Genomic DNA, 144179 nt, shown 5'->3' with positions numbered 1-144179 from the left:
AAAAAATGTGCGTTAATTGCTTTAGAACAAATCACAAAACAAACGCATGCCCAGGTCGAAACTGCTTCAATTGTGACAACAAGCACAACACGATGCTACATTTGGAAACAGCATCGGGTGCAGCTACAGAATCAAGAGGCCCGACGGTTGGTGCAGCAAGTAACAACAGTTACAATCTACTGGCCACAGCAAAGGTGGCAGCAGAAGCCAACAACGGGCAGGCTGCTAACTTCAGAGCACTGCTAGATTCAGGATCACAGATAAACTTGATCTCTGAACGAATGGCATCAATTTTGTCATTCAAACTAAAAGACACAACATTACGGATCGAAGGAATTGGAGGTCAATCAAAGACCAGCAGAGCACGAGTAAATGTGCTCATGAAATCCCTTCACAATGGTTTTACGCAAAGAATTTAAGCTTTCGCATTACCACAGATAATAGCTGATCAGCCAGCTCAGGCACTCGATACAGAGAGCTTAAACGTACCAAGTGTTCAGGCCAGCAGTAGACAGTTTCCGCGCACTGTGCCGGCTCCGCGCGCCTCGGTCCCGGCTCGCTCTCGCGCGCTCGGAGGGGCGCTCGGATCCACAATCCACGATCCACACGGCGCTCACGGCAGAAAAATCACCATAAGGCATAGAGTTAAGTAGTGACGTTTCAACCCCCGTTTCAAACGCAGGACCGCGCGACCCCCCGAAATAAATAATACCCATTTACCACAAATCACCACGGCATTTTCTTTCCTTGCGACGGCTACAGGAGGTTTCACTTCATCATCCATATCGTCGTTGGAGACTTGAGCTTCACGTCCGCCCCCTACAAACATTGGTCCTTCGAGCCGGATCTTCGCCTTCCCCATAAGGAGAAGCTTACCCCAGCCAGCATCGGCGGATCGCTCCAAGTTCAAGATAAGTAAGCCAAACACTTGTGCAGTGATTTTGTGCGAGTATTCCATCCCGGTCCGAGTTCCCGTGGCATATGTACATACATATGTATTCATTTCTCGCTCTAGTTCCAAATTAAACCATACTTCGTTCTGCCAACGGTTGTGGCCACCTACTTCTCCAAAGGTTTAATTTGATCCGAGCAAGCTCCTGCGGTCAACCTCCGATCCAGTATATATATTCCTACCTCTCCCAGCTACCCGCTGAGCTTTGGTTGCTGACATATGCACATGCATACAAGCACATGTACACATCGCAACGCAATCCAAGCGGCTGACAACAATCATAAATTCATATTCTTGCAATTACTTTGTTGTTTTTCTTTCCATGCACAACGTTCCATAGTGTTTCGGTTTTATGAATAAATAAAATAAATCACTGCGTCTCCGTATTTAACTAATGATATTGCCAGCAAAAATAAGACACGATCCATACATACGGCACAACATATGTATTTATCTTACATATAAATACATACGTACGCATTTTAAATTATACATATTGTATATAAAACGGTTATCCACCGTTTTAACCGTTGTTTTACATCTCGTCAAAAGGTTGGTTCGTCAACCCAAGCCACGGTACATAGCACTTACATCCATACGCACACACATACAAGCAGCAGCAGCGGTGCATTCGTTTTGTTTTCCATTTCGCTTTCGCTTTCACCGTTTGCTTGCGTTGTTGTTGGTGGGAGAATATTTTTCGGTACTGCGCTTGACCGTAACGGAACGCCAAGTGACGCGCTACCCTGCACTTCGAGGGTATATTGTCTTCAACATTCGTTTTGCAACCGACTCTATATAGGGGTACCTTGTCCATCAATATAAGTGCTCATTAGTCGCTCTTGGTTGGACATTTTTTTATTTGATCGTAGTATTTTATACTTATATATTCCGGCAACGGTGCCCGACTTCTACTATATAAATACTCGCGATAAATTCCGCCAAGACCACATATCCACGGTTCGTCGTTCAAAACTTCCACTTCTCCATTTCCGCTCACCTGCTTTGCGACTCTGATACGCGTTATCGCAAATCCATCAGCCAACCATGCCCACTGGTGAGAAGAAATCTCGCAAGAAGTTTAAGCAGGTGAGTTCGCTGAGTTTGACCCATCCACCCAGCTCCAACGGCTCAATCACTACGCCCACACCTTCCCGTTTGGCCCCAGCTGAGCAAGGTCCGACCACATCCAGGGCTCACACACCACATGCCTTTGAGGCCTTGTTGCTCCCCTCGGGAGTCCCTCGCACGGTTCTGAGCACTATGGCCCAATCGGCCGCCAATTCCGCTCTAAGTTTGCCTTGGCTGCAAGCAGACTGACACGCTTCGACCAGAAACTCAGCGCTCCTGATGCTAGCACACCAACCCGCTCACTCTCGCAAGTCCATCGAGATCAACTCCGAAGCCTGTGGGCGAAGGTGGACGCGGAGTTCGAGACCTGTGTGGAGGCGATAACGGAAGTAGATCCACAGGGGGTAGCTGAAGTCCTGGGGATGTACGATGACTGCTACGTGGTCTACGCGCAATGCCTTGCCGAACTGAACGATCAGCTCGCACCCCCGACTGTCCCTCACACCCCTCAACTGGCCATTCAAGTGCCGACTTCCGGCGGTTGCCGTCTTCCTCCATGTGACACTGAAGTTTTCAGTGGGGACTACCAGCAGTGGCCCACGTTCCGAGACCTGTTCACCGCCATATATATAGAGAACCCGAGGTTGGCTCCAGTAGAAAAACTGTTCCACCTCAACAAAAAAACAAGCGGTGAAGCCCACGACATAGTGGCACAGGCTCTACTCACGAACGAAGGGTTCGCATCCGCATGGAGCGCCCTCCGTGAGCGTTTCCAGAACAAGAGGCTGATACTCAAAGCCCAGCTGAAGATCCTTTTCAGTCTGCCCCAAATCCGCACCGAGTTAGCTGCAGCGCTAAAAGAGCTTCAGAGGGCCGTACACAAGTGCCTTACGACACTCAACCACTCCGAGGTCTCCACAGACAGCATTTTCGCTGACGGAGTGTTAGTGTACCTCATATCCGCGAAGTTGCCGAAAGCGACTTTGGAGCTTTGGGAGCAGTCCATGACACACAAGTTCGAAATTCCCAGCTAGCACGCTATGGACCAGTTCCTGGCGGAGCGGTACCTGTCTCTCGAGGTGACCGAGGACGGCCATCCAGGCATGGAGACTCAGGCCCACTCCAGGGCGAGTCTACCCATGTCAGAGAGTTCAAAGGGCAAGGCGGGTTCACTCGTTCGGAACAACTGTGGATCCGAAGCGGAGAACGTGTGATCTTTGCTTCAAAGATAACCATCCGATCCGGGTATGCCCTCAATTCCTTCAGATGAGACCTGATGCTCGCTCCAGCTATATTAAGCAAAAAATGCTTTGCTTAAACTGTTTCGCAAGAGGTCACCAGATTCGTGAATGCCAAAGCGCCCACAACTGCAACACGTGTGGAGACCGGCATCATACGCTGCTGCACCGTGGCACTCCAGTTTCCGGCCAATCCGTGCCCAATTCCGTACCACTTCCGACTCCTGCCGAAGCTCAGCCTAACGTTCAGAACTATATCGCCTCCGGCACAAGGGCGGTACTCCTGGGCACGGCTATTATTAATATTTGCCACTTGGGGACACATTTTCGCGCCCGCGCTCTAATCGACCCGGGTTCCGAGGCGACGTGCGTTACGGAACGTCTCTTCCAGATCATTAAGTTGCCATTCCGACTCGCCCAGGCACAAGTCTCGGGCCTCAATCAGACAATATCCGCTCAGTCCAAGAAGCTCTGCCATTTTTCCATCCGCTCCCCGACTAAGCCGGGCTTACACTTGGACGCCACAGCCTATGTCCTGCCGGAACTATTAGGCAGCCTTCCCTCCCATCCGATCCCGCAACACTCGTTACGAGACTTGCCGAACCTGCCATGGGCAGACCCGACATTTTACGAAAGCTCACAAATAGATGTCCTGATTGGTGCCGACATCCTTCCATCCATCCTCTTGAGCGGCTCACAGACGAACATCTGTGGATCTCTCCTCGGACAGGAAACCATTTTCGGATGGGTTCTTACAGGCCCAGTGCCAAACACGGTACAAGGCAGGGTCGCATCCTTCTCCACGCAAATTTCCACCGAGCTAGAGACTCCGTTAGACAAACTCCTCACAAAGTGTTGGGAGGTGGAGGACATTCCTACTAAAATAGAAAGCGAGTCGGATTCGTACTGCGAAAGAAATTTCCTCCGAACTACGTCAAGAACGCCAAGCGGGAAATACGTCGTCACGTTACCGTTTCGCGACCCAGATCATCTCGGATCAGATCTGGGGTATTCAAGGGCAACCGCGCTGGCCCAGTTCCTAAGAAACGAAAATCGCTTGAAAAGAAACAGTCCCCTACAGGAGCAGTACGACACCTTGATCCAAGAATACCTAGAGCTTGAACACATGACAGAAGTTCCTCCGACTCATGGGTCCTCAACCTACTACCTTCCGCACCACGCTGTCTTCAAGCCTGAGAGCACTACCACGAAGGTCCGCGTGGTATTTAACGCATCCAGCCCGTCGACCAACGATGTGATCTTCTGCACGCCGGCCCGGTCCTCCAATCGGACTTGACCCTCCAGATCCTAAAGTGGCGTTATTTCCGGTACGTTTTCCACGCGGACATCACCAAAATGTATCGCCAAATTTGGGTTTACCCGAAACACACCCCTTTCCAGCGAATATTATTTCGAAACAAGGAGGGACATATCCGCGACTATGAACATAAGACCGTAACCTTCGGAGTCAATTGCGCTCCTTTTTTTGCCATCCGAGTGTTGCAACAGCTAGCAAGCGACGTCCAGTCCAGATTTCCGAAAGCGAGTCGCATTATCCGGTCATTCATGTATGTCGACGATGTCCTAGCCGGAACAGATTCTACCGATGGGGCTCGACTAACGATCCGCGAGTTGCAGGCCGCACTTAGCTCTGCAGGGTTTCCGCTGCGGAAGTGGACTTCAAACAACAAAGCTATCCTGGCAGGAATTCCGAATGCTCATCTTCTCCACACCGATTTTCTGGAGATGGAGGAAGTGAGCACGGCTAAGACTCTCGGGATTCGCTGGAAAGCGACTTCAGACGAGTTTTTTTTATCCCTCCCGAGTTAGCGCCTGAGTCGTCATACACCAAGCGAGCAGTTCTGTCCCAGATCGCAAGGCTGTTCGACCCCGCTGGGTGGTTGGCCCCATTCATTGTCCGGTCCAAGATCTTCATGCAAGAAATCTGGTTGCAGGACCTGGGATGGGACGATGAGCTTCCAAGCGAGATGCGCCAGCGCTGGCAAAGTTTCCTGCGGAGCTACTCCGATCTCGACCAAATCCATATTCCAAGATGGGTTGGCTCCCGGCCAGCGGTAAAAGTCGAACATCATGGGTTCTGCGATGCATCCGAGAAGGCTTACGGTGCCGCCATCTACGTGCGCATTGAGGTTGACCGTTTGGTAGAGGTGCAGCTTCTCACAGCGAAAACGCGAGTCGCACCCGTGAAAACCGTGTCGCTCCCCCGGTTAGAGCTTTGCGGGGCAGTGCTTTTGTCCGAAATGGCGGCGGCTATCCTGCCGAATATTTCAACAGCAAGTACGAGCTGCTATTGCTGGACCGATTCCACCATAGTCCTCTCCTGGCTGGCAAAGCCCGCGTGTCACTGGACCACGTTCGTGGCCAACCGAGTGACTAGGATATCTCAAGCGACCGATATTGAGAAGTGGTGCCACGTTCCATCCGAACAGAACCCCGCGGATTTAGCCAGCAGAGGCGTGCCGTTACAGGAGTTGGTAGATAACCAACTCTGGTGGCACGGACCAACTTGGCTGCAGAGCGGCCGAGATCAATGGCCGGCACCAGTTAGTAACTCCCCCGTTATGACCTTAGAGCAGCGAACTGTAAAGGCCCATTTCGCACTCGACCCAGCCCAACCTTCCTCGAACGATTCTCCAATCTGGAGAGAGCTCTACGAGTCCGAACATATATCCTGCGCTTTACCAAGCGCTGCCGGAAGTTAGCCACCGCGCAAAAGGGCCATCTTACGAGCGGCGAAATTACCGAAGCTGAAAAAACTCTTATCCTAGAGACGCAGCGTAGAGAATACCCCGAGGAGTATCGCTACCTAAGCGGTAAGCGGCCAACGCCACGGTCAAGTTCTATCCTGAACATGAACCCTTTCCTAGACCGCCATGGGTTGATCAGAGCATGCGGCCGTATCGCAGGCTCTGAAGTGCTAAGATACGACGAACGACATCCAATCATTCTCCCATACAATTGTCGATTGTCTCGCCTTCTCGCGCAATTCACACACCGGATAACTGTTCATGGCGGCAACCAATTGATGGTGCGCCTCATTCGATCAAAGTATTGGATTCCAAAGGTTCAAAGGCTTATGAAGGGGGTTGTGAATTCCTGCAAGGTCTGCGTGATTCACAAAAGGAGGTTGCAAACCCAAATGATGGGAGATCTTCTAACCGAGCGGTCGTCCTTTTCCAGACCGTTTACGCATACAGGGTTTGATTACGCGGGTCCTTTCGAAATACGGAACTATACAGGGAGAGCATGTCTGATCACGAAGGGGTATGTGTGCGTATTCGTGTGCTTTTCCACAAAGGCGATACATTTAGAATCCACGTCCGACCTCACCACAGAAAAATTTCTCGCCGCTTTCGCTCGGTACGTCGCAAGGCGGATGTCCACAGCGTATCCATTCAGATAATGGAAAAACTTTCGTTGGTGCAGCAACCCTGCTTTCCAGTAACTTCCTTGACGCGTTTAAGGACTCGGTGACTGATGCGCCATCAGCGGGTTTCGTGGCGCTTCATCCCACCAGGAGCTCCACATATGGGAGGTCTATGGGAAGCCGGAGTGAAGAGTTTCAAAACTCTCTTCTACAAGGAGGAGCTTTGAGGAGCTTACTACGCTGCTCGCGAAGATTGAAGCGTGCCTCAATTCCAGGCCGCTCTCACCGATGTCCGATGATCCGACGGAGCTGCTAGCCCTCACTCCCGGGCACTTCCTTATTGGGGGACCCTTAATGAGTACGGCTGAGCCCGAAATAAAGGGGAACCTTAATTCGATCCTCAATCGGTGGCAGCATTTGAAGGCCCTCAACCAACAGTTCTGTCAAAGGTGGAAGGAGGAATACCTCAAGGAGCTCCACAAGCGGACTAAGTGGCAGACGCCGACGCCAAATCTGCAGATTGGCGATATGGTGGTCATCAAAAAGGATAACCTGCCGTCCAACGAATGGCGGCTCGGAAGGATAACTTCCGTGTATACCGGTGCCGACGACAGGGTCCGTGTGGTGGATATCCTTACTGCCCGCGGTACCCTAAAGAGACCGGCTGTAAAGGTCGTTCTCCTGCCAGTAGAAGCCCGTAGTTCCATCCAACAATAACGTGAATGTGCACTTGTCCCATTCACAGCTCCGCACTAATACTTCTTCGACTTCTCTATTCCATCCTAGTTCCATTCTCATCCAGACATGGATGGACATGGGGCCAGACAGGCCCCACGGATCTGCGCCAGCCGCACCACGGAGAGCCGTCGTGATCGAGGGATCAACTCGTACCGTTGCCGGGTCTGCCGAGGAGTTCATCCGCTGCGGACCTGTCACCATTTCCTTCGCCTGAGCCCTGAGAAGAGACTCCGAGCTGTCCTCGTTAACAAATATTGCGGGAACTGCCTGGCCCACCAACACTCCGGCCAGGATTGTCGCAGTGGCGGCTGTGCCGGATGTGTGGCAAAAACCACCACACTCTACTCCACATACCCTCGTCTCGTCGTCCAGTCCGCTCGGCCTCAGGAGCATCGTCGACACCTACAGCGCCCCACGTCAGACGCCGTCCTCGGCGTGTAGCCCGCTCGGCCTCAGGAACATCGTCGCCATCTACAGCGCCCCACGTCAAACGCCGACCTCGGCGTCCAGCCCGCTCAGCCCCGGCTGCATCGTCGCCATCCACGTCGGCCCACGCCGACCGCCGCCATCGTCTCCCCGTGAGCCGCCCCGTGGCAGGGACCCCGGCACCATCCGTCGACTCACTTCTACAACATCGAAGCCTCATCATCCTCCCGACGGCGCTGGTGGTCTTGGATACGGGTTCCAAAAACTTCGAGTCGGCGGCGCTCATCGACCCATGCACGCCGGTGAGCTGTATTGACGACTCCTTGGCCAGCGCCTTCAAGTTGCCCACCACTTGTGTGTGGGACGAGAAAGTGTGTACTGCGGTGATCCGCGCCAAAATGGGCGACTTCCAGTTGGAGACGATGCTCAAGCTCGACCTTGAGCCCCCCCGTTTGCGCATCCGCACGCCTACCCGACAGCTGAGCGATTCCGTCCGGGCGCGTTTCGGTGACCTTAGGCTTGCCGATGAACAGTTCCATCGACCGGCTACAATCTCGCTCATCTTGGGAGCAGATGTCTACCCGAAGGTGATCCAGCCCGGGTTCCTTGCGCGTGAGGACGGCCTGCCGGTGGCCCAGAGCACCGTTTTTGGATGCATCGTGTCGGGGGCGTGCACCCAGCCATAGGCCACCCCATTATACTTTGCAATCCTGCAAGGGTGGGGGGGGGAGGATGTTCAGGCCAGCATTATACAGTTTCCGCGCACTGTGCCGGCTCCGCGCGCCTAGGGCCCGGCTCGCTCTCGCGCGCTCGGAGTGGCGCTCGGATCCACAATCCACGATCCACACGGCGCTCACGGCAGAAAAAGCACCATAAGTAGTAGTTACGTTTTCACCCCCGCTGCAACCGGTACATACCGCGCGAATACCCAGAGAATAAACTGGAACCTACACCTCGCCGTTGGAAATTGAACCTCGATCCGCCACCCTCCAAACAACTCCGATAAATAAATAAATAAATACCGATATAAATATTGCGCCAACTAGCGCCGTTAACGAGATATATGCAATTAAATATTGGAATAAATAAATAATAACATAAGACACTCAAACTTCAAGCACATTCAACACAACACAAAACCTAACAACAACGAGGGGGAACGTTGTGAGTTGCTGCGGACACCGCAACTCTACGGTTATACCCGATACTAAGTCAGTATGGCTCTCCTCCGGCAGACGCCGCTAATATTTAACGACACGACAAAGAGTGCGTGCGAGAGAGACAGAAAATCAGTCTGAGCGTGACGTCGGGCGCTGCGTAGCCAGTGCAAATTGATTTGCTCCTTTTGGCTATGAAAATGATCTGATCTGATCCAGATTCAGCAACCTGATAGATATGGTTATTATCTATGATTCTGCGTTTTTAGTTTTCTCAAATCTGCAATATTGTGGATGCAACAGATTTTCGTCCTTTGTGGGGGCGGATGGGGGTGGGGCGAAATTCTGAGATATACGTTTTATAGTGACATCTTAAAGGAGTGTGTGTACCAAATTTGGTTACTCTAGCCTTAATAGTCTCTGAGATTTGTGGTTGCCTCAGATTTTCGTCCTTTGCGGGGGCGGAAGGGGGTGTGGCGAAATTTGGACAGGAAACGGTCAAGGTCCGATATCACAGGAGTGTGGATACCAAATTTGGTTGCTCTGGCTTTTATAGGTTCTGAGATCCTTGAACTCATATTTTGCAATTGGCAAAACCGACCATGAAACCTGTGTGTTAGAGTGAGACAGAGCGAGAAAGAGTGAAATTGTTTTCGTGATTCTGGCTGTAATAATTATACGATCTGGTTCAGATGTTGCACTCTAGAAGATAAAGTCATCTTCTACGATTCTGCGTTTTTAGTTTTCTCGTATCGTCGAAATTGTGGATGCCACAGATTTTCGCCCTTTGTGGGGGCGGAAGTGGGCGGGGCAAAGTTTTGAAATATTTTTGGAGCAGTGACATATCACAGAAGTCTGGATCCAAAACATCGTTGCTCTAGCTCTTATAGTCTTTGAGCATTAGGCGCTGAAGGGGACGGACAGACGGACAGACGGACGGACGGACAGACGGACAGACGGACAGACAGACATGGCTCAATTGACTCGGCTATTGATGATGATCAAGAATATATATACTTTATGGGGTCGGAAACGATTCCTTCTGGACGTTACACACATCCACTTTTACCACAAATCTAATATACCCCAATACTCATTTTGAGTATCGGGTATAAAAATTCCTAACAGTTCTTCTTCTTCTTACAAGACTCATTAAGAGGGGGACACGTAACTAGCCGGGACCAGTAACTGCTACAGTTTCTGCGCTCCACTTGACAATCGCCCTACGGATATCCTACAATTACGAACACCACCTTTGTGTGGCCTGTCATCTACTCTAGTCATCGCTCTAAGCGATGGCCGATAAACGAGAAGCCTCACGGTGCATGAGCTCACTTTGCTTGTGATTTGTTCCTGTCATCCATAATACCGATCTGCCATGACAACAGATGTATCGCGGGTTGTCTTTACGACTCCCGGGCCACCTACTCCTCACCACATCTCGGCAGACAGACAACAGGTTCAAAACACGAAAGCGGCTTTGTTTTAAACAAACAGGTGCGAAACTAAAATGAACATTTACCTACATGACTTACTCTAACTTATTCCAATATCACATTCCATCACAGATTTATTCGATATCACAGTCCACCAGGCAATGTGTCCGTCGCAAACTCCCTGTCCATTTTTTTGTTGAACGGCAGTGACTTACGTTCACTTGCGACATCGAATAGCGACAAAATGTTCAACTGTAATTTGTAAGTCCCTATCACATATTTTATATTTCCATTAACTGCCTCCGTCTATCCATCCCTAGCATCAATCACCCCGCGCCATTAAGGACCAGCTTTACGCTCACCTTAAGCCTGCAGCAGCGACTTCTGCCGGGACAGCTAAACTGCACTTCCACAAAATTTTTTTTTTTTTTCATTCCCCGCATCTGCCTTTACCAGCCCGAGTGACTTTTGTTGTAATGTATTTAGGATTCTATTATTCTATTCTAGCCCTTTGTTGGCTCCCTATACATTATTTCGTGGTTCTCTTGAGAGAATCACCCTGGTGGATGATCTGGGTGTTATGTTAGACCCCAAGTTAAAGTTTTCCGAACACATTTCTACCATGGTAAATAAGGCCATGGGCCTGCTTGGGTTTTTAAAGAGGTGGTCAAAGGAATTTGACGACCCCTATATAACAAAGACTCTCCTTTGTATGGTGCCCTCAGTACAAAGTACACCAGGGCCGTATAGAATTAGTACAGAAAAACTTTTTACTCTTTGCTCTGCGGGGCCTAAACTGGGATGAAGGTGTGAGACTCCCATCTTACTCTAGTAGACTGCTATTAGTAAACCTCCCATCCTTAGTTAACCGTAGAAAAATGCTTGGTGTGATTTTGATGCACAACTTGATCAGTGGTGACATAGACAGCCCTGATCTGTTGAGCCGCATAAACTTCCCGATTGCTATTAGACCTACTAGATAATTTACACCGTTGTTCATTCCACTTTGTAGATTGAATTATTTCTCGCATGAACCGTTTAGGGTCTTATGCTCGGAGTATTATACCCTTTACCATATTATATCCACCACTTCTTCTTTTCCTCTTATTAAATTACTAATCTTTACACACTTTTCTAGTAAATAGTAATTGTAGTGGTATTTCTAAGTGTATTTTGAAAGCATGCTGTTCAGTTGCAGAAATATGCTTAATTAATAGTTTATAATACCCGTCAGCATAACACAGTGACACCGTGACACAGTGTTTTATTTAACATGTAACCTTACGACAACATACTAGCCACTGCAGTGAGTTCTGCTGACAATGCACTCTCTCCGCAGAGGGCGAAGAGAACGGTGCAATTGCTGACCATCACCATGTCGCAATTGCCCACCAGACATTGAAATTAACCATAATACATAAACATATATTTTTACAGACTCATCCCTTTTGTACCTTTTGTTACCTATAAATAAGAATCAATTTCATTAATAAAGTCAGTATCAGAAACAGTACCATAGCTGCCTGTCACTCATCTTCCATCGCAATCATCAAAGGCTGTCGCCGTGTCTTCAGACCCACCCAGAGTAGGATACCCACTCCGTAGTCCAACTGGTTCAAGTTCTAGTTGCGACGACCAAACTGTAGACGGTTTATGTTCCGTATGCAACCCAGCTTCTTACACACACACATTAACATTTGCTGACCCCGACATTGGTCATCCTTTCAAACTGTCAGACAAGCTACAGTGAAAGGATTCGATTTGGACATCAGATTGAAGCAGTCAACAAGACATATTCAATAAAAATTTGGCATCCGGCCATACACTTACGGTAACATCTCCTACCAATGAGTATCACTTTGGCAAATCTGACATATTCAGGTTATCAGCCAACAGAAAGACAGCTATAGAATTCGATTACCACCGAGGCAATCAATTTTTGTTGTTTCGTGCGTTCCATAGATTGGAAACAGCACAAATCCCTCCATCCAACAAATCACCTGTACTATCACTTTTCTGACCGACAACGGTTTCGATTCGGAGCGTATCTAGCTGCAAAGCAAATAAAACACTCCCAACGGGTCAAAAGTAATAAGTACAAACAGATAGAATGGATACACAAACTCCAAGCTTCGCGATACAGACAAAACGGATGAATACGTAAAATTCTGTGAAGACTTACGTACAACATGTAAACAATACATTACGAATTTTACCGAATGCATTGATAAGATATCGCAAACGTCTAGTGCTCGTAGGGAACGTCGAATCGTCCCTAAAGAAAAGCATGAGAAACCTCCAGTAGGTCCCAAAGAAAGCGATCTGATCCAGAAGTCCTCGAAGGATTACAGCAAATTGCTTTCACTATGTCGCCGATAAAAGGCCATAGTAGAGTCCGTTAAACGCAATCTGAAACAACTTTCGGAAGTGAAAGGACGCACATCAAGTGATTTGATAAAATCACTATGGACTCAAGCACAGGAAGTCCACTTCACAATTCATGAGGAATACGAGGACGCAGTGGAAGGAGGACATGGCATCCTACCTAACACTGGAAAGTAAGGTCCAAAAAGCATGGGCAAAATCAGCCACACCAAACACGGATAACGTGCAGCTTCCACGCAGCAGCATCTCAAAGTTTGATGGGGATTTATTCAAATCGACCCAGTTCTTCGATCTGTTCTCATGCATGAAACCAACATGCCTACGGTGAACAAGATGTGGTATCTTAAAACCACCGTTACCGGCGAGGCAGAAAGATTGATTCGACATATCGATCTAAAGAAAGAAAATCATGAAGGCGCTTGGGAAATACTAGTTAACGCATACAACAATCCCAGAGATGTTTCGAATACAGTACTGAACCGCTTCCTCAATCATCAAACAATTAATGACGATCCCAAGTCATTAAAAGAGTTGTACATAACAACCATAGAGTCCCTTGCATCACTCAAGGGATTAGGCATCAATATATCTACATGGGATCCAATATTGATTGCCATTATCAGAAACAAACTGGATGTTACAAATAAGGCCTTGTATGAGCAATCATTGAGAAGCTCAACGGACATTCGAAGAATTTCGTCCAAATCTCCTTCAGAACGACTGAATTGGGTACAAAAACAAAAAATGTGCGTTAATTGCTTTAGAACAAATCACAAAACAAACGCATGCCCAGGTCGAAACTGCTTCAATTGTGACAACAAGCACAACACGATGCTACATTTGGAAACAGCATCGGGTGCAGCTACAGAATCAAGAGGCCCGACGGTTGGTGCAGCAAGTAACAACAGTTACAATCTACTGGCCACAGCAAAGGTGGCAGCAGAAGCCAACAACGGGCAGGCTGCTAACTTCAGAGCACTGCTAGATTCAGGATCACAGATAAACTTGATCTCTGAACGAATGGCATCAATTTTGTCATTCAAACTAAAAGACACAACATTACGGATCGAAGGAATTGGAGGTCAATCAAAGACCAGCAGAGCACGAGTAAATGTGCTCATGAAATCCCTTCACAATGGTTTTACGCAAAGAATTTAAGCTTTCGCATTACCACAGATAATAGCTGATCAGCCAGCTCAGGCACTCGATACAGAGAGCTTAAACGTACCAAGTGTTCAGGCCAGCAGTAGACAGTTTCCGCGCACTGTGCCGGCTCCGCGCGCCTCGGTCCCGGCTCGCTCTCGCGCGCTCGGAGGGGCGCTCGGATCCACAATCCACGATCCACACGGCGCTCACGGCAGAAAAATCACCATAAGGCATAGAGTTAAGTAGTGACGTTTCAACCCCCGTTTCAAACGCAGGACCGCGCGACCCCCCGAAATAAATAATACCCATTTACCACAAAGCACCACGGCATTTTCTTTTCTTGCTACGGCTATAGGAGGTTTCACTTCATCATCCATATCGTCGTTGGAGACTTGAGCTTCACGTCCGCCCCCTACAAACACCAAGCAAGATTTCACTGGCAGATCCAAACTTCCATCAGCCAGGCAAAATCAAATGCTAATCGGAGCCGAGCACTACTCGTTGCTGCTACCAGATCAAAAGCAGCTAAGGACAGCAGGCCCGTCGCTACAAAACACGAAACTTGGATGGATTGTGGCAGGAAAAGTCAAATCTGCCCACAGTTCCTCACCCATTTGTGCAAAGGGAGTAAACGAGCTCATGGAAAGATTCTGGACTCTGGACAATCTAGAGACGGAAGACAAACCACGCACTGGAAACACGGTGCGAAGCTCATTTTATAGAAAATCTTCAGACAGCTTCAGACGGTCGGTTTATTGTAAAGCTCCCATTTTCCGAACACCCTTCAGCCCTGGGGGAGTCTTTGGAAACCGCAACAAAAAGATTCCTAGCGTTGGAGCGGCGAAGCTCAACAGAAACTTGGAAGAGTTATGTGGATTTCATGGAAGAATATGAAGGACGAGGACAAATGAAGATGGTGCCAGCATCACAGGTTCCTAAAAAACACTACTTCATACCACACTGTGTACTTAGACCTCAGAGCACCACCACAAAGCTTCGGGTAGTATTCGATGCCTCATGCAAATCAGCAAGCGGGAAATCTTTGAACGACATTCTGCATGCTGGACCCACAGTTCAGAGCGGACTTATGTTTTGCTACGATTTCGACTCTTAAGTACGTATTCACAGCGGACATAGAAAAGATGTACTGACAATTGTGGATGAGTCCGGAGGATCAATTCCATCAGATGATAGTCTGGAGAAACAACCCTTCCGAAGATCTCAGGTACTATCGCCTGAAAACAGTCACATATGGGACAACAGCTGCTACGTTTCTAGCAACGTCATCATCCAGTAGGATCATCAACACTAAAAAACGATTTGTACGCTGACGACTGTTTAACTGCAGCAAACACTATTCCACAACAGTCTTGTCTTTGCAACAGTGCAGTCTTTGGTTCCGAACTCACAAACCGAGTCCGACAGGATCTGCACATGGACATTAACACGGTTCCAGGATGCTTTTGGAGTGATTCCACCATTGTGCTATCCTGGATAAACACATCATTATGAACATACCATACTCGCATAGGCAAAATCCAGGCGTTCACAAGCCAGTTACAATGGCGTCACGTGCTATCGGCCAGCAAAGAGCAGCAAGAGTCAAACAAGCGGGCCCATTTCTTATTGCAGGCGTCGATTACTGTTGACCAATTTCGATCCACCATAAGATAAGACCAGATGAAGCATATATCGCCGTGTTCTGCTGGTTTTCCACAAAGGCAGTGCACCTGGAGCTGGTAAGCGACCTGACCACAGATGCATTCTTGGCAGCCCTGCGTCGATTCTTAAGCATTACAGTCACATTCTTCAATGCGACAATGCAATGGGTGGAAATAACCAGCTCAAAGAATTAGTAGAAGCTATATCAAGCTCAAAGGCAATTGCTCTGATCACGAATCATTGCCACACAAAACAAGTAGAATTCAAATTCATTCCCCCAGAGCTCCGTCGTTTGGCAACCTCTGGGAAGCGGCGGTAAAATCAGCAAAAAAGATTCTGATAACATTCATTAACACAACCTTCTTGCCATTTGAAGAACTAAGCACAGTGATGATCGAAATTGCAGCGATTCTCAATTCTCGACTAATTACTACAATGCCAAATGATCGAACTGATCCAACAGCGCTCACTCCAGGATACATTTTGACCCGATGTGAACACTGATTATCATGGAAAAACATTGTTAAAGCGCTGTGAATTGGTATCGCGCTGAAAAAATTCATTCTGGAAACAATGGTCTACGGAATAACTCCAAAAATTGCAAGCTCGGCATAAGTGGAAGACCGCTTTACCAAACGTACCTGAAGGATTATTAGCTTTGGTGAAGATAGAAAACCTTCCAGTATTGAAGTGGCCAATGGGTCGCATCATTAAGACATATCCTGGACAGGACAACCAAGTAAGAGTGGTTGATGTTAAGACAGCATTTGGCGTAAACAAGCGCCCGATGACTTGTCTAGCTCCGCTATGTCCAGAAGATGTGGCAATCAAACTTTCCAACAACGTGATCAATGACATCACGGAAAATGATGAGCCACTTAAACAGCGAACAAGAATATTTTTACCTACAACAACATTATTAGTGATGTTGCTCATACTTCCATTAGCATTGTCACAGTCAATAAACTCGCAATAAAGCCTGTAATATTCTATGGGGAGCTTGGAACATCAAGAATATCAACTTCTGGTTGGACCATGATCTTATACTATGACTTGGACCCATATTGGAGGGTATGCAACTAATGTCTGCTGGAATGTCAGAATTACGACACATGTGCCCTGAACTAAAAAATATTCCGGCATGCAACTCCATAGTTCAACACTTTCAACATGTGTATAACGAGCTAAAAACAGGAAACGTTTTAGTGAAAAATTGTCGAAAGCGCAGATCACCGCTGGATATCATAGGAAATGTAGTAACCCGTTTTTTTGTGTTCTCGACTCAAAATACGCTGAGGAGATGACTCAATTAATTGAAAAAGCTAAAATCAATGAAGACTTCCTACTACATCTGCTTCAAAATCAAACAGCAATTGTCCACGCTACAATAAACGTACTCAAAAAAGACAAAGTATCCACGGATAATCGCGTAAAAGTTTTGGAACAGCAATGGACTACTATCAACCGAGAAAGAGGGTCATATCACAACGACAATCTGACTCAAGCGTATTTAGGATTCTATTATTCTATTCTAGCCCTTTGTTGGCTCCCTATACCCTATTTGGTGGTTCTCTTGAGAGAATTACCCTGGTGGATGATCTGGGTGTTATTTTAGACCCCAAGTTAAAGTTTTCCGGTCACATTTCTACCATGGTAAATAAGTCCATGGGCGTGCTTGGTTTTATAAAGAGGTGGTCAAAGGAATTTGACGACCCCTATATAACAAAGACTCTCTATACCTCGCTTGTTCGTCCGATCTTAGAATACGGCTCCTGTGTATGGTGCCCTCAGTACAAAGTACACCAGGACCGTATAGAATCAGTACAGAACCACTTTTTACTCTTTGCTCTGCGGGGCCTTAACTGGGATGCGGGTGTAAGACTCCCATCTTATTCTAGTAGACTACTATTAGTAAACCTCCCATCCTTAGTTAACCGTAGAAAAATGCTTGGTGTGATATTTATGCACAACTTGATCAGGGGTGACATAGACAGCCCTGATCTGTTGAGCCGCATAAACTTCACGATTCCTATTAGACTGACTAGAAATTTTATACCGTTGTTCCTTCCACTTTGTAGATCGAATTATTCCTTGCATGAACCGTTTAGGGTCTTATGCTCGGATTATAATTCCCTCTACCATATTATATCCACCACTAATTCTCTTCCTCTTATTAAATTTCTAATCCTTACACACCTTTCTAGTAATTAGTAATTGTAGTGGTATTTGTATTTTGATTGCATGCTTAGTTTCTTAGTAAGTTTAGTGCTAATTTTCCTCGAATATTAGTCTAATTGCTATCTTTCTTGCATGTTCGCGTTCGGTTCGGCTACGCACCGTGCGTCATGCGGCAGCGCCCCTCGGTCGGTTGGGCGGGGGGAGGGCTGCGTTTTGCCTGGGATCCGCGCGTAACAGCCTTCTGCTGGTTTCACACGGGCCACTTGACGGTGCAGTAACTGCATCGCCTCTTGAAAGATGCAGTCATAGCATGTCAACGTCCAAGAAAAAAAAAAAAAGTTAGCACAATTAGCCCTGCTCACAACAACTCTCCAACGAACGCAATCCGAAATATCTGATGTCCTAATTGGGATTCATCATCGGAGAATAAGCCCCTCGCTGATGTCTCCCGAGCAATTAAGAGACCAACCAGACCAGGTACGGGATCATTTGCCACAAGATCAAATGCTGCCGGTCACAACGAAAGAAGTGATTAAACTATACAGAATCATGCGAGCCGAAGGAACCCCGACTGCATCGAAGTCTTTAGCATCATCCCAATTCCGTTTTGGGATCCTACAAGCTGGTGTCTATTTGACCTCAAAACCACCATAGTAACTGTGAACATCCACCGAGACCAGTTCATGGGCACTACCCAAGATGAGTTATCCTAAAGTACACAACGAGGAGTTCATCTGCTTTGACCATCAGACGATCTTCAATGTGGACAATCGCTATGAGTTTCAGCTGTTTAACAATAAAACAGAAACAGAAAACAGATCCAGCCGTGTCATCACCCCCTATCCCCCTTGCACACTGATTTGCCGTCGACTTGAGCGATGGTTGAACACGGTTTCAACGGCCTGGAGAATGTTCCGTTGCAGAAATATGCTTAATTAATAGTTATTAATACCCGTCGGCATAACACAGTGACACCGTCACACAGTGCTCTATTTAACATGTAATTTAATACCTCACGACAACACACTAACCACTGCAGTGAGTTCTGCTGACAATGCACTCTCTCCGTAGAGGGCGAAGACAGCGGTTCAATTGCTGACCATCACAATGTCGAAATTGCCCACCAGACACTAAAATTATCCATAATACACAAACATATATTTTTACAGACTCGGCACTTTTGTACCTTTTGTTACCTATAAATAAGAATCAATTTCATCAATAAAGTCAGTATCAGAAACAGTACCATAGCTGCCTGTCACTCATCTTCCATCGCCATCATCAGAGGCTGTCGCCGTGTCTTCAGACCCACCCAGAGTAGGATACCCACTCCGTAGTCCAACTGGTTCAAGTTCTAGTTCCGACGACCAAACTGTAGACGGTTTATGTAACGTATGCAACAGAGTTTTCTACATACACACATATTAGCACATGCTTAGTTTCTTAGTAAGTGTAGTGCTAACTTCCTCGAATATTAGTCTAACAACCATCTTTCCTGCATGTTCGCATTTGGTTCGGCTACGCGCCGTGCGTCATACGGCAGCGCCCCTAGGTCGGTTGGGCGGGAGGAGGGCTGCGTTTTGCCTGGAATCCGCGCGTAACAGCCTTCTGCTGGTGTCACACGGGACACTTGACGGTGCAGTAATTGCATCGCCTCTTGTAAGATGCAGTCATTGCATGTCAACCCTTCAATACTATATACATATTAGAGTGTCCCTTGTATGGGGGAACATTTTTTTCCGAATTCAATCACACATACCCACTTATTTTTTTCTTTTTGCCTTAAAGTATATGTGTTTAAAATATTATTTGAAAATGTTGTCCTTAACCCATGCCGAATCACACTCAAAGTTTTACATATGTGAAAGGCTTTTGAGAAATTTTACTTAGTCCCCGATTTTTACAATAATACAATTTTAATCAATGTACGCAGTTCTAACATTTTATTGAGAATATTTTCTTTTTAAAGTCTCCTTTTTACAATACGGGTACACTTTTCTATATTCTATGTTCCACATCCACTGTTCGACGGCCGTGAATGTCTTGCATCAATTTCACAGCTCTTTCTGCTGTATCATTTACTGCCTTAAGTAATGAAAGACTCTTCTTGCTTTTTAAGTAAGATGGCTTACTGTTCCATGATAAAGGTCACAGGCTCAGACAACTGTCATCAATTTTAAGGCGATCAAATGATGTCCTGCTTTTTATACCCGATACTCAAAATGAGTATTGGGGTATATTAGATTTGTGGTGAAAATGGATGTGTGTAACGTCCAGAAGGAATCGTTTCCGACCCCATAAAGTACATATATTCTTGATCATCATCAATAGCCGAGTCAATTGAGCCATGTCTGTCTGTCCGTCCGTCCGTCTGTCCGTCTGTCCGTCCCCTTCAGCGCCTAATACTCAAAGACTATGAGAGCTAGAGCAACGATGTTTTGGATCCAGACTTCTGTGATATGTCACTGCTACAAAAATATTTCAAAACTTTTCCCCGCTCACTTCCGCCCCCACAAAGGGCGAAAATCTGTGGCATCCACAATTTTAAAGATACGATAAAACCAAAAACGCAGAATCGTAGAAAATGATCTATATCTTCTAGAATGCAAAATCTGAACCAGATTGTATAATTATTGTAGCCAGAATCACGAAAACAATTTCACTCTTTCTCTCTCTGTCTCACTCTAACACACAGGTTTCATGGTCGGTTTTGCCAATTGCAAAATATGAGTTCAAGGATCTCAGAGCCTACAAGAGCCAGAGCAACCAAATTCGGTATCCACACTCCTGTGACATCGGACCTTGACCGTTTCGTGTAGAAATTTCGCCACACCCCCTACCGCCCCCGCAAAGGACGAAAATCTGGGGCAACCACAAATCTCAGAGACTATTAAGGCTAGAGTAACCAAATTTGGTATGCGCACTTCTGTTAGATCTCACTATAAAACGTATATCTCAGAATTTCGCCCCACCCCCTTCCGCCCCCACAAAGGACGAGAATCTGTTGCATCCACAATATTGCAGATTCGAGAAAACTAAAAACGCAGAATCAACCTCACATCTAATGATGTAATTGCTTTTATTCAAAGCAAAATAAAAGCCTTGGTTTTAAAGGTGGAGAAATTTAACTTCTCTTATGCCAGGGAGATAGCCTCGTTTAAGATAAGCATCTCCCCAACTCAATTTGACACCATTTGCTCCGCCAAATTTTGGCCAGAGCATTTGGTGGTGAAGGAGTTTAAGGCTAAGAAGAATAGAATAGGCCCCCCATATCCCTTTCAAATCTTTCCAGTGTGCCACCCTCAACCTCAACTTCCTCTTCCTCAACTTCCCGTCTTACTTCCACCTTTCCAAAAAACTAACTTCTCTTTTAGTAACCTATCAGAATGTAAGAGGCTTGCGTAGTAAGCTCAGCATTCTTTTCCAGGATAGTGTTGCATTTGCTTCCCACATTATTGTGTTTACTGAAACCTGGCTAAAGCCGGAAATTCTTAGTTCCGAGGTTTTGGCAGGTCGGTACACAACTTTTAGAAAGGACCGTTCGTCTCGACGTGCAGGGGGGTTCTAATTGCAGTGGACTCTTACTTCACGTCGGAACACTTCACAGTCCAAGTTCAACAGGAACTGGAATTCCTGTGTGTAAAACTGATTCTTCCCGCTTTCGCTATATTCATTACTTGCTAGTATATCCCACCTTCTTCGGATGTTTCAATTTATGAGCAGCACTTGTCCACTTTAACCGCTGTTTCTTCCTCGCTATCTGATAAAGATCGTATGATAGTTCTTGGTGAGTTCAACTTGCCAGGAACTGTTTGGTCTTCGGTAAACGAGTCTAATATCCTAGTGCTCATGTCACGATATGACTTTGTTGACGGCTTGCTTAGCCTGTCCCTGTCTCAAGTCAATCATGTGAAAAATTCCTTGGGTCGATTGCTTGATCTGTGCTTTGTATCGGATCCGACCATAGTGTTGTTAACCCGAGACCTTCCGCTCACTATACCTGAAGACGCCTACCACCATACTTTCGAGGTGTCGCTAGATATAGGACCAACTTTATTGGATCGGTCGAGTAGACTACCTCAACGTGTCCGCTGCTTTCGTAAAGCCGAGTTTGCGAAGCTTAATAACCTCATTAGGGATTTTGATTGGTCCGCTTTGTACTTGTGCACTGATGTCATAAAAGGCACAAACATTTTTTAGAATGCTCTTGACACATTTTTTGATTCTTGTGTCCCGCTTTCTTGTCCGGTTAGATCCGGAAAACCCCTTTGGTTTACCAAAGAGTTATACAGTCTTAAAAACTTAAAATCAAGTCTTTATTAAAAATTTCAAAAAGTGGGTTCTCCTACTTCTCACTCTCGCTATGTAATAGCTCGGTCAAACTTTTCAGTTCTTAATGCTCAATGCTATAAGAACTACCTATCTCGATGCAGGATACGTTTTCCTCAGGACCCTAAACAGTTTTACTGCTTCGTAAACAGTAAGCGAAGAACGTCCGCACACCCATCCTCGCTATCATTTTGTAATACGTCGGCAAATAATGATCAGGCAATTGCCGATCTTTTTGCCGAATTTTTCGAAACCACCTATTCTGAGGAAAGCTACTCTGGTTATGTGTACCCATACGGTTTACCGAGGTCGAACGGCATTTTAAGTCCCTTGTTAAATGAATGTTCTTTACTTCACGATCTTCGACTAGTTAAGCCGGTGTTTTCACCGCCGAGGCTTTGTGTGGACCCTTGCTAAAACTATTCACCCTGTCCATCGATTCTTCTTGCTTCCCCCTATCTGGAAAGAATCGTTTATAATTCCTCTCCATAAAAAAGGTAGCAAGTCTGATGCAAAAAATTATAGAGGTATAGCAAAGTTATCCGCTATTCCTAAAATGTTTGAGAAGGTTTTCACTCCGCACTTGCAACATCTCTGCAAGTCACTTATATCTCCAACTCAGCATGGATTTACAAGGCGCCACTCAACCACCACGAACTTGTTAGAGCTTACCTCTTTTATTATTGAAGGCTTTCAAGGTAACTTACAGACGGATGTTATTTACACCGACTTTAATAAAGCATTCGACTCTGTAAACCATTCCCTTTTAGCGCATAAACTTGACCTTTTAGGATTTCCGCCCAACCTCCTGAGATGGATTTCTAGCTATCTTTGTTTCAGGTCTCAAAGAGTCCTCTTCAAAAACTCCTTCCCTTCACCAGTAAAGGTGTCTTCGGAAGTACCACAGGGCAGCCATCTAGGCCTCTTACTCTTTAAACTCTTTATTAATGACTTGCCTTCGGTATTAACATATTCTCGAGTACTTATGTATGCGGATGATGTTAAACTCTGTGTCCAGTATAAGGGCATTTAATTTCATTCTCGCTTGCAATCCGATCTCAATAACTTTCAGTCATGGTGTTGTGCAAACTTGTTACACCTTAATGCCTCGAAATGCAATGTTATGACATTTCATCGTTCTAGCCCTTTGTTGGTTCCCTATACCCTATTTGGTGGTTCTCTTAAGAGAATTACCCTGGTGGATGATCTGGGTGTTATGTTAGACCCCAAGTTAAAGTTTTCCGAACACATTTCTACCATGGTAAATAAGGCCATGGGCGTGCTACTATTAGTAAACCTCGCATCCTTAGTTAACCGTAGAAAAATGCTTGTTGTGATTTTTGTGCACAACTGGATCAGGGGTGACATAGACAGCCCTGATCTGTTGAGCCGCATAAACTTCACGATTGCTATTAGACCTACTAGAAAATTTACACCGTTGTTCCTTCCACTTTGTAGATTGAATTATTCCTCGCATGAATAATAATCCGAGCACAAGACCCTAAATTATGCTCTTTTCCAGTAAATAGTAATTGTAGTGGTATTTGTAAGTGTATTTTGAATGCATGCTGTTCAGATGCAGAAATATGCTTAATTAATAGTTTATAATAGCCGTCGGCATAACACAGTGACACCGTGACACAGTCTTCTATTTAACATGTAACTTAATACCTCACGACATCATACTAGCCATTGCAGTGAGCTCTGCTGACAATGCACTCTCTCCGTAGAGGGCGAAGACAGCGGTGCAATTGCTGATCATCACAATGTCGCAATTGCCCACCAGACACTGAAATTAACCATAATACACAAGCATATATTTTTACAGACTCATCCCTTTTGTACCTTTTGTTACCTATAAATAAGAATCAATTTCATCAATAAAGTCAGTATCAGAAACAGTACCATAGCTGCCGGTCACTCATCTTCCATCGCAATCATCAAAGGCTGTCGCCGTGTCTTCAGACCCACCCAGAGTAGGATACCCACTCCGTAGTCCAACTGGTTCAAGTTCTAGTTGCGACGACCAAACTGTAGACGGTTTATGTACCGTATGCAACCCAGCTTCTTACACACACACATTAACATTTGGTGACCCCGACATTGGTCATCCTTTCAACCTGTCAGACAAGCTACAGTGAAAGGATTCGATCTGGACATCAGATTGAAGCAGTCAACCAGATATCTTCAATAAAAATTTGGCATCCGGCCATACACTTACGGTAGCATCTCCTACCAATGAGTATCACTTTGGCAAATCTGACATATTCAGGTTATCAGCCAACAGAATGACAGCTATAGAATTCGATTACCACCGAGGCAATCAATTTTTGTTGTTTCGTGCGTTCCATAGATTGGAAACAGCACAAATCCCTCTATCCAACACATCACCTGTACTATCACTTTTCTGACCGACAATGGTTTCGATTCGGAGCGTATCTAGCTGCAAAGCAAATAAAACACTCAACGGGTCAAAAGTAATAAGTACAAACAGATAGAATGGATACACAAATGGAGGCAGAAGCTGCCGCTACAATGACAATGGATGTGCAGCAAGAGATTGGTGAGGAAATATAGAGGTGCATTCGGAACTTTAGAAAAGATTCCCAAGAACGAAAGCAAACGGCCTCTTATTGTCAAGCCAAAATATCAGCACTCGAAAATGCGTGGAATCGCTTCAACAAAAACGACTCCAAACTTCGCGATACAGACAAAACGGATGAATACGTAAAATTTCGTGAAGACTTACGTACAACATGTAAGCAATACATTACGCTTTTTACCGAATGCATGGATAATCTATCACAGACGTCTAGTGCTCGTGGGTAACGTCAAATCGTCCCTAAAGAAAAGCATGAGAAACCTCCAATAGGTCCCAAAGAAAGCGATCTGATCCAAAAGTCCTCGAAGGATTACAGCAAATTGCTGTCGCCGATAAAAGGCCATACTTAGTACAGTCCGTTAAACGCAATCTGAAACAACTTTCAGAAGCGAAAGGACGCACATCAAGTGATTTGATAAAATCACTATGGACTCAAGCACAGGAAGTCCACTTCACAATTCATGAGGAATACGAGGACCCAGTGGAAGGAGGACATGGTATCCTACTTAACACTGGAAAGTAAGGTCCAAAGAGCATGGGCAAAATAAGCCACACCAAACACGGATAACGTGCAGCTTCCACGCAGCAGCATCTCAAAGTTTGATGGGGATCTATTCAAATGGACCCAGTTCTTCGATCTGTTCTCATGCATGGTTCATGAAACCAACATGCCTACAGTGAACAAGATGTGGTATCTTGTTCTTGTTCAAAAAACTCCGTTCTCTTTCGTAGTGATCAGACGTGTTTTTGTTTTGCGCTCCGCATTTTTTCCTTTTGTTTTGAATAAACAGCCGGTGTTTTCCTAACTAAATTCTAATTATACTTCCTAACCAGACAACAATCTGGAAACCAATTCTATTACGCGCATGCCTTTTGATTTGTGTTAAAATATTATTTAACTTTTTATTTTTCGGCATCGGCTTGTGTTTGTGTTGTTGCAGTGAGTGAGTATTGCATTGCAGTCCGCTCTCGTCTGGTAGCTTTTGTTGTTTTATCACTCTCTCGCTATCACCTCAACTTCAATAACTGTTTTTTCTCTCTCGCTCTTTAAACTTTCTGAGCAATAGTGCTCTCTGTTTAGTAGCTCTCGCTATAACCGCTCTCCTCTCTGCACATTGTCTGTCTGTCTGGCACATTGGTCTGATACCAATTTGTTTTGGAAATTTTAATTTTTTTTTTTTGTAAATTTTTTTTTTTTTTTTTTTTTTTTTTTTTTTTTTTTTATTGGACGTTGACATGCAATGACTGCATCTAACAAGAGGCGATGCAATTACTGCACCGTCAAGTGGCCCGTGTGACACCAGCAGAAGGCTGTTACGCGCGGATCCCAGGCAAAACGCAGCCCTCCTCCCGCCCAACCGACCGAGGGGCGCTGCCGCATGACGCGCGGTGCGTAGCCGAACCAAACGCGAGCATGCAAGAAAGATAGATATTAGACTAACCTTCGAGGAAAATTAGCACTAAACTTATTAAGAAATTAAGCATGCAATAAAATACAAAATACAAATACCACTACAATTACTAATTACTAGAGAGGTGTGTAAGGATTAGTAATTTAATAAGAGGAAGAGAATTAGTGGAGGATATAATATGGTAGAGGGAATTATAGTCCGAGCATAAGACCCTAAACGGTTCATGCAAGGAATAATTCGATCTACAAAGTGGAAGGAACAACGGTATAAAGTTTCTAGTCAGTCTAATAGGAATCGTGAAGTTTATGCGGCTCAACAGATCAGGGCTGTCTATGTCACCCCTGATCAAGTTGTGCATAAATATCACACCAAGCATTTTTCTACGGTTAACTAAGGATGGGAGGTTTACTAATAATAGTCTACTAGAGTAAGATGGGAGTCTTACACCCGCATCCCAGTTAAGGCCCCGCAGAGCAAAGAGTAAAAAGTTTTTCTGTACTGATTCTATACGGTCCTGGTGTACTTTGTACTGAGGGCACCATACACAGGAGCCGTATTCTAAGATCGGACGAACAAGCGAGGTATAGAGAGTCTTTGTTATATAGGGGTCGTCAAATTCCTTTGACCACCTCTTTATAAACCCAAGCACGCCCATGGCCTTATTTACCATGGTAGAAATGTGTTCGGAAAACTTTAACTTGGGATCTAACATAACACCCAGATCATCCACCAGGGTAATTCTCTCAAGAGAACCCCCAAATAGGGTGTAGGGAGCCAACAAAGGGTTAGAACGATAAAATGTCATAACTTTGCATTTCGAGGCATTAAGGTGTAACAAGTTTGCACAACACCATGACTGAAAGCTATTGAGATCGGATTGCAAGCGAGAATGAAATGAAATGTCCTTGTACTGGACACAGAGTTTAACATCATCCGCATACATAAGTACTCGAGAGTATGTTATTACTGAAGGCAAGTCATTAATAAAGAGTGTGAAGAGTAAGGGGCCTAGATGGCTGCCCTGTGGTACTCCCGAAGAAACCTTTACTGGTAAAGAGAGGGAGTTTTTGAAGAGGACTCTTTGAGACCTAGAACAAAGATAGCTAGAAATCCATCTCAGGAGGTTGGGCGGAAACCCTAAAAGGTCAAGTTTATGTGCTAAAAGGGAATGGTTTACAGAGTCGAATGCTTTACTAAAGTCGGTGTAAATAACATCCGTCTGTAAGTTACCTTGAAAGCCTTTAATAATGAAAGAGGTAAACTCTAACAAGTTCGTGGTGGTTGATCGCCGCCTTATAAATCCATGCTGAGTTGGAGATATAAGTGACTTGCAGAGATGTTGCAAGTGCGGAGTTAAAACCTTCTCAAACAATTTGGGAATAGCGGATAACTTTGCTATACCTCTATAATTTTTTACATCAGACTTACTACCTTTTTTATGGAGAGGAATTATAAACGATTCCTTCCAGATTGGGGGGAAGCAAGATGAATCAATGGACATGGTGAATAGTTTAAGCAATGGTCCACACAGAGCCTCGGCGCAGTACCTGAGTACACAACCTGGAACCCCGTCTGGACCCGGTGAAAACACCGGCTTAACTAGTCGAAGATCTTGAAGTAGGGAATACTCATTTAACAAGGGACTGAAAATGCCGTTCGACCTCGGTAATCCGTATGGGTACGGTTGACCAGAGTAGCGTTCCTCAGAATAGGTAGTTTGGAAAAACTGGGCAAAAAGATCGGCAATTGCCTGATCATTATTTGCCGACGTATTACAAAATGATAGCGAGGATGGGTGTGCGGACGTTCTACGCTTACTGTTTACGAAGCAGTAAAACTGTTTAGGGTCCTGAGAAAAACGTATCCTGCAACGAGATAGGTAGTTCTTATAGCATTGAGCATTAAGAACTGAAAAGTTTGACCGAGCTATTACATAACGAGAGTGAGAAGTAGGAGAACCCACTTCTTGAAATTTTTTATAAAGTCTTGATTTTAAGTTTTTTAGACTGGATAACTCTTTGGTAAACCAAGGGGGTTTTCCAGATCTAATCGGACAAGAAAGCGGGACACAAGAATCAAAAAATGTGCCAAGAGCATTGTAAAAAATGTTTGTGGCTTTTGTGACATCAGTGCACAAGTACAAAGCGGACCAATCAAAATCCCTAATTAGGTTATTAAGCTTCGCAAACTCGGCTTTACGAAAGCAGCGGACACGTTCAGGTAGTCTACTCGACCGATCCAATACAGTTGGTCCTATGTCTAGCGACACCTCGAAAGTAGGGTGGTAGGCGTCTTCAGGTATAGTGAGCGGAAGGGCTCGGGTTAACAACACTATGGTCGGATCCGATACAAAGCATAGATCAAGCAATCGACCCAAGGAATTTTTCACATGATTGACTTGAGACAAGGACAGGTCAAGCAAGCCGTCAACAAAGTCATGTCGTGACATGGGCACTAGGATACTAGACTCGTTTACCGAAGACCAAACAGTTCCTGGCAAGTTGAAGTCACCAAGAACTATCATACGATCTTTATCAGATAGCGAGGAAGCAACAGCGGTTAAAGCGGACAAGTGCTGCTCATAAATTGAAATATCCGAAGAAGGTGGGATATACGAGCAAGTAATGAATATAGCGAAAGCGGGAAGAATCAGTTTTACACACAGGAATTCCAGTTCCTGTTGAACTTGGACTGTGAAGTGTTCTGACGTGAAGTAAGAGTCCACTGCAATTAGAACCCCTCCTGCACGTCGAGACGAACGGTCCTTTCTAAAAGTTGTGTACCGACCTGCCAAAACCTCGGAACTAAGAATGTCCGGCTTTAACCAGGTTTCAGTAAACACAATAACGTGGGAAGCAAATGCAACACTATCCCGGAAAAGAATGCCGAGCTTACTACGCAAGCCTCTTACATTCTGATAGGTTACTAAAAGAGAAGTTAGTTTTTTGCAAAGGTTGGAGCAAGACGGGAAGTTGAGGAAGAGGAAGTTGAGGTTGAGGGTGGCACGCTGGAAAGATTTGGAAGCGATATGGGGGGCCTATTCTTCTTCTTAGCCTTAAACTCCTTCACCACCAAATGCTCCGGCCAAAATTTGGTGGAGCAAATGGTGTCAAATTGAGTTGGGGAGATGCTTATCTTAAACGACGCTATCTCCCTGGCATAAGAGAAGTTAAATTTCTCCACCTTTAAGCCCACGGCTTTTATTTTGCTTTGAATGAAAGCAGTTACATCATTAGATGTGAGGTCAGGGGCCAGCCGTGAAACAAAAACTTGTCGTTTTGGTGGGACTCCCACCAGTGGTTTAGTCACCGCAGGTCTAGTACCTGTGGTGGCAATATCCGGAGGTCCGGAACGTCTATTTACTGGTGGGATCGGGATAGACGGGACAACTAGTGAACTTGCGGACACCACGGACACGGACGCAGCAGACGTACTTGGCTGCACATTCTCCGAGGCGATGAATTCGGCTACCGAATCTGCATCGCCAGCAGCTTTCGTTGCCTTTGGAGTGGCAAACGAGATCAACTGCTGTACACTTGGAGTGGTCGGAGTCAATTTTTCGGCGGCGGACGGCTGAGTGACGGTTGGCACTTGCAGGTCCCGCGGAGTGACCTTTTTGCGCCTCGGAGACTCATTCAGCAGCTTTAAACCGCTAAACTGAGCCTCCATGGCTAGGAGCCGATCGTACTGGTTTTTAAAACCAACGGTCAGCTCCTTAAAGCCACTCCGCGTCTGCCTCATGAAAGCCACCATGTCTTTCTCCACCGCACGGCATGCCTCGCAACTGTAATGCAAGCCATTACGTTTGGCTATGGCATCGCTCACGAGGCCAGAAAATCCCGCGCATTTTGCGTGGACTACGCTGTCGCAGAGCCAGCAGGGGACATTTGGCTGATCGTGAGTGATCTGCTTCTTGCAGGTTTTTTTAGCGCAGACCACAGCGAATTCCATTTTTTTTTATTATTAAAATATTTTATTAAAATCAAAAAAATTAAAAATTTCCAAAACAAATTGGTATCAGACCAATGTGCCAGACAACGCTCAAAGCGGAATTGGTAAGAAAAAAAGAGAGCAGAGTGGAGAGCGGTTATAGCGAGAGCTACTAGATAGAGAGCGCTATTGCTCAGAAAGTTGAAAGAGCGAGAGAGAAAGAACAGTTATTGAGGTTGAGGTGATAGCGAGAGAGTGATAAGACAACAAAAGCTACCAGACGAGAGCGGACTGCAATGCAATACTCACTCACTGCAACAACACAACACAAGCCGACGCCGAAAAATAAAAAGTTAAATAATATTTTAACCCAAATCAAAAGGCATGCACTCGCGTAAAAGAATAGGTTTCCAGATTGTTGTCTGGTTAGAAAGTATATTTAGAATTTAATTAGGAAAACTCCGGCTGTTTATTCGAAACAAAAGGAAAAATGCGGAGCGCAAAACAAAAACACGTCTGATCACTACGAAAGAGAACGAAGTTTTTTTGAGCAAATACATATATAAAATGGAATACGCTGTGGTCTGCGCCAAAAAAACCTGTAAGAAGCAGATCACTCACGATCAGCCAAATGTCCCCTGCTGGCTCTGCGACAGCGTAGTCCACGAAAAATGCGCTGGATTTTCTGGCCTCGTGAGTGATGCTATAGCCAAACGTAATGGCTTGCATTACAGTTGCGAGGCATGCCGTGCGGTGGAGAAGGACATGGTGTCTTTCATGAGGCAGACGCGGAGTGGCTTTAAGGAGCTGACCGTTGGTTTCAAAAACCAATACGATCGGCTCCTAGCCATGGAGGCTCAGTTTAGCGGTTTAAAACTGCTGAATGAGTCTCCGAGGCGCAAAAAGGTCACTCCGCGGGACCTGCAAGTGCCAACCGTCACTCAGCCGTGCGCCGCCGAAAAACTGACTCCGACCACTCCAAGTGTGCAGCAGTTGATCTCGTTTGCCACTCCAAAGGCAACGACAGCTGCTGGCGATGCAGATTCGGTAGCCGAATTCATCGCCTCGGAGAATGTGCAGCCAAGTACGTCTGCAGCGTCCGTGTTCGTGGTGTCCGCAAGTTCACTAGTTGTCCCGACTATCACGATCCCACCAGTAAATAGACGTTCCGGACCTCCGGATATTGCCACCACAGGTACTAGACCTGTGGTGACTAAACCACTGGTGGGAGTCCCACCAAAACGACAAGTTTTTGTTTCACGGCTGGCCCCTGACCTCACATCTAATGATGTAATTGCTTTTATTCAAAGCAAAATAAAAGCCTTGGGTTTAAAGGTGGAGAAATTTAACTTCTCTTATGCCAGGGAGATAGCCTCGTTTAAGATAAGCATCTCCCCAACTCAATTTGACACCATTTGCTCCACCAAATTTTGACCGGAGCATTTGGTGGTGAAGGAGTTTAAGGCTAAGAAGAAGAATAGGCCCCCCATATCCCTTCCTCAACTTCCTCTTCCTCAACTTCCCGTCTTGCTTCAACCTTTCCAAAAAACTAACTTCTCTTTTAGTAACCTATCAGAATGTAAGAGGCTTGCGTAGTAGGTTAGGTTAGGTTAAAGCGGTAGCCGGGAGGGGGGGGGGATAAGAGCCTCCCGCCCCCAAGCTCACTTGGACCTATAGACAGGTCCGTTGTGTTGCCGCATGGGCATGTGCCCCTTCGCGTTGCCCGAACCGTGAGAGCATACTACTGCAGGTTAAGGGCAGTCCCATCCGGTGGCTTGGATGTATTTGGACAAGGTCCCTGGTTTGATTACGGATAGGTCCGAAATGTCCGTGAGGAAAGCGGCCCCGAGAATACGAAGACGACGATTTCCAAGGGCTGGGCAGTGGCAGAAGAAGTGGGGGACCGATTCCTCCTCCTCCTCGTCGCGACAACTCCTGCAGAAGTCGTTATGAGGGATTGACAGTCTAGAGGCGTGAGTGCCGATCTGCCAGTGTCCCGTAATGGCTCTAGTAACTGCAGAGCACTGTGCTCTGCTGAGTTTATACAGCTCTGCTGAGCGCTTCTTCGATCGATATGGCCATATCAATCTTGAGACTTTACAGGAAACGGTTTGCTGCCATCTCCTATTGGCATTTTGCTCGAACAATTCGTGCGTTAGGAGCCTGCACGTAGCCAAAGGCATCGCTACTTGCTCCCTCTCCGAAAGGAGAGGAATCGTAGTACCCTGCCTGGCTAGCTCGTCGGCGGCGTCATTCCCCTCGATGTCCCTATGGCCTGGGACCCATATAAGGAAGAGGTCTAACTGCTCTGCGATCTCGTGCAGAGACCTACGGCAGTCATTTACAGTCGCTGAGTTCGACGATATTGAGCCTAGAGCTTTGATAGCTGCTTGGCTGTCCGAGAAGACGCAAACTAAATGCTTTCCACAGTCTGGCTTCTCTCATTCGGAGGGCGGAAAGTGTTGCCACCTTCTTTCCCATGAGATCAACCGGGAGGAGGTCCAGCACAGTATCCAGGGCTTCCCCTGGAGTAGTGCGTAGCCCGCCGGTTATGCATAGTTCTGCCATGCGTTGAACTCTGCTGAGTTTATTGAGGCCTGTCCTTTTGTCCAAGGCTGGCCACCATACCACCACTCCATAGAGCATGATTGGTCGTATGATGGCGGTGTAGAGCCACCGAACTATGTATGGGGTCATTCCCCATTTTAGTCCGATGGCTTTCCTGCAAGTATAGAGGGCCACTGTGGCCTTCTTTACTCTATCCTCTATGCTCAATTTCCAATCGAGCTTTCTATCGAGGATAAGGCCAAGATACTTGGCGTTGTTGCTGAAGACTAGCGTTTCCCCACATAGTCTTGGGGGAATCAGTGCCGGAACTTTGTACTATCTAGTGAAAAGTACCAGTTCCGTTTTAGACGGGTTGACGCCTAACCCGCATTTGTCTGCCCATTTCGACATTTTCGTGAGAGTACTTGTCATGCACTCACACAACGTCTGCGGAAATTTTCCGGAGAATGCTATGGCAACGTCGTCCGCGTACGCCACCACGCGGCAGCCACCCCCCTCTATCTCCCGCAGCAGTGTGTTCACTGCCACGTTCCATAGGAGGGGCGAGAGGACTCCGCCCTGCGGTGTGCCTCTGCTGACAAATCTGGTACACGTTGACGTCCCCAGTGATGCCTCAACCATCCTGCATTGTAGCATCTGATCGATCAAGCTCACCGTCCTGGAGTCAACGCCCAGATCCGTCAGTGCGCCCGTGATGGCGGTCGGAAGGATGTTGTTAAAGGCGCCTTCTATGTCGAGGAAGGCTACTAGGGTGTACTCCTTAAAATTAAGGGACGCTTCGATGATCGATGTGATCGAGTGTAGGGCCGTTTCGGTGGATCAGACTGGACGGAATGCACGCTGGGGCTGCATCCCCAGGAGCCGCTCCATCGCCTTTAGAAGAAAAGACGATAGACTTATGGGTCTGAAATCTTTTGGGGCAGTGTGCGAGGGCTTGCCTGCCTTGGGTATGAATACGACTTTGGTCTGAAGCCAGGTGTCAGGAATGCACCCGTGGGAGAAGATTCCCTCGTAGATTATTTTGAGCCAGTTAATGGCTTTGTGTCCCGCGTGAATCAGTTGGGCAGGGAAAATGCCGTCTGGCCCCGCGGACTTGTAGGGTTTAAAACTTCTGATCGCCCAGGAAATGTTCTCCTGGCTTAGCAGTCTCAGGATGGCATTTGAGGCGACGGAAGGAGGCGCGAGGTAGTTGGGTCTGTTTTCATCGCAGCCAGGGAAGTGGGTATTTAGGAGAAGATTTAGGGACTCCTCGCTGGACGTAGTCCACGACTGGTCGGTGTTCTTCAAGTAGCCCAGGGTGGGTGTTGTCTTCGAGAGAACTCTGCGCAAGCGTGAGGCTTCTGAGTTACTCTCGATTTCGCTGCAGAACTTACGCCAGGAGGCGCGTTTGGCTTTTCTAAGTTCTTTGTTGTAGGTTGACAGACTGGCTTTGTACTCGGCCCAGTTTTGCTCAACGTTTTCAGCCTTGGCTTTATTGAAGAGTCTCCGGGAGGCTTTCCGGAGTTCACCCAGTTTCGGATTCCACCATTCAGGTTTCTTCCGGCCTCTGTTCTTGCCAGAGGGGCATGCTTTGTCGAGCGCCTTATTGCAGGCGTCGGTAAAGATCTTAAGAAGACGAGTCGTGGCCTCCGTGGAGAACTCCTCCTCAGATGGGGGCTCAGGGAGAACACGACAGAGGTAGTCAGAATACCGAGTCCAGTTTGTCCGCCTGATGTTCCGGAATTGGACTGGCTTCGACACTGAGAAGGAGAAGACAGTTTCCACGTACCTGTGGTCCGAGAAGGAGTGCTCTTCCAGGACCCTCCAGGATACAATGTTACGCTGTATCTCATGAGAGGCAAGCGTGAGGTCCAGGACCTCCTTGCGGTTTTTAATGATAAAGGTGGGATCACTACCCCGGTTTAATAAGACCATCTGTGTGGTCAGTAAGTAACTGAAAAGGTACTCACCCCTTTCGTTCGTGTCAGTGCTTCCCCACTGACAGTGATGTGCATTGGCATCACACCCCACAATTAGGCCGATGTCCTTGGCCGAGCAGTCTGCGATTAGAGCCCGGAGAGGCGCGTGTGGAGGGGGGTCTGGTTGTTCATGCCCCATGTATGCGGAGCAGATCCTCAGTGAGCGCTCCTGGCCTTCGAGGCTCACTGCGGTGTGGTCTTCATTGCTGAAATTTGGGAGCAAAAATAAGTGCAACTCTCTTTTTGCAAGAATGCAGGTACGAGTTTTACCTGTGGTTTCAGCTACATATAGCTTGTAATCAGAAGTACTCAGACCGGAGACCCTGTTTCCGAGGATCCAGGGCTCCTGAATGAGTACTATGTCGGCTCCACCCTTGGCCAGGTGGAGCAGTAGAGCAGCGCATGCTGCCTTACAATGGTGGAGGTTTATCTGCAGGAGCGTCAACGACATTCCTGAGGCTCGCCTCCACCATTGTTACTTCTGGATCGCTGTCAGGGGACTCTGGCTCCTCCCCGACAATGATATGGCTGAGACCTCTGGCTAGGTCGCTCTCGTCGAACGCGTAGTCGTCCAGGATGTCGTCCGACATCAAGGACGCCGCATCCGACGCCGGGTTATCCTCCTCGCACGAGGCCCCCTCTTTCGGGATCTCCGGCAGCTCCGGGTCTGGCTCGACCTCCGCCTGCCTGCCCTTGCGATCGGATTGTAAGTGAATATGGTGACCTTCTTATAGCCATAATCCACTACACCGTCCGACTTTGCGAGGAGATCTATTGATTCCTCATTTAGGACGAGGATAATCTGGCGCCTCTGCCCTTGGATATCCTCCACCTTTGCCACCTTCCAATCGGCTGTAGGAAGGTGGGGGTTGCAGACCTGCAGTAACCTGAGGATCTTCTCAGGCTCTGCAGGCTTAGCCGAGACCCACGCTCTGGCTCTCGGGCGACTAGGGACATCTTCCCACTTCACGGCCTCCAGTTTCGCCCCTGGATAGACCTCTTTTAGGGCCGCCACCGCCTTCATGTAGAGGGCCGCAGAGCGAGCGTCTTGGCAGGCGATGGCTTTCACCTTGCCTTGATGCCACCCTGCGTCCTCACACTTTGGCGGTGGTCCGCCGTTCTCCTCAAGTTCCAGTAGGAACCGGTCCTGGAGCTCGTTCTCCACCAGGTGCCACTTATCGCGGGGGACATGGCCGTCCTCGGCGCCCCTATCCAGGACACCGATCAGGGTCTTGCCCCTCGCCACCTCAGCGAACGACCGGTTCGTGAGGTGGGTCTTCACCCGCTTGGCTTGCTGGGCTTGACCTGGCTGATTTGCGGGGTCCTCCGCTGAGCGTTGCCGCTTGTTGGGGGCCTTGGCTGCGCCCTTTCCAGCTTTGGCTGGCTGGAACAGGGGAAGGATTGAGCAGGCCCACAGCCTCTGCTCCTTTCCTTCGGTTGACGCCTTGAAATTCGGGTCTTCATTGGACAGGATGAAGGCCGCTCGTCTCCTGTCCTGGTACGACGGCTTTCCTCCCCGTGGTGCAGAGACGCTGCCCGCCGGGGGTCCCAGGGGTTCTTCGGTCCCGGTGCGCTTACCAGCCGCGATTACGCTCTGCTTGGCAGCCACACCGGTATCCGCTTCGCCCTTGGAGCCACCCGACTTGGAAGAACCCGATTGGCTTTTCGGGCCCCCCCTCGCTGCGGCTGCTGCCTGAAGACGGTGGACCGACTCAGTTTCCTTCCCCGTCTTCTTTGGACCCGGTTTCCCAGGCGCTGGTGCAGAGGGATTGGCTTGTCCCTCCGGTACTTTAGGAGGAGTACCGAGCTCCTTTGCGGTGTTTTTATTTTTAATATATGATTTGTTTGGCATTTTTGTTCCCACGAGTAGGCGGGAAGGGGTTGGTCACCCGAGGCATAGCCCGCTTGCCCCGGGAAGCCTGATTTAAACTGGAGGTCGGCAGGTATCCAGAGTCCGCATATTAGCGACCGGGCACCCCCCCGGCCATGCATCCCTCGGCATATAACAGTGTCACCTTGGATTGGGGTAATTTCACTGAGAGTTTTCTTCTCTCCGCCCGACTACCATTTGCCAGCATCCTAGCAGAGACATGACCGTGCTAGGACCTGTTTCCAGCCGCCCTCACGGGGAGAGTATAGTCGCACTTCCACCGGTGTGCACAGTTACGGCGGGTGACGGCTCGCTCGCAACCCTCTGTGTCCTAGGGGGGTGTGAGACGCAGACCGCACCGGGTATTACTAACCGGAGCGGCTGCGCCTCAGTTCCGAGTTCACAGTTGTGCGAGCCGACCCGTCATCCGTTTGTCCCCCTGTAGCACCCGATGGCTGACGGCCGGCTTGCGTAGTAAGCTCAGCATTCTTTTCCGGGATAGTGTTGCATTTGCTTCCCACGTTATTGTGTTTACTGAAACCTGGTTAAAGCCGGACATTCTTAGTTCCGAGGTTTTGGCAGGTCGGTACACAACTTTTAGAAAGGACCGTTCGTCTCGACGTGCAGGGGGGTTCTAATTGCAGTGGACTCTTACTTCACGTCAGAATACTTCACAGTTCTTGGTGACTTCAACTTGCCAGGAACTGTTTGGTCTTCGGTAAACGAGTCTAGTATCCTAGTGCCCATGTCACGACATGACTTTGTTGACGGCTTGCTTGACCTGTCCCTGTCTCAAGTCAATCATGTGAAAAATTCCTTGGGTCGATTGCTTGATCTATGCTTTGTATCGGATCCGACCATAGTGTTGTTAACCCGAGACCTTCCGCTCACTATACCTGAAGACGCCTACCACCCTACTTTCGAGGTGTCGCTAGATATAGGACCAACTGTATTGGATCGGTCGAGTAGACTACCTGAACGTGTCCGCTGCTTTCGTAAAGCCGAGTTTGCGAAGCTTAATAACCTAATTAGGGATTTTGATTGGTCCGCTTTGTACTTGTGCACTGATGTCACAAAAGGCACAAACATTTTTTACAATGCTCTTGGCACATTTTTTGATTCTTGTGTCCCGCCTTCTTGTCCGATTAGATCTGGAAAACCCCCTTGGTTTACCAAAGAGTTATCCAGTCTAAAAAACTTAAAATCAAGACTTTATAACAAATTTCAAGAAGTGGGTTCTCTTACTTCTTACTCTCGTTATGTAATAGCTCGGTCAAACTTTTCAGTTCTTAATGCTCAATGCTATAAGAACTACCTATCTCGATGCAGGATACGTTTTCCTCAGTACACTAAACAGTTTTACTGCTTCGTAAACAGTAAGCGAAGAACGTCCGCACACCCATCCTCGCTATCATTTTGTAATACGTCGGCAAATAATGATCAGGCAATTGCCGATCTTTTTGCCCAGTTTTTCCAAACCACCTATTCTGAGGAACGCTACTCTGGTCAACCGTACCCATACGGATTACCGAGGTCGAACGGCATTTTCAGTCCCTTGTTAAATGAATATTCCCTATTTCAAGATCTTCGACTAGTTAAGTCGGTGTTTTCACCGGGTCCAGACGGGGTTCCAGGTTGTGTACTCAGGTACTGCGCCGAGGCTCTGTGTGGACCATTGCTTAAACTATTCACCCTGTCCATTGATTCCTCTTGCTTCCCCCCAATCTGGAAGGAATCGTTTATAATTCCTCTCCATAAAAAAGGTAGCAAGTCTGATGCAAAAAATTATAGAGGTATAGCAAAGTTATCCGCTATTCCCAAATTGTTTGAGAAGGTTTTAACTCCGCACTTGCAACATCTCTGCAAGTCACTTATATCTCCAACTCAGCATGGATTTATAAGGCGGCGATCAACCATTATTTTCATTTTTCATTATTAAAGGCTTTCAAGGTAACTTACAGACGGATGTTATTTACACCGACTTTAGTAAAGCATTCGACTCTGTAAACCATTCCCTTTTAGCACATAAACTTGACCTTTTAGGGTTTCCGCCCAACCTCCTGAGATGGATTTCTAGCTATCTTTGTTCTAGGTCTCAAAGAGTCCTCTTCAAAAACTCCTTCTCTTCACCAGTAAAGGTTTCTTCGGGAGTACCACAGGGCAGCCATCTAGGCCCCTTACTCTTCACACTCTTTATTAATGACTTGCCTTCAGTATTAACATACTCTCGAGTACTTATGTATGCGGATGATGTTAAACTCTGTGTCCAGTACAAGGACATTTCATTTCATTCTCACTTGCAATCCGATCTCAATAGCTTTCAGTCATGGTGTGGTGCAAACCTGTTACACCTTAATGCCTCGAAATGCAAAGTTATGACATTTCATCGTTCTAGCCCTTTGTTGGCTCCCTACACCCTATTTGGTGGTTCTCTTGAGAGAATTACCCTGGTGGATGATCTGGGTGTTATGTTAGACCCCAAGTTAAAGTTTTCCGAACACATTTCTACCATGGTAAATAAGGCCATGGGCGTGCTTGGGTTTATAAAGAGGTGGTCAAAGGAATTTGACGACCCCTATATAACAAAGACTCTCTATACCTCGCTTGTTCGTCCGATCTTAGAATACGGCTCCTGTGTATGGTGCCCTCAGTACAAAGTACACCAGGACCGTATAGAATCAGTACAGAAAAACTTTTTACTCTTTGCTCTGCGGGGCCTTAACTGGGATGCGGGTGTAAGACTCCCATCTTACTCTAGTAGACTATTATTAGTAAACCTCCCATCCTTAGTTAACCGTAGAAAAATGCTTGGTGTGATTTTGATGCACAACTTGATCAGGGGTGACATAGACAGCCCTGATCTGTTGAGCCGCATAAACTTCACGATTCCTATTAGACTGACGAGAAATTTTATACCGTTGTTCCTTCCACTTTGTAGATCGAATTATTCCTTGCATGAACCGTTTAGGGTCTTATGCTCGGATTATAATTCCCTCTACCATATTATATCCAACACTAATTCTCTTCCTCTTATTAAATTATTAATCCTTACACACCTTTCTATTAATTAGTAACTGTAGTGGTATTTGTATTTTGATTGCATGCTTAGTTTCTTAGTAAGTTTAGTGCTAATTTTCCTCGAATGTTAGTCTAATATCTATCTTTCTTGCATGTTCGCGTTTGGTTCGGCTACGCACCGCGCGTCATGCGGCAGCGCCCCTCGGTCGGTTGGGCGGGAGGAGGGCTGCGTTTTGCCTGGGATCCGCGCGTAGCAGCCTTCTGCTGGTGTCACACGGGCCACTTGACGGTGCAGTAATTGCATCGCCTCTTGAAAGATGCAGTCATTGCATGTCAACGTCCAAGAATAAAATCTTAAAACCACCGTTAGCGGGGAGGCAGAAAGATTGATTCGACATATCGATCTAAAGGAAAAAAATTATGAAGCCGCTTGAGAAATACTAGTTGACGCATACAACAATCCCAGAGATTTTTCGAATGCAGTACTGAACCGCTTCCTCAATCATCAAACAACTAATGACGATCACAAGTCATTAAAAGAGTTGTACATAACAACCATAGAATCCCTTTCATCACTAAAGGGATTGGCCATCAATATATCTACATGGGATCCAATATTGATTGCCATTATCAGCAACAAACTGGATGTTACAAATTAGGCCTTGTATGAGCAATCATTGGGAAGCTCAAAGGACATTCGAAGAATTTCGTACAAATCTCCATCAGAACGACTGAATTGGGTAAAAAAAACAAAAAATGTGCGTTAATTGCTTTAGAACAAATCACAAAACAAACGCATGCCCAGGTCGAAACTGCTTCAATTGTGACAAGAAGCACAACACGATGCTACATTTGGAAACAGCATCGGGCGCAGCTACAGAATCAAGAGGCCCGACGGTTGGTGCAGCAAGTAACAACAGTTACAATCTACTGGCCACAGCAAAGGTGGCAGCAGAAGCCAACAACGGGCAGGCTGCTAACTTCAGAGCTCTGCTATATTCAGGATCACAGATAAAGTTGATCTCTGAACGAATGGCATGTTTGCTGCATATCAATGAAGACTGCATTGCAGTATTCTAGATTATCGAAGGCCTGTAGGATGTGCCTTGCCAATCTATGGACTTGCTCCACTGTGCCACTGTCCCTCCCGAAAACCAAACTGATGATCCGGCAAGATACGGCAATCCTTGATGATGCCACCAAGACGATTGGCAAGAAGCCTTTCCCAGACCTTAGATAAGGAAGACCAGAGACTTATTGGCCGATACGACTCAGGGTCATCCTCCGGTTTTCCAGGCTTATGGATCATCAGGATTGTTACTATCTTCCACTGCTTAGGGAAAAACTGCACCCTTAACATGGCGTTAAAAATGAGCGCTATGTAGAGTATTGCAGGTGTAGGTAATGCCTTCAGTGTGGAATTTCACACTCTGTCAATGCCAGGAGCCTTCTACCTCGGTAGGGACTTGATGACTTCTACGATCATTCAACCCTGACTGGTTTAATGGGTAAGGCCATTTGTAGAGGTGCTTGCAGACTATCTTGGGTCACACGGGCCACTTGACGGTGCAGTAATTGCATCGCCTCTTGAAAGATGCAGTCATTGCATGTCAACGTCCAAGAATAAAATCTTAAAACCACCGTTAGCGGGGAGGCAGAAAGATTGATTCGACATATCGATCTAAAGGAAAAAAATTATGAAGCCGCTTGAGAAATACTAGTTGACGCATACAACAATCCCAGAGATTTTTCGAATGCAGTACTGAACCGCTTCCTCAATCATCAAACAACTAATGACGATCCCAAGTCATTAAAAGAGTTGTACATAACAACCATAGAATCCCTTTCATCACTAAAGGGATTGGCCATCAATATATCTACATGGGATCAAATATTGATTGCCATTATCAGCAACAAACTGGATGTTACAAATTAGGCCTTGTATGAGCAATCATTGGGAAGCTCAAAGGACATTCGAAGAATTTCGTACAAATCTCCATCAGAACGACTGAATTGGGTAAAAAAAAACAAAAAATGTGCGTTAATTGCTTTAGAACAAATCACAAAACAAACGCATGCCCAGGTCGAAACTGCTTCAATTGTGACAAGAAGCACAACACGATGCTACATTTGGAAACAGCATCGGGCGCAGGTACAGAATCAAGAGGCCCGACGGTTGGTGCAGCAAGTAACAACAGTTACAATCTACTGGCCACAGCAAAGGTGGCAGCAGAAGCCAACAACGGGCAGGCTGCTAGCTTCAGAGCTCTGCTAGATTCAGGATCACAGATAAAGTTGATCTCTGAACGAATGGCATGTTTGCTGCATATCAATGAAGACTGCATTGCAGTATTCTAGATTATCGAAGGCCTGTAGGATGTGCCTTGCCAATCTATGGACTTGCTCCACTGTGCCACTGTCCCTCCCGAAAACCAAACTGATGATCCGGCAAGATACGGCAATCCTTGATGATGACACCAAGACGATTGGCAAGAAGCCTTTCCCAGACCTTAGATAAGGAAGACCAGAGACTTATTGTCCGATACGACTCAGGGTCATCCTCCGGTTTTCCAGGCTTATGGATCATCAGGATTGTTACTATCTTCCACTGCTTAGGGAAAAACTGCACCCTTAACATGGCGTTAAAAATGAGCGCTATGTAGAGTATTGCAGGTGTAGGTAATGCCTTCAGTGTGGAATTTCACACTCTGTCAATGCCAGGAGCCTTCTACCTCGGTAGGGACTTGATGACTTCTACGATCTTTCAACCCTGACTGGTTTAATGGGTAAGGCCATTTGTAGAGGTGCTTGCAGACTATCTTGGGTCACACGGGCCACTTGACGGTGCAGTAATTGCATCGCCTCTTGAAAGATGCAGTCATTGCATGTCAACGTCCAAGAATAAAATCTTAAAACCACCGTTAGCGGGGAGGCAGAAAGATTGATTCGACATATCGATCTAAAGGAAAAAAATTATGAAGCCGCTTGAGAAATACTAGTTGACGCATACAACAATCCCAGAGATTTTTCGAATGCAGTACTGAACCGCTTCCTCAATCATCAAACAACTAATGGCGATCCCAAGTCATTAAAAGAGTTGTACATAACAACCATAGAATCCCTTGCATCACTAAAGGGATTGGCCATCCATATATTTACATGGGATCCAATATTGATTGCCATTATCAGCAACAAACTGGATGTTACAAATTAGGCCTTGTATGAGCAATCATTGGGAAGCTCAAAGGACATTCGAAGAATTTCGTACAAATCTCCATCAGAACGACTGAATTGGGTAAAAAAAACAAAAAATGTGCGTTAATTGCTTTAGAACAAATCACAAAACAAACGCATGCCCAGGTCGAAACTGCTTCAATTGTGACAAGAAGCACAACACGATGCTACATTTGGAAACAGCATCGGGCGCAGGTACAGAATCAAGAGGCCCGACGGTTGGTGCAGCAAGTAACAACAGTTACAATCTACTGGCCACAGCAAAGGTGGCAGCAGAAGCCAACAACGGGCAGGCTGCTAGCTTCAGAGCTCTGCTAGATTCAGGATCACAGATAAAGTTGATCTCTGAACGAATGGCATGTTTGCTGCATATCAATGAAGACTGCATTGCAGTATTCTAGATTATCGAAGGCCTGTAGGATGTGCCTTGCCAATCTATGGACTTGCTCCACTGTGCCACTGTCCCTCCCGAAAACCAAACTGATGATCCGGCAAGATACGGCAATCCTTGATGATGACACCAAGACGATTGGCAAGAAGCCTTTCCCAGACCTTAGATAAGGAAGACCAGAGACTTATTGTCCGATACGACTCAGGGTCATCCTCCGGTTTTCCAGGCTTATGGATCATCAGGATTGTTACTATCTTCCACTGCTTAGGGAAAAACTGCACCCTTAACATGGCGTTAAAAATGAGCGCTATGTAGAGTATTGCAGGTGTAGGTAATGCCTTCAGTGTGGAATTTCACACTCTGTCAATGCCAGGAGCCTTCTACCTCGGTAGGGACTTGATGACTTCTACGATCTTTCAACCCTGACTGGTTTAATGGGTAAGGCCATTTGTAGAGGTGCTTGCAGACTATCTTGGGTCACACGGGCCACTTGACGGTGCAGTAATTGCATCGCCTCTTGAAAGATGCAGTCATTGCATGTCAACGTCCAAGAATAAAATCTTAAAACCACCGTTAGCGGGGAGGCAGAAAGATTGATTCGACATATCGATCTAAAGGAAAAAAATTATGAAGCCGCTTGAGAAATACTAGTTGACGCATACAACAATCCCAGAGATTTTTCGAATGCAGTACTGAACCGCTTCCTCAATCATCAAACAACTAATGGCGATCCCAAGTCATTAAAAGAGTTGTACATAACAACCATAGAATCCCTTGCATCACTAAAGGGATTGGCCATCCATATATTTACATGGGATCCAATATTGATTGCCATTATCAGCAACAAACTGGATGTTACAAATTAGGCCTTGTATGAGCAATCATTGGGAAGCTCAAAGGACATTCGAAGAATTTCGTACAAATCTCCATCAGAACGACTGAATTGGGTAAAAAAAACAAAAAATGTGCGTTAATTGCTTTAGAACAAATCACAAAACAAACGCATGCCCAGGTCGAAACTGCTTCAATTGTGACAAGAAGCACAACACGATGCTACATTTGGAAACAGCATCGGGCGCAGCTACAGAATCAAGAGGCCCGACGGTTGGTGCAACAAGTAACAACAGTTACAATCTACTGGCCACAGCAAAGGTGGCAGCAGAAGCCAACAACGGGCAGGCTGCTAACTTCAGAGCTCTGCTAGATTCAGGATCACAGATAAAGTTGATCTCTGAACGAATGGCATGCTTGCTGCATATCAATGAAGACTGCATTGCAGTATTCTAGATTATCGAAGGCCTGTAGGATGTGCCTTGCCAATCTATGGACTTGCTCCACTGTGCCACTGTCCCTTCCGAAAACCAAACTGATGATCCGGCAAGATACGGCAATCCTTGATGATGCCACCAAGACGATTGGTAAGAAGCCTTTCCCAGACCTTAGATAAGGTAGACCAGAGACTTATTGGCCGATACGACTCAGGGTCATCCTCCAGTTTTCCAGGCTTATGGATCATCAGGATTGTTACTATCTTCCACTGCTTAGGGAAAAACTGCACCCTTAACATGGCGTTAAAAATGAGCGCTATGTAGAGTATTGCAGGTGTAGGTAATGCCTTCAGTGTGGAATTTCACACACTGTCAATGCCAGGAGCCTTCTACCTCGGTAGGGACTTGATGACTTCTACGATCTTTCAACCCTGACTGGTTTAATGGGTAAGGCCATTTGTAGAGGTGCTTGCAGACTATCTTGGGTCTCTCTGAACTGTGCCTCCGTGGCTAATTGGTAATGGGTGAACCTGTCCTCTAAATGATGTGCAAACGAATTGGCCTGCTCTTTTTCGTTTCAGGCAAGATCGCCGTTGGGACACCGGATAGGAACCTGTCTAAACGGTTGTCTCTTAAGAGATTTAGTGGTCTTCCAAAGCGAATATCCAGCCTCAACGGTGTAATCCATGGAAGCAAGCTTTTGTTCTCTACTATCCGGGGCCACCGGAATCTGCCAGTCTGGCGTCTGGCTCGGAGTGGGCGTTGAGCTGTCTGTAATTCACGTATGTACGCCATTTTTTGATGAGGGGGGGAACCACAACGCAGCTTGGCTTCTAACTTTGGCTTTTCTCGGCCTCGCTCATTACCTTCATCGCTTCCTCCGCCAGCTGGACAAAGACGAGCGCTGAGTGGAATGCGGGATCATGGAAAATTTACGGTTCTTTACAACGGCAGCGATGTTTGCGAACAGATACGTTTTCTATTCTTAGTTTTTCTCCTTTGCCTCGTTTTCTACTCTCACACTTCTAGTTCACTTATGCGTGACACGTCCTTTTTTTGATTGTCCTCACTCTGACTGACTCACACACCCCCTTCCGCCCCCGCAAAGGACGAAAATAATCTTAGAAACTATTAGACCTCACTGTAGAGCTCTCACTGTTACAAAACTATTTGTAATTTTTCACTGCAGAACTCCCTGTTACAAGTTTATTTATTTTAGCTCACTGTAGAGAGCTCACTGCTACAAGTGTGGTTCAAAATTTCCCCCCACCACCTTCCGCCCACACAAAAGACGAAAATCTGTGGCAACCACAATATTGAATATAGGAGAAAATTAAAAACGCACAATCATAGGGAATGGCACAATTTATCCGGTTTGCCGAATCTTGCCGAATCCGAATCAGATAGGATTATTGTTATGGCAAAAGTAACAAATCAATTTGCTGTGGCTACGCAGCGCCCGTCGACACGTTCTGACTGAACGTCGTTTAATGTAGCCATACTGACTATGTATCGGGTATAAATGTAGAGTTGCGGTCTCCGCAGCAACTCACAACGTTCCCCCTCGTTTTTTTTATAAAAATTATAATCGTTACGGTCCCTGGTGGATATGCAGAAATCTATCGCCTTGACGTCTACATAGTTGTCTCGAAAACTGATCCTAATTCCTTTGAACACCAGCTGCCGCTCTTTCGCCTTTCTGTTCAGCCTTCTAAGTTTCGTCTTTACAGCTATAGCATCTAGCCGCTCTCCCGCGCTCAATATCTTAATTTATAGATCGTACTCGGAATAGCATCAGCCCGAGCTCTTCTAACTGCTCTAACGGCGAGCGTTAGAAGCTCTCCTCTGTCGTTATCTTGCTTGCAATGAGTCAAGGTCGATTCGGTCCGCCTGCAATTAAGTAATCTTTCGCTGATCGTCATAGCCATCAATCGAACTCTTCTAGAAAATAAATACTTGCGTTTTCTTTTATCAATAAAGTGAACATATATACATACATCAAACTTTTTATTGTGATCTTCAACAGTTCAACAATAACAAGCGCTACTAAAATTACTATTTTTCAAGCCGTTATCGCGTACTGCATTCAAAAAGCCGAGTTTGCGAAACTTAATAACCTCATTAGGGATTTCGATTGGTCTGCTTTATACTTGTGCACTGATTGCACATCTTGACACATTTTTGATTCTTGTGTCCCGCTTTCTTGTCCGATTAGATCTGGAAAACCCCCTTGGTTAACTAAAGAGTTATGCAGTCTAAAGAACTTAAAATCAAGATTTTAATAAGTTGGTTCTCCTACTTCTCACTCTCGCTATGTAATAGCTCGGTCAAACTTTTCAGTTCTTCATGCACAATGCTATAAGAATTACTTATCTCGATGCAGGATACGTTCTTCTCAGGACCCTACACAGTTGTACTGCTTCTTAAACGGTAAGCGTAGAATGTCCGCACACCCATCCTCGCTATCATTTTGTAATACGTCGGCAAATAATGATCAGGCAATTGCCGATCTTTTTGCCGAATTTTTCGAAACCACCTATTCTGAGGAAAGCTACTCTGGTTATGTGTACCCATACGGTTTACCGAGGTCGAACGGCATTTTCAGTACTTTGTTAAATGAATGTTCTTTACTTCATGATCTTCGACTAGTTAAGACGGTGTTTTCACCGCCGAGGCTTTGTGTGGACCCTTGCTTAAACTATTCACCCTGTCCATCGATTCTTCTTGCTGCCCCCCATCTGGAAGGAATCGTTAATAATTCCTCTCCATAAAAAAGGTAGCAAGTCTGATGCAAAAAATTACAGAGGTATAGCAAAGTTATCCGCTATTCCTAAAATGGTTGAGAAGCTTTAACTCCGTACTTGCAACATCTCCAAGTCACTTATATCTCCAACTCAGCATGGATTTACAAGGCGGCGACCAACCACCACGAACTTGTTAGAGTTTACCTCTTTTCATTATTAAAGGCTTTCAAGGTAACTTACAGACGGATGTAATTTACACCGACTTCAGTAAAGCATTCGACTCTGTAAACCATTCCCTTTTAGCACATAAACTTGACCTCTTATGGTTTCCGCCCAACCTCCTGAGATGGATTTCTAGCTATCTTTGTTTCAGGTCTCAAAGAGTCCTCTTCAAAAACTCCTTCTCTTCACCAGTAAAGGTGTCTTCGGAAGTACCACAGGGCAGCCATCTAGGTCCCTTACTCTTTACACTCTTTATTAATGACTTACCTTCGGTATTAACATATTCTCGAGTACTTATGTATGCGGATGATGTGAAACTCTATGTCCAGTATAAGGACATTTCATTTCATTCTCGCTTGCAATCCGATCTCAATAACTTGCAGTCATGGTGTTGTGCAAACTTGTTACACCTTAATGCCTCGAAATGCAAAGTTATGACATTTCATCGTTCTAGCCCTTTGTTGGTTCCCTATACCCTATTTGGTGGTTCTCTTGAGAGAATTACCCTGGTAAATGATCTGGGTGTTATGTTAGACCCCAAGTTAAAGTTTTCCGAACACATTTCTACCATAGTAAATAAGGCCATGGGCCTGCTTGGGTTTATAAAGAGGTGGTCAAAGGAATTTGAAGACCCATATAGAACAAAGACTCTCTATACCTCGCTTGTTCGTCCGATCGTAGAATACGGCTCCTATGTATGGTGCCCTCAGTACAAAGTACACCAGGACCGTATAGAATCAGTACAGAACAACTTTTTACTCTTTGCTCTGCGGGGCCTTAACTGGGATGCGGGTGTAAGACTCCCATCTTATTCTAGTAGACTACTATTAGTAAACCTCCCATCCTTAGTTAACCGTAGAAAAATGCTTGGTGTGATATTTATGCACAACTTGATCAGGGGTGACATAGACAGCCCTGATCTGTTGAGCCGCATAAACTTCACGATTCCTATTAGACTGACGAGAAATTTTATACCGTTGTTCCTTCCACTTTGTAGATCGAATTATTCCTTGCATGAACCGTTTAGGGTCTTATGCTCGGATTATAATTCCCTCTACCATATTATATCCACCACTAATTCTCTTGCTCTTATTAAATTACTAATCCTTACACACCTTTCTATTAATTAGTAACTGTAGTGGTATTTGTATTTTGATTGCATGCTTAGTTTCTTAGTAAGTTTAGTGCTAATTTTCCTCGAATGTTAGTCTAATATCTATCTTTCTTGCATGTTCGCGTTCGGTTCGGCTACGCACCGTGCGTCATGCGGCAGCGCCCCTCGGTCGGTTGGGCGGGGGGAGGGCTGCGTTTTGCCTGGGATCCGCGCGTAACAGCCTTCTGCTGGTTTCACACGGGCCACTTGACGGTGCAGTAACTGCATCGCCTCTTGAAAGATGCAGTCATAGCATGTCAACGTCCAAGAAAAAAAAAAAAAGTTAGCACAATTAGCCCTGCTCACAACAACTCTCCAACGAACGCAATCCGAAATATCTGATGTCCTAATTGGGATTCATCATCGGAGAATAAGCCCCTCGCTGATGTCTCCCGAGCAATTAAGAGACCAACCAGACCAGGTACGGGATCATTTGCCACAAGATCAAATGCTGCCGGTCACAACGAAAGAAGTGATTAAACTATACAGAATCATGCGAGCCGAAGGAACCCCGACTGCATCGAAGTCTTTAGCATCATCCCAATTCCGTTTTGGGATCCTACAAGCTGGTGTCTATTTGACCTCAAAACCACCATAGTAACTGTGAACATCCACCGAGACCAGTTCATGGGCACTACCCAAGATGAGTTATCCTAAAGTACACAGCGAGGAGTTCATCTGCTTTGACCATCAGACGATCTTCAATGTGGACAATCGCTATGAGTTTCAGCTGTTTAACAATAAAACAGAAACACTGTGTCAGGTATCACACACAAAGGCTGACATGGTGTGGCTAAAAACTCAGCATCCAAATAAATGGATCTTCGCAACGCATTCCACAACTAAACTTGAAGCAGTATGCAACGGAGTTCCGTCAACCAGAACACTAGAAGGTCTACTCTCCATGTCCCCTGGATGCACTGCTCGCAATACTGAAGTAAGCATCAGCACCTTCAGCACCTCAATCAGCGAAGTAAAATCGACCTACACTCGGTTTGGTGACGTGAGCCCACCGGAGACATCACCCTCGCCACCAATGTGGCAACTGAAGAATCAGACATCAGACTATCTACAAGAACTTGATGAACTTCGCCAGCAACTATCAGCCATCAATCGTCACGAGCTGCCACACCATCTCACCACCTTGCAGCACCATCAACTCCCTGCCTATGCAGGCCTAGCAATATCAATTCTATTGATCATTGCCTACATTTTCCGGAAGAAGTATCAACTATGGAAACCAAGGCCATCAAATCCCGATCCAGCCGTGTCATCACCCCCTATCCCCCTTGCACACCGATTTGCCGTCGACTTGAGCGATGGTTGAACACGGTTTCAACGGCCTGGAGAATGTTCCGTTGCAGAAATATGCTTAATTAATAGTTATTAATACCCGTCGGCATAACACAGTGACACCGTCACACAGTGCTCTATTTAACATGTAATTTAATACCTCACGACAACACACTAACCACTGCAGTGAGTTCTGCTGACAATGCACTCTCTCCGTAGAGGGCGAAGACAGCGGTTCAATTGCTGACCATCACAATGTCGAAATTGCCCACCAGACACTAAAATTATCCATAATACACAAACATATATTTTTACAGACTCGGCACTTTTGTACCTTTTGTTACCTATAAATAAGAATCAATTTCATCAATAAAGTCAGTATCAGAAACAGTACCATAGCTGCCTGTCACTCATCTTCCATCGCCATCATCAGAGGCTGTCGCCGTGTCTTCAGACCCACCCAGAGTAGGATACCCACTCCGTAGTCCAACTGGTTCAAGTTCTAGTTCCGACGACCAAACTGTAGACGGTTTATGTAACGTATGCAACAGAGTTTCCTACATACACACATATTAGCATATGCTTAGTTTCTTAGTAAGTGTAGTGCTAACTTCCTCGAATATTAGTCTAACAACCATCTTTCCTGCATGTTCGCATTTGGTTCGGCTACGCGCCGTGCGTCATACGGCAGCGCCCCTAGGTCGGTTGGGCGGGAGGAGGGCTGCGTTTTGCCTGGAATCCGCGCGTAACAGCCTTCTGCTGGTGTCACACGGGACACTTGACGGTGCAGTAATTGCATCGCCTCTTGTAAGATGCAGTCATTGCATGTCAACCCTTCAATACTATATACATATTAGAGTGTCCCTTGTATGGGGGAACATTTTTTTCCGAATTCAATCACACATACCCTCTTATTTTTTTCTTTTTGCCTTAAAGTATATGTGTTTAAAATATTATTTGAAAATGTTGTCCTTAACCCATGCCGAATCACACTCAAAGTTTTACATATGTGAAAGGCTTTTGAGAAATTTTACTTAGTCCCCGATTTTTACAATAATACAATTTTAATCAATGTACGCAGTTCTAACATTTTATTGAGAATATTTTCTTTTTAAAGTCTCCTTTTTACAATACGGGTACACTTTTCTATATTCTATGTTCCACATCCACTGTTCGACGGCCGTGAATGTCTTGCATCAATTTCACAGCTCTTTCTGCTGTATCATTTACTGCCTTAAGTAATGAAAGACTATTCTTGCTTTTTAAGTAAGATGGCTTACTGTTCCATGATAAAGGTCACAGGCTCAACTGTCATCAATTTTAAGGCGATCAAATGATGTCCTGCTTTTTATAGATACAAAATCGTCCATATGTTTGTCTAAAATGGAAAGAAAACCAAAAATTGCATATTACACTTAATCGTTCGTTCTCTTTCGTAGTGATCAGACGCGTTTTTGTTTTGCGCTCCGCATTTTTTCCTTTTGTTTTGAATAAACAGCCGGTGTTTTCCTAAATAAACTTTAATTAACTTCCTAACCTGCCAACAATCTGGAAAGCTATTCTATTCCGCAAGAGCATGCCTTTTGATTTGTGTTAAAACATTACTTAACTTTTTATTTTTTGGCGTCGGCTTGTCGTGTTTGTGTTGTTGCAGTGAGTGAGTACGCATTACATTGGATTGTAGTCCGCTCTCGTCTGGTAGATTTTGTTGTGTTATCACTCTCTCCCTATCACCTAAACTTAAATAACTGTTCTTTCTCTCTCGCTCTCGTAACTTTCTGTTCAGTAGCTCTCTCTCCCTCATTAGCTGCTGCTGCAACTGTTCTCCTATCCTCCTATTAGCGTTTGTCTGGCACACTGGTTCTACAGCTATTTGTTTCGAAATATTATTTGATTTTAATTTTGTTCAAATTTTGTATCATGGAGTTTTCTGTTGTATGTGCCAAAAAATCATGCAATAAGCAGATCACCCACGATCAGCCGATTATCCCCTGCTGGCTCTGCGACAGCGTAGTGCACGCAAAATGCGCTGGATTTTCTGGCCTCGTGAGTGATGCTATAGCCAAACGTAATGGCTTGCATTACAGTTGCGAGGCATGCCGTGCGGTGGAGAAAGACATGGTAGCTTTTATGAGGCAGACGCGGAGTGTCTTTAAGGAGCTGACCGTTGGTTTTAAAAACCAATACGATCGGCTCCTAGCCATGGAGGCTCAGTATAGCAGTTTAAAACTGAATGCTGAATGAGTCTCCGAGGCGCAAAAAGGTCACTCCGCGGGATCTGCAAGTGCCAACCGTCACTCAGCCGTGCGCCGCCGAAAAACTGACTCCGACCACTCCAAGTGTGCAGCAGTTGATCTCGTTTGCCACTCCAAGGGCAACGACAGCTGCTGGCGATGCAGATTCGGTAGCCGAATTCATCGCCTCGGAGAATGTGCAGCCAAGTACGTCTGCAGCGTCCGTGTCCGTGGTGTCCGCAAGTTCGCTAGTAAATAGACGTTCCGGACCTCCGGATATTGCCACCACAGGTACTAGGCTCCGCCAAATTTTGGCCAGAGCATTTGGTGGTGAAGGAGTTTAAGGCTAAGAAGAATAGAATAGGCCCCCCATATCCCTTTCAAATCTTTCCAGTGTGCCACCCTCAACCTCAACTTCCTCTTCCTCAACTTCCCGTCTTGCTTCCAGCTTTCCAAAAAACTAACTTCTCTTTTAGTAACCTATCAGAATGTAAGAGGCTTGCGTAGTAAGCTCAGCATTCTTTTCCAGGATAGTGTTGCATTTGCTTCCCACGTTATTGTGTTTACTGAAACCTGGTTAAAGCCGGACATTCTTAGTTCCGAGGTTTTGGCAGGTCGGTACACAACTTTTAGAAAGGACTGTTCGTCTCGACGTGCAGGAGGGGTTCTAATTGCAGTGGACTCTTACTTCACGTCAGAACACTTCACAGTCCAAGTTCAACAGGAACTGGAATTCCTGTGTGTAAAACTGATTCTTCCCGCTTTCGCTATATTCATTACTTGCTCGTATATCCCACCTTCTTCGGATATTTCAATTTATGAGCAGCACTTGTCCGCTTTAACCGCTGTTTCTTCTTCGCTATCTGATAAAGATCGTATGATGGTTCTTGGTGACTTCAACTTGCCAGGAACTGTTTGGTCTTCGGTAAACGAGTCTAGTATCCTAGTGCCCATGTCACGACATGACTTTGTTGACGGCTTGCTTGACCTGTCCCCGTCTCAAGTCAATCATGTGAAAAATTCCTTGGGTCGATTGCTTGATCTATGCTTTGTATCGGATCCGACCATAGTGTTTTTAACCCGAGACCTTCCGCTCACTATACCTGAAGACGCCTACCACCCTACTTTCGAGGTGTCGCTACATATAGGACCAACTATATTGGATCGGTCGAGTAGACTACCTGAACGTGTCCACTGCTTTCGTAAAGCCGAGTAAAGCTTAATAACCTCATTAGGGATTTTGATTGGTCCGCTTTGTACTTGTGCACTGATGTCACAAAAGGCACAAACCTTTTTTAGAATGCTCTTGACACATTTTTTGATTCTTGTGTCCCGCTTTCTTGTCCGATTAGATCTGGAAAACCCCTTTGGTTTACCAAAGAGTTATCCAGTCTAAAAAACTTAAAATCAAGACTTTATAAAAAATTTCAAGAAGTGGGCTCTCCTACTTCTTACTCTCGTTATGTAACAGCTCGGTCAAACTTTTCAGTTCTTAATGCTCAATGCTATAAGAACTACCTATCTCGATGCAGGATACGTTTTCCTCAGGACACTAAACAGTTTTACTGCTTCGTAAACAGTAAGCGAAGAACGTCCGCACACCCATCCTCGCTATCATTTTGTAATACGTCGGCAAATAATGATCAGGCAATTGCCGATCTTTTTGCCCAATTTTTCCAAACCACCTATTCTGAGGAAAGCTACTCTGGTCATCCGTACCCATACGGTTTACCGAGGTCGAACGGCATTTTCAGTCCCTTCAGTCCCCCGATCTGGAAGGAATGTTTATAATTCCTCTCCATAAAAAAGGTAGCAAGTCTGATGCAAAAAATTATAGAGGTATAGCAAAGTTATCCGCTATTCCTAAAATGTTTGAGAAGGTTTTCACTCCGCACTTGCAAGATCTCTGAAAGTCACTTATATATCCAACTCAGCATGGATTTATAAGGCGGCGATCAACCACCACGAACTTGTTAGAGTTTACCTCTTTCATTATTAAAGGCTTTCAAGGTAACTTACAGACGGATGTTATTTACACCGACTTTAGTAAAGAATTCGACTCTGTAAACAATTCCCTTTTAGCGCATAATCTTGACCTTTTATGATTTCCGCCCAACCTCCTGAGATGGATTTCTAGCTATCTTTGTTTCAGGTCTCAAAGAGTCCTCTTCAAAAACTCCTTCTCTTCACCAGTAAAGGTGTCTTCGGAAGTACCACAGGGCAGCCATCTAGGCCTCTTACTCTTTACACTCTTTATTAATGACTTGCCTTCGGTATTAACATACTCTCGAGTACTTATGTATGCGGATGATGTTAAACTCTGTGACCAGTATAAGGGCATTTAATGTTAGTTAATGTTAATGTTATGACGTTTCATCGTTCTTGCCCTTTGTTTGTTCCCTATACCCTATTTGGTGGTTCTCTTGGGCGAATTACCCTGGTGGATGATCTGGGTGTTATGTTAGACCACAAGTTAAAGTTTTCCAAACACATTTCTACCATGGTAAATAAGGCCATGGGCGTGCTTGGGTTTATAAAGAGGTGGTCAAAGGAATTTGACGACCCCTATATAACAAAGACTCTCTATACCTCGCTTGTTCGTCCGATCTTAGAATACGGCTCCTGTGTATGGTGCCCTCAGTACAAAGTACACCAGGACCGTATAGAATCAGTACAGAAAAACTTTTTACTCTTTGCTCTGCGGGGCCTTAACTGGGATGAAGGTGTGAGACTCCCATCTTACTCTAGTAGACTGCTATTAGTAAACCTCCCATCCTTAGTTAACCGTAGAAAAATGCTTGGTGTGATTTTTGTGCACAACTTGATCAGGGGTGACATAGACAGCCCTGATCTGTTGAGCCGCATAAACTTCACGATTGCCATTAGACCTACTAGAAAATTTACACCGTTGTTCCTTCCACTTTGTAGATTGAATTATTCCTCGCATGAACCGTTTAGGGTCTTATGCTCGGATTATTATTCCCTCTACCATATTATATCCCCCACTAATTCCTTTCCTCTTATTAAATTACTAATCTTTACACACTTTTCTAGTAAATAGTAATTGTAGTGGTATTTGTAAGTATATTTTGAATGCATGCTGTACAGTTGCAGAAATATGCTTAATTAATAGTGTTCGGGCGAAGCCCGAGTGTAAATTTTATACCATTGTTTTATTGCCTATCAATTCACTTTCTTTTCTATTTTGGTCATTATACTAAACTAACGTAACGTAAGCGTAGCTTTATCTATGCTCGCTCAGCAACATGCTCTCATTTAATCATCTATTCTTATCTATGCTCGCTCTTGTTATCTTTTCTTTCCTATGCCGTCGCTAAGCCGTCAGCAGCTGCGCCTGCTCTAGCAGTTACCGCTTGATATAGTTGGAGAACAGACCCTTTTGTCCCCAATCTATTACTTTGGCTCGAGATCGGCTCGCTTGCCTCATCCAAGTGTGTCACTCTAATACTATTGTAAAAGGCTCTGGCATCTTCGGCCACCCTCAACACACAAAATACCTATAATAAAATTTATAACGTTTTCGGAAATTAATAATTCGTGAAATTATTGAACAATCATAGTCAGCGAAAAAGCTCGTTGTCTCAACATTTGGTGACCCCGACGTGATCGTCAGTAACAATTTGGAAATAAACAATTATAAACAGTGAAAATTATCCGCTAAACATAACTGTTCGAACGCGAAGCGGTTAGTTCCCATTTCGTCGCGCGCTTGCTTACAAGCACTAATACAGCTACGTGCATTAGCGGCTTCGGGTTCGCTGCACTTGCGCTTGCATACCAAAAAAAATCAAACGGTTGGTTCTTCGATTCTTCTTTGTGCTTTGCTCGCTGCTGCCTGTCGAAAATGGATGAGTCTAATGACGTGCCGGAAAACAGGGTGTCTTTTTACAAACTAAAGGCACTCTCAATATACAACAAAGCCGTTTCACTTCGAGAGACGATATTGAATGATGAAAACAACCCAATCAGTGAAGATGCGCTAAGTGTTCATTTAAAATTCTTGGAAAAAATATCCGACTCATTTAATGTTACTCATTCTAATTTAGAAGAGCTTGATGTAAGCGAAATTGGCAGCGACTTAAGCAACAATTTTGAGGATTTGGCGATGGAAATCGAAGTTCGTATTCGCTCAGCACTCCGCAGGACTACCCAGAACATGCCGCATCACTCAACGATACGACCCGAGCTCAACGTTACTGCCTCCGGAAATGTACGGTCACGATATCATATTCCTGACATTAAACTTCCCACTTTCCGTGGAGGTTATACTGAGTGGGCAGACTTTTACTCGATGTTTAGCACAGTAATAGATCAGGAGCCCTTTCTATCAAAGATTGAGAAGTTCCAGCACCTGCGCTCATGTTTGGATGGACCTGCCCTGGAGGCTGTTCGCTCTTTGGAAGTATCGGAGAGCAATTATGATATTGCATTGGACATTTTAAACAATCGTTTCAATAATAAACGTTTAATCTTTCAGGCACACGTCGCTGAGATTCTGAGGCATGAGAAGGTTGAAGATGGGTCAACTACAAAGCTACGTACTTTATCGGACAAGCTTCATTCTCACATGAGAGCGCTTAGATCGATGGGTACCATGGAGGAAATAGCTGGATGCATCATCGTTCACTCCACATACAAGTATCTCGACTCTGATACCAGGACCAAATGGGAGGAGCTGTCGCCCCCTAACGTCATACCAACATGGGACCATTTTTCGGCTTTTTTGGAGAGGAGATGTCAAGCCATGGAGACCATGGATCAAGCTATGTTGATTCAAATCCATAGCAGTCAGGTTGGAAAACATAAACGAATCACTCATTCAAAACACAGTCTTGTTGCTACAAATACAATCGTATTGGAATGCGTGTTCTGTGATAATAAAGGGCATAACATTTACAGCTGCACTCGCTTTGGAAACCTTTCGCCATCTTTGCGTCTTAGAGAGGCAAGGAAGCTTAGAGTTTGCTTCAACTGTTTGAAGAAGGGACATCGGAATACCTCCTGCAGTTCAGGCTCTTGTCGCACATGCGGTGAAAAGCATCATACCCTTTTACATATCAACAATCCGCTGCCTACGTCAGTTAACACGGAACCTGCAAACGCTACTACGTCTCCTATTCAGACAGACTTATGCCCAGGCCCCAATCTTTCAAGTTCTCTTGTTGCCGCTTCATCACCATGCTCGCCTCCTGCTCAGAATCTTAGCTCAGACGTAGTGCTTCTAGCCACGACAGTCATTATGATAAAGAGTCGAGTTGGTGATCTTCTTCCTTGTCGGGCTCTTCTGGATTCAGGCTCTCAGATTAATTTAATAACCTCTCGCTTTGCTCAGAGGCTTCAGCTGAAACGAGCCAAAGGGTCGGTATCAGTATCGGGTATCGGCGCTGATTCTGCATTTCACACGGAAGGTTCAGTTAATTTGGTCATTCAATCCAGGACTTCCGATTACTTCACGAGTCTCACAGCTCTCGTTGCTCCACGTATTACAGGAAACCAGCCTGCTTCTTCATTTGATGTATCCAAATGGGAAATGCCATCCAATATCAGCCTTGCTGACCCACACTTTAACAAATCTCAGCGCATCGATGTACTTATTGGAGCCAGCTTATTTTACGACATTTTATGCGTTGGACAGATCAAATTGGAGAGGGGACTTCCTATAATACAAAAAACCCGTCTCGGCTGGGTTGTCACAGGTGGAGGTCAGTACTCCCGCAGCTCAGTGCTCCTAGCTGCCTCTAGTTCGACGGAATTGAGTCAAACGCCTACCGTTGGTTTGGATGAGCTAGTGCGAAGGTTCTGGGAAGTGGAAAACTGCCACGGTCCCGCTACAGAAGCAACAAAGGAGGAAATTGCTTGCGAGGAACATTTCAAAAAACATTGCGGTCGGCTTCCAAGTGGCGAATATTGCGTTCAATTGCCTTTAAAGCTGAGTGACAGTCTTCTTGGAGATTCTTATCAACAAGCCTATCGCAGATTTCTCAATCTAGAGCGCAAGTTGGTTCGCAAACCGCTTCTCAAGGCCCAATACGCCGCATTTATAAAGGAATACGTCGATTTGAATCACATGTCCCCTGTCAAAAGTGACGCACTTAAACAATGCAAATTTTTTCTTCCTCATCACTGCGTCTTAAGAGAAGACAAAACCACCACAAAACTCCGATTAGTTTTCGACGGATCCGCTTGTACATCTACAGGATATTCCCTCAACGATATATTGATGTCAGGCCCAACAATTCAGCCAAAGTTAGTTACGACTCTTCTTCGATTTCGTACCTTTCGTATAGCATTGACTGGTGACATTTGTAAAATGTATAGATGCGTCCGTGTCTCGCCCCAAGATAGTTTTCTGCAGTGCATACTGTGGCGTGACTCACCCCTCGAGGAGCTAAGGACATTCAAGCTGGATACCGTGACCTATGGAACGAAACCAGCAGCATTTCTGGCCGTCCGTTCTATGCACCAACTAGCGGCAGACGAGAGTTCGTCATATCCAATTGGCTCTGAAGTTGTGCTGCGGGACTTTTACGTGGATGATTTGCTAACGGGGGGAGATACTACAAATGAGGTGCTGGAAATAATTCGCCAGGTGTCAGGACTATTAGCCAAAGGAAATTTCAAGATCAGAAAATGGTGTTCCAACGATACATATGTACTCGATCAAACACCCCATGAAGATAGGGAAACATTTGTTAAATTTACTGATGGCAGCGATGTAACCAAGACGCTAGGTTTAGCATGGAATCCCACTTCGGATGAGCTATTATTTTCATTCTGTCCCAATCAAGTCCCTTCGAAACCAACTAAGCGAGTTGTATTGTCAACTATTGCACGATTTTATGATCCACTCGGACTTATAGGGCCAGTTATTACTAAAGCAAAAATATTTCTACAGCAGCTGTGGAAAGAAAAGCTTCATTGGGATGAAAGTCTGCCAGTCTCCTTACGCACAACTTGGATCAACTTTATTCAGCAGTTTGACTCTATGCAACAAATTTCTTTCCCGCGCCTATCTTTCCTTCGAAGCAGCAACCTTGAAATGCATGGATTTTGTGATGCCAGCATGAGTGCTTATGGAGCTTGCATCTACGCTGTTTCGCAAGGCGACAATGGAGTCAAGGCAAATCTTCTATCTTCCAGATCTCGTGTAGCGCCACTGAAGACTATCACAATACCCAAGTTGGAATTATGTGGTGCAGCGCTACTCGCTCAGCTTATGCATGAAGTGTCTTTGATGAACTTCAAGTGCTCTTATTATTGCTGGTGTGACTCCACAGTCGTTTTGGCTTGGATCAAAAATCAACCATCCAACTTCAATGTATTTGTCGCTAATAGACTTTCTGTTATTCAGGAACTCACATCTGGAATGTCTTGGCTGCACGTGCCAACTGATCTAAACCCTGCCGATATGCTTTCTCGAGGATCATTACCAGCTGAGCTCATCAATTCTCAACTTTGGAAGTATGGACCTACATACTTGACAGCCAGTAAGGATCAATGGCCAAGTACACCTGCTCTTCCAGAGCCGGTTTTGGAGGCACGAAAAACCATACTAATTACAAACTGCGCGTCAAGATATTTGGTGGAAGAATCAAAGTTTGTAAATTCCTTCCCCAAAATGCAACGAATTTTTGCGTATGTATGCAAATTCATTCATCGACGAAAGTCTGGAATAACTGTGGAGGACTTGCGTTTGGGAACCGAACTGCTTATTCGTCTTACTCAACAATCTCGTCTATCCACTGAAATAAGAGCCCTGGAAACGCGAAAGGACATCAAGGCTTCAAGCTCGATCGCCTCTCTTTCGCCATTTTTAGATGATTGCGGTTTGCTTCGAGTTGGAGGGCGTCTTAAAAACTCTACCTTGGACTTTGAAGCACGGCATCCCATAATATTGCCCAAGAATCATTCCATCACTTCTGCTCTGATACGGCACTTACACGAAAAGCACCTTCACGCTGGACCCCAGTCGCTATTAGCCATCATTCGTCAAACGTACTGGCCAATCGGTGGCCGAAAGACCGTAGCACACGTAATCCAAAAGTGTGTCAGATGCTTTAGAGTGAAGCCTCGAACTCTCGAGCAAATAATGGCAGATCTTCCGGTGGACAGAGTCAGCGAATCTCGTGCATTTTTAGTTACCGGCGTGGACTATTGCGGTCCGTTCCTGTATAAATCAGAAGTTCGAAACCGGCCCCCACTAAAGTGCTACATGAGCATTTTTATATGCTTCTCCACCAAGGCGGTTCACATCGAGCTTGTGAAGGATCTTACAACATCTGCGTTCCTCTCTGCTCTTCGCCGTTTCATTTGCACCCGTGGAAGACCGATTCGTATTTGGTCAGATAATGCCACAAATTTTGTTGGAGCGCGGAACGAACTGGCGGAACTTAAGTCGCTATTCCTAAGCGACAGTCATCAAGAAGCCGTGCATCAAGCTTTTCTCAACGATTGCATCGATTGGCGTTTCATTCCTCCTAGACCGCCACATTTTGGAGGATTGTGGGAGGCGTCAGTCAAGCTTGCTAAGCATCATCTTCGACGTGCCCTCGGATCCTCGCTTCTTGGATTTGATGAGCTGCGCACTCTCGCGTGCAATATCTGTGCAATCATTAATTCAAGGCCATTGTTTCCTCTTTCAGAGAACCCTGCAGATCTCGATGTACTCACGCCCAGCCATTTTCTAGTTGGCGCCCCTATCACAACCTTCTTGGAGCCTGACTTGGTTCATTTAAACGTCGATCGCTTGGACCGTTGGCAGAAGGTCACACAGCTTCAGCAAATCTTTTGGTCTCGCTGGCGCCAATCGTATTTAACCAGTCTTCAAGAAAGAACGAAGTGGCGCACCCGGAATCCTGAGCTTCACGTCAATGATGTCGTTCTTGTTAAGGACGAGAACTTCCCTCCTCTGAAGAGCTCATCCCAGGAGCTGATGGCGTATCTCGAGTCGCCTTGATCAGGATGGCTACAGGTGTTAGCCGAAGAGCACTTGCAAAACTATGTCTATTGCCTCTACGAGATGAGGTGAAAGGCATGGATCCTTCCACGGGGGGAGTATGTTCGGGCGAAGCCCGAGTGTAAATTTTATACCATTGTTTTATTGCCTATCAATTCACTTTCTTTTCTATTTTGGTCATTATACTAAACTAACGTAACGTAAGCGTAGCTTTATCTATGCTCGCTCAGCAACATGCTCTCATTTAATCATCTATTCTTATCTATGCTCGCTCTTGTTATCTTTTCTTTCCTATGCCGTCGCTAAGCCGTCAGCAGCTGCGCCTGCTCTAGCAGTTACCGCTTGATATAGTTGGAGAACAGACCCTTTTGTCCCCAATCTATTACTTTGGCTCGAGATCGGCTCGCTTGCCTCATCCAAGTGTGTCACTCTAATACTATTGTAAAAGGCTCTGGCATCTTCGGCCACCCTCAACACACAAAATACCTATAATAAAATTTATAACGTTTTCGGAAATTAATAATTCGTGAAATTATTGAACAATCATAGTCAGCGAAAAAGCTCGTTGTCTCAACAAATAGTTTATAATACCCGTCGGCATAACACAGTGACACCGTCAAACGTTTTTCTGCTTAACATGTAATATAATACCTCACGACAACATACTAGCCATTGCAGTGAGTTCTGCTGACAATGCACTCTCTCCGCAGAGGGCGAAGACAGCGGTGCAATTGCTGACCATCACAATGTCGCAATTGCCCAGACACTGAAATTAACCATAATACACAAACATATATTTTTACAGACTCATCACTTTTGTACCTTTTGTTACCTATAAATAAGAATCAATTTCATCAATAAAGTCAGTATCAGAAACAGTACCATAGCTGCCTGTCACTCATCTTCCATCGCCATCATCAGAGGCTGTCGCCGTGTCTTCAGACCCACCCAGAGTAGGATACCCACTCCGTAGTCCAACTGGTTCAAGTTCTAGTTGCGACGACCAAACTGTAGACGGTTTATGTAACGTATGCAACAGAGTTTCCTACACTCACACATATTAGCACATGCTTAGTTTCTTAGTAAGTGTAGGGCTAATTTCCACGAATATAAGTCTAACAACCATCTTTCCTGCATGTTCGCATTTCGCTTTGTCGTGTCGTTTAATATTCGCTGCGTTTTGCCTGGGATCCGCGCGTAACAGCCTTCTGCTGGTTTCACCCGGGCCACTTGACGCTGCAGTAACTGCATTGCCTCTTGAAAGATGCAGTCATTGCATGTCAACGTCCAAGAAGAAAAAACAAAAAAAACGAGGGGGAACGTTGTGAGTTGCTGCGGACACCGCAACTCTACAGTTATACCCGATACTTAGTCAGTATGGCTCTCCTCCGGCAAACGCAGCGAATATTAAACGACACGACAAAGAGTGCGTGCGAGAGAGACAGAAAATCAGTCTGAGCGTGACTTCGGGCGCTGCGTAGCCACTGCAAATTGATTTTTTTCTTTTCGGCTATAAAAAAATCCGGAAGGGAGTGGGGCGAAATTCTGAGATATACGTTTTATAGTGAGGTCTAACAGAAGTTCGGATACCAAATTTGGTTACTCTAGCCTTAATAGTCTCTGAGATTTGTGGTTGCCCCAGATTTTCGTCCTTTGCGGGGGCGGAAGGGGGTGTGTCGAAATTTGATACAAAACTGTCAAGGTCCGATATCACAGGAGTGTGGATACCAAATTTGGTTGCTCTAGCTCTTATGGGTTCTGAGATCCTTGAACTCATATTTTGCAATTGGCAAAACCGACCATGAAACCTGTGTGTTAGAGAGAGACAGAGCGAGAAAGAGTAAAATTGTTTTCTTGATTCTGGCTATAATAATTATACGATCTGGTTCTGCACTCTAGAAGATATAGTCATCCTCTACGATTCTGCGTTTTTGGTTTTATCGTATCCTTAAAATTGTGGATGCCACAGATTTTCGTCCTTTGTGGGGGCGGAAGTGGGCGGGGCGAAGTTTTGAAATATTTTTGTAGCAGTGACATATCGCAGAAGTCTGAATCCGAAACATCGTTGCTCTAGCTCTTATAGTCTTTGAGCACTAGGCGCTGAAGGAGACGGACAGACGGACGGACGGACGGACGGACGGACAGACGGACAGACAGACATGGCTCAATCGACTCGGCTATTGATGCTGATCAAGAATATATATACTTTATGGGGTCGGAAACGATTCCTTCTGGACGTTACACACATCCACTTTTACCACAAATCTAATATACCCCAATACTCATTTTGAGTATCGGGTATAAAAAAAATACTTAAAGGTCTTAATATTACTTACCAAAAAGTGCACCGTTAAGAACTTCCATCGATGGTATCCATCGTTTTTCTAAACTGGTTCTATTTTGTTCAGTCAAATTTGTGACCATTCTTTCCGTCGTCATCAAAAAGTTCGAGAATCGATATTTCATCATGTAGATACCATAAATGATGACAAAATTTCTTCAAAGCAGCTTTTGCTATAGCTTTATCGATACTCTCATATTCTCTTAAGGATTTTAAAAAGCATTAACGATACGCTGCTTTCACAGCCGAGGAACTTTCAAGCCATGGTTTCACATAGGTAGATACTATGAAAAAATGATTGCGATTTCTTTTTCACTGAGCTTGAACTGAGAGCTTAAAATGCCATTTTTAAGGTGTAAATGGCCCGTGCCATCCAACGAGCTTGATACATCGCGCCAGGAGGTCTTACTTTCTGTTCTCGTCCAATGTCGCCACCTAAGAATATTATGGAGAGTTCAATTAACTCCCAAAAGTCTCCTCTAGCATAATTTTCTTTCAGTTTCGCTTGAAAATATTCCAACCACTTATTATATTTAAAACAGCTAAAGTTTGCTTCCACAGTTTGTAGACCAGAATGTATTTTTGAAAGGTCCAGATTTTTCCAAGTATTCTTAAGCTTTTTAAAAATGGGAATATCTGGGCTTCTTGCTATTTCCGTCACTTTTACTTCAAATACACTTTTCAGTAAAAGCTCGTGGATGTGATGGCGACAGGCAAAATATAAAATATCTCTATCAAATTTGTGCTCGAACAATAAGCACTTGCTGTTAAACCGACCTGTGTTTGAAGCTGTTGTATCAAAACAAAGAATTTGTACGCAATCTTCATTCCATATGAGAACCGCATTCCAAACAGCTTATGCTTACTCTTTACCTGTCGAATTTTGCAGATGTGGCACTGCAAGGCAGCCACGAGCTTCGGAGTGATTGCTACCACGACTTTTTATGTTTTGAGGCTGAATACGTTTGGTTATCATGGAGCTATGAGAGCTTTCAGCTATATCTTCCAAGCTTGACATTAAATCATCCTACAAAGTTAGATAGTAAAGTTCTAAAAATCATTAAGAAAAATTTTATATAAATTACCTGTGTGTGCAGATTGAAATTCGAAGAAGGCGCACCCAATGAAGAATCATGCTTTTTTGCCGGGTTTCTTCTTTAAAACGCCTTGTTCTTCCTTATTTTCCAATTCTTTATCCACATCACCCAAGCAGCCGGGTCACCCTGCTTTTTTTTTGGCACTGCAGAAACTTTTTATCGTCTTCAGTTTTTGATTATTTCCATTGCTTCGGAATGGGCAATATCAAACAAATCCAAAGTTTTAACAAAATTCTCTCTACGGGATCTATACTTTTCTGATACTTTTTGAGCATCTTTTTGAAGGTCTCTCCAAGCTTGATGTAAGCATAGTAGCTTCTTTACACAGTTAGGCAAAGATTTTGTGGGTATTCTTGCTTTTTCCCAAAAGATAATGCATTCGCGAAGCGCCAGATTAGCACTTTCATTTGTTGTCATTTTTATTTCACGCGTATTGTAAAACAGAACTGCAAGCACTTGGCAATTCGACGGAAGTTTTGCGCCAAATATTCGATGATTTATATTACCACCTAAAAAAATGTGCGGCTTGGAGGTGCGTAACACTTGAGCCATTGTTAAAATTGTTTTATTACTTGTTACGCTTTGCCGCCAAAAACACAAAAGTAACGGAGTCTGCCATATGTTCATGGAACAGTGAACAGAGATGCCACATCGCTTTATAAAAACCCAAGTATTCATTGTGATTTAAATTTAACATTTTTGTTATATATTTTATAGATATTTAAAACATATACTTTTAAATGTTTATATATATTATATTTAGTCAAATAAGGAATACAAATTAAATTTGACGCGAGTAACAAGCAAGCTGCCAGAAACCTAAATGTAAAATGTATACGTGGTTAAAATCACAACGTCTAACACGATTCGGCACGGTTTAATGAAATTTAAAAAAGCCAAAACAATTTTTTTACCTATTTGGATACAAAAGTAAAAAAAAATAGACGGTATGCGTCCTCAAATTTTACTTTTGAAAAATAAGGGACACTCTAATACATATACATATATGTTTTGACCTTTAGCCATAAACACGGCTAGAATCGTGTCGAAATCGTCGAGAATAAAGTAAATTGTTTAATTCTAAACAAATTCTCGTGGGAAATGCCCAGCTAACAACAATTATTATTGACAGATGTTGGTCATGTGCATTTTGTGGTCTGAGATGATTGCTTGTTTGCGTTGCTAAGATATAGTAAGAAGCATATGCAAGCGTTTAAGTTTATTATATTCAATTTATATTACAAGGTAGTATAATTTTGTGACAGGGTACTATCGCCTGGTTTGAGCACTTGTCGTACATTAATATATTACAAGGTAGTATTATTTTGTGACAGGGTACTATCGCCTGGTTTGAGCACTTGTCGTACATTAATATTAATTCGTGAATCATCTAGATAACGAGAAAACGGTTTCCAGAAATTCCAGTCGCCCACTTTCTGATACAAGATATTATCCAATAAGTTTTTTCCGATTATTTCAGTTTCGATGTTTTCAATTGGCAGTTCCGAAGTCCAAGATACCTTTGTTTTGATAATACGTGGCACTGCATGATGGCAAAGACGGGATTTGTCTGACATTATTAAAACGTCACCACTGTGGATGTACAATGCGGTTGGTATTTCATCGTTAGTTTTTCCACCGATGAGAAATATTGCTGTCTGACCAAAGCTGTGTGGTAAATATACAAATTAATTATATGATTTTTAATATATTATCGAGTTTGACACTTTACCTAAAAGAAAACAGTGGAGCAGAATGATTAGGTTCAGAATGATCTGTGTGACCAGATAAACTTGTGCCAATTGGGTAGTAATTGACAATAGCAGCTTCGGGCTTAAAATTATTGAAGCCCAAAATAGATGAAAAAAAAATACACATGCTTTTCAGATCAGTTGGAAATGGTGAACGCATAGACTCGTCGTAAATCTTGGTGTCCCAATTATGATGATAACCAAATGTTGTCCAACGCATCGCAAATTTTAGTCGTTGCATCTCAATGATATTGGCACATTGATGAAGCTCTTTCCACCAGTCAGATCTAGCTGAATCCGGGAACAGTCTTTCATTTAAATTAACCTTGTTTGGTGTTCTCGGATAGTCTCGCAGACAGCGAGCAATCCAATAACGCTGACCTCGTTCTGTAAACGGGTTTCGTATTAACAATAACCCCGGATGATTATCAAGAGTATAAGAACGCCAATCATTTAGCGGTTTTAGCCCAGCAACCATCAGAATATTGTTTTGGATGGAGATATTTGAATGTTGTTCGAACTATTTACATGTATGGAAAGACATCGGAAAATCGTCACATGTAAAAAGAAAGGGAAAAGGTTTGTCATGTAGTAACTATTTACAGTTTTATTTTCTATTTTTAAGAAACATTTTTTACTGATAACACAAGAACAAACGAGGGGGAACGTTGTGAGCTGCTGCGGAGACCGCAATTCTACATTTATACCCGATACATAGTCAGTATGGCTATATTCAGCGACAATGTGTGCGTGCGGGAGAGACATAACGTGTCTGAACATGTCGTCGGGCGCTGCGTAGCCACTGCAAATTAATTTGTTCCTTTTGGCTATAAAAATGATCAGATCCAGATCAGCAATCTCATAGATACGGTCATTCTCTATGATTGTGCGTTTTTAGTTTTCTCGTATCTTCAATATTGTTGCCACAGGTTTTCGCCCTTTGTGGGGGCGGAAGTGGGCGGGCGGGATATAAAATGTCGTTGCTCTAGCTCTAGTCTTTGCGCACTAGGGGCTGATAGGGACGGACAGACAGACAGGTCTCAATCGACTCGGCTATTGATGCTGATCAAGAATATATATACTTTATGGGGTCGGAAACGATTCCTTCTGGACGTTACACACATCCATTTTCACCACAAATCTAATATACCCCAATACTTATTTTGAGTATCGAGTAACTGATTATGAGTAACTGACTTTTTATTATAGATTTGGGGCTTCCAAAGTTTTGCAATGTTTCTGCACTGTTAACATATGGAGTAGTCGATCATGACTACTATAAGAGACAGCAGTACGAAAAAATGATTCAAAATATAGAAGACATACATAAAAAGTATGTAGAGTCAAAAAATAATGAAACATTAACGAAAGGGAAGGCAGAAATTTCACAGTTACAATCAGTGGAGACTGTAACTTTGCAGGAAGACATAGAGCTCAAAATTAGTAGAAAACCTGAAGATGATTTTATAACAAACCATACAGAAGTTTAATCAGGCTAAACTGGGAGAGTATAGAATGAGAAAGGGAAAAATTTAGTTTCTCAGCAAAAAACTGAGCTCAAAAATGACAAACGACAGCTTTGACGACCAGTTCGGCGATTTGGAATTTGATATTCAAAGCTTTTAAGCAACCTGGAAGTTAGGATGCAAACCGTAGCTCAGGAAAACAGCGTGGATATATGGCGATAAAAAAAGAAGATATCGATTTGTCTGATCTTCCAAAATTTTATGTGGGATTTGTAAAGAACCTTATCATACGATGCTCCATATTCCCTACGATAAGAGGGAAAATGTTAGCACTTGATTAACATAAGAACAAGCGTTCTTAGCCACAGCACTTATAAAAGTAAGGGCAAGGAATGGTGGCTGTAAAAACTTTAGAGCTCTAATTGATTGTGGGTCGCAATGTACCATAATTTCAGAGGAAGCTGCGCAAATAATAAACTTAGTACGAAAAAGTGCGAACACCGAGGTAAGTGGAGTGTGACCTTCAGAATCTTGCACTGCAAAGTTCAAAGTTACATTATCGCTAAAAATTCGTGATTATAATAAAGGTCCTCTGAATATTGAAGAAATTATTCTTCCAAAACTGATGAAAAAGTCTGATGGGAAATATTATTTGTCCCATCAAGGAGTCATAAGAGATTCCAGTCTAACCACAAAGCTGAGGGTGGTTTTCGATGCTTCAGCAAAAACCTCACCAAAAACTTCACCACAAACCATAAAAGCTTAAATAATATCATGTGGGTTGGACCAAGAATCCAAAAAGATATTTTCGATATTATGGCGAAATGGCGTAAATGACCATTTCTAATATCTGCGGACATTTAAAAAATGTACCGGCAAATTAATGTTGATAAAGAAGATCAACAATATTTGCATATAATTTGGAGAGATAATCCAAACGAAAAGTTAAAAGAGTACTTATAAACTCACAACGGTTACGTACGGTACAGCTTCAGCGCCCTACTTAGCAACCAGGGTGCTTGTTGCAATAGCAGATAGTTGCAAAAATCAAGCAATTAGGGAAATTATAAAGAATGATTTTTATATGGACGACCTGATGACAGGTGCCGACTCGATACTGGATGCTAAAAAGCATGTAAAGTAATTTAACCGGGAGTTTAATAAGGTTGGGTTTAACTTAAGAAAGTGGATAACAAATATCCCAGAAATTATAGAAGGCGTCACAGATGACCAAGAAAATTAAGTATTAACCATTGAGGAGAATGAATCCGTTACAACAGGACTCCAATGGGAACCGGTTAAAGACGATTTTATGTTTAATTTCCACTATGAACCAATTAGGAAATAATAAGAAGAGAATAGTATAATCTACCTTAGCCAAGATGTATAAGTTAACAAATGTTAACCAAATTGGCCACTGGGCGGAGCGATTTCTGCAAGACTACTGAGTAGGCAAATTCGCTGACCGTGGGAGCGCGGCCGCCGACACCGCCGGATGCCAGCCTGCATCGGATACCAGACACGAGGCGCAATGTCAGCCTTTCTGATGAACTGCGACGGGCCCGGCGGACGATGAGTGAGGGCTCGAGACTGGGAGTTTGGGTACATTAAGTTTACTTTTATATTGATCCACCGAGTGGCAATTACATTTTTCGGTGTTAGCCTTGTGGTTTATAACAACTCATAATTACGAATAAAGTGTTCATCATATTATTCCAAATAACCCGAAAACTTATTATTTACTGGCGCCCAACGCTAACGTATAGTGTAGTGCGGAGACAACGCCCGCTATAGTGTAAATCGGCAAAGTACTGAGTGCGGAGACAACGCCCGCTCAAAAAGTTAAAGAAAATATTTGGCCCACAAATAAAACCGGAAAGAAAAGATGTTAGAACGCAAAATCTGAAATCTGAAATAAAAGAGTGCGGAGCCAACGCCCGCTCAACAAAGTTAAAGACAAAATTCGGTCAACATGTAAAAACAAAGAAACAAGAATTCAAAACGAATAAAATCTGAAACAAAGGAGTGCGGAGACAACGCCCGCTCAAAAAAGTTAAAGAAAGCATTCGGTTAAAGTTAAAAAAAAACAAGGGAAGTTAAAACAAAATATCTAAATTCTAAAAAATATGAGTGCGGAGACAACGCCCGCTCAAAAAGAAGCACAAAAAATTACAAGAAGTGCGTGCCAAAAGTGCACCAAACAACTCGTAGCCCCGAGTATAAATCCAAAATTTGTTACACCAGAGCGGACGGCTTTGGGCAGCGGCGACGACAGACAGGAAGAAGCATACGAGACGGCCAGCTGGAGAACCACTACAATTTAAGAAGATACAATTGGGGAAACACGAAATAGAAAACATGTAAGTGGAAATTTTATAAAAATCGCCCACAAAGTAATCAGTAAGGGAAAAGTAAAATTAAAAAAGAAAACGAAGAAACTGAACTAGCTAATAAAAACTGTTTACATCCAAAATCATTCGGGCGTCTGTAGCATATTGGATATTTCCAAACCTTCACGGAAGGCTGAGCAGGTGATGATTTGTCTCCCGTCCGGGCACGTGCTTGTTCCGGCTTCCGTCTCATCGGCAAGAAATGGGGGGGTTTTTTTTTTATTTCCCAGAACGGACGGGACACAGCTCTACTCCAACAATCATAATACTGACACAGTAACGTTCATTCAAATTTCACGTGCAAGCGAAGTTTCGGCACAAATATGTACAAGAGCAAATACACCTAACTACGCACACGGACACATACACACATACAAGTCGTGCCACGGTGTTGTTGTGACCCCTCATGCCCACCCTACCATGATCACCGCTCCCGGTTCATCCGGTGATCCCATAAAGAAGGCTCTTACAGCCTCCTATCCAACCCCATTACCCTCATTTGCCCAGCATGGTCCCCGCATATTAGAACTCTAGCCCCGATTCATGTTAAATCCTATATTTCATATTGAGCAATAGCACATGCATCGCAACTCGTAAACTAATAAATGCTTAACTCTTAATAATACAATTTAGATTGAAATTTAACTTACAAATTGAAGGAAGGGAAGGGTACATATCTCTAGTTTTTATGTTAGGCAAATAGATAATAATAATAAATAAATATGCAAAAGGGAATGAAAAAAAAACTGTGCGCAGCGATCGTTATGGCAGGTCAGTTATTCAAGTGCATTAGCGAAAGCAACCGCAAGTAGAAAGCATAAAAGAACGTCAGAGCGACCAGCCTCGCATCTTCCCTTTTGTGCCTTGTTCTTAAGAGGGCTGTCTCTTATGCGCGGCGTAAGCGCTTATGGTTGCCAGCAAGACATAAGGGAGAGCGCCCAGCCTCTCTTAAGCGAAGAAGCCCCTGACTACGTGAGATCTTTTTCTTTTTCGGTTATACAATAAATAGTTGCTAATAACAAACAACCTCCAATATTTTATCTTTATGTTTTTGGGATCACTTACGGCCTTCCTTGATTTGTTTTAATAAATGCGTTGAAACAGCGATGAAAGCGCTTCCATGGACTGCGGCAACGTTCCTAAAACGAAAGCTGGAGAAATAATTTTACAACAAAAAAAACTCACGCTCTCCTCTGCCGGTTAACCGTTGTTCACTTTCGCCCTGTCACACATTCCACTTGCTATTTCTTCCGAACAGAATTTAAAACACAACCAAAAGAAATTTACTAAACTAATTACACTAATGACTCTATAACATAAATTAGGAATCAGCGGTTACACTGATGGATATAAAAAAAACGACCGTCGTTGCCCCCGGCTTCACATCTGGGCACTCCTCGGCACTTCGTATGGGGAAACAAAAATAGGTCTAGACCCAGATCTATATTTCGGGTAGAAATTGGTTGACCGTTTACGTAGCTTTAACAATTTCCGCAGACTTGGACGGCTTTCAATATATCGCGGGTCCGTGACACATAAGTGGCTCGCGCCTGCAAAGCGACTGATGAGCCGATCTTTTACGCCTCTCGCTTTGTGCTGCTCGGCCTAGCGCTGGGAATTTTTGGTACGGAGCTGTATTTGGGCGAGGAGCATAAGTCCCTTGTCGCGGCCGGAGGCCCTAATATCGGGGAAATTGTTGTTGCGAGCTTTCGTATTGGGGTTCAGACAGGTACCCAAACGATTGCCCGAAGTTTAGGCCGGTACTAACCGCCAATCTGAAAAATTAATTTCCTACAATAAAAAAAAACACTACCCTACGCCACGAGTGTATGTGGTGTATATTAGCGACGCTGCAATACATACCAATTGAAATTGGCACTTCACACACTTTTACTTTATAAACGCACAATATTTCTTTCTTTTTGCTGTATTCAGCTGTTAAGATCTTTTCCCGGTTTTTTTTTTATTCCTCTTTTTTTTCTTTATACTTGGACGGGACTAAAAAACACGTCCGTCTTCGCCAACAGTTTTTCTTCCAAGAGACCGAGGCTAGATCTGCACAGTCTGAGACCCCCCAGTACAGCGTTAAACTTGAGAATCCTCCATTTTCGAATTGACGCCGTAATTATTTTACAGGTTTCAACTAAAAAAAACAGAAAAAAAAACCGCTCTCCTTCGTTTCCCTTTTAACTTGAATTTAGGCGGCAAGGTTGAGTAACATAGGGAGACCAATATCCCTTCTTGGTACTTTTCCAAATGTTCCCTTTTGTGGATCCCAGTATTTATACCTTTTTTTATACGTTACTCTTTCAAACCACTTCAAATCCCCCCTACCAAAATCACACTTTGGGGAAGAAGGACCAAAAGGGTGATTCCCACTTAGAGCGATTTTTAACCATGGTGCTACTGTTTGATATCTTTGGCATGGAATTTGCCGATCAGACGTCCTTGCAGATCCTCTAGCTCGTAATAGGCTTGACCCAACTGTCGCCTTACCCGGGACTTCACAAAAACGGGAGCCAACTTGGCATTAAATCCTTTCACGAAATTACTTTGCTGGAAATTCCGACGGTAAACCTCCTGTCCCACTCTGAATGATACCTCCTTACTTTGAAGGTTATACGTCTTTTCATTTCGTTCGTGCTGAGCCCTCATTGCCTCCTTTGCCGTGCCACGCATCAGATCAAATGAGTCGTCCCTAGAAAAATGCACCCAACGATCTTCTAACATCTCTAGCTGCCTCAACAACTGATACGTGGTACCATTCGTGATCTGTTGCCCAAACGCCAACTGGTATGGACCCGCCTTTACGGCACTGTGCACAGCCGATCTTAACGCACAGGCTACACTGCTGAGCTGCTCATCCCAGTTACCTTGGTCAGTATTTATGTAGGCTTTGATTGCTGTCAAGATAGATCTGTTAACTCGCTCGGACGCGTTAGCCTGCGGAGCGTAAACGGCGGTGTAAGCGTGCTCTATGCCATACTTCTGAAGCAAGGAGTTGAATGCATGGGACTTAAATTGGACGCCGTTGTCCGAGACTAGCTTTTCCGGCACTCCAAAGCAGTGAAATAATTGTTCCTCAATGTATGGTACGATGGCGTCGGCGGTAAATTTTTTTACGGGTTTAATAAACGGAAATTTGGAAAAATGATCTAACACCACAAATATCCCGACATTCCCACTACGACTTCTAGGATACGGTCCCAGAAAATCTACGTAGAGCTTCTGAAAGAACCGTTCTGTTTCCCCCGTTTTTGCTAGTGGCGGTCTTAAAGGTCTATTTGGATGCTTAGTACACTTACAAATTTCACACCGGTTTATGAACTCTTTGACATCTTTTAACAAGGTCGGCCAATAATAGTAGCGCCGAACCTTTTCGAGCGTTTTATTTATGCCTCCGTGTGCAGATAGGGCGTGCTCGTGGGCCATTTTCAGGACCGAATCTATGAGCCCCTTGGGAATCCAAATTTTCCAACAGAGTTCATCCGCTACCCTTTCGCCTGTTGCGTGCTCGGTGCGACGATATATATGCCTGCCTACCACCTTTACATCTGGCATCTGAGCCTGACTACTCGCTACTTTAGCCCTAAGGGAAACGTAATCCGTCGAACTAAAGTGCTCCGACTCCAAATCGATCCTTTCTTCTGGTTCGATCTCTGACAAATCTGGGGAAAAGACCCGAGACAAGGCGTCTGGAACGATGTTTCGAGACCCTTTTCGGTGCCTAATATTAAAGGAATACCCCTGAAGCTTCAAAGCCCATCTGGCCAGTCTGCTACTCAGATCTGATTGGGACATCAGCCACTTCAAGGAGGCATGGTCGGTTATCACCGTAAATTGATGTCCCTCTACACAAGCGCGAAATTTCTTGATGCTCAGAATGGCAGCTAAGCATTCCTTTTCCGTCACCGAGTAAGCACGTTGGCACTTATTCAATTTTCGTGACATAAACGCAATTGGTACTTCATCGCCCTCTTCGTTCATCTGCATCAGTACCCCTCCTACTCCTGAGTGACTAGCGTCGCAGTGGATAAAGAAAGGCTTTTCAAAATTCGGTGTGTGTAAGACGGGCGCTTCACACATTGAGTTCTTCAGCGCTGTGAATGCAGCTTCTGCTTCTTCGGACCAAATGAACTGGCGTTTCTGCTTCAGGGCGTCCGTCAGAGGCGCCGCAATAGCCGCAAAATTCTTTATAAATTTGTGGTACCATCCCGTCATACCCAAGAATCGACGCAACTGTTTCACCGACTTCGGAGCAGGATATTCCTTAATGGCCTCTATTTTGTCCAAGTCCATGCCTATAATACCGTGACCCACTACATGCCCCAGATAGCGGACCTCAGGCACACAGAACTTGCTCTTCTGTATATTAATTGTAAGCCCCGCTGCAGACAGCTTCTCTGCTAATACTTTTAACACACTCAAATGCCTTTCAAAGGTGTCTGACACTATAAGCAGGTCATCCAAGTATATAAACACTTCGTTTCGAAGATTGGCTGGAATAATGCGGTCCATAAGTTTGGACATAGTAGACGGCGCATTGGTAAGCCCAAACGGCATAACTTTAAACTGGTAAAGCGGCCGTCCAGGCACTGTGAATGCTGTTTTATCCCTAGAACCTTCTTCTAGCGGTATTTGCCAGTAGGCATCTTTTAGGTCGAGGCTAGTTATGTATTCTGCCTTTGGTAACCGGCTTAAGATCCCATCTATGAGCGGCATGGGATACGCGTCCTTCCGAGTCACCTCGTTCACCTTGCGGCTGTCTATACAAAGACGAACCTTCTCCGGCTTCCGGACGAGTACTACCGGACAAGACCACGCACTGTTGGATTCTTCGATGACCCCTAGCGCTAACATGCGATCCAACTCCTCATACATTAATTTCTCGATAGCTGGGGACACTGCATAGTGTCGTTGTTTTGTGGGCTTTGCCTCACCTACATCTATTACATGGGACAACAACGTGGTTTTTCCTAAACCATTATCCGCGAAAGACGGAAGACACTGAATGGTTCTATTCAGTTGTTCTCGTTGCACCTCCGATAAAGGACGTTGGTTTTCTGGCTTCCACACCTCATCGCAATGGTTCACCGTGTCATTAGCACTTCCTTGTGGATACAAATCGGCTGGCAATAAGCCAAATTTGGTCCAAAAGTTAATGCCCAGATACAGAGGCTGCGTTAGGGTTGGAACGATGTATAGGGTAACAGACCTGGTAACACCTTTATAGCCCACTTCCGCTTTAAGCTTCCCAACCACTCTCTGAGACTGCCCACCCGCTGTCCGAACTGTGGATGTCATGGGCTTAAATTGAAATTGGCTTTCAAGCAGCTCGCTGGCCAAATCTCCACCAATGCAACTAATAGATGCCCCTGTATCCATTAATCCAACAAGCTTTCTGTCTAATAATGTGACCTCTGCATATGGCCTGAGATCTTCTGATATTATTGACGATACCAGAGCTTTTTTCTCTAACCTTAGATTTCTGACAAATTCTTCCCGACGTACTTTAGCTCGTGCCTTCCGTTTAGACTCCCTATCCTCTTTTTCTTCCTGTGTTATTTTCTTATTAACTATGGTTAAATTATTGTTTACTATTGGGATTGGGAATTGCGTAGCAGCTTCTATCGCTACTCGGTGTTCGTCGCTTTGGACGCTGATGGTCTGCGTGCACTTTTCAAGGGTGCACGCACTTGGGTGTTTTTTGTTGCTTGGCATTTTTGGCACGACGGCTTGTAAGTGTCAGGCTGGCCACACCCATAGCAAAAAACTACTCGCTCTGCTACGCAATCCTGGTAGCGATGACCATTACCACGGCAGTTCCAACAGACTAAGTTGAACTCTGCTATCTCCCCCTCACTTTCGTCTGACTCCTCTTGCCCTGGGCTTTCTACCGCGTGAACCAACCGTCTTGGTGCTGGTCGTGGTCTAGCCACCGGATCTTTACCAACAGTTTGCATGAACAGTTCCCGAGTCTTCACCAAGTGTCTTAACTGTGCAATGCTAAAGATCTTTTCATATAGCAGTTCATGCTGTATCTCCGGCAATAAATTGGATCGGAGTGACTCCATCAGGGAACCTTCTGACAAGGGCGTTGTCAGGGTATCTGCCAGTCGGACAATCGCTTCGTAGAACTCATCAAATGATTCGTTCTCCTTCTGCTTTCTTCGGTCTATTGCAGCTCGAATGTTGACGTCTGTCCTCGCATCCTTGAATCGTACTAACAATGAAGATTTAAGGTCGGCCCAAACGACCCAAACGACCACTCTTATGGTAGCGCCAATACCAGTCACTGGCACTTCCCTCAAAGAGATTGCTCACGTATCTCGAAAGCAACTCGAAATTCCCGTCCAATGTTTGGATCGTGAGCGCTTCTACCCGATAAATGAAATCGTCGACGGAAATTCCAGTCCGCCCAGAGAACCTAAGCTTCCAATTGACTAAAATTTGACTAACACGCTCTGGTCGAATATCCACACTCATGGGGGAATTCCTGCTGGCTGTTTCGAAACCCTGAAACCCGGGCAAAGGTGTCGCCCGTCGTGCCGATCCTTCTCCAGCTTGGTTATCCCTCGAAGGAACATCCGCTGTATTTGCCAATTGGCCCATGAGAGAGCTGAGAATACCTTGAAAACCGTTAGCGATCGCATTGCTTAGCATCTCGGTTTGTGTCAACGAGGCTTCAGCCATGGCTTCGGCTATCATTCGCTGAAGCTCGTTACTAGGCGGCGGAGCTACCACCACTGGCGGACCAGCTTCCCTAGTTTGCGGCTGATTGGCCGAAGCAGACGTCGAAGCTCCCTGTGGAGCCCCCACATGGGCTTTACTCCTTGTATCAGGCATTTTTGGTACCAATAAGGTTCCGACGGTATCCCCAGCAGGTTCGTCTAATAAATTCAACGTCGATGACTGAAAAGACGTTTTGCAGACAGGACAAACCTTCTTAGAACCCACTCGAGCGCCAAAACAGGCCCTATGGAAAGTGTGACCACAAGACGTGGTAAGGAGCTGAGCCAAATATTCCACCTGAGCCTGGCAGATCAAGCAAACACTTTCTTGTAATTCTTCGTCTGCTAAATTCTCGCAACTGCCAAATACGGGCATAATATAAAATATAAAATATAATAATAACGTAATTAAATAGATAAATAAAATTTAAGAAATTAATAAAAAAAAGATACAGTATCAAACCAAAAAAAAACAATCTGCTAGGACCATGCTTAAGTCAAAGGGAATAATAGGGTATATCTAAGTGTGTGTATGTGTATGATGTTTCCCATGTACTACATTTACTCAACTGTACTCATAAAGAAATTAATAATAACCCACAACTCGTAGCTATAGGCGGTCCGGGTCTTTCGCGGTGGTTAATAGTTTTATACCACGTTTCCATCCAACGATACCAGATACCCAGCCCGATGAGTATGAGTCCATTCACAACTCCTTCCTGGCAAATTGAGGCCTTTCACCCACCGTTCCTGATCGGATAATCCAGACCGGAAAAAGCAGGAGCATTCCTCCAGCATTGGCCAGAAGGAACAGGAAGGAAAGGAAGACAAACGAATAAAGAAAGAAAGAACGAAACGAATAGTAATAGGCTCGATGCATCGGGGTGGTACCGGTGTTATATGTACTCATCATTCCGGCCTGCATCATAGGAGCCCGCTTGGTCACTTACAACGGTGGCAATATTTTAGTAACCCACTGCGCTGATCCAGCATAAAGTGATAAAACCAAAACAAACAAAACAGAATGACAACTAGAAAGACACATTTGTTCCGATACTGGTTGGGAATGTAAGGTCACATCTACATTCCACAATTTTCACAATCATTTGGGCCTTGCCGGTTTGTTGTCAGTTGCGACAACTCGGGCCCCACGTTGGGCGCCAAATAATAAACTAACTGTAGCATATTGGATATTACCAAACCTTCACGGAAGGCTGAGCAGGTGATGATTTGTCTCCCGTCCGGGCACGTGCTTGTTCCGGCTTCCGTCTCATCGGCAAGAAATGGGGGGGTTTTTTTTTTATTACCCAGAACGGACGGGACACAGCTCTACTCCAACAATCATAATACTGACACAGTAACGTTCATTAAAATTTCACGTGCAAGCGAAGTATCGGCACAAATATGTACAAGAGCAAATACACCTAACTACGCACACGGACACATACACACATACAAGTCGTGCCACGGTGTTGTTGTGACCCCTCATGCCCACCCTACCATGATCACCGCTCCCGGTTCATCCGGTGATCCCATAAAGAAGGCTCTTACAGCCTCCTATCCAACCCCATTACCCTCATTTGCCCAGCATGGTCCCCGCATATTAGAACTCTAGCCCCGATTCATGTTAAATCCTATATTTCATATTGAGCAATAGCACATGCATCGCAACTCGTAAACTAATAAATGCTTAACTCTTAATAATACAATTTAGATTGAAATGTAACTTACAAATTGAAGGAAGGGAAGGGTACATATCTCTAGTTTTTATGTTAGGCAAATAGATAATAATAATAAATAAATATGCAAAAGGGAATGAAAAAAAAACTGTGCGCAGCGATCGTTATGGCAGGTCAGTTATTCAAGTGCATTAGCGAAAGCAACCGCAAGTAGAAAGCATAAAAGAACGTCAGAGCGACCAGCCTCGCATCTTCCCTTTTGTGCCTTGTTCTTAAGAGGGCTGTCTCTTATGCGCGGCGTAAGCGCTTATGGTTGCCAGCAAGACATAAGGGAGAGCGCCCAGCCTCTCTTAAGCGAAGAAGCCCCTGACTACGTGAGATCTTTTTCTTTTTCGGTTATACAATAAATAGTTGCTAATAACAAACAACCTCCAATATTTTATCTTTATGTTTTTGGGATCACTTACGGCCTTCCTTGATTTGTTTTAATAAATGCGTTGAAACAGCGATGAAAGCGCTTCCATGGACTGCGGCAACGTTCCTAAAACGAAAGCTGGAGAAATAATTTTACAACAAAAAAAACTCACGCTCTCCTCTGCCGGTTAACCGTTGTTCACTTTCGCCCTGTCACACATTCCACTTGCTATTTCTTCCGAACAGAATTTAAAACACAACCAAAAGAAATTTACTAAACTAATTACACTAATGACTCTATAACATAAATTAGGAATCAGCGGTTACACTGATGGATATAAAAAAAACGACCGTCGTTGCCGCCGGCTTCACATCTGGGCACTCCTCGGCACTTCGTATGGGGAAACAAAAATAGGTCTAGACCCAGATCTATATTTCGGGTAGAAATTGGTTGACCGTTTACGTAGCTTTAACAATTTCCGCAGACTTGGACGGCTTTCAATATATCGCGGGTCCGTGACACATAAGTGGCTCGCGCCTGCAAAGCGACTGATGAGCCGATCTTTTACGCCTCTCGCTTTGTGCTGCTCGGCCTAGCGCTGGGAATTTTTGGTACGGAGCTGTATTTGGGCGAGGAGCATAAGTCCCTTGTCGCGGCCGGAGGCCCTAATATCGGGGAAATTGTTGTTGCGAGCTTTCGTATTGGGGTTCAGACAGGTACCCAAACGATTGCCCGAAGTTTAGGCCGGTACTAACCGCCAATCTGAAAAATTAATTTCCTACAATAAAAAAAAAACACTACCCTACGCCACGAGTGTATGTGGTGTATATTAGCGACGCTGCAATACATACCAATTGAAATTGGCACTTCACACACTTTTACTTTATAAACGCACAATATTTCTTTCTTTTTGCTGTATTCAGCTGTTAAGATCTTTTCCCGGTTTTTTTTTTATTCCTCTTTTTTTTCTTTATACTTGGACGGGACAAAAAAACACGTCCGTCTTCGCCAACAGTTTTTCTTCCAAGAGACCGAGGCTAGATCTGCACAGTCTGAGACCCCCCAGTACAGCGTTAAACTTGAGAATCCTCCATTTTCGAATTGACGCCGTAATTATTTTACAGGTTTCAACTAAAAAAAACAGAAAAAAAACCGCTCTCCTTCGTTTCCCATTTAACTTGAATTTAGGCGGCAAGGTTGAGTAACATAGGGAGACCAATATCCCTTCTTGGTACTTTTCCAAATGTTCCCTTTTGTGGATCCCAGTATTTATACCTTTTTTTATACGTTACTCTTTCAAACCACTTCACGTCATTTATCTCGAAATTTTATTTTTACACTCGCCATATGATTACTTTGTAGAGGGAGGGCAACATATCAGATTTCTCATAAGGGAATCCGAATTTAACGCCGACCTAAGGGGAAAACTGACCTACCACAAAGACAGAGCACATTAAGAAGCGGTCGGAAAAAAAGAATCCGCACATGAGTATTTATCATAAAAATAACGATTTATTAGAACTGTTAGACGATCTTAGCCTAGATTTTCAACACGGCCCGGGCGAACGATCAGGGATAGTGGACGCTGCACAACTCCAAGCCATTGTGTCCGCGGCGGTCGGCTCTGCACTGGAGGTGCAAAGGGCTGACTTTGAACAGCGTTTACAGATAGTAACCAGCCAGCTGCAGGCAGCGATAATTACGGCACCCGAGGCCAAGGCCTTCGAGCCGATTACTTTAGATGGAGCGGTGATCTGGGAGGAAGCTCTGGATGCGGTGAAAACACTTCCAGAGTTCCATAGTACCCAGGGGCAGTACGTTTCCTGGCGCCAAGCGGCAAAGCCTGCTGTACAAGGGGTACAAAGGCAGTTCAAAGCACTACCAAGCGGTTCTTATAATCAGAAATAAGATTAGAGGGGGCCTCTGAGAGCTGACTCGCTCTTAGCATCGTTCAACACGGTGTTGAACTTCTATGCAATTATCAATCGCCTCGATTTCACGTACTCGGATAAACGTCCACTGCACAGGAACTCGCCACGATCCGACAGGGCGGCTTGTCTAGCGTACAGTTTTATGAAGAGGTTGAGGAAAAACTCAGCCTTCTTACAAACAAAATAATTTTGTCACAAGAGGCCACTTAGGCACAGCATGTTAACGAAAAACATAGGCCCTCCGTGTCAACGGCTCAAGAAATTGAACTCCAACTACGAAAGAGCTTTAGAGGACAGAGGCCAAAAACGAATGGCTTTCAGACAGGATGGACAGAATGAGCCCAACCACTATAAAAGACAAGGAAAGAACCCGTTTTATGTGCGCGAGTCAGAGATTCTCTGACCAGTGCAGGCAGAGGGTTAATCAACCCGCTCAGGAAGACCCAGATCAATACGAGCAACAGTATGAGCAGCTAGCACAGGAGGCAGTGGCTGAAATTGACGAGGTCAGTTTTTTAAAGGAGATTCCCTGCTCCCGTTCATCAAACGAACAGTAGCGGGGAGAACATTAAATTTCCTGATAGACAGCGGGGCTGCGAAGAACTACATCAAACCGCTAAGCGAACTTCACCGAATTGTTCCGGTAGATGCCCCAATCATCGTGAAATCACTGCACGGCTTTAATAAAGTCGAGCAAAAGTGCTTCCTTACATTTTTCGGCATAAAAAGCCCGTTTTCCATCTTGCCAGAACTTTCAACCTTCGATGGCATCATAGGACTTGAAACATTAACCGAAGCTGGCGCCAATTATAACCTGGAGACATAAGATTTCACTTCGGAAATGTATCTGAAAAGATCCTGTACCACAAGTGCCCCAGCGTCAACTTCACAAAAGTGGACGACATCGAGGTTCCGCCAGCTGTAAGAGATGAATTTCTCAAAATGATGGCCTGTCGCATAAAGGCTTTTGCAGATCCAAAGGAAATGCGGCCCTTAAACACGGCTGTAGTAGCTACTATCAGATCCGAAGATGAAGAGCCAATTTACTCAAAAATTGCCCTTTCCAGTATGATCCACTGATTTCGTAAATGACGAAAAGAAGGACTTATTGCGAAAAGAAATTATTCGGACATCCAGATCTCCGTACGATAACCCCATATGGGTTACTGGAAAGAAAGGAACCGACGACTCAGGTTCAAACAAAAAACGGTTAGTCATACACTTCTGCAAGCTAAACACCAAAACCATACCAGACAAATACCCGATTCCTAGTATCTCCATGATACTTTCGAATTTGGTAAAAGCAAGATATTTTACAACCCTTGATTTAAAATCAGGGTACCAACGAATCACGCTAGCTGAACGCGATCGTGACAAGACCTCATTTTCGGTAAACGGAGGTAAATATGAATTTTGCCGTCTGTCATTTGGCCTAAAGAATGCTTCAAACATTTTCCAGCGGGCCATCGATGATGTGTTGCGGGAGCATATCGGTAAGATATGCTACGTGTTCGTCGATGACGTCATCGTATTTTCGAGGAGCAAGGCAGAGGCATGTCAAGGACATTGACACTGTACTCAGCAGCCTCCATGACGCAAACATGAGGGTGTCAAAAGAGACATCCCAATTCACCAAAGAAAAAGTCGAATTTCTAGGATAGGTCGTGTCAACCGAAGGCACAATTCTTGGGTTTAGCCAGCTACTACAGGTGCTTTATAAAGGACTTTGCTCAAAAAGACCTATCACATTTTGGCGTCGGAAGATGCTATTCTCCACTACCCAGACTTTAACCAGCCGTTTGACCTAATTACTGATGCTTCATCCAGTGGCATTGGGGCAGTGCTGTCGCAAAAGAACAAACCAATAACGATGATATATAGGACCCTGAAAGACAGAGAAGTGAACTACGGGACCAATGAACGAGAGTTGTTGGCCATAGTATGGGCACTAGACACACTTCGCCATTTCCTATACGGAAAGAGCGACATAAACATCTATATAGACCATCAGCCGATGATTTTTGCAGTTTCCGACAGGAATCCCAATACCCCCAAAATACAGCGCTGGAAAGCGTTAATTGATAAGTGTGGCACAAGAGACTTCTACAAACATGGCAGGGACAATCATGTAGCAGACGCGCTATCGCGGCAAAGCGTTAATGCATTAGAGAGCCCGAGTCGGTCAGATGCAGCTACACTCCACAGCGAGGCCTCGCTGACTTATGTAATCGAAGCCGTTGACAAACCTTTGAACTGCTTCAGGAACCAAATAATCCTGGAAGAATCAAGTACGCCTTCCAAGCAGTTTCACATCCTCTTCTTCGAAAAAACTCGTAACAAGATTGACTTTGTTAATTATGATACGCTTCTAGATTTCATTAAGGAAGTTAGGGGGTCATTAATGCCATCTACTGCACCCTGCCAATACTGGCGTTTGTGCAAAATTACCTGGTTAAAGCCTTTCCGGACACGAAATTCCGATACTGCAAGGCCTTGGTGACGGACATCACCAATGACGGAGAGCGAAGCCCACGAAAACGTAAAGCAGGTTATGCGCGATTACTACTTTCCAAAAATGAAAAGGATCGCGGCAGAAGTAGTAACAAACTGCAGGATATATCAAAAGGCCAAATACAATAGGCACCCTAGGAAGCAGGAATTAGAAGTAACACCAATACCAGCAAGGGTAGGTGAATTGCTTCACACTGCAGGAAAATATTTTCTCACTGCGGTCGACAAGTTCTCAAAGTTTGCAATTACACAGCAAATTGCTTCGCGCACGATCACTGACGTAAAAATACCAATTCTACAATTGGTAAACATCTTCTCAAATGCCAGAATCATTTATTGCGACAATGAGGCAGCCTTTAATTCAGAGACTATTCGGTCCTTGTTAAAGAACCAATTCGACATTGATTTGGCAAATGCACCGCCGCTACACAGCACATCAAACGGACTAGAAATTGACAGATGCCTAAAACTCCAACGCCATGTGGATGATACAGTTAATGTAGTCGTTCTAGCGACTATTGAATACAACCGAACAGTCCACTCGGTCACGAATAGAACACCCGTTGATGTGGTTCATTAAAGCTTTGACCTTCGAGAGGAAATAATGTTGAGGTTAATAAAGGCACACCAAGAACAGCTTGATAGGAACAACCCAGCCAGACAAAACAGTTCGTTCGACGTAGGAGAGAAAGTCTTAGTGAAAACAATTAGGAGGTTAGGAAACAAACTAACCCCTCTTTGCGACGAGCAAAGAGTAGAAGCAGATTTGGGGACCACTGTTCTTATAAAAGGGACGGTGGTCCACAAAGACAATTTGAGGTAGATAAGGAGTTAACTTTTAGTATGGTATAGTTAATAAGTTGTTGTTTTTTTTTAAACTTTACTAGGCCCCTCAACGAGTATTTCTGCCTCCTTATAATCCTACCATGGACAACTCAAACCGACTCCAAGCTGACGGACTATTCGCACGCGGACTTCATCGCCATAGTTGACGGACTGACGGTGATATGGGGGGAAAAATTCCAAATACACCACTCAACGAACCTGACGGAGTACGAGCAGTACGTTCAAAAAACCATAGAGATGACGGATGTATTTCCTCAAACACACATGAGAAAAATACTAGAGACCGATACAAAGCATCTACTGACGCTGACGGCTGCGTTAGGAGTTCACGACAGGTTAACAATAAACAAATTACCATAAATTCGAAAACCCAGGCACATATTAATGCCCTTACTGCAACCGTTGTTGCAGCAACCTATCACAATCACCCTAGCTTAGCGTGTGCGATGTTGTGAGCAGAGCTTTTGGTCTCAACCGCCGCGCTCTTGTGCTGCTCTCTGAGCATGTTTCTGGAGTTGGAGTTATCGCTATCTCTGGCTGCGACCAGTTGAATAAATACCTTGAAGTCGAGCACTTGTTTGTTTTTTTTTGGTCAGACATTACCTGACAATTTAACGTAAAAAATCGCTCTAGAGCCCGCTGGACCGGGGTCATCTTAAAGATTAAATTGGAAAAATTCCTCCAAATTTCCATTTGGAAATTCTCCATTCCAGCGACTTCGGCATCCAGCATTTTCGTTGGAAATTCGCACGACAAACCTACAGTACATCTTCGTTGTCTCGGCATAAGTCATTGGTTTTATGTTCTGTTGCGAATAGAGCTCTAGCTGGCTGGTTTTGTGCGACAAATTGGATTCATCTTCAATCAACAAAAAAAGGCAAGTGTTCGGCTAATCTATGCCGAATTCACAGGTATTTAGTCCGAAAAAACTGAGTGCTAGAACCAAGCCACCATTTTGTGCGCTGTGTTTCTCTATTTGGCCACTAGTCTCAATTTTTGGCACCTCGTTGAATAATACACAAAGCAATAAAATAAAGCAAAGTGAAAAGCCAAAAACATAAAATATTTATTATATGCGGAATATTGGTGAATTGAAGAAAAGTGCAAATTAATGAGGGTTTACGGTACTTGCCAATCAGACGCACCGGTCATTGCCGCTGTTTTCAATTCTTTTTTGCGAAGTACCGCTTATTGGTGCTGCCTTTACTTCGGTAACGCTATCGTTGCGCCAAATTGTGCATAATTTGGCTGCGTTTGGTGGTGTGCATTGGCAGCATAATTTGTGTTTGTTTCGCTGCCTTAACCCTTTGATGCCGTTAGTGCGTTCTCTTTCTTAGTGATCAGACGCGTTTTTGTTTTGCGCTCCGCATTTTTTTCCTTTTGTTTTGAATAAACAGCCAGTGTTTTCCTAAATAAATTCTAATTAAACTTCCTAACCAGACAACAATCTGGAAACCTATTCTATTACGCGAGTGCATGCCTTTTGATTTGTGTTAAAACATTATTTAACTTTTTATTTTTCGGCGTCGGCTTGTGCTTGTGTTTGTGTTGTTGCAGTGAGTGAGTACGCATTACATTGGATTGCAGTCCGCTCTCGTCTGGTAGATTTTGTTGTGTTATCACTCTCTCCCTATCACCTAAACTTAAATAACTGTTCTTTCTCTCTCGCTCTCGTAACTTTCTGTTCAGTAGCTCTCTCTCCCTCATTAGCTGCTGCTGCAACTGTTCTCCTATCCTCCTATTAGCGTTTGTCTGGCACACTGGTTCTACAGCTATTTGTTTCGAAATATTATTTGATTTTAATTTAAATTTTGTTCAAATTTTTTAATATGGAGTTTTCTGTTGTATGTGCCAAAAAATCATGCAATAAGCAGATCACCCACGATCAGCCGATTATCCCCTGCTGGCTCTGCGACAGCGTAGTGCACGCAAAATGCGCTGGATTTTCTGGCCTTGGGAGTGATGCCATTTCAAAGCGTAATGGTTTGCACTACAGTTGCGAGGCTTGCCGTGCGGTGGAGAAAGACATGGTAGCTTTTATGAGGCAGACGCGGAGTGGCTTTAAGGAGCTGACCGTTGGTTTTGAAAAACCAATACGATCGGCTCCTAGCCATGGAGGCTCAGTTTAGCGGTTTAAAACTGCTGAATGAGTCTCCGAGGCGCAAAAAGGTCACTCCGCGGGATCTGCAAGGGCCAACCGTTACTCAGCCGTGCGCCGCCGAAAAACTGACTCCGACCACTCCAACTGTGCAGCAGTTGATCTCGTTTGCCACTCCAAGGGCAACGACAGCTGCTGGCGATGCAGATTCGGTAGCCGAATTCATCGCCTCGGAGAATGTGCAGCCAAGTACGTCTGCAGCGTCCGTGTCCGTGGTGTCCGCAAGTTCGCTAGTTTTCCCGTCTATCCTGATCCCAACAGTAAATAGACGTTCCGGACCTCCGGATATTGCCACCACAGGTACTAGGCCTGTGGTGACTAAACCACTGGTGGGAGTCCCACCAAAACGACAAGTTTTTGTTTCACCGCTGGCCCCTGACCTGACATGTAATGACGTAATTGCTTTTATTCAAAGCAAAATAAAAGCCGTGGGATTAAAGGTATAGAAGTTCAACTTCTCTTATGCCAGGGAGATAGCCTCGTTTAAGATAAGCATCTCCCCAACTCAATTTGACACCATTTGCTCCGCCAAATTTTGGCCAGAGCATTTGGTGGTGAAGGAGTTTAAGGCTAAGAAGAAGAATACGCCCCCCATATCCCTTCCAAATCTTTCCAGTGTGCCACCCTCAACCTCAACTTCCTCTTCCTCAACTTCCCGTCTTGCTTCCACCTTTCCAAAAAACTAACTTCTCTTTTAGTAACCTATCAGAATGTAAGAGGCTTGCGTAGTAAGCTCAGCATCGCTATCATTTTGTAATACGTCGGCAAATAATGATCAGGCAATTGCCGATCTTTTTGCCGAATTTTTCGAAACCACCTATTCTGAGGAAAGCTACTCTGGTTATGTGTACCCATACGGTTTACCGAGGTCGAACGGCATTTTCAGTACTTTGTTAAATGAATGTTCTTTACTTCATGATCTTTGACTAGTTATGACGGTGTTTTCACCGCCGAGGCTTTGTGTGGACCCTTGCTTAAACTATTCACCCTGTCCATCGATTCTTCTTGCTTCCCCCAATCTGGAAGGAATCGTTTATAATTCCTCTCTATAAAAAAGGTAGCAAGTCTGATGAAAAAATTACAGAGGTAAAGCAAAGTTATCCGCTATTCCTAAAATGGTTGAGAAGGTTTTAACTCCGCACTTGCAACATCTCTGCAAGTCACTTATATCTCCAACTCAGCATGGATTTATAAGGCGGCGACCAACCACCACGAACTTGTTAGAGTTTACCTCTTTCATTATTAAAGGCTTTCAAGGTAACTTACAAACGGATGTAATTTACACCGACTTTAGTAAAGAATTCGACTCTGTAAACCATTCCCTTTTAGCGCATAATCTTGACCTTTTATGATTTCCGCCCAACCTCCTGAGATGGATTTCTAGCTATCTTTGTTTCAGGTCTCAAAGAGTCCTCTTCAAAAACTCCTTCTCTTCACCAGTAAAGGTGTCTTCGGAAGTACCACAGGGCAGCCATCTAGGCCTCTTACTCTTTACACTCTTTATTAATGACTTGCCTTCGGTATTAACATACTCTCGAGTACTTATGTATGCGGATGATGTTAAACTCTGTGTCCAGTATAAGGGCATTTAATGTTAGTTAATGTTAATGTTATGACGTTTCATCGTTCTTGCCCTTTGTTTGTTCCCTATACCCTATTTGGTGGTTCTCTTGGGCGAATTACCCTGGTGGATGATCTGGGTGTTATGTTAGACCACAAGTTAAAGTTTTCCAAACACATTTCTACCATGGTAAATAAGGCCATGGGCGTGCTTGGGTTTATAAAGAGGTGGTCAAAGGAATTTGACGACCCCTATATAACAAAGACTCTCTATACCTCGCTTGTTCGTCCGATCTTAGAATACGGCTCCTGTGTATGGTGCCCTCAGTACAAAGTACACCAGGACCGTATAGAATCAGTACAGAAAAACTTTTTACTCTTTGCTCTGCGGGGCCTTAACTGGGATGAAGGTGTGAGACTCCCATCTTACTATAGTGGACTACTATTAGTAAACCTCCCATCCTTAGTTAACCGTAGAAAAATGCTTGGTGTGATTTTTGTGCACAACTTGATCAGGGGTGACATAGACAGCCCTGATCTGTTGAGCCGCATAAACTTCACGATTGCCATTAGACCTACTAGAAAATTTATACCGTTGTTCCTTCCACTTTGTAGATTGAATTATTCCTCGCATGAACCGTTTAGGGTCTTATGCTCGGATTATTATTCCCTCTACCATATTATATCCCCCACTAATTCTTTTCCTCTTATTAAATTACTAATCTTTACACACTTTTCTAGTAAATAGTAATTGTAGTGGTATTTGTAAGTATATTTTGAATGCATGCTGTACAGTTGCAGAAATATGCTTAATTAATAGTTTATAATACCCGTCGGCATAACACAGTGACACCGTCAAACGTTTTTCTGCTTAACATGTAATATAATACCTCACGACAACATACTAGCCATTGCAGTGAGTTCTGCTGACAATGCACTCTCTCCGCAGAGGGCGAAGACAGCGGTGCAATTGCTGACCATCACAATGTCGCAATTGCCCAGACACTGAAATTAACCATAATACACAAACATATATTTTTACAGACTCATCACTTTTGTACCTTTTGTTACCTATAAATAAGAATCAATTTCATCAATAAAGTCAGTATCAGAAACAGTACCATAGCTGCCTGTCACTCATCTTCCATCGCCATCATCAGAGGCTGTCGCCGTGTCTTCAGACCCACCCAGAGTAGGATACCCACTCCGTAGTCCAACTGGTTCAAGTTCTAGTTGCGACGACCAAACTGTAGACGGTTTATGTAACGTATGCAACAGAGTTTCCTACATACACACATATTAGCATATGCTTAGTTTCTTAGTAAGTGTAGTGCTAACTTCCTCGAATATTAGTCTAACAACCATCTTTCCTGCATGTTCGCATTTGGTTCGGCTACGCGCCGTGCGTCATACGGCAGCGCCCCTAGGTCGGTTGGGCGGGAGGAGGGCTGCGTTTTGCCTGGGATCCGCGCGTAACAGCCTTCTGCTGGTGTCACACGGGCCACTTGACGGTGCAGTAACTGCATCGCCTCTTGAAAGATGCAGTCATTGCATGTCAACGTCCAATGCCGATACACAGTTTTTTGGAAAACATTTTGATGTGTACATTGGCATGATAATTGTCAACTTTTCCGTTGCTGCCGTTGACCATTTATCTATTGAAGCCGATACAGAGTTTTTGTTTAAACTTCGCGTTCTTTCATAGTTTTTTGCATACCCTACAGTAATTCGGTTAACCATTGTCTAAGCCCAGTGCATTACTTTCCGACCCTCTTGAATTAAGAGAAAGCGTCAGAATGAGTGAAAAGGAAAGGGAAATTACTACCAGGGAAGGAGGTTCGAAAGAAGGAGGGGGTCCAAAAGTCCTGCAAAAGTTAGCAACAGCACTGCAAAAACACGATAGGGTGATGGGCGATCTAAGACGTGTGAGAACGGCCTTTGAGGAAAAAACTATTTTGTTCGACTCTCTTCAAATTAAATGCAGACTCAAGCTGATCGAAAATTATTGTGAAAAGTTTATGGACATATAGGCAGACGTGGATTGGTTAAATCCCAACAACGATCTACGAGCATCGGTCCAGGATATGTGTGTTAGCACAAAGGCTCTGTACATGTCTGCACTTAAAGAACCCGAAACTCAGCGAATACAGAGGAAGGATAGGAGTAGCCAGCATCATTCATCACATCGGCCTAAAATGAATCTCCTCAAGTTTAGTGGAAAACATGCTAAATTGAAAAACTTTATAAGCCTTTTCGAGAGTTTGGTGCATAACGACCCAATATTAACAAATGTGGAAAAATTCAACCACTTACTGTCGTGTCTCGTTGACGATGCATTGGGAACAGTGAAGGCGTTTCAAATCTCTGCAGAAAATTATGAGAAAGCTCTTGATAGCTTGAAGGAGGTTTACGACAAAAAATAAATGATCTTTTCTGATACTGTTTCGCAGTTGTTTGACATTCCCAGCACAACAAAAGCTTCTGCTTCATGCCTTAGGTCCCTCATTGACACGGTATCAGCCATCTATTCCTCTCTGCAGTCGTTAGGAAGTGAAAAAGACATAAATAGCGCGATGATAATTCATGCGCTGTCTAAAGTAGATCCCACAACGAAGTCTTGGTTCGAAGAGCAACTGGATTACGATAAACTACCGTCTTGGTCCGAGTGCGCAGCCCAGCGCTATCAGTCAACACGGAATAAGGGAAAAACTTAACAAGTAAAGAACCCACTAAATCGTCAGGCGAGCTGATTCGAAATGTAGCTATTGCCACGCGGGGAATCATACCATAAGCAATTGTCAATCGTTTAGTGCTCTTCCTGTTCTTCAACGGTTCGACATTACCAAGCAACTCCGACTTTGCATAAATTAATTTTGAAGCCAGGTTATACAGTGACGAGGTGCAAGACAGCAAAATGTCGAGTGTGCTCTAAGCCCCATAACACTCTGCTTCACCGATACGGGGCTGAGCCACAGCAAAATGGGCCTAGTTCTGTGCCAGTAGAACATTCGTCATCGTCTGAGCCTCAGACAGCTTATTCTAGTCACGTTGCTAGTTATGACCAGGTTATTCTTGCTACCGCTGTTGTAAAGGTGCAGGTTCGGTCCGGACAATTTCAGTATGCACGGGCTCTTCTAGATTCCGGCTCCCAAATTAATTTTATATCCGAGGATCTAGCCCAGCGCTTACGATTGCGCCGTGATGATTCGTGCCTTAATATCACAACTGTTGGAAAAAACTCTTCCGTCATAAAGCAGAAGATTCATACTTCTGTCCAATCTCGTAACAACGCTCACAACTTTTATTCCGATTTTTGGGTGTTAAGATCGATTTCCACATACCAACCCGATCATGTTGTCAATTTCGCCCAATGGAAGATACCAGCAAACCTGCAGCTGGCAGACCCGCATTTTTACAAGCCTGCTAAGGTTGACTTATCGATAGGGGCAGAAACCTTTTTTGAATTAATGTACAGGATGCTGTATGCAATATCACTGGTGGTAGCGATCATTGTTCTCTCGACTCTCTGGTGGAGCGCTTTTGGGAATTGGAACAGGTCCCAGAGAAGTCGAAGGCTGTATATACAGCTGAACAATTGGCTTGTGAATAAAACTTCAAGCAGACTTTACGCAGGCTCGAATCGGGTCGTTTTGAAGTGGGGCTGCCATTTAAAAAAAACCCAACGTGTTGGGATTCTTGTTCGAGACGGCAAAACGCCGCTTTCTATCCCTAGAACGCAGACTTGCACGAGATCAGTATTTGCATGATCTGTATATGGAGTTTATGAAAGAGTATCTCATCCTTGGCCACATGTCATTGCTTCCAAGCAAAAGTCCTCCAGGACGCTATTACTACATTCGACATCAATCTGTCCTGACACCGGATAGTAAAACCACCAAGCTACGCGTCGTTTTCGATGCATCGAGCAAAACATCGACTTCAATCTCATTAAAAGAGACTTTGATGGTGGGTGCAACTATTCAGCGGGAGCTTTACGCAACTCTTTTCCGATTTCGATTAAATCGTTTTGCGCTCACAGCTGACATCTCCAAAATGTATAGGCAAGTTCAGGTCGCCGAAGAAGACCGAAATTTCCATTTGATTCTGTGGAGGGATAAGGCAAATAAATGTAGATGTTCAAACGTATCGCCTGAATACGGTTACTAATGGGACAGCCTCAGCTCCATTTCTGGCTATCCGCTGTCTCGTCGAAATGGCAGACGTTTATGCTGAGTCCCATCCTGGAAGTGTGTGAGGTCTTAGAAACCGGGGGTTTCAAGTTGGCCAAGTGGGCGTCAAATCATCCCCAGCTGCTGTCCGTTAGTGGCAAGGAGAAATCGCTGCAGTTTGATCCTTCGTCGTCTGTTAAAACGATCGGAATTAGATGGAAGCCGCAATATGATTTGTTCCATTATCATTTAGATGACTCATTTGATTCATTGACCCCTACAAAGCGAAACATCTTGTCAGTGGCGTCCCGATTGTTCGACCCATTATTGTTATTATGTCCTTTAATAACTAGGGCAAAAATATTGCTGCACCAATTGTGGCGGCAAAAGTTGGATTGGGACAAGTCGGTTCCCATGAGTTTGCACACGAGTTGAAACCAATTCAAGCAAAATTTGTTTGAATTAGACAAGATAACCATACCCCGCTACATTGGTCTTGCCACGCATAAAAACGTTCAGATTCACGGATTCGCAGACGCATCAGGTGAAGCGTACGGATGCTGCATTTACAGTGATGGTAAAAATGTCGTGTCTAAGCTTCGTCTCACAAAGTCTCGAGTAGCTCCTCTCAAAACAAAATCGATTCCATGACTCGAATTGTGCAGCATTCTTGTTATCCACTTAATGGGCTCAAGTAAAACCGCTCGTGGACAAATTCATGATCGAAAGTGTAAACTTTTGGTCGGACTCCCAAGTCACCTTGTACTGGCTGGAAAGGGATCAAGCCACGCTAGCAACGTTTGTGTCCAATAGGGTTGCTGAAATCCAGGAATCTTCAAGCGGTGTGACTTGGCGGCACGTTCCTACTGAGCAAAACCCAGCCGATTTAGTGTCACGTGTAGACGGTGTAACGTGCTCATTGTGGACTGATGGTCCCCAGTTTCTGCTCAGGAATTCATCAGGTTGAGTTGTCCCCAGAAATGGAACGGTCGGAAAACAAGAAGTGTTTGGCAACACATTCAGTGGAAAAGTGTCAGGCCAATGAGTTCATCGAGTTGATTGAAAGATGCTCTTCTTTTGAGAAATTGCTTCGGATTATGGCATATGTAAACCGGTTAATACAAGGAAGAATGCGTAGTCGAGAGGTCGTTCTGTCAGCTAAAGAACTTAAGATCTAATTTCTAAGGCTGGTAGAAGTGGTCCAAAGACACGTCCCCAGAATTCCGCAAGCTAGCGAGGTCGGAAAGCCTGTCACCACATCTCCAACGACTAAACCCGTTCATACATACGAGCGAACTCGACGGAGTAACGCTTCGACTGATTCGAGTGGGACTGATTCCTCTGCTGCTGTCGCAAAAGTCGCAATTCGTGACGCTTTATCTTCGCAATTTGCATCAGACTCACTACCATGCCGGCGCCAAAGTCATGGTTTCGTTACTAAGGCAGCAGATCTGGCTAAGTCCTACAGGGACAAATCATGGGAAACCTGCCATCTGATAGAGTGCGAAGAGCTCGGCCCTTTTTGATTTGTGGGGTAGATTTCTGCGGCCCATTCTACGTGTCTCCCAAGATTCGCGGCAGGCCCCCTATTAAGACATATGTAGCCGTCTTCGTCTGTTTTGTATCAAAAGCTGTTCACCTGGAGCTTGTAGCAGATTTGTCCACTGATAGTTTTTTATCTGTTTATCTTATCTATAAAGGTCCATCGAGAGAAGAGGCCTTCCGGAGAAGGTGTACAGCGACAACACCAACAACTTCCTGGGCGCGAGAAAGGTGCTGAACGAGCTTCATCAAGCATACCAGAGGGACCAGGACCGGCTCAAGGCGTACGCAGCGCGCCAAGGCGTCGAGTGGTATTTCATACCACCGAGAGAACCGCACTTCGGCGGATTGTGGGAGGCAGCCACTAAATCAGCCAAGCAGAGTTTGGTATGCGGAGTGGGCAACGCCAAGCTCACCGCGGACGAGCTGTGCACCCACCTGGTAGAGGTAGAGACTCTTCTCAACTCCCGTCCAATAGCGTCCCCACGCCCCAAAGATCCCAGCGATGGAGAAGCGCTAACGCCAGGGTACCTGCAGATCGTGCAGCCTCTTCTTTCGCTGCCGCCCGAATCAGATCAGGACGACAGATGCAGCAGGCGAATGCTGTCAGCGCTTAAGCAGCAGTTTTGGCATTGCTGGTCCAAGGACTACCTGGTCAGCCTGCAGAAGCGTCACCAGTAGGCTAGCAAAGGACCAGACTTGGACATTGGCGGTCTGGTGCTCGTCCACGAGGACAACACACCGCCACAGAAGTGGACCACAGGACGAGTGGTTTCCGCAATCAAGGGAGAAGATGGGAGAGTGCGCGTCGCCGAGGTGCGCGCACCCACAGGCGTAATTCAGCGCCCCATACACATACTGGCAAAACTGCCAATAGACGGTTGAAGCACCGGAGGTCTTCAACGGGTGCGAAATGTTTCAGCAGACTATCTTAATTACCCTAGCTTAGCGTGTGCGATGTTGTGAGCAGAGCTTTTGCTCTCACACGCCGCGCTCTTGTACTGCTCTCTGAGCATGTTATTGGAGTTGGAATTATCGCTATCTCTGGCTGAGACCAGTTGAATAAATACCTTGAAGTCGAGCACTTGTTTGTTTTATTTGGTCAAACATTACCTGAAAATGTAACGTAAAAAATCGCTCTAGAACCCGCTGGACCGGGGTCATCTTAAAGGTTAAATTGGAAAAATTCTTCCAAATTTTCAACCGTCAACGAATTGTTGAGAGTTAGCAGGAAGGAAGAAATCTCCCCGTGAGGGCGGCTGAAAGACCATCCCTCTACTACAGCAGCTGGGAAACCAGTGCCCAAAACGACGGGGAAGGAGACTAAAACGGTCCACCATCTCGAGGCAGCGGGCGCTGCGAGGAGAGGACCGAAAAGCCAATCGGGCCAATCCACGTCGGGGGACCCCAAGGGCGACCCGGTTACCGGGGTGTCGGCCATGCAGAGCGATATCGCTGCTGGCAGACCCCTTGGGACCGGGGACCCCTTGACAACCCCTCGAAGGATAGGCCCAAGTTTCACGACAAGAGACGTGCGGCCTTCATCCTGGGCAACGACGACCCGGTGTTCCTCACGTCGGCCCAGGGAATCGAATCGCGGCGATGAGCCAAGACGGTCCTGCCCGACTGCCAGCCAGCCAAAGCTGGCAAGGCCGCAGCCAAAGCCCCAAGCAAGCGGCAACGCTCGGCGGTGGACACCACCACGCAAGTCCAACAGGCCAAGAGGACGCTTACTCCAGGAGCTGGAGGAAAATGGAGGACCACCGCCTAAGTGTGAGGACGCCGGGTGGCACCAAGGCAGAGTGAAAGCCATCGCCTGCCAAGATGCTCGCTCGGCGGCCCTCTACACGAAGGCGGCAGCATCGCTCAAGGAGGTCTACCCAGAAGACAAGCTGGAGGCCGTGAAGTGGGAGGACATCCCCAGCAAGCCGAGGGCCAGAGCGTGGGTCTCGGCGCAGCCTGCAGAGCCGGATAAGATTCTCCGGATTCTGCATTTCTGCAACCCCCACCTTCCCACAGCCGATTGGAAGGTAGCCAAGGTAAAGGAGAGCAACGGACAGAGGCGCCAAATCATCCTCGTCCTGAACGAGGAGTCGGTTAGACTTCTCCACGACACGGAGGGCACTGTGGACCACGGCTACAAGAAGGTAGTCATAGTACCGTACAAGTCCGACTCTAAGGGCTTGCAACCGACGGTCGAGCCAGACCTGGAGCCCCCGGAGATCCCTGGCATGAAGATCAAGCCTGTGTCGGTGTCGGACGGGGCATCAGTGGTGTTGGATGACATCTTAGATGGGTACGTGTCAGACGTGAGCGATCTGGCTAGAGATCTAAAGCACGTCGGGGAGGAGCTGGACTCTTCGGAGAGCGACCACGACAAGACAATGGTGGAGGTGAACCTCGGGAATGCTGACCATTGTAAGGCAGCATGCGCTGCTAACATAGTCCTCATTCAGGAGCCCTGGATCCTCAGAGACAGGGTCTCTGGTCTGAGGGCTCCTGACTATAAGCTATACGTAGCTGACACCGCAGGTAAAACCCGCACCTGCATTCTTGCAAAAAGAGATGTGCACTTATTTTTGCTCCCAAATTTCAGCAATGAAGACCAAACAGCAGTGAGCCTCGAGGGCCAGGGGTGCTCACTGAGAATCTGCTCCACGTACATGGGTCAGGACAACCAGACCCCCCACAGGCGCTCAGGGCGCTAATATCAGGCTGCGAGGCCAAGGACACCGGCCTAATCGCAGGGTGCGACGCCAAATGCACACCACTGCCAGTGGGGAAGCACTGACACTAACGAAAGGGGTGACTACCTTTTCAACTATTTATGACCACCCAGATGGTCCTATTAAATAGGGGGAGTGATCCCACCTTCATTATTAAAAACCGCAAGGAGGTCCTGGACCTTACACTCATGAGATACATGGGACCATCGTATCCTGGAGGGTCCTGGAAGAGCACTCCTTCTCGGACCACAGGTAAGTGGAAACCGTATTCTCTTTTTCATAACCGAGACCAGCTCAATTCCGGAACCTCAGGCGGACAAATTGGACTCGGTACTCAGACCACCTCTGTCATGTTCTCCCTGAGACTCCACCTGAGGAGGAGATTTCCAGGGAGGCCACGACTCATCTTGTTAATATATTCACCGACGCCTGCAATGAGGCGCTCGATAAATCCTGCCACTCTGGCAAGAGCAGAGGCCGGAACAAAACTTGAATGGTAGACTCCTAAACTGGGAGAACTCCGGAAAGCCTCCCGGAGACTCTTTAACACAGCTAAGGCTGAGATCGTTGAGCGGAACTGGGCCGAATACAAGGGCAGTCTGTCAACTTATAATAAAGAACTGAGGAAAGCCAAACGCGCCTCATGGCGTAAATTCTGTAGCTACATTGAGAATAACTCAGAAGCCTCGCGCTTGCGCAAAGTTCTTTCAAAGACTCCACCCATTCTGGGTTAACTTAAGAATGCCGACTAATCGTGGACAACGTCCAGCAATGAGTCGCTAAATCTTCTCCTTAACACCCACTTTCCCGGCTGCGATGAAAACAGACCACACTACATCGTGGCTCCTTCCGTTGCCTGAACTGATATCATGAACCTGCTAAGCCAGGAGAACATTTCCTGGGCAATCAAAAGCTTTAAAACATACAAGTCTGCGGGGCCAGATGGCATCATCCCTGCCCAACTGATTCACGCTGGACAAAAAGCCACTAATTGACTCAAAAGTATATACGAAGGAATCTTCGTATATCCCATGGATATATGTATATATATATATATATAGTGACATATCCATAATTCCCCACATCCCATACACATTATGTTTATGTACAATTCATCCACCCCATCCACACAAGTAACAGGACCCCACTCAAGAATCAATAACTGTTTCTTCCCATACTCCAAGCTAGGGCCCCCCATAATATAAACAATGGACCACATTGTTTCATCAACATTAGAATCACGCCACTCTCGAGAAATCGATTCTTTAGAATCACGCCACTCATGAGGACCAATCAAAGCTATACATAAAACCAAGGAGTATCACATTCCTAGCTCCGTCAGGTAATGCAACACCGATCGCCAGCAGTGGATGCCTTTCATCAAAGCCGACGCATCCCCAAATATCGATCCAGGCACGTACGCCACCGACACGAAGATGCAGCCGAGGAAAGCAACGCCCGAAGCCAGAGTCGGGAGTTCCAAGAGAAGGGCTCATGGAAACTAGCCAGCAGCAGAGAGATCAGTTCCGTTTGAGACAAGCAGACCCAAAGTCAAGTCGGGGAATTCATTTAAAATCTTGTGACATAAAGATATTTAAGTTTGTAAAATAAAAGTCTTTTTTAAAAACTTAAAATCGAGTTGCGGATATTTAACTGGCGCAGTCGGTAGGATTTCGTTTAAAATTAACACCTATATTTCGGTAATGGTCAGCTTGTGTAATTTATAATTACTGTGATCACGTAATCCCGGAATCGTTAATAAAATTGTGAAATCCGCCAAACAACCTATGTGCTGCAAGCACATACGATTTTCAAAACTAATTTAAGTGAACTGAAGTAAGCGGAGATAGTGAATCACCAAGGACAGTGAAACACTTAATACAAAATCAAAAAAACTTACAAGTGAACCAAAATAAAGTTAAAAACTAAAACAAAACAAAACCCAATCAACACCAACAACATGGCGTTACCACCACTATCATTGAGCGGAATCCACTTGAACCAGGCACTGCTGTCGATCCGACAAATACCTGCCTATGACTGTTCATCTGGACAGCTAAGCTCATTTATCAAACGAATAGAATATGTATGCGGATTATATCCAACTGAAGATCTTCGCCAACAAAGGATCCTATTTGGAGCGACCGAGATCCAACTGTCAGGAGAGGCACAACGCATATCGCAAATGATACAACCCAACACGTGGCTCGAACTGAAGACGGCGCTGATCAACGAGTTCAAAAATCACACTCCATATGAAGAACTCTTACGACAACTATACACCACCAGATTCAACGGCAGTCTTCGTAAGTTTATAGAAGAATTAGAGATAAAAGCATTATTAATAAACAATAAGCTAAACTTAGAAAACATACCAGAAAATAATGTCATTTATAAAAACGCTTTGAACAACACAATTAAAGATGTCATTACTCGAAAACTTCCTGACAGAATGTTCATGACCTTAGCAAGAAAAGATATTACCACACTGTCTAATCTTAAGAAGGCAGCACAAGAAGAAGGATTGTACGAAGCTAGTACAACAGATTCAGGTACAAATAAAGATCAATCGAAATCGTCTCAATCAAATCGAAAGAATGTTGGAAACTATTATCCAAATTATAATACTACTAACTATCACAATCAAACTCAGAGTTCATCTGGAACAGGTCAGACTAATCGAACAAATCAAAATCAAAATTCCCAAAATCCTGGATTATACAATGAGTTCAAAAATTCCTTGAATCAAGGTAGGGCTCAGAATCCATTCAATCAGCAAATATCTCAAAACCAAGCTAGTGGGAGTGGACCCAACCAACCTACTAAAAGAGGGAGGGAGAGCCAGAGTGGCCAAACGAAGATGGACGTAAATTTTCATCAAGCCGCCTCGGAAGAAACCGAGGAGGACCCTATATAAACATTACCATTAATAAAAGAATATTAAGGTGTATCGCTGACTCGGGATCATCGATCAACATCATGAAAGAAAATTATACAGATTCCGAGATAAAAGACGATAACCTTACGGTCCATACCATCAATGGACCTGTCCGTTTAACTAAGAGTATAATGAGGAATGCGAACAAAACATGTCCGTCCGAACAAAAGTTCTACATACATAACTTTTCCGAAAATTATGATATTTTATTAGGAAGAGAATACTTGATGGCAAGTAAAGCCGTCATCGATTACAGAAATGACACTGTAACACTAGGAGCTAGGTCGTACCCAATCATTCAGAGTGGAGAAGCTATTGAAGCCGGCAAGACCGCACAGAAGTGCACTGATCCCTCTACAAAAGAAGAGAAGATCGCACCTAAGTGCCTTGACCCATCTCCAGATGGAGATCAATACTTCGCTTCCGCTCTAGACAGTGAATTAAGGGAATGTAATCAATTAAGATTGGAACACTTAAACGACGAAGAGAGGGAAGAGTTAAAGAAGGTCTTATATGAGTTTAAGGATGTGCAGTACAGAGAAGGTGACAATTTGACTTTCACAAGTACAATCAAGCACGAGATCAAAACTCAACATGAAGACCCGGTCTACAGACGACCATACAAATATGCCCAGATACATGATCAGGAGGTAAACCAGCAAATCAAAGATATGATCAGGCAGGGAATAATTCGAAAGTCGAATTCTCCTTACTGCTCGCCCATATCTATGATTCCGAAGAAGATAGATTCTTCAGGAAAGCAAAAATATCGAATGGTAGTAGACTATAGAAGTCTAAATGAAATAACAGTTAAGGACAAATTCCCAACTCCAAGAATGGATGAAATCCTAGACAAACTAGGTAAATGTCAGTATTTTACGACAATCGATTTAGCAAAAGGTTTCCATCAAATACCCATGGAACCTAGCTCAATCCCCAAAACTGCGTTCTCCACTAAGCATGGACATTACGAGTTCACTCGTATGCCCTTTGGGCTAACCACTGCGCCAGCTACCTTCCAAAGATTTATGAACAATCTGCTAGAAGAGTTAATCTTCAAAGATTGCTTTGTATACTTAGATGACATCATTATATTTTCCACTTCATTGGAAGAACACTTGTTGTCACTAAGGAGAGTATTTGGAAAGTTGAGAGACGCCAACTTGAAGCTACAAATGGATAAATGTGAATTCATGAAAAAGGAAACTGAATTCCTAGGTCATGTAGTCACTACTGAAGGAATAGTACCAAATCCAGGCAAAATCTCTGCCATTGTCAAATTTCCAATACCAGAAACAACTAAACAAATAAAGTCATTCTTAGGTCTGTGCGGGTTCTACAGGAAATTCATTCCTAATTTTGCAAACATAGCAAAACCCATGACACTCAAACTAAAGAAAGGAGCTGTCATAGACCCCAAGGAAGAAAAGTACGTCGAGGCATTTGAGAGACTAAAAGTACTCATCACCTCAGACCCTATCCTTGCGTTCCCAGACTTTGACAAAATGTTCACGGTAACAACCGACGCTAGTAACATAGCATTGGGAGCGGTTTTGTCACAAGAACACAAACCGATCTGCTACGCTAGCAGAACCCTAAATGAACATGAAATAAACTATTCAGCCATCGAAAAGGAATTATTAGCGATCGTATGGGCAACCAAGTATTTCCGTTCATACCTGTTCGGTAGAACATTCGAGATACAAAGCGATCATAAACCCTTGATTTGGTTGAACAACCTCAAGGAGCCAAATATGAAATTACAAAGGTGGAAAATAAAACTGAATGAGTTTGATTTTAAAATGAAATATCTACCAGGCAAAGAAAATCATGTAGCTGATGCCTTATCAAGGGTAAAGATTAATGAAAATCTCCTGGGAGAAGCTTCCAATAGCGTTGGTGCAACTGTACATAGCGCACAGGAAGACAATCTAAATCACATTGCTATCACGGAAAGACCAATTAACTATTACAATCGGCAAATTGAGCTAATAAAAGGCAATGAAGATAAGGTAGAAACAATTCGTTATTTTCACAAGCTAATCATCAAGATCACGTATAAGGAAATGACTAACACCTTAGCGAAGGATATAATAAAGGAATATCTATGCACCAAAATGAGCGCATTATATTTCCATAACGAAACAGATTTTCCTCCATTCCAAAAAGCCTATTTAGAAATCATTAATTCTAACAATATAACCAAAGCTATTAAATCAAGCACGAAACTCCTAGATATTCAGAATTACGCTGAATTTAAAGTAACCATATTAAAGAATCATAAAGGCTTACTCCATCCAGGGATAGAGAAAACCGTCAATTGGTTTAGGGGAAAATACTATTACCCGGATTATCAAAAACTAATCCAAAACATCATAAACGAATGTCCTACTTGTAATATTGCCAAAACAGAACATAGAAATACGAAGTTGGCATTCGAAACTACACCGGAAATACTGAACATCAGAGAGAAATACGTCATGGATTTCTATATGGTTGGTAACCAACAGTTCCTATCATGTATTGACGTATACTCGAAGTTTGCCACTCTTGTAGAAGTAAAAAGTCGTGACTGGTTAGAAGCAAAAAGAGCCATCATGAAAGTTTTTAACGAGATGGGCAAACCAATTGAAATCAAAGCCGATAAAGATTCAGCTTTTATGTGCACAGCATTGCAAGCATGACTGAATGCGGAAAACGTCAAAATAGAGATCACTTCCAGCAAAAATGGAATATCTGACGTAGAAAGCTTTCATAAATGAAAAATTAAGAATAATATCTAGCGAGGATAACACAGAAGATAGATTAACGAAGTTTGAATTAATTCTTTATACTTATAATCATAAAACCAAACATAATACCACAAATAGGACACCAGCTGATATATTCATTTATGCAGGCTCACCTAATTATGACACACAACTAAATGAAGTGAATAAAATAACTCAATTAAATAAAAACCGCATAGAGTATGAAGTAGATACCCGCTATAAACTATCACCTCTAGTTAAGTCTAAGGTAACAAATCCTTTCAAAAGGACGGGTGAAATTAGACAGGTAGACGAAAAACATTATGAAGAAAAGAATAGGGGTAGGAAAATAACTCATTATAAATCAAAATTCAAGAAAAAGAAGAAATCTAATAGAAGCAAATATAATAATTCCAGAGAAACCGAGGAAGTTAATGGAATCGGCGAACTTCAACACAATTAAAATCCTCATCTTCCTCATAATTACCATCGTAATGGCACAGGGCCAAAACATAGAAATAAATCCTATAAAATCCCAAAACGGATATATGATATTCAAAACTGGATCGATTAACATACCTATCAATTACGAATACCATTATCTAACTGTTAATGTAACTAAAACCGAAGAACTATACCAAAATTTGTTAAGGCAAGCCACTAAATTCCAGGACATAATCCAAATAAAATATCTAGTAGACAAATTGCAAAGAGAAATGAACGGGCTAAAAATAACCAAAAGAAATAAAAGAGGCCTAATCAATATAGTAGGAACAGCCTACAAATATCTCTTTGGAACACTAGATCAGGAAGATAAAGTCGATTTGGAACAAAAAATATAAAATTTAGCCAGCCATAGCATTCAAATGAATGAACTAAATTTGGTAATAGATGCAGTTAATAGCGGAATAAACGTTATAAACAAACTAAATGAAGAAAAAGACAGGAATCAACAAATAGAAATTTTGATATTCAATCTACAACATTTCACAGAATATATCGAAGATATAGAACTAGGTATGCAATTAACTAGGCTCGGTATATTTAATCCAAAATTATTAAAACAAGACTACCTGGAACAAATAAATTCTGAGAAAATACTAAATATAAAAACCTCCACATGGCTAAAATCCGATACCAACGAAATTCTAATAATTTCCAACATTCCCAAAGACATTACAAAAGTACCAATCTATAAAATCGTTCCGTATATAGACGAATTAAATAACATGTTAACAGATATGACATACGACAAGTACTACATAAAAAATGAAGAAGTATTTGTTAAAGAAACTAGATTGAAAACCAATGACAATTGTATAAAAGGAATTTTAATGCAAACTCCCACTAAATGTCCATATTCCAAAACTTTTCAAAACTTTCAAATAAACTTTATTGAACCCAATATACTAATCACATGGAATCTTCCAAAAACAACGCTAAACCAGAATTGTGTAAACCTAGAAATCATAGCGGAAGGAAATACCATTATAAAAATCTAAAACTGTTCAATCCAATTAAATGAATTTACAATATCAAACACAATGTTAGATTTTGCCCAGAATGTTTATGTCAACAACAACATAACTAAAATAAAACCACTGTCGTATATCCAAACTAATGAAATAATTATGCAATACACCACATATAGTAACCTATTACAAATAAGTCTACTAATTTCATTTTTCATAATTATATTAGTACTACTAAGTTATGTAGCTGTTAAATTTACGAAAACTTCTAAAAGAGTCACGGTTAAATGTATAAACCCTATAATAGAAGCAGAAGAGGAACCAACCTCAGCCACCGCACTTGACACCCCGTCACTATACCCGAGGGTAATCGCCTAGGGACAGGCTAATAACAAACGTTGGGGGAGTGACATATCCATAATTCCCCACATCCCATACACATTATGTTTATGTACAATTCATCCACCCCATCCACACAAGTAACAGGACCCCACTCAAGAATCAATAACTGTTTCTTCCCATACTCCAAGCAAGGGCCCTCCATAATATAAACAATGGACCACATTGTTTCATCAACATTAGAATCACGCCACTCTCGAGAAATCGATTCTTTAGAATCACGCCACTCATGAGGACCAATCAAAGCTAGACATAAAACCAAGGAGTATCACATTCCTAGCTCCGTCATGTAATGCAACACCGATCGCCAGCAGTGGATGCCTTTCATCAAAGCCGACGCATCCCCAAATATCGATCCAGGCACGTACGCCACCGACACGAAGATGCAGCCGAGGAAAGCAACGCCCGAAGCCAGAGTCGGGAGTTCCAAGAGAAGGGCTCATGGAAACTAGCCAGCAGCAGAGAGATCAGTTCCGTTTGAGACAAGCAGACCGAAAGTCAAGTCGGGGAATTCATTTAAATCTTGTAACATAAAGATATTTAAGTTGTAAAATAAAAGTCTTTGTTAAAAAACTTAAAATCGAGTTGCGGATATTTAACTATATATATATATATGGATATATATCCCATGGATATATCCCGTAAGCCTGGCTTCATACCAAAGTCGTCTTCATTCTCAAGGCAGACAAGCCCTCGCACACTGCCCCCAAAGATTTCAGACCCATTAGTCTATCGACTTTCCTTCTGAAGACAATGGAATGGGTTTTGGGGATGCATCTCAAGGCGAATATTCCGCCTAGTCTAATCTCAGACTCCCAGCATGCCTATCGGAAGGGAAGATCCACCGAAACGGCTTTACACACGATCACCTCGATCATACAAGCGCCCCTCAACTGTAAGGAGTACACCCCAGTAGCCTTCCTCGACAGATCAGATGCTACAATTCAGGACGGTTGAGACTTCACTGGGGACGTCAACATCCACCAGATTTGACAGCAGTCATCCCGCAGGTCGGAGTCCTCTCCCCCCTCCTATGGAACGTGGCAGTGAACGAACTGCTGCGGGAGATAGAGGGGGGTGGCTGCCGCGTGGTGGCGTATGCGGACGATGTTACTATAGCATTCTCGGGTAAATTCCCGCAGACGCTGTGTGAGTGCCTGACAAGCACACTCATGAAGATGTCAAAATGGGCAGACAAATGCCGTCTAGGCGTCAACCCGTCTAAAACGGAACTGGTGCTCTTCACAAGGAAGTACAAAGTTCCGGCACTGATTCCCCCAAGACTATGTGGGGAAGCGCTAGTCTTCAGCAACAACGACAAGTATCTTGGCCTAATCCTCGATAGAAAGCTCGACTGAATATTGAGTATAGAGGATAGAGTAAAGAAGGCCACAGTAGCCCTCTATACTTGCAGGAAAGCCATCGGACTAAAATGGGGAATGAACCCCTATATAGTTCGGTGGCTTTACACCGCCATCATACGACCGATCATGCTCTATGGAGTGGTGGTATGGTGGCCAGCCCTAGACAAAGGACATGCCTCAATAAACTCAGCAGAGTTCAACGCATGGCAGAGCTATGCATAACTGGCTGGCTACGCACTACTCCAGGGGAAGCCCTGGATACTGTGCTGGACCTCCTCCCCATAGATCTCATGGGAAGGAAGGTGGCAACACTTTCCGCACTCAGAATGAGAGAAGCCAGACTGTGGAAAGCGTCCGCGGTTGGGCACTCGGGAATCCTGACGAGACTTCCGCAATTACCAGAGAGGACAGATTATTGTATCCCTAGTGATCACCTCTCGACGCCTTTCCAGGTATCAATCCCACCTAGGGATGACTGGGAGATGACCAGGACCCGTAAATGCGGTTCACTTCTACACTGATGGCTCAAAGTTAGACGGCCGCGTGGGAGGCGGAATCTACTGCAGCGAACTGAACATCAGTTATTGCTTCAGGTTGCTTGCAGTGTGTTCCAAGCGGAGGTTGTAGCCATCAAGGAGGCCATTTCTATAGTCTCCAAACTACGTCTAGACACGCACTTAGTGTGCGTCTTCTCGGACAGCCAAGCAGCTATTAAAGCTTTGGGCTCAATATCGTCGAACTCAGCGACTGTAAATGACTACCGCAGGTCTCTGCACGAGATCGCAGAGCAGTTAGATCTCTTCCTTATACGGGTCCCAGGTCACAGGGACAGGAACGACGCCGCCGACGGGCTGGCCAGGCAGGGTACTACGACTCCGCTCCTATCGGAGAGGAAGCAGGTAGCGATGCCTCTGGCAAAGTGCAGGCTCCTCACACACGAATTGTTCGAGCAAAATGCCAATAGGAGATGGCAGCAAACCGTCTCCTGTATAGTCTCAAGATTGATATGGCCATATCGATCGAAGAAGCTCTCAGCAGAGCACAGTGCTCTGCAGTTACTCGAGCCATTACGGGACACTGGCAGATCGGCACTCATGCCTCTAGACTGTCAATCCCTCACAACAACTTCTGCAGGAGTTGTCGCGACGAGGAAGAGGAGGAATCGGTCCCCCATTTCTTCTGCCACTGCCCGGCCCTTGGAAATCGTCGTCTTCGTACTCTCGGGGCCGCTTTCCTCACGGACATTTCGGACCTGTTCGAAATCAAACCAAGGACCTTGTCCAAATTCATCCAAGCCTCCGGATGGGACTGCCCTTAATGTTTGCAACAGCTTGTTTTCCACGGTTTTAAGGCATTGTGAAGGGGCCCACGCCCATACGGCATCACAGCGGACCTTTCTACAGGTCCAAGTGAGCTTAGGGGTGTTTTATCACTGCTGCAAGCTACCTCCTGAACTTAACCTAACCTAACCCGGCTATCATTGACAGCGATGATTTTGAGGCGATTTTGAATAAAAGTTCTACCGGTATCAGCGTAACCCAATTAATGGGCGCTGCCAATGTGAGGGCCGTAGTTAACAAAGAATTAATAATATTCGTAATCGAAATGCCTAGACCTAATTACATTTGTAAGAAAATAACTATGTTTCCTGTCGACCATAGCGGGGTAATAATCCGAGTGCCAGAGAACATCGTAGCGGAGTGCGACAGCAAGCTCATTGCAGTCACGTCATGGAAAGGGCTCCCAAACCTTGCCTTTTGCAAGGCGGCACCGACAAACAACTGTGCCCAAGAGCTGCACTCCGTCGCAGTAGCCCACTGCGACACACAACCCAACGATCTGCCCCGATCGTCGAAGTAGATGAGGGCGTGGTAATAATCAACGCCGCACATGCCATCGTGACCATTGACAATGGCCCGGAACGCCGAATTACGGGAACGTACCTGGTAACTTTTGACCAGGTCGCCTGCACCAACTTCAATAGCGTGCCGAAAAGGCTCCCAGGTGTGACAGTGGCCACGAGAATCAACGTCACCCGGCACCAAACTCTACTGAGCCTGCCATACCTCCACAAACTCAGCGAGGAACATTTAGAACGCATCGCTGAAGTTCAGACGGGCCTTGTCACCGGACCCGTGATAGCCGTAGCCGTAGGCGTACTCATATGCGCCATCATAGCTGGAATCTTCTGAAGTGGAATCTTCCAAGTGCTGAAGAACTTGGGCTTGACCGAGGACGGCCAAGTCTTGAAGGAGGGAGTAGTTAACAAACCTTAACCAAATTGGCCACTGGTCGGAGCGATTTCTGCAAGATCACTGAGTAGGCAGATTCGCTGACCGTGGGAGCGCGGCCGCCGACACCGCCGGATGCCAGCCTGCATCGGACACCAGACACGAGGCGCAATGTCAGCGTTTCTGATGAACTGCGACGGGCACGGCGGACGATGAGCGAGGGCTCGAGACCGGGAGTTTGGGTACATTAAGTTTACTTTTATATTGATCCGCCGAGTGGCAATTACATTTTTCGGTGTTAGCCTTGTGGTTTATAGCAACTCATAATTACGAATAAAGTGTTCATCATATTATTCCAAATAACCCGAAAACATATTATTTACTTGTATGTATCTTCCAAATCTGCACGTCCTTCATCACTCGGATTAAGGTCTTCAATATTAGTTTGGACATTAAAAACATTCTTAAAATACGTTCTAAGATGTTCAACCGATAGCGAAGCTCATCATTGCATATCGGGGTTTCCGATTTAGCATCAACCACAGATTTGATCCGAGTTATATTGCGTTTTATATTGCTCCGTTGCCGTTTTAAATCTTCGAGCGTCGTCATTTTGTTGTGTAGTGTAATAACGCTGACACAGAACTAAAGCTTCCAAAAATAACACAGGAAACAACAACAAAAAAAAACGCAGCAAAGCAGCAGCAACTAGAGCACAAATCCAACGGTGAGAGCGAAGGGGGCAAAGATGAGCGCAGTTCCAAAGCGGAAAGTCAGCGAAAGTTCCAGCAGCGGCAACGAAAGCAAAACGAAAATGAAGCGGTGGAAATCCAATAGAAAGAATGCGTTGATCGATGGACCCAAGCAGGTAGATGCAAAGCGAACGAACCGAGAATGCAAGCGCCGTTGAATCCGTTGTGGGTGACAAGCAAATGATAAAATTAAGCAAGAACGGCAAAAGCAAAGCGAGGAAAATGAACCCGCGCTTGAGATTAACAATTCTGATACGGTTTTCGGAACTTTCGTTTGCAGCTGTGAGACGAGCGAATGTTGTAACTGTTGCCTTTGCAGATTGCGATTAGTTTAATTGTTCACAGAAGAATTAACACACATGCCCCACGTTGGGCGCCAAAATGTTTAAGCACGGAGCGTTTTCCGCATTAATGTTTATTCACGGATAGGGGTGTTAATTTTTAGTAAACGAATTAAATTTGGTATATACGTTAGCCGTGCAAGAAAAGTCGATGGATGCGTTTGAACGTTAGGCAATAACTATTTATTACAAATCTTAGTGCTTGAGCATTGGGCATAAGAGAGACTCTGTGGTGTTTTTTTTGCAATGATTGTGAGAGTAAGTTCACAAAGTGAGCGTGGGCTATCTATTTTACAAGGGTCATTCGAGTAGTTTATTTCGTTAAAACAGATTGACCGAACACTACCAATTGGAGAGATGTCTGAGGAAGCCCAGGAGACAAGAAACAAAGATTACAAAAAATACAGAAGTATGAATACGTGCAAGACATCACGAATCAAGCAAAACCAAGACCTTTACAACATGTTGGCAGCCTCTTCAGATCCATAAATTTCAACCATTAGATATGTTAGATAACAAAATAAATCGGCAAGCAGTTATTCTTCAGAAATGATACGTTTATTAGATATTCCTCCCACAAAACAGGAAGTAAAGGATTATTTTACAGTAACAAAAAAATTCACCAACTTTCAGATTAAAAAAATTTGTTTCTTTTAATTTAGGTTAAGTTCAAAATTTAATTATTTTATATGCACCAGCAACAAAGTTCAACTTTAACCCATTATTGTGAAGCATTAAGACATTTTAGCACGTAAGCACATTGATTTTTCTTTCAAATGCAGTTTGTTTCATGGAGATTCTTTATTTGTTCAGAAGTTATCAATTTAGCAAGTTAAAAAGCGGAATGTCACACTGTGCGACGCCTTTTGCTTATAATAAAAGATGGTTATCCACAGGCTAATTTCTTGGTCTGAATAAAAATGTTTCTCCCTAATTGGATTCGAACATCGAAGAAACATGGCTATCCACAGTCGAAAACAGAAAGAACAAAAATTTAAATAATTTTTTCTAGCATCTCTTATTCAAATTCCTTTAAATTATATATTGTCTATTACGCTCTCAATGCATAGACGCAAGCCTTTTCTTACTTCTTGCTGCTTATATTGCAGTATTTCGCTCGTTTCTTGGTAAGTAAAAATATCATCAAAGTCAGGGTAGAACGGAATTTTCCACAAACTTGTACAGTTTCACAGTTGTGCAAAATCGAAGTTCACAGCCACGGCCTCTAGACTTTGTAAAAAGAACTAGCAAACAATAAACCATTATATAAACATCTATGGCTGGCGAAAATCCTCTAGCTGAACCCTCCACGAGGGTGCCGGCTGAGCAATGGACACTGCATTACCCCGGAGAAGGGTAATGCACTGTCGCTTGCTCTGTTCGGGGTAATGCAGTGTCTAGCTAAGGCTATGGTCTATGGTCCGGCGTCTTCCCGATTCAAAGTCGGGGAACCGAACCAGGGCCATGGCTAGAGGTGCCTGGCGGTCAGGCCTAAAATGCTAGGGGGTGGTCCCTCCGAAAAATATTAACCAGTATGGACCCTCGGGCCAACTATGGAGTCGAAGAAGCAGCAAGCACGGGTTGGGATGTCAACCCAAACGTCGGTGGAAAGCGTGACTGCTACCACCGGCGGGCACGGGGAGGAGCAGTCCTCTCTGCGTGTCGCCAGCGGTCACACCTCAGACTTGGCGGGAGCAGGCCAGGTCAGTTGTAAAGCCACACTGCCACAACAACAACAACAAAAACAACTCACTCCGTAGCCTGCAAGTTGAGCCGCACAGATGCCGTAGTCGATACAGACACGGATCTGGAGAGCGTGCTCTCTCTAAGCAGGACGGATGAAGAGAGCCTTCTCCGCTCGCCGGAACCAGGCACCAGCTCCCTGCGTAGGGAAGGGCCGAAGCGTTCCAAGGAGGGGATGAAGGCCAAAGCGCAATACAAAGCAGCCCTCAACATAAAAAGCCGGCTGCAAGGTAAAGCAGACATCTCCCAGGAGAAGGTCAAGCTAGCCTGGGCCGAGCAGCGAGTAGAGGAGGGCCGACTACATTATGCTCAGATGCCACAGATGAGGGCGTCGAATGGCGAATATGCCAATAAGGTGGAGGAGATGATGGCCACCAAGAGGCAACGCTCGACTGAGAGTGCCATTAAGGTCCAGCGAGCAAGCGGCAACGCGGGCCCAAGAGTGCAGCCCCTCCACCGAAAGCGGCCAAGAAGCCAACGAAGCCGAAAGCGAAGGTCAGCGATGTGACCAAACGACATCTGATCGTGGCACTCATCGACCGGAGCGAGGAAAACGGCTAGATGTCAGCGGCACAGTGGAAGCTTGTGCAAGCGCGTCTCGTCGACGCACTGTTTGCACACATGGAAGAAGACCCCGCGGCCCCAATGCCCACGTTCGATGGTGCTGGGTGGCTAAATGGGGCTAAGATCCTAAAGTGCAACGACGATCCAACCCTAAGGTGGCTGACGCGTACGGTCTGCCAACTGGAGGCGATGTGGGAGGGGGCCAAGCTGGAGGTTGTGGACCGGGAGCTTATCCCGTCCAAGCCTAAGGCGAAGGTACTCTTCCCCATCACAATCCAGGGGGACCGAGCGCTGAAGCTCCTTCAGCGGCAAAACGCGGACGTGCCAACGGCCGATTGAAGGATCCTACACATTGGTAGCCCACTACCCAACAAGGGGGGCCAATGTGTGATCCTCCAAATAAACAAGGAAGCAGAGGATCTGCTATACCCCAAGTTCGGGAAGATGGCGTGGGGCATGGGTAGCGTCTACCTGCGCCTCAAAAAGCGCCACCCTAAGGACAAGGACGCGCATACCCTGCAGGCAGGCGAGGTGGAAAAGGACCTAGGTCTCGAGTCCATCGTGGAGGCCGCCCAGGGTCTTGCGCTTGAAGACGAAGAAGAGGAGGACGGTGATCTGACGCTGGTAGTCAACCCGTCAGGTGCAAGTGAGCCAGCCACCCATGCTGAGTGTGCTGCAGCTCAACTTGCATAAAAGCAAGGTAGCGTCGGCGCAGCTCCTCATCGCCATGGAGCAAGGGCTCGCCGACATAGCTCTAGTCCAGGAGCCCTGGATTGCGACAGGCAATCCAGTGGCCGGACTAAAGTCCTCAAATCATAATCTGATCTACTCAACATCGGTAAGCAGGAACAGAACCGTCGTACTCGTACGAAAGGGAATCCATTCTTACCTTATGTCTCATTACAGCACGGATGACCTGACGGTTGTGATGCTGGAAAGTGAGGAAAAGCGCTTTCTGGTGGCTTCCTGCTACATGGCTCACGACAGACCCGCACCACCCGACGAACTCAGGAGCCTGGTGACAGAAGCCGGCACCAAAAACTATCAACTCGTCATCGAAGAGGAAGAACGAAGAGGAGGTCCAAGCTACTCTGGTGGAACCGAGATCTCTCTCTCCAAAGGAACAACCTCAAGGAATTCTTCAAGATCGCCAAACAAGCGAACGAAGAGATTGTCAATGAGGAATATAAAATCCTACTTAGGAGCTACAAGAAGGAAATACGTAAGGCACAAAGGAACTCGTGGAGAAACTTCTGCTCCAACATCGAGAAAGTGCCCGAAACCGCTAGGCTTCGGAAGCTGCTCTCAAAGCAGCCCACAGTATAGAGGCAACTAAAACTAGACAACGGACAGTGGACAGAGGGCAGTAAAGAAGCCCTAACAGCACTAATGGAGGCGCACTTCCCTGGATGCACCGAGGTCACTGACGCCAAGGAGCATCAGGACCTAGCAACCGAGGAACAGCACCCTCCAATAGGTCTGTTAACCACTAAGAGAATCCACTGGGCCATAGACTCCTTCGCGGGCATAAAAGCACCAGGACTGGACGGGATATTCCCAGCCATGATGCAGTTGACCAACGAGGTTATTACCCCATGGCTCTTCGCAATATACTCAGCATGCCTAAGTACGGGCTATATCCAATGGAGAACCTCGAGAGTTGTCTTCCTCCCTAAGGCAGGAAAGTGCAGCCACGTGAGTCCCAAGGATTACAGTCCGATAAGCCTTACCTCCTTTATACTAAAAACACTAGAAAAGCTGTTGGATTTGCACATCAGGAATGAGGTAGAGGGACTGATGTCAACAAACCAACACGCCTACACTAAAGGGAAATCAGTGGAGACGGCAGTACACTCGCTAGTAGCCACCATCGAGAGCGCCCTTCACAACAAAAAGTATGCTTTGGGAGCATTTGTGGACATCTCAGGAGCATTCAACAACGTGGCCACAACCGCAATAACAAGTCGCCTAGAAGCGAATAACATACACCCTGCAATCAACGTCTGGATCAAAAACCTCCTAAGTTGCAGACGGGTGCAATCGGAGTTGGGCACTGCTTCCATGGTAAAGGGGGCACACAGAGGCACACCTCAGGGTGGAATCCTGTCGCCACTACTGTGGAATCTGGTGGTCGACGACCTCATCAAGAGATTTGAAAGGAAGGCCCCAAAGATAACAGCCTATGCAGACGACATAAGCATACTTATTACGGGTGTATGTCCATCGACCCTCAGCTCCTTAATGGAACGTACACTCAGGGAGATACGTGAGTGGGCGGAAGAGGTCGGACTCAGTATCAACGCGGACAAGACGGACCTCATCCTCTTTACCAAGAGGTACAAGGTACCGATATGGACCCCCCGAAAATTGACCAAACTAGGCTGACCCCAAAATCACAGGTGAAATACCTAGGCACAGTACTGGACAGCAAGCTGGCATGGAGGCCCAATGTAGTGGAAAGGGTGAAGAAGGCTACCATTGCGCTTTATGCATCCAAGAAGATGCTCAGCAGCACATGGGGCCTGTCACCTGCTCTAATGCACTGGATCTACATCTCGGTGGTGCAACCAACTCTGCTGTATGGAGCCTTAGTGTGGTGGCAGGCTACTGAAAGGAAGACATACCATAAGCTTATGGAAAAGACTCAGCGACAGGCTCTGCTCTGTATTACAGGGGCGCTGAGGTCAACCCCAACAAAAGCACTCGAAACTGTACTCGGAATCGACCCCCTGGACATTCACGCTCGCCTGATTGCGGGAAAGGCAGCACAACGCCTCATAGCATCAGGAAATCTATCGCCACAAGGATACGGGCATAGTTCAATCGGCAGGGAAATGACCAGATCGACTGATTACATGACCCCCCAAACTTGCCTTGACGTCAAAACAACCACATCTTTGGGACCTGAAGACTGGAAAATTGGAAGGGACCAAACTGAGCACCTCAATATATACACAGACGGCTCCAAGATGGACGGAGGAGTAGGAGCGGGCCTATACTGTACAGACCCTGAGATAAGGCTGTCGTATAAGCTACCGGACCCATGCAGCATATTCCAGGCAGAAGTTTTTGCCATCGGGAAAGCAGCGGAGGTCGCTCTCCTCACAGAACGAGCACACGATGCGGTCAACCTATTCGTCGACAGCCAAGCGGCGATAAGATCCATGCAGTCGTCCGCGGTCAGTTCCAGAAGTGTCTTGGCGAGCAGGGAGGCATTAGACATCCTAAGCACGACAAAGACAGTGCGGATCTATTGGGAAGGAAACGAAGCGGCGGACGTACTAGCTAAGGAAGGCGTCGGGCTGGAGAATAGGAGAACCGAGAACGTGCCTGTCTCCCTCAGAACGCTGCAAGGCGATCTAGAGAAGCAGGCTAGAGCACAGACTGATAGCAGGTGGAGGAGTACCACCACCTGCAGAACCTCGAAGATAATGTGCAAGGAGCGCAACGAGAAACTTAGCCACTACCTACTGCACCTACTACGAAAGGACTGTAGATTGATAGTGGGAATACTAACAGGTCACTGTCTGGCTGCTGCACATGCAGCAAAGCTAGGCATCACCAACAGAGACAGTTGTAGGAAATGTGAGGAACCTGGGGCTATCGAAACCCTGGAACATCTCATCTGCAACTGTTCGGCTCTCTCAAGGGCAAGGAGGAGATACCTGGGCGCCCCAGTGTTGGCATCACTGGAAGATGCCTCGAAAAGGACGCCACAGGAACTGCTGGCCTATGCTAAAAACACCTCGATTCTCGGGGACTTTTAAAACCACATTAACACTCCCGCGACGGTTCATACACCCCCCATCCGGATAACTAAGGGCCATATTGGCCTATGCGTGGCCCCGCTGAGGGCCGTCCGGGTTAACCTAACCTAACCTATAAACATCTAGCAACGGAGAAATTTTTGTAGTAAATGTAGTGAATGTTGCCAAAAAAGCTCGGCAGCTTCCAACCTTAAGGCTGAAGAGGGCTTACATAACTCTTTTTTAGCCATATTTTTTAATTATGCTATGAAACGTAAGACTGTACAAACTATTTTTGTGCAAAGAAAGCTTTCTTTGTCAGTTCATTTTTATACCCGATACTCAAAATGAGTATTGGGGTATATTAAATTTGTGGTAAAAGTGGATGTGTGTAACGTCCAGAAGGAATCGTTTCCGACCCTATAAAGTATATATATTCTTGATCAGCATTAATAGCCGAGTCGATTGAGCCCTGTCTGTCTGTCCGTCCGTCCGTCTGTCCGTCTGTCCGTCCCCTTCAGCGCCTAGTGCTCAAAGACTATAAGAGCTAGAGCAACGATGTTTTGGATCCAGACTTCTGTGATATGTCACTGCTACAAAAATATTTCAAAACTTTGCCCCACCCACTTCCGCCCCCACAAAGGACGAAAATCTGTGGCATCCACATTTTTAAAGATACGATAAAACCAAAAACGCAGAATCGTAGAGAATGACCATATCTTTTAGACTGCAGAATCTGAATTGGATCGTATTATTATTATAGCCAGAATCAAGAAAACAATTTCATTTTTTCTCGCCCTGTCTCTCTCTAACACACACGTAGCATAGGCGGCTTTGCTTAGAGTAAAACATTAGCGCCTAGATCTCAGAGACTATAAAAGCTAGAGCAACCAAATTTGGTATCCACACTCCTAATATATCAGACCGAGACGAGTTTGTTTCAAAATTTCGCCACACCCCCTTCCGCCCCCGCAAAGGATGAAAATCTGGGGATATTCATAAATCTCAGAGACTATTAAGGCTAGAGTAACCAAATTTGGTATCCGCACTTCTGTTAGATCTCACTATAAAACGTATATCTCAAAATTTCGCCCCACCCCCTTCCGCCCACACAAAGGACGAAAATCTGATGCATCCACAATATTGCAGAATTGAGAAAACTAAAAACGCAGAATCATAAATAATGACCATATCTATCAGGTTGCTGAATCTGGATCAGATCGGATCATTTTTATAGCCAAAAGGAACAAATCAATTTGCAGTGGCTACGCAGCGCCCGACGTCACGCTCAGACTGATTTTCTGTCTCTCTCGCACGCACTCTTTGTCGTGTCGTTTAATATTAGCGGCGTCTGCCGGAGGAGAGCCATACTGACTTATTATCGGGTATAACCGTAGAGTTGCGGTGTCCGCAGCAACTCACAACGTTCCCCCTCGTTAATTGTAAACAAGAGTTGAAATATGGAGTATTTTTTTTTAACCAATCTAAATATGGATCTTTAATATGAAATCAAATTGTCTCTTTTAACTAATAGGCTCTGCACACTGAGCTCATCCCGGGGGTATGGTGGGATTTTTAGACAGATGTGAAACTCCGATTCACATTGGTAACATCCACCAGCCGTCAAAATCATCTTATGCCACTAACAAGTACATTCAATTCGCGCGGAATAATTATTAATTATTAATTAATAATAATTAATTAATTAATTAATAATTAATTAATAATTATTAATTTTTATACCCGACACTCAAAATGAGTATTGGGGTATATTAGATTTGTGGTGAAAATGGATGTGTGTAACGTCCAGAAGGAATCGTTTCCAACCCCATAAAGTATATATATTCTTGATCAGCATCAATAACCGAGTCGATTGAGCCCTGTCTGCCCGTCCCTATTAGCGCCTAGTTCTCAAAGACTATAAGAGCTAGAGCAACGACATTTAACATCCAAGCTTCTTTGATATGTCACTATTACAAGTACATTTCAAAACTTTGCCCCGCCCATTTCAGCCCCCACAAAAGGCGAAAATCTGTGGCATCCACAAATTTAAAGATACGAGAAAACTGAAAACGCAGAATCGAAGAGGATGACTATATGTTCTAGAGTGTAAAATCTGAACAAGATCGTATAATTATTATAGCCAGAATCAAGAAAACAATTTCATTTTTTAAAGCCCTGTCTCTCTCTAACACACACGTAGGATAGCCGGCTTTGCTTAGCGTAAAACATTAGCGCCTAGATTTCAGAGACTATACAAGTTAGAGCAATCAAATTTGGTATCCACACTCCTGAGATATCGGACCTTGACGAGTTTGCTTCAAAATTTTGCCACACTCCCTTTCGCCCCCGCAAAGGACAAAAATCTGGGAAATCCACAAATCTCAGACTATTAGACCTGACTGTAGAGCTCTCACTGTTACAAAACTATTTGTAATTTTTCACTGCAGAACTCACTGTTACAAGTTTATTTCGTTTTGCTCACTGTAGAGAGCTCACTGCTACAAGTGTGATTCAAAATTTCGCCCCATCCCCTTCCGCCCGCACAAAAGACGAAAATCTGTGGCAACCACAATTTTGAATATAGGAGAAAATTAAAAACGCACAATCATAGGGAATGGCCTTATCTACCAGATTGCCGAATCCGAATCAGATCGGATTATTATTATAGGCAAAAGTAACAAATCAATTTGCAGTGGCTACGCAGCGCCCGTACATTCGATACATTCAGCCAGGCTCCGTTTTTCACATTCACAAAATTTTTCCGATTTACTTTTGAATACACATAAATTGGGGCTTCCGTTTTCACATTCCGCAAGATTTATTCGTTGTGAAAACGAAAACATTTTCGTTGACGAAATGAAAAGTCAACGGAATTTTATACAACGAAACGAACCTTAATTGCAAAAGGAAAAAATAGATGACTTATTGATGCACTAACATAAACTTGACACCTATATCCTATATCAGGGTAATTTAACTTTTGCTTTCTTTATAAATAATTTTATTTTAACCCAACCTCAAATGTGGCTCGGAAAAAATTGGCCAGGGCAACAACAATTTTCGTTTTGGTGCAAACAGCAAAAATATTTAAAAGCTGGAGATCCTTAAAACGAAAACGAAAGGTTTTGGCTGAAAACGTAATCCGCAAAAGTAAATGAAAAACGGATGCTTGAATAAGTGAATTTTTTAATTTTGATTGGTCGAAACCCAGAAAAAGTTTCCTAATTCCTAAAAAAAATGCTGGACCATAATCTTTGTATTCCCCAGTATACGACATAATATTTTGTATTTAAATTTAAATTCATTAATGTACCTTTTGAGGAGGTGTTTTGAGAATCAGCAAACGCGATATTGAAGACTCGACAAAAAAAAGACAAGAATGGCAGAAATACGTCTGAGAGACTCCGACTAATGGGTACCACAGCACACAGGTCACTCATCCATACTAAACAATAGCAATATAGTCCCAAAAATGGAGTGCCGAGATATACCCCGATACTCCTTTAAACTTAATAATCCCTCACAGAGACGAATGGCTCGAGGGACTTCCAGGTCCAGATGGGGCCATAAACATCTTCACAGATGAATCGCAGCAGACAAGGTTTCCAGATCACTGACTAAAATCCCAATTCGCCAAGACTAGGAGGGTGATCGAATGCAAATGGCCACCTGTTAGCTCATTATAAAAAAGCAATTCAAGCGACTAATTGACTAATGGGTGGCCAATAGTGACACTTTTTCGCATAACTCGGCAAACATGGCCGAAACATCACAAAGAGGCGCACCACTTCACAGTGGGCGGAACGGCCTCTCTGGCGGAATTAAAGCCGCAACACTACATTTATACCCGATACATAGTCAGTATGGCTACATTGAACAACAAAAAGTGCGAGCGGAAGAGACAGAAAACGTGTCTGAACATGTCGTCGGGCGCTGCGTAACCACTGCAAATTGATTTGTTCCTTTTGGTCCGATCTGATCCAGATTCGGCAATCTGGTAGATATGGTCATTCTTTATGATTGTGCGTTTTTAATTTTCTCGTATCTTCAATATTGTGGATGCCACAGATTTTCGTCCTTTGTGGGGGCGGAAGTAGGCGGGGCGAAGTTTTGAACTATTCTTGTAGCAGTGAAATATCACAGAAGTGTGTATACAAAATGTTTATCTAGCTCTTATAGTCTTTGAGCACTTGGCGCTCGGCTCGGACAGCCGTATTCCTACACAACTGAGAGACAATGTATGCTCAATATTAGAAAAAGATATCTTGAAAACTGAGCGACTAAGTTTTTTCATTAAAAAAACAGGATGGTTTATCGACTAGGCTAGTCAACCTAATATAGAATAACTGCACATCAATCATAAAATATAGAGTCCGAGATGCTTTCTTAAGGTCATTGCAACCATCTGAGAATATAGGGAGAATTAACTGTTAATACATTGCTAAACATATGCGGCAAAACCATATGGACCGACACATGTACCAACATACGAATATGTAGATGTACGTACACGCATACTATTTTGTAATATCCGTTGTTCTGTAACCGTAACCTCATTGCTACAGCAATCAAAATCAATAACATTGTTTAGATCTGGTGTAGTACATTTCGCTTTATAATATTTAAAAGACCGTTGGAACATTATAAAATATGAGTAACAAATTAATGTGCCGACCGAATAAGGATTGATAATGAGATATACAACTTCTTAGCATGCGTATGCATATGTCAGTATTTTTTAATAAGTGCAGAGTCCAAATAATAGTGGTATTCTAACAACTAGTATTAATTTGTTTTTTTTTTTAAATTAGTTTTTACAACATTTAACTTTTTAACACATACATATAGCGCTATATAGTGCTCTCTTATTTGCCGTTGTAACTTTAAGTTACACCAGATCGATTTGATGTTCTTTAAGTATAGTGTAAGATAGTCTAGGGCGAAGCGGCAGCATATTAAAGCTATCTCTCGTTCTTGGCGAATTCGCCCCACTTCGCCACCGTGGATAAGTAAGACCAAAGAGCTATTTATACGAAGAAAAAAATAATCGTTAAATGTGACGTACTTTTCGTACTTTCACGTGTACAACAGCCAGAAGGAAGCGTTTCCGACCCCATAAGGTATATATATATTCTTGATCAGCATCAATAGCCGAGTTGATTGAGCCATTTCAGTCTGTCTGTCTAATGTCAATGTCCCTATGAGCGTCTAGTGCACAGAGACTAGAGCAACGACATTTTGTATCCAGACTTTTGTGATATGTTACAGTTACAAGTGTATTTCAAAATTTCTCCCGCCTCCTTCCACCCCCACAAAGTTCGCAAATCTGTGTCATCTACAATTTTGAAGATATCTTCCAAGATAGGAAGATCTTCCAAATTGGATCAATACTATAGCTAGAAGGAACAAATGAAATTGCAGTGGCTACGCAACACTTCCACGCGCTTACTCATTCTATCTCCCTCTCTCACACACTATTCCACGAGCAGTGTACACCCTCTGGCGATTTAAACGGTTAACATAAAGAAAATTGGAAACAAATTAAATCTAATATATAACGAGGGGGAACGTTGTGAGTTGCTGCGGACACCGCAACTCTACAGTTATACCCGATACTAAGTCAGTATAGCTCTCCTCCGGCAGACGCCGCTAATATTAAACGACACGACAAAGAGTGCGAGAGAGACAGAAAATCAGTCTGAGCGTGACGTCGGGCGCTGCGTAGCCACTAAAAATTGATTTCTTGCTTTTGGCTACAAAAATGATCCGATCTGATCCAGATTCAGCAATCTGATAGATATGGTCATTATCTATGATTCTGCGTTTTTAGTTTTCTAAAATCTGCAATATTGTGGATGCAACAGATTTTCGTCCTTTGTGTGGGCGGAAGGGGGTGGGGCGAAATTTTGAGATATACGTTTTATAGTGAGATCTAACAGGAGTGCGGATACCAAATTTGGTTACTCTAGCCTTAATAGTCTCTGAGATTTATGAATATCCCCAGATCTGCATCCTTTTCGGTGGCGGAAGGGGGTGTGGCGAAATTTTGAAACAAACTCGTCTCGGTCCGATATATTAGGAGTGTGGATACCAAATTTGGTTGCTCTAGCTTTTATAGTCTCTGAGATCTAGGCGCTAATGTTTTACTCTAAGCAAAACCGCCTATGCTACGTGTGTGTTAGAGAGAGACAGGGCGAGAAAAAATGAAATTGTTTTCTTGATGCTGGCTATAATAATAATACGATCCAATTCAGATTCTGCAGTCTATAAGATATGGTCATTCTCTACGATTCTGCGTTTTTGGTTTTATCTTATCTTTAAAATTGTGGATGCCACAGATTTTCGACCTTTGTGGGGGCGGAAGTGGGCGGGGCAAAGTTTTGAAATATTTTTGTAGCAGTGACATATCACAGAAGTCTGGATCCAAAACATCGTTGCTCTGGCTCTTATAGTCTTTGAGCATTAGGCGCTGAAGGGGACGGACAGACGGACAGACGGACGGACGGACAGACGGACAGACGGACGGACGGACAGACAGACATGGCTCAATCGACTCGGCTATTGATGCTGATCAAGAATATATATACTTTATGGGGTCGGAAACGATTCCTTCTGGACGTTACACACATCCACTTTTACCACAAATCTAATATACCCCAATACTCATTTTGAGTATCGGGTATAAAAATCTAACATACGGTTCGACCGATTTTTATGAATTTTTTTTTTATATCAAATGGTTTGTTATTGTTTCAGTCCCACCTGAACGATAGGTGGCCAGGGCTGAGGGAGACGCGCCATCTAGCGGAAGTCCAGGGAGGCTCGATGGTGTATGAGGACATCGGGGGGAGCTGGATCCGTTACTGGGGGTGTAAGGAATAGAATAGGACTAGTTATATGTATTAGTAAGGGATAAGGGGATAAATAGGAGCGAAAATATTAAAAAACGTGGATTGGATTATGGAACTCGTGGAGCGTGGACGGAAGAGTAACGTCGAAATTTGAAATTTTGTGCTTAAACAGAAAGTTTGAAGTGAGTACAGAAAAAAGGCGGGTGTGCAAATAGGTTGTAATGTAGGAAATTTTACTCACAGCCGGCAAGGAATACAGCCACCAGAACCGGGCCAGAAGGTTTCCTGGAGAGAAACACTGGGGTTCGAGAAAGTCGACGGCAGAGAAGAAGACTGTCCAACGTGAACCTGAGTGAGTTCGTTCCAGTTGCTCGTGTGTGAGCCAAGAAGCGCGGGACGTGTGAAGGGGGAGGGTGAAAGAGGACGATTTAGCTGCCAGAGCGATCCTAGCCACATCGCACGATCGTTGCATCGTCTTCCAGTGAGTGCCACACGTTTAGTCTCATTCACCACGTAAAAACCCCGAAACCCTATTTACACACATGCACGCGCACACCTATACACGGACCTATATAAATTTAGGGCTGACCGGCGACGGCCAGCGATCGCCCACGTCGTTTGAACTTAAAGAAAAAAAACATAATCCGCACTCCAAACACCTTCCACATTAAATGTTATTTTGTTCCGTGTGTTGTCCTTTATTTAGTATTTAGTATAAGCTTAAACCGTTTAACGTAAAATTAGGCCATTGAACAAAATATGTAAAAACACCAACACCTTTCACGAACCTAAATCTGCGATCAGCTGTTCAGTTCCAGAAAATTAACCCTTAGTGGATGACGCGGGGGTCCCGACAGTCCACCTTATTTGGTCGAGCGATTTGTGGAAAAATATTGTTTATTGTTTATGTCCCGGGGACCCTTAACAAGAGCTCTTGGTATGTTAAGTCTCCGTAGGGGCCCGAGTTAAATTAACTCCCGTAAAACTGGATCCACTCATCTACACATATTCCATTACGTATGGGTGAGGGTATCCCTGTTGGTTGAACGAAATTTCAGCAGTTATTTCCTTGTTTGCCTTTGTGTCGAACGTTTTGGTGTTTCTCTTTGGTTAGTGATAATATTGAGTGTATCTATTTATTAATGAGAAAGATGAAATTGTCAATTTATAATTATTAAAGCTTGGATATATATTGAAGCATGATGCAGTAAATTAAAATAGAGGGAGGACGCGTGGCGTAAGCCATGGATTAGGCCAGCCGTTACCGTTCCAGCAGAGGGTGGCCAAAATGAACGTTGTGTTTGGTCACAGGTAGGGCAGGCACGCGAAGTGATAACACCCAAGCTTCACCCACTTGATAGCCGTCTGTTTATGATTTTCTTTGTCATTAGGTTGTTGTTAGTTTTGATGTCCCGAGATGTTAGATGTCTCCTTTTTTTTGTCTACATTTGGCAGGCAAGGGGAACAACCCAGCCCTGGGGTCGACAGCTAGCCGGCATTGCCCCCTGGGAAACAAGCCAAGTGTAACAAATGGCGCCCAATTTATTTTCGAATCCGCATGCATCTGGACTGACGCAGGTTCGGGTGGTATTACAACAAAAGTCACTCGGGCTAGTAAAGGCAGATGCGGGGAATGAAAAAAAAAAAAAAATTTTGTGGAAGTGCAGTTTAGCTGTCCCGGCAGAAGTCGCTGCTGCAGGCTTAAGGTGAGCGTAAAGCTGGTCCTTAATGGCGCGGGGTGATTGATGCTAGGGATGGATAGACGGAGGCAGTTAATGGAAATATAAAATATGTGATAGGGACTTACAAATTACAGTTGAACATTTTGTCGCTATTCGATGTCGCAAGTGAACGTAAGTCACTGCCGTTCAACAAAAAAATGGACAGGGAGTTTGCGACGGACACATTGCCTGGTGGACTGTGATATCGAATAAATCTGTGATGGAATGTGATATTGGAATAAGTTAGAGTAAGTCATGTAGGTAAATGTTCATTTTAGTTTCGCACCTGTTTGTTTAAAACAAAGCCGCTTTCGTGTTTTGAACCTGTTGTCTGTCTGCCGAGATGTGGTGAGGAGTAGGTGGCCCGGGAGTCGTAAAGACAACCCGCGATACATCTGTTGTCATGGCAGATCGGTATTATGGATGACAGGAACAAATCACAAGCAAAGTGAGCTCATGCACCGTGAGGCTTCTCGTTTATCGGCCATCGCTTAGAGCGATGACTAGAGTAGATGACAGGCCACACAAAGGTGGTGTTCGTAATTGTAGGATATCCGTAGGGCGATTGTCAAGTGGAGCGCAGAAACTGTAGCAGTTACTGGTCCCGGCTAGTTACGTGTCCCCCTCTTAATGAGTCTTGTAAGAAGAAGAAGAACTGTTAGGAATTTTTGTTGTTAGGTTTTGTGTTGTGTTGAATGTGCTTGAAGTTTGAGTGTCTTATGTTATTATTTATTTATTCCAATATTTAATTGCATATATCTCGTTAACGGCGCTAGTTGGCGCAATATTTATATCGGTATTTATTTATTTATTTATCGGAGTTGTTTGGAGGGTGGCGGATCGAGGTTCAATTTCCAACGGCGAGGTGTAGGTTCCAGTTTATTCTCTGGGTATTCGCGCGGTATGTACCGGTTGCAGCGGGGGTGAAAACGTAACTACTACTTATGGTGCTTTTTCTGCCGTGAGCGCCGTGTGGATCGTGGATTGTGGATCCGAGCGCCACTCCGAGCGCGCGAGAGCGAGCCGGGCCCTAGGCGCGCGGAGCCGGCACAGTGCGCGGAAACTGTATAATGCTGGCCTGAACATCCTCCCCCCCCCTTGCAGGATTGCAAAGTATCATGGGGTGGCCTATGGCTGGGTGCACGCCCCCGACACGATCCATCCAAAAACGGTGCTCTGGGCCACCGGCAGGCCGTACTCACGCGCAAGGAACCCGGGCTGGATCACCTTCGGGTAGACATTTGCTCCCAAGATGAGCGAGATTGTAGCCGGTCGATGGAACTGTTCATCGGCAAGCCTCAGGTCACCGAAACGCGCCCGGACGGAATCGCTCAGCTGTCGGGTAGGCGTGCGGATGCGCACACGGGGCTGGACCTTGAGCATCGTCTCCAACTGGAAGTCGCCCATTTTGGCGCGGATCACCGCAGTACACACTTTCTCGTCCCCCACACAAGTGGTGGGCAACTTGAAGGCGCTGGCCAAGGATTCGTCAATACAGCTCACCGGCGTGCATGGGTCGATGAGCGCCGCCGTCTCGAAGTTTTTGGAACCCGTATCCAAGACCATCAGCGCCGTCGGGAGGATGATGAGGCTTCGATGTTGTAGAAGTGAGTCGACGGATGGTGCCGGGGTCCCTGCCACGGGGCGGCTCACGGGGAGACGATGGCGGTGGTCGGCGTGGGCCGACGTGGATGGCGACGATGCAGCCGGGGCTGAGCGGGCTGGACGCCGAGGTCGGCGTTTGACGTGGGGCGCTGTAGTTGGCGACGATGTTCCTGAGGCCGAGCGGGCTACACGCCGAGGACGGCGTCTGACGTGGGGCGCTGTAGGTGGCGACGATGCTCCTGAGGCCGAGCGGACTGGACGACGAGACGAGGGTATGTGGAGTAGAGAGTGGTGGTTTTTGCCACACACCTAGCACAGCCCGCCACTGCGACAATCCTGGCCGGAGTGTTGGTGGGCCAGGCAGTTCCCGCAATATTTGTTAACGAGGACAGCTCGGAGTCTCTTCTCAGGGCTCAGGCGAGGGAAATGGTGACAGGTCCGCAGCGGATGAACTCCTCGGCAGACCCGGCAACGGTACGAGTTGATCCCTCGATCACGACGGCTCTCCGTGGTGCGGCTGGCTCGGATCCGTGGGGCCATGTCTGGATGAGGATGGAACTAGGATGGAATAGAGAAGTCGAAGAAGTATTAGTGCGGAGCTGTGAATGGGACAAGTGCACATTCACGTTATTGTTGGATGGAACTACGGGGTTCTACTGGCAGGAGAACGACCTTTACAACCGGTCTCTTTAGGGTACCGCGGGCAGTAAGGATATCCACCACACGGACCCTGTCGTCGGCACCGGTATACACGGAAGTTATCCTTCCGAGCCGCCATTCGTTGGACGGCAGGTTATCCTTTTTGATGACCACCATATCGCCAATCTGCAGATTTGGCGTCGGCGTCTGCCACTTAGTCCGCTTGTGGAGCTCCTTGAGGTATTCCTCCTTCCACCTTTGACAGAACTGTTGGTTGAGGGCCTTCAAATGCTGCCACCGATTGAGGATCGAATTAAGGTTCCCCTTTATTTCGGGCTCAGCCGTACTCATTAAGGGTCCCCCAATAATCTTCGCGAGCAGCGTAGTAAGCTCCTCAAAGCTCCTCCTTGTAGAAGAGAGTTTTGAAACTCTTCACTCCGGCTTCCCATAGACCTCCCATATGTGGAGCTCCTGGTGGGATGAAGCGCCACGAAACCCGCTGATGGCTATACGCATCAGTCACCGAGTCCTTAAACGCGTCAAGGAAGTCACTGGAAAGCAGGGTTGCTGCACCAACGAAAGTTTTTCCATTATCTGAATGGATACGCTGTGGACATCCGCCTTGCGACGTATCGAGCGAAGGCGGCGAGAAATTTTTCGGTGGTGAGGTTGGACGTGGGTTCTAAATGTATCGCCTTTGTGGAAAAGCACACGAATACGCACACATACCCCTTCGTGATCAGACATGCTCTCCCTGTATAGTTCCGTATTTCGAAAGGACCCGCGTAATCAATCCCTGTATGCGTAAACGGTCTGGAAAAGGACGACCGCTCGGTTGGAAGATCTCCCATCATTTGGGTTTGCAACCTCCTTTTGTGAATCACGCAGACCTTGCAGGAATTCACAACCCCCTTCATAAGCCTTTGAACCTTTGGAATCCAATACTTTGATCGAATGAGGCGCACCATCAATTGGTTGCCGCCATGAACAGTTATCCGGTGTGTGAATTGCGCGAGAAGGCGAGACAATCGACAATTGTATGGGAGAATGATTGGATGTCGTTCGTCGTATCTTAGCACTTCAGAGCCTGCGATACGGCCGCATGCTCTGATCAACCCATGGCGGTCTAGGAAAGGGTTCATGTTCAGGATAGAACTTGACCGTGGCGTTGGCCGCTTACCGCTTAGGTAGCGATACTCCTCGGGGTATTCTCTACGCTGCGTCTCTAAGGATATGAGTTTTTTCAGCTTCGGTAATCTCGCCGCTCGTAAGATGGCCCTTTGCGCGGTGGCTAACTTCCGGCAGCGCTTGGTAAAGCGCAGGATATATGCTCGGACTCGTAGAGCTCTCTCCAGATTGGAGAATCGTTCGAGGAAGGTTGGGCTGGGTCGAGTGCGAAAGGGGCCTTTACAGTTCGCTGCTCTAAGGTCATAACGGGGGAGTTACTAACTGGTGCCGGCCATTGATCTCGGCCGCTCTGCAGCCAAGTTGGTCCGTGCCACCAGAGTTGGTTATCTACCAACTCCTGTAACGGCACGCCTCTGCTGGCTAAATCCGCGGGGTTCTGTTCGGATGGAACGTGGCACCACTTCTCAATATCGGTCGCTTGAGATATCCTAGTCACTCGGTTGGCCACGAACGTGGTCCAGTGACACGCGGGCTTTGCCAGCCAGGAGAGGACTATGGTGGAATCGGTCCAGCAATAGCAGCTCGTACTTGCTGTTGAAATATTCGGCAGGATAGCCGCCGCCATTTCGGACAAAAGCACTGCCCCGCAAAGCTCTAACCGGGGGAGCGACACGGTTTTCACGGGTGCGACTCGCGTTTTCGCTGTGAGAAGCTGCACCTCTACCAAACGGTCAACCTCAATGCGCACGTAGATGGCGGCACCGTAAGCCTTCTCGGATGCATCGCAGAACCCATGATGTTCGACTTTTACCGCTGGCCGGGAGCCGACCCATCTTGGAATATGGATTTGGTCGAGATCGGAGTAGCTCCGCAGGAAACTTTGCCAGCGCTGGCGCATCTCGCTTGGAAGCTCATCGTCCCATCCCAGGTCCTGCAACCAGATTTCTTGCATGAAGATCTTGGACCGGACAATGAATGGGGCCAACCACCCAGCGGGGTCGAACAGCCTTGCGATCTGGGACAGAACTGCTCGCTTGGTGTATGACGACTCAGGCGCTAACTCGGGAGGGATAAAAAAAACTCGTCTGAAGTCGCTTTCCAGCGAATCCCGAGAGTCTTAGCCGTGCTCACTTCCTCCATCTCCAGAAAATCGGTGTGGAGAAGATGAGCATTCGGAATTCCTGCTAGGATAGCTTTGTGGTTTGAAGTCCACTTTCGCAGCGGAAACCCTGCAGAGCTAAGTGCGGCCTGCAACTCGCGGATCGTTAGTCGAGCCTCCTCGGTAGAATCCGCTCCGGCTAGGACATCGTCGACATACATGAATGACCGGATAATGCGACTTGCTTTCGGAAATCTGGACTGGACGTCGCTTGCTAGCTGTTGCAACACATTTGGATGGCAAGAAAAGGAGCGCAATTGACTCCGAAGGTTACGGTCTTATGTTCATAGTCGCGGATATGTCCCTCCTTGTTTCGAAATAATATTCGCTGGAAAGGGGTGTGTTTCGGGTCAACCCAAATATGGCGATACATTTTGGTGATGTCCGCGTGGAAAACGTACCGGAAATAACGCCACTTTAGGATCTGGAGGGTCAAGTCAGATTGGAGGACCGGGCCGACGTGCAGAAGATAATTCAAACTCACACCATTGGTCGACGGGCTGGATGCGTTAAATACCACGCGGACCTTCGTGGTAGTGCTCTCAGGCTTGAAGACAGCGTGGTGCGGAAGGTAGTAGGTTGAGGACCCATGAGTCGGAGGAACTTCTGTCATGTGTTCAAGCTCTAGGTATTCTTGGATCAAGGTGTCGTACTGCTCTTGTAGGGGACTGTTTCTTTTCAAGCGATTTTCGTTTCTTAGGAACTGGGCCAGCGCGGTTGCCCTTGAATACCCCAGATCTGATCCGAGATGATCTGGGTCGCGAAACGGTAACGTGACGACGTATTTCCCGCTTGGCGTTCTTGACGTAGTTCGGAGGAAATTTCTTTCGCAGTACGAATCCGACTCGCTTTCTATTTTAGTAGGAATGTCCTCCACCTCCCAACACTTTGTGAGGAGTTTGTCTAACGGAGTCTCTAGCTCGGTGGAAATTTGCGTGGAGAAGGATGCGACCCTGCCTTGTACCGTGTTTGGCACTGGGCCTGTAAGAACCCATCCGAAAATGGTTTCCTGTCCGAGGAGAGATCCACAGATGTTCGTCTGTGAGCCGCTCAAGAGGATGGATGGAAGGACGTCGGCACCAATCAGGACATCTATTTGTGAGCTTTCGTAAAATGTCGGGTCTGCCCATGGCAGGTTCGGCAAGTCTCGTAACGAGTGTTGCGGGATCGGATGGGAGGGAAGGCTGCCTAATAGTTCCGGCAGGACATAGGCTGTGGCGTCCAAGTGTAAGCCCGGCTTAGTCGGGGAGCGGATGGAAAAATGGCAGAGCTTCTTGGACTGAGCGGATATTGTCTGATTGAGGCCCGAGACCTGTGCCTGGGCGAGTCGGAATGGCAACTTAATGATCTGGAAGAGACGTTCCGTAATGAACGTCGCCTCGGAACCCGGGTCGATTAGAGCGCGGGCGCGAAAATTTGTCCCCAAGTGGCAAATATTAATAATAGCCGTGCCCAGGAGTACCGCCCTCTTGCCGGAGGCGAAATAGTTCTGAACGCTAGGCTGAGCTTCGGCAGGAGTCGGAAGTGGTACGGAGTTGGGCACGGATTGGCTGGAAACTGGAGTGCCACGGTGCAGCAGCGTATGATGCCGGTCTCCACACGTGTTGCAGTTGTGGGCGCTTTGGCATTCACGAATCTGGTGACCTCTTGCGAAACAGTTTAAGCAAAGCATTTTTTGCTTAATATAGCTGGAGCGAGCATCAGGTCTCATCTGAAGGAATTGAGGGCATACCCGGATCGGATGGTTCTCTTTGGAGCAAAGATCACACGTTCTCCGCTTCGGATCCACAGTTGTTCCGAACGAGTGAACCCGGCTTGCAACAGGGCTCCCTTGGGAACGGAATGGGTTGGGATTGCCCTTTGAACTCTCTGACATGGGTAGACTCACCCTGGAGTGGGCCTGAGTCTCCATGCCTGGATGGCCGTCCTCGGTCACCTCGAGAGAAAGGTACCGCTCCGCCAGGAACTTGTCCATAGCGTGCCAGGTGGGAATTTCGGACTTGTGTGTCACGGACTGCTCCCAAAGCTCCAAAGTCGCTTTCGGCAACTTCGCGGATATGAGGTACACTAACACTCCGTCAGCGAAAATGCTGTCTGTGGAGACCTCGGAGTGGTTGAGTGTCGTAAGGCACTTGTGGACGGCCCTCTGAAGCTGTTTTAGCGCTGCAGCTGACTCGGTGCGGATTTTTGGCAGACTGAAAAGGATCTTCAGCTGGGCTTTGACAGCCTCTTGTTCTGGAAACGATCACGGAGGGCGCTCCATGCAGACGCGAACCCTTCGTTCGTGAGTGGAGCCTGTGCCACTATGTCGTGGGCCTCACCGCTTGTTTTTTTGTTGAGGTGGAACAGTTCTTCTACTGGAGCCAACCTCGGGTTCTCTATATATATGGCGGTGAACAGGTCTCGGAACGTGGGCCACTGCTGGTAGTCCCCACTGAAAACTTCAGTGTCACATGGAGGAAGACGGCAACCGCCGGAAGTCGGCACTTGAATGGCCAGTTGAGGGGTGTGAGGGACAGTCGGGGGTGCGAGCTGATCGTTCAGTTCGGCAAGGCATTGCGCGTAGACCGCGTAGCAGTCATCGTACATCCCCTGGACTTCAGCTACCCCCTGTGGATCTACTTCCGTTATCGCCTCCACACAGGTCTCGAACTCCGCGTCCACCTTTGCCCACAGGCTTGATCTCGATGGACTTGGGAGAGTGAGCGGGTTGGTGTGCTAGCATCAGGAGCGCTGAGTTTCTGGTCGAAGCGTGTCAGTCTGCTTGCAGCCAAGGCAAACTTAGAGCGGAATTGGCGGCCGATTGGGCCATAGTGCTCAGAACCGTGCGAGGGACTCCCGAGGGGAGCAACAAGGCCTCAAAGGCATGTGGTGTGTGAGCCCTGGATGTGGTCGGACCTTGCTCAGCTGGGGCCAAACGGGAAGGTGTGGGCGTAGTGATTGAGCCGTTGGAGCTGGGTGGATGGGTCAAACTCAGCGAACTCACCTGCTTAAACTTCTTGCGAGATTACTTCTCACCAGTGGGCATGGTTGGCTGATGGATTTGCGATAACGCGTATCAGAGTCGCAAAGCAGGTGAGCGGAAATGGAGAAGTGGAAGTTTTGAACGACGAACCGTGGATATGTGGTCTTGGCGGAATTTATCGCGAGTATTTATATAGTAGAAGTCGGGCACCGTTGCCGGAATATATAAGTATAAAATACTACGATCAAATAAAAAAATGTCCAACCAAGAGCGACTAATGAGCACTTATATTGATGGACAAGGTACCCCTATATAGAGTCGGTTGCAAAACGAATGTTGAAGACAATATACCCTCGAAGTGCAGGGTAGCGCGTCACTTGGCGTTCCGTTACGGTCAAGCGCAGTACCGAAAAATATTCTCCCACCAACAACAACGCAAGCAAACGGTGAAAGCGAAAGCGAAATGGAAAACAAAACGAATGCACCGCTGCTGCTGCTTGTATGTGTGTGCGTATGGATGTAAGTGCTATGTACCGTGGCTTGGGTTGACGAACCAACCTTTTGACGAGATGTAAAACAACGGTTAAAACGGTGGATAACCGTTTTATATACAATATGTATAATTTAAAATGCGTACGTATGTATGTGTATGTGAGATAAATACATATGTTGTGCCGTATGTATGGATCGTGTCTTATTTTTGTTGGCAATATAATTAGTTAAATACGGAGACGCAGTGATTTATTTTATTTATTCATAAAACCGAAAAACTATGGAACGTTGTGCATGGAAAGAAAAACAACAAAGTAATTGCAAGAATATGAATTTATGATTGTTGTCAGCCGCTTGGATTGCGTTGCGATGTGTACATGTGCTTGTATGCATGTGCATATGTCAGCAACCAAAGCTCAGCGGGTAGCTGGGAGAGGTAGGAATATATATACTGGATCGGAGGTTGACCGCAGGAGCTTGCTCGGATCAAATTAAACCTTTGGAGAAGTAGGTGGCCACAACCGTTGGCAGAACGAAGTATGGTTTAGTTTGGAACTAGAGCGAGAAATGAATACATATGTATGTACATATGCCACGGGAACTCGGACCGAGATGGAAAACTCGCACAAAATCACTTCACTGGTGTTGGGCTTACTTATCTTGAATTTGGAGCGATCCGCCGATGCTGGCTGGGGTAGGCTTCTCCTTATGGGGAAGGCGAAGATCCGGCGCGAAGGACCAATGTTTGGAGGGGGGTGGATCGAGGTTCAATTTCCAACGGCGAGGTGTAGGTTCCAGTTTATTCTCTGGGTATTCGCGCGGTATGTACCGGTTGCAGCGGGGGTGAAAACGTAACTACTACTTATGGTGCTTTTTCTGCCGTGAGTGCCGTGTGGATCGTGGATTGTGGATCCGAGCGCCCCTCCGAGCGCGCGAGAGCGAGCCGGGCCCGAGGCGCGCGGAGCCGGCACAGTGCGCGGAAACTGTATACTGCTGGCCTGAACAGGAGTATTTATTGGTCCGAAGCGTGGTGTTATTTATTCTTGCTAGTTATTTCTTTGGGTATTCCCTTTTTTTTTGTAGTATTGGTGTTGCTCGGTGCAGATGCCACAAGAAGGGGGTAGTCGACAGTATCATACGCGATCACGCGTAAACAAAACAGTGGACCAGATAGGAGAAGTGTCAGGGGCGATGTTTGATCAAGATCGGGAGGAACTTGGAGCTGTGGGTGGGTTGCCGAGAACACCGGTCCAGGCCAGGTCAGAAGAATGGCCAATGTCCGATCCTACACCCACGCTTGCTTCCGAACTGGCATCAGCAGTCAACGTATTGTTGGCTCAGGCTCATGCGACACACAGGGCAGCGAACACTGACTCGATTAGTCGGGTGTTGCAGGAAGAGTTGCGTAAGGGGTTTATCGAGATGATGCACCAACTCAACGAGGTACTCCAGCCGGTTAGACAGCTGCAGCAGCAGAATGAACCGCAGCGGGAGGAGGTTCACCGCGAGCAGGAGTATCGAGGAGCAATCCCGAAAAGGAAGCCGTCTAGCACGACTGATGCGCCGATTCCGCCACCAAAACCACTTTTGGCTCGCTCGGGGCGAGGTGGTATTGGTCCGGAACCGTCTTCAGGAGTAGGACCGACCGCATCCAGTGAGCAGCATCAACGGGGTGGGCATCAAGCGCGAAATTGGCGAAACCCGATAGCACTCAGACACTCGGGTCAGGGTCGTGGCGAGAGTAGGAGAGCTGGTGGGATTCCTCGAGAAGATCCGCATCCAAATCCCCCGGGTTATAGACCTTGGCCACGGTGGGGCCGAGTTGAAAAATGGGACGTGACGTTCGACGGAGACAGCAACAAAATGACGGTCGAGGATTTTGCGTTCCGAATTGAATTCCTACAAGCCCAATGCCGCTGTCCGTGGAATGAAGTTCTTAAGGGGTTTCATCACCTGGTTACAGGAAACACGCGGGAATGGTACTGGCGGTACATCCGTGACCAGAGCGGTGGTGTTTGGCAGGAACTAAGGGGCGAAGTTTCCGAGGCACGGCGTCCGAGTTCGACCGCATGAGAGAACTGCGAGAGAGAATGCAGCGGTCAAACGAGAGTGGGGAAGACTTCTTCCATGTCATGAGAAAGCTCGCTTCGAGCTTGGAGATGCCACCACCTGAAAAGAAGATGGTAAAAATCGTCAAAAAGGCACTCACAGATAAGATAGCGAGTTTCGTCTACGGCTTACGGGTTTATTCCTTAGACCAACTGCGGGATGAGTGCGTGGAAATAGAGGCACATCTGAAGAGGAGGCTCGATCTTCGTGGCGAGGAGCACCCAAAGCCACAAACTATGGCCGCGGGGCGAATGCGAACGTCAGCGAGGTCGCGCAGGATCGGTCGATTAGCGATGAAGAGGCAGAAGTCATTGAGGAAGCCCAAGTGAAAGAGCGTGTTCCACAGAAGTCGATTTGCTGGAAATGCGGGCAGACCGATCATGGCTTTAGGGACTGTATGGCATCGGAGAGGCGAATTTTCTGCTACCGGTGTGGAAAGCCCGATGCATATTGTCCGACCTGTCCGAATTGCGCGGGAAACGTGAAGAGGAGTGCGATCCAAGCAGGCGAATCACGTTCACAGAAGGGGCCTGCGGAGAGAAAGTAGAAGAGAATAAAAATTAATTAGATAGACGTAATTTGCATGCTAGGTTAAGGAACTTATCATATGAAGAGCGCTTAAGAAATTATTTGGAAACCCGAAATAGAATATTTTCTGAACTACGAGTGGATGGTATGCGAGCACTGTCGGTGCGAGCAAAGGCGAGCTATGAGGAGGCAGGTGATTGCTTCAGTAAAGCGTTGTTGCAAGAAAGACCCGAGAGTTTTCGCAGAAATCTCTAAAATGGGCGAGTCCGTGCGAGGCCTGTTGGATTCAGGCGCTACACACAGCATGCTAGGGTGTAATGGTCAGGAATTCCTGGAGAAGCTGGGCGTGGAGGCTCGATATTCTTCTATAGTGAAGGTAGCGAATGGGGAAGATCGCGCAATCGTTGGCCGAGTAGAATTACCGTTTTTCGTATGCCCTTTCTTGGAACAGGAAATTTACTTGGGGGTAGACTTTTGGCGGGTATTCTCATTGGCTCCTGAGGTGATGGGAGAAGGTCCAGTAGGGCCATCTCACAGATTAGTGAAAGAAGTGCTGGCTGATCAAGTCGCTCACTATGTGGAAGGCCCGGAGAAGGAGATAGTGCAGGAAGAATGGGAGTTGTCAGAAGAGCAAAAGGCAGCCTTGGATCAGGTGAAGGCAGAGTTTCTGACTTTCGAAGCCGTAGGCCTGGGGAGGACGTCGAGAGAGACTCACAAAATTCAGTTGGTGGAGAAGGCCGAGCCTGTGAAGGATCGACATTACCCGCTGTCGCCAGCGATGCAGGAAGTGGTGTGTGGGGATGTGGACAAAATGTTGGCTTTGGGAGTCATCGAGTACAGTGATAGTCCGTGGAGCAACCGTACCACCGTGGTGCGAAGGCCGGGCAAAAATCGTTTCTGTCTCGATGCCCGAAAGCTCAACAAAGTAACCATCAAGGACGCTTACCCATTTCCTAGCATCGAGGGGATTTTGTCGCGTCTCGATCAGACGATATATATCTCCAGCGTCGACTTAAAATTCGCTTTTTGGCAAATCGAGCTGGACTAGCAGAGTCGAGCATATACGGCGTTCACGGTGCCGGGACGGCCTCTGTACCAGTTCCGTATGATGCCCTTTGGTCTCTGCAACGCCGCACAACGCCTATGTAGACTGGTCGATAAGGTGATTCCGGTTGAGATGCGTTCAAACGTCTATGCGTATCTCGACGACTTGCTGATGATAGCTGAGGACTTCCAAACGCACGTGAAGATTCTGCGACAGGTTGCCGAGCGTCTACGAGAAGCAAATTTAACGATAGGGCTGAGCAAATCTCATTTTTGCTATAAAAACATTAAATACCTGGGATTTATAGTGGGAGGAGGAGCGCTGAAGATGGATCCGGATCGTGTGTCGGCCATTTTACGCCTTTACGAGAATTGCGTAGTTTCCTGGGAACTGCGGGCTGGTACCGGCGCTTTATGAAAAACTATGCTGAGATGGCCGGTCCGCTCACAGACGCCCGGAAAAAGTCAGGAAATGGAAAGTTTAAATTGACGGAGGAGGCAAAACGAGCCATGGGGGAGCTAAAAGCTGCACTCACCTCGGCACCAGTCCTGGTACACGCGGATTTCTAGCGGCACTTCTACATACAGTGCGACGCCTCACATTATGGGGTAGGAGCCGTACTCTTCCAACGGGATGACGAGCAGAACGAGAGGCCCATAGCGTTTTTCTCTGCCAAACTGAATTGCCACCAAAAAAACTACTCGATGACAGAGAAGGAGTGTCTGGCAGCCCTCATGGCGATCCTAAGGTTCCGTCCGTACGTAGAGCTTATGCCGTTTACAGTCATAACTGACCACGCCAGTCTCAAATGGCTCATGACCATGAAGAACTTGGATGGTCGCTTAGCTCGTTGGTCCCTTCAACTGCAGGCCTTCGATTTCGGCATTGAACACCGGAAAGGAGCGGACAATGTAGTGGCAGATACATTGTCGCGCAGTATTGAAGAGCTTGAAGTGGATCCGAGTAATATCCTGGGTTTTGAAACGGTGGAGTTTGAATATGGGGAATATCAGGAGTTAAGGAAGGAAATCACAGAGAATCAAGACCGCTTACCTGATCTCCAGATTGTTGATGGCATGATATTCAAGCGCATGCGCTGTGAACGATTTGACGATCAACTGGAGGGCTCCGTCTGGAAATTGTGGGTTCCGAGTTCGTTGACGGCCGCGTTGAGAGACAAAGCACATTCGGAAGAGAAGACAGCGCACGGAGGAATCGCGAAAACCTTGCACTTATTGCGTAGGCAGTTTTACTGGCCGAACATGGCGATAGAGGTGCGGGATTATATCCGACGGTGCACCGTGTGCAAGGAGTCAAAAGCGTCGAATTATCGGATGCAGGCCGGGATCCCGTTCCAAAAACTTTATATGGATTTTTTGGGCAAATATCCGCGGTCAAAGAACGGTCAGGCGTGGATATTTATTGTAGTTGACCAGTTCTCTAAGTTCACATTCCTAAAGACCATGACCAAGGCCACAGCAAAGAAAGTTGTAAGATTCCTCGTTCACGAAGTGTTTTACAAGTTTGGAGTGCCGGAGCTTATTCACTCGGACAATGGGGCTCAGTTCGTCTCAAAAACTTTTAAGGAGATGACCGATGCATTCGGAGTCACTCATATGAGGACGCCAGTGTATTCTCCGCAGAGTAACGATTCGGGCGTATCTGGAGGACGATCACCGGGATTGGGATGCGCATCTGCCGGAGATAGAACTGGCTATTAGGAACTCGGTTCACGAGGCGACAGGCGTAACACCATTCTTCGCAGTCTTTGGACAGCAAATGTATTTGCATGGGTCATGCTACAAGCTGGCAAAGCGACTGCGGTCAATCGGCGAGCATGACATATCGCTGCTGGAGGGTCAGGACAAGCGACAACTCATCCAAGAGAGGATTCGCGATAGTTTACATCAGGCATACGAGCGTAGTAGGGTAAGGTATAACCAGCGAGCTCGGGTGTTCTACGCGAGGCCGGGACAAGAGGTATTCCGCCGAAATTTTGTCCTTAGTGACTTCGGCAAAGGCTTTAATGCCAAGTTCGCGCGCAAATTCATCCGATGCCGGGTAGTGAAGCCAGTAGGAGAGAACGCGTATGCTCTGGAGGACCTTAACGGCCGTCCCATAGGAGTGTACCATGCCAAAGACCTGAGAATGTAGTTAGGTGTGGGTGTGGCCTACGTTGGGCGTGGCAGAAGAATGCAGGGCACGCCGGCGTGTTTGAAATTTTGTGCTTAAAACAGAAAGTTTGAAGTGAATACAGAAAAAGGCGGTCGTGCAAATAGGTTGTAATGCAGGAAGTTTTACTCACAGCCGGCAAGGAATACAGCCACCAGAACCGGGCCAGAAGGTTTCCTGGAGAGAAACACTGGAGTTCGAGAAAGTCGACGACAGAGAAGAAGACTGTCCAACGTGAACCTGAGTGAGTTCGCTCCAGTTGCGCGTGTGTGAGCCAAGAAGCGCGCGACGTGTGAAGGGGGGGGGGGGGGGGGGGGGGGGGGGGGGGGGGGGGTGCCACACGTGCGTGTGCGTGCCACACGTTTGGTCTCATGCACCACGTAGAAGCCCCGAAACCCTATTTACACACATGCACGCGCACACGTATACACGGGCCTATATACATTTAGGGCTGACCGGCCACGGCCGGTCTTTTGAACTTACAAAAAACATAATCCACACTCCAAACACCGTTCCACATTAAATGTTATTTTGTTCCGTGTGTTGTCCTTTATATATTTATTATTTAGTATTTATTATTAGCTTAAACCGTTTAACGGAACATCTTGGCCATTGAACTAAATATGTAAAAACACCAACACCGTTCACGAACAGAAATCTGCAATCAGCTGTTCAGTTCCAGAAGATTAACCCTTAGTGGGTGACGCGGGGATCCCGACAGTCCACCGTATTTGGTCGAGCGATTTGTGGAAATCTCCTTATTGCTTATTGTTTATGTCACGGGGACCCTTAACAAGACCTCTTGGTAGGTTAAGTCTCCGTAAAGGCCCTAGTTAAATTAACTCACGTAAAACTGGATCCACTCGTCTACACATGTTCCATTACGTATGGGTGAGGGTATCCCTGTTGGTTGAACGAAATTTCAGCAGTTATTTCCTTGTTTGCCTTTGTGTCGAACGTTTTGGTGTTTCTTTTTGGTTAGTGATAATTTTGCGTATATCTATTTATTTATGAGAAAGATGAAATTGTCAATTTATAATTATTAAAGCTTGGATATATATTGAATCATGATGCAGTAAATTAAAATAGAGGGAGGACGCGTGGCGTAAGCCATGGATTAGGCCAGCCGCAGCCGTTCCAGTAGGGGGTGGCCAAAATGAACGTTGTGTTTGGTCACAGGTAGGACGGGCGCGCGAAGCGATAACACCCAAGCTTCACCCACTTGATAACCGTATGTTTATGATTTTCTTTGTCTTTAGGTTGTTGTTAGTTTTGATGTCCCGAGAAGTAGTATGTCTCCATATTTGTCTACATTTGGCGGGCGAGGGGAACTACCCAGCTCTGGGGTCGACAGCTAGCCGGCGTTGCCCTCTGGGAAACAAGCCAAGTGTAACAAATGGCGCCCAATTTATTTTCGAATCCGCATGCATCTGGACTGACGCAGGTTCGGGTGGTATTACAACAAAAGTCACTCGGGCTGGTAAAGGCAGATGCGGGGAATGAAAAAAAATAAATAAATTTTGTGGAGAAGACGACAGCTTGCGAAGTGCAGCTTAGCTGTCCCGGCAGAAGTCGCTGCTGCAGGCTTAAGGTGAGCGTAAAGCTGGTCCTTAATGGCGCGGGGTGATTGATGCTAGGGATGGATAGACGGAGGCAGTTAACGGAAATATAAAATATGTGATAGGGACTTACGAATTACAGTTGAACATTTTGTCGCTATTCGATGTCGCAAGTGAACGTAAGTCACTGCCGTTCAACAAAAAAATAGACAGGGAGTTTGCGACGGACACATTGCCTGGTGGACTGTGATATCGAATAAATCTGTGAATGTGGTGTGGTGGAATGTGATATTGGAATAAGTTAGAGTAAGTCATGTAGGTAAATGTTCATTTTAGTTTCGCACCTGTTTGTTTAAAACAAAGCCGCTTTCGTGTTTTGAACCTGTTGTCTGTCTGCCGAGATGTGGTGAGGAGTAGGTGGCCCGGGAGTCGTAAAGACAACCCGCGATGCATCTGTTGTCATGGCAGATCGGTATGATGGATGACAGGAACAAATCACAAGCAAAGTGAGCTCATGCACCGTGAGGCTTCTCGTTTATCGGCCATCGCTTAGAGCGATGACTATAGTAGATGACAGGCCACACAAAGGTGGTGTTCGTAATTGTAGGATATCCGTAGGGCGATTGTCAAGAGGAGCGCAGAAACTGGAGCAGTTACTGGTCCCGGCTAGTCACTTGTCCCCCTCTAATGAGTCTTGTAAGAAGAAGAAGAACTGTTAGGAATTTTTGTTGTTAGGTTTTGTGTTGTGTTGAATGTGCTTGAAGTTTGAGTGTCGTATGTTATTATTTATTTATTCAAATATTTAATTGCATACATCTCGTTAACGGCGCTAGTTGGCGCAATATTTATATCGGTATTTATTTATTTATTTATCGGAGTATTTATTGGTCCGAAGCGTGGTGTTATTTATTTTTGCTAGTTATTTCTTTGGGTATTTATTTGTTTATTTATATATATTATCTTAGTTTAGGAGTTTGCTTTTTTTGTAGGATTGGTGTTGCTCGGTGCAGATGCCACAAGAAGGGGGTAGTCGACAGTATCATACGCGATCACGCGTAAAGAAAACAGTGGACCAGATAGGAGAAGTGTCAGGGGCGATGTTTGATCAAGATCGGGAGGAACTTGGAGCTGTGGGTGGGTTGTCGAGAACACCGGTCCAGGCCAGGTCAGAAGAATGGCCAATGTCCGATCCTACACCCACGCTTGCTTCCGAACTGGCATCAGCAGTCAACGTATCGTTGGCTCAGGCTCATGCGACACACAGGGCAGCGAACACTGACTCGATTAGTCGGGTGTTGCAGGAGGAGTTGCGAAAGAGGTTTATCGAGATGATGCACCAACTCAACGAGGTACTCCAGCCGGTTAGACAGCTGCAGCAGCAGAATGAACCGCAGCGGGAGGAGGTTCACCGCGAGCAGGAGTATCGAGGAGCAATCCCGAAAAGGAAGCCGTCTAGCACGACTGATGCGCCGATTCCGCCACCAAAACCACTTTTGGCTCGCTCGGGGCGAGGTGGTATTGGTCCGGAACCGTCTTCAGGAGTAGGACCGACCGCATCCAGTGAGCAGCATCAACGGGGTGGGCATCAAGCGCGAAATTGGCGAAACCCGATAGCACTCAGACACTCGGGTCAGGGTCGTGGCGAGAGTAGGAGAGCTGGTGGGATTCATCGAGAAGATCCGCATCCAAATCCCCCGGGTTATAGACCTTGGCCACGGTGGGGCCGAGTCGAAAAATGGGACGTGACGTTCGACGGAGACAGCAACAAAATGACGGTCGAGGATTTTGTGTTCCGAATTGAATTCCTACAAGCCCAACGCCGCTGTCCGTGGGATGAAGTTCTTAAGGGGTTTCATCACCTGGTTACAGGAAACACGCGGGAATGGTACTGGCGGTACATCCGTGACCAGAGCGGTGGTGTTTGGCAGGAACTAAGGGGCGAAGAGAGAACTGCGAGAGAGAATGCAGCGGTCAAACGAGAGTGGGGAAGAATTCTTCCATGTCATGAGAAAGATCGCTTCGAGCTTGGAGATGCCACCACCTGAAAAGAAGATGGTAAAAATCGTCAACAAGGCACTCACAGATTAGATAGCGAGTTTCGTCTACGGCTTACGGGTTTATTCCTTAGACCAACTGCGGGATGAGTGCGTGGAAATAGAGGCACATCTGAAGAGGAAGGCTCGATCTTCGTGGCGAGGAGCACCCAAAGCCACAAACTATGGCCGCGGGGCGAATGCGAACGTCAGCGAGGTCGCGCAGGATCGGTCGATTAGCGATGAAGAGGCAGAAGTCATTGAGGAAGCCCAAGTGAAACAGCGTGTTCCACAGAAGTCGATTTGCTGGAAATGCGGGCAGACCGATCATGGCTTTAGGGACTGTATGGCATCGGAGAGGCGAATTTTCTGCTACCGGTGTGGAAAGCCCGATGCATATTGTCCGACCTGTCCGAATTGCGCGGGAAACGTGAAGAGGAGTGCGATCCAAGCAGGCGAATCACGCTCACAGAAGGGGCCTGCGGAGAGAAAGTAGAAGAGAATAAAAATTAATTAGATAGACGTAATTTGCATGCTAGGTTAAGGAACTTATCATATGAAGAGCGCTTAAGAAATTATTTAGAAACCCGAAATAAAATATTTTCTGAACTACGAGTGGATGGTATGCGAGCACTATCGGTGCGGGTGAGAAAGGCGAGATTCCGGTTTAAGCAAAGGCGAGCTATGAGGAGGCAGGTGATTGCTTCAGTAAAGCGTTGTTGCAAGAAAGACCCGAGAGTTTTCGCAGAAATCTCTAAAATGGGCGAGTCCGTGCGAGGCCTGTTGGATTCAGGCGCTACACACAGCATGCTAGGGTGTAATGGTCAGGAATTCCTGGAGAAGCTGGGCGTGGAGGCTCGATATTCTTCTATAGTGAAGGTAGCGAATGGGGAAAATCGCGCAATCGTTGGCCGAGTAGAATTACCGTTTTTCGTATGCCCTTTCTTGGAACAGGAAATTTACTTGGGGGTAGACTTTTGGCGGGTATTCTCATTGGCTCCTGAGGTGATGGGAGAAGGTCCAGTAGGGCCATCTCACAGATTAGTGAAAGAAGTGCTGGCTGATCAAGTCGCTCACTATGTGGAAGGCCCGGAGAAGGAGATAGTGCAGGAAGAATGGGAGTTGTCAGAAGAGCAAAAGGCAGCCTTGGATCAGGTGATGGCAGAGTTTCTGACTTTCGAAGCCGTAGGCCTGGGGAGGACGTCGAGAGAGACTCACAAAATTCAGTTGGTGGAGAAGGCCGAGCCTGTGAAGGATCGACATTACCCGCTGTCGCCAGCGATGCAGGAAGTGGTGTGTGGGGATGTGGACAAAATGTTGGCTTTGGGAGTCATCGAGTACAGTGATAGTCCGTGGAGCAACCGTACCACCGTGGTGCGAAGGCCGGGCAAAAATCGTTTCTGTCTCGATGCCCGAAAGCTCAACAAAGTAACCATCAAGGACGCTTACCCATTTCCTAGCATCGAGGGGATTTTGTCGCTTCTCGATCAGACGATATATATCTCCAGCGTCGACTTAAAATTCGCTTTTTGGCAAATCGAGCTGGACTAGCAGAGTCGAGCATATACGGCGTTCACGGTGCCGGGACGGCCTCTGTACCAGTTCCGTATGATGCCCTTTGGTCTCTGCAACGCCGCACAACGCCTATGTAGACTGGTCGATAAGGTGATTCCGGTTGAGATGCGTTCAAACGTCTATGCGTATCTCGACGACTTGCTGATGATAGCTGAGGACTTCCAAATGCGTAGTTTCCTGGGAACTGCGGGCTGGTACCGGCGCTTTATGAAAAACTATGCTGAGATGGCCGGTCCGCTCACAGACGCCCGGAAAAAGTCAGGAAATGGAAAGTTTAAATTGACGGAGGAAGCAAAACGAGCCATGGGGGAGCTAAAAGCTGCACTCACCTCGGCACCAGTCCTGGTACACGCGGATTTCTAGCGGCACTTCTACATACAGTGCGACGCCTCACATTATGGGGTAGGAGCCGTACTCTTCCAACGGGATGACGAGCAGAACGAGAGGCCCATAGCGTTTTTCTCTGCCAAACTGAATTGCCACCAAAAAAACTACTCGATGACAGAGAAGGAGTGTCTGGCAGCCCTCATGGCGATCCTAAAGTTCCGTCCGTACGTAGAGCTTATGCCGTTTACAGTCATAACTGACCACGCCAGTCTCAAATGGCTCATGACCATGAAGAACTTGGATGGTCGCTTAGCTCGTTGGTCCCTTCAACTGCAGGCCTTCGATTTCGGCATTGAACACCGGAAAGGAGCGGACAATGTAGTGGCAGATACATTGTCGCGCAGTATTGAAGAGCTTGAAGTGGATCCTAGTAATATCCTGGGTTTTGAAACGGTGGAGTTTGAATCTGGGGAATATCAGGAGTTTAGGAAGGAAATCACAGAGAATCAAGACCGCTTACCTGATCTCCAGATTGTTGATGGCATGATATTCAAGCGCATGCGCTGTGAACGATTTGACGATCAACTGGAGGGCTCCGTCTGGAAATTGTGGGTTCCGAGTTCGTTGACGGCCGCGTTGATAGACAAAGCACATTCGGAAGAGAAGACAGCGCACGGAGGAATCGCGAAAACCTTGCACTTATTGGGTAGGCAGTTTTACTGGCCGAACATGGCGATAGAGGTGCGGGATTATATCCGACGGTGCACCGTGTGCAAGGAGTCGAAAGCGTCGAATTATCGGATGCAGGCCGGGATCCCGTTCCAAAAACTTTATATGGATTTTTTGGGCAAATATCCGCGGTCAAAGAACGGTCAGGCGTGGATATTTATTGTAGTTGACCAGTTCTCTAAGTTCACATTCCTAAAGACCATGACCAAGGCCACAGCAAAGAATGTTGTAAGATTCCTCGTTCACGAAGTCTTTTACAAGTTTGGAGTGCCGGAGATGATTCACTCGGACAATGGTGCTCAGTTCGTCTCAAAAACTTTTAAGGAGATGACCGATGCATTCGGAGTCATATGAGGACGCCAGTGTATTCTCCGCAGAGTAACGTAGCCGAACGCGTAAATCGCACAGTACTCAGCGCGATTCGGGCGTATCTGGAGAACGATCACCGGGATTGGGATGCGCATCTGCCGGAGATAGAACTGGCTATTAGGAACTCGGTTCACGAGGCGACAGGCGTAACACCATTCTTCGCAGTCTTTGGACAGCAAATGTATTTGCATGGGTCATGCTACAAGCTGGCAAAGCGACTGCGGTCAATCGGCGAGCATGACATATCGCTGCTGGAGGGTCAGGACAAGCGACAACTCATCCAAGAGAGGATTCGCGATAGTTTACATCAGGCATACGAGCGTAGTAGGGTAAGGTATAACCAGCGAGCTCGGGTGTTCTACGCGAGGCCGGGACAAGAGGTATTCCGCCGAAATTTTGTCCTTAGTGACTTCGGCAAAGGCTTTAATGCCAAGTTCGCGCGCAAATTCATCCGATGCCGGGTAGTGAAGCCAGTAGGAGAGAACGTTGTGTTTGGTCACAGGTAGGACAGGCGCGCGAAGCGATAACACCCAAGCTTCACCCACTTGATAGCCGCGCGCCTGCCCTACCTGTGACC

At 45.5% G+C, this 144179-nt stretch overlaps 1 protein-coding gene across 3 annotated transcripts; it reads right to left on the bottom strand.

Moving 5' to 3' along the window:
• Nucleotides 1-65238: 65238 nt before the first annotated feature.
• Nucleotides 65239-119197, bottom strand: LOC6603653 (nucleic acid dioxygenase ALKBH1). Of its 3 annotated transcripts, none has more exons than XM_026990261.1 (4): nucleotides 119107-119197; nucleotides 66151-66689; nucleotides 65743-66086; nucleotides 65239-65673 (listed from the first exon to the last, which is right to left on the bottom strand). In XM_026990261.1, exons 1-4 carry the CDS (start codon nucleotides 119110-119112, stop codon nucleotides 65657-65659), a joined length of 906 nt encoding a protein of 301 aa, XP_026846062.1. In that variant the 5' UTR covers nucleotides 119113-119197; the 3' UTR covers nucleotides 65239-65656. The 3 variants fall into 3 exon arrangements, with proteins under 3 accessions (XP_026846062.1, XP_026846063.1, XP_026846061.1); XM_026990262.1 differs by having other exon boundaries at nucleotides 65623-65724; nucleotides 65794-66086; XM_026990260.1 differs by having other exon boundaries at nucleotides 65623-66086; nucleotides 119107-119195.
• Between the last annotated feature and the right edge of the window lie 24982 nt (nucleotides 119198-144179).

The sequence above is a fragment of the Drosophila persimilis genome, unplaced genomic scaffold (genome assembly GCF_003286085.1).
Source record: "Drosophila persimilis strain 14011-0111.01,24,50 unplaced genomic scaffold, DperRS2 tig00000572-arrow-pilon, whole genome shotgun sequence".
NCBI lineage: Eukaryota > Metazoa > Arthropoda > Insecta > Diptera > Drosophilidae > Drosophila > Drosophila persimilis.
Note: the sequence above shows the minus strand (reverse complement) of the source record. Positions and strands in the feature narration are given on the sequence as shown.

Excerpts from the sequence above, each read along its gene's own strand:
- LOC6603653 (XM_026990261.1), bottom strand. Across the intron at positions 66,087-66,150 it reads GCTCCACTGTTTTCTTTTAG|CTTTGGTCAGACAGCAATAT; the intron begins GTAAAGTGTCAA and ends TTTACCACACAG.